This window comes from Liolophura sinensis, chromosome 3 (genome assembly GCF_032854445.1).
Source record: "Liolophura sinensis isolate JHLJ2023 chromosome 3, CUHK_Ljap_v2, whole genome shotgun sequence".
Taxonomy (NCBI): Eukaryota; Metazoa; Mollusca; class Polyplacophora; order Chitonida; family Chitonidae; genus Liolophura; species Liolophura sinensis.
The window spans coordinates 15,795,706-15,906,297 of NC_088297.1; the positions used below are offsets into that span (position 1 = coordinate 15,795,706).

The following is a 110,592-nucleotide window of genomic DNA, read 5'->3' on the forward strand; positions in this document are numbered from 1 at the left end:
CAACCTACGATGGTGGTAAGTTTCTCCCGGGCGCTGTCCGATTTCCTCCCATCTAAATGCTGACTGCCGTCTTATAAGTGAAATATTCTTGAGTACCTCTTTAGACACCAAGCACAGAAATAAATTTAAAAAAAATACTGGTTAGTAACCATTTATTTTTAGGTAGGCCTTCCTTTTGTTTGTAAGATGCAAATGGGAAGAACATTTTTAACAACAAACTTTCGCCTTCGTTTCACTTCCAGCTTTGTTATCGCTGCTGTCTCTCCAGCCGTGGTGGTACCGGAGATGCTGAAGCTGGTTGTCCGCGGGTACGGGATACAACAGGGCGTGCCCACTCTGGTAATAGCAGCCTCAAGTATAGACGACGTCCTGGCACTCACTGGATTCAGCCTTTCTTTGGTTCTGGCCTTCGCAACGGGTAAGCTTCGAGTAAGATGACACGAACATTTGGTCAAAATTTCATTTTAGATCGAACGTTTTGCTTCAAAAATTTGATGTCATATTCAAGAAATATGTGTTCAACTGTTAAAATGGTGAACCAAATGACACGAACGTTTTGCACAAACTTTTACATAAGCTGGATTCTATCTCTCTATTCTTTTGAGGCCAATCTAACAAATGAAGGCCGCTTTGTCTATAAGAGAAATCTCTAGAAATGGAGTATATCAATTACAAACTAGATTTTTCATGATCATTTTAATGGGCACAAATATTTTTTCATAAAGAAAAAAAAATTAATCTTAATTATTAAAATATGCTCTATCTTTATCCCTTTTTTCAATTTACGTAAGGTAATATCGCAGACACCGTGACTAAGGGGCCACGTGAGGTGATATCTGGAGTGATTGTTGGAATCCTGTATGGCCTACTGATGTGGTATATACCTAACAAGAGAAACGTGAGAGAACTGTGTATACCACATGTCATTTGTACATCTGTAAACAAAATTTGTTCTTTTGATTGAAAACCGTAACGTGTTATCAATATGCAAATTCTACATATGTTAAAAAACTAGACCTTTATTTTGAAATCCGTATTAAAAGAATGCACTTTCTGCATGTTAAAAGAAACTGGCCTTTTATGGAAAACAGGGTATAATTCCTGCAAATTCTGCTAAAAAAACTGGCCCTTTTTATTGAAAACTGCGTAACTACGTTCAAATTCTACTAAATCTGTAAATTTGTAAAAACTGACCATTTTGATTTATCTGATGCAAGTATGGTATAGGTCTTAAATGCATAATAGCAACATTATTATTGTCGGGAATTTCGGAGTTGACCGTATGACCGTATGTATGTATGTAGAGACAAATTATGAACAAGCAAATATGTCCTTAAATACAAATAGTCAATTATCAACAGTCGTCATGTCTTTTGAACACAAGAGGTAACTCAGCCTCAGCCCTGAAATGACAACGTCCCCACTGCTCTTGGGGAAATTTAAATGCCAACATCCTCTCCGGCCGTTAGTGGGAAGTTCCGTCAGTAACCTGCGGATGTTCGTGGGTTTCCCCCGGGCTCTGCCGGTTTCCCCCCACCATAATGCTGGCCGCCGTCGTATATGTGAACTTGAGTACGGCGTAAAACACCAATCAAATAAATAAATAAACGAATAAATGCCAACAAGCTGGATAACTGTTTGCCTTATGCATTTCATGGCTTTCAACAAATCCACGGGACCTTCTTAAAACCATTATGACCCTCGGCAGTTACCAACAGTTCAGCAAATTCCGTGTATTTTTTTCCATTCTTTGCGACATCTGATACTTGACATGGGTTCGAGGACAGTTTCGAGTCGAAAGTTTCGAAAAATACATTTTAAGAAATTCAAGAAACGTGCTTTTGTTTATACCACCTATGACACACTACTCACCTTCGTAATGAGGCATCAATGGATACAGATATATGGCTTATACTCTAATACGGTCGAATGTTTTATACATAAGTACATATATCATTTTTAAAGTGTTTGGTCAGACCCGGCCCGGGCTGGATCCCACGTCTTTTGGACTCCCGGATCCCAAATTGAATGTTGCACACATTTTGAGTTCTCTCAATGCAAAAACCAGTCGATCAGTCGATCAGTCAATACATCAAATATCTGCCGAATTTTCTGCCGTTTCAATTATAAAATGTCAACTTGCAGAACCACCGCACAATCTTGAGATTCTTCATGTTGATGGGAGGCGCCATTTTGTTTGTGTTCGGGACGGAAGACGCGTCCCTCCAATCTGCTGGACCAATCGGCTGTCTCACGGCGGCGTTCGTGGCTGCGTACAAATGGCGGAAACAAGGCTGGAAGGGCACAACGGTAGCCTTTATATTATACTTATGTTGCAACTTATGTGTTTTTTATTATTTTGTAAAGCAAATAGTCAACTAGGCACTGTACAGTCTCAACTTCAACTAACGAGGACACGCGATACTTGAGTCAACGTTTGGTTTTTTATTTAAAACATTTTCTTCAAAATGGCCTAAATAAAATGCATGAGTTTCCACAGTTCTTCCCTGTGAGAAGTTCATCAGTGGAAAAGAAATCAATAATTAACCACTGTGACGACTTCAATCAGCGACGTTAGCATCACAGAAGCCTTTAGTACGAAGACTAGTGGTACGGAAGCTTCAAAAAAATAGAACACATTTCAATGTTCAGTTGTATGATTAAGGATTAGAACTACTGAAATGGTCAACTAACTACATCATTTAACCGCGGATGCGCTGTGCCATTACAGTAAACGGACTGGGCAAAACGTCTAATGTCTTCGCCATTGATTTCCAAGAGCCTTTACTCAATGTGTTTACACTTGAACCGTTCTTCTATATGGAGAAACTATGGTTATATAACGACACAATTAATATTAATAAAGAAACAACCCCAAAAAGATTTTATTCTTGAATGACAATCTGTGGGTGAATTGGCTTGTCCGGGCAATGTAAGACATTTTTTTGTAAAAGTTAATTTCTTGTTTTCTTAGAACCCGATGAATGACGCTATGGGGGTTGCCTGGAATATCTTTGAGCCTTTGATGTTTGGCCTCATCGGAGCAGTGGTTGAAGTTAAAAATTTGGATGCCAAAACCGTCGGTATGTAGATATATTGTTTTCACTGATTCTCTTATGTCAGATACCGGTACACTAATAATCTTAATAACAAATTTTGGATAGATTCTTGAACATCGGCCTGGGTGACTGCACGTCATAACCCTAATCCGTGAGATTGTAAATGTTCGAACGCACCTCCTGCCTAATCCGCTTATGGAGTATTTAGAGGGTTTTCGTGGCCGAGGTGGTTAGCGTCGTAATGATCCAGGAGCCTCTAATTAATGCAGTTGCTGTGAGTTCAAAATCCAGTTCATGCACGTTGGAAGGTTTTCCAGCAGCCTGCAGATGGTTGTGGATTTCTCCCGGTCTGCTCCCGCTTTTCTCCCACCATATTGCTTGCTTACGTCGTAGAAGAGAAATCTTCTCGAGTACGGCGTAAAACACCAATCAAATAAATAAATAAATTATCGGTATTTGATTTTGGTTGGCTCCTTTTCCGCTTGTTCTTTTCTATCTTCCAGTCGTAAATCTAACTGCCTCATATAGGGGAGTTTCAAGGTTTTTTTTATCCCTGAAGGTAAAGAAATGTATTACTGTACAGTATCACCTGCGAAAAATGTTAAGCCTACTATATTTCACAAATTGTTGTATAGAGTAGAGAAACGATGGAGAAAATTGCGAAGCTGATAGTTTTGTTCTTGAAGGAAACAGGTGCCATTTACGCCTTTAGAACGCAGCGAGAAAATGGGTAAATTATTGTCGACGAAACACGTCACATGACACAGCATGACTCTTTTTTACCTTTACTCACGAAAGAGTTAAGAACCCGAAACTCCCCTACTGACAAGCGTTCTTAAGCATTAAAAAAAAATAAATTAAAAAGTCACATCATATCAAACCAATTATTTAATACGAAGTAATTCGAGAATGCACACGTAGGTACGCCACAGTAAAATCCACAATGATCACCACAGACAAAAGGACAATGCTCCGCATTTCTGTTCTAGAGTACCTCTTATTAGTGAAGAATCTTTCCCTACCAACGTGGGATAGACACCACAGGGAAATAAACGCCTGCAAAATCATAACCTTCTGTGGTAGAGATATGTATACATTATTCACTAGATGGTGCGAAAAATGAGAAACTGTGTTTTGTACTGTGTGTACATGACAATTTCACGTAAATGTGGATGAAAAGCTAACTGTTGAAAAATCTAGACCATATATCCCCCAAATAAAAAAATTACAGTAAATAAAATGTTAGATGATATACATATGTGGATTATCTCACCGCAGGTTTAGGCTGTGCAGTGATCGGGATTGGATTACTTCTGAGAATTGTCACCACCTTTTGTGTCATTTCCTTCGCTGGGTTCACCTTCAAAGAGAAACTATTCATCGTGTTTTCATGGTTGCCAAAAGGAACAGTACAGGTATTGTACATACGTCAGAAACCAAAGCAAACTTCAACAGTCCTTAGACGACTAAACCTTGACGAATATGAGGGAGAGTTGGAATGCATATGTCTTTGTATTTTTTGCCTGACATTGTTTGTGTCAAGGTAAAAAAACCTAAAGGTCCCTCCCCCTGTGAGAAAAAACCCGTTATGTAATCCGTATAAGTTTTAAATGCAGTTTACCATGTTGAGAAAAATGTTAAAAAAAATGAATTGAACTATTTTGTGGACAGTATTTAATGGTTTTTCATCTGATATTTATTTCACGTTATTGTTTTTTTTTGTCCTTAAAGAAGGTGGACCCCACCACTGGCTAGAATATTAAGGCTTCTGACCTATCGACGATAAACCATTCACACTCTCTCTCTGCTCCCACAACTTTCCAAGAATTGTCTTTGTGTAGGAATATTAAGACTTTCTGATCTATCGACAATAAAAGATTCACTAACAATCTCTGCTCCCATGACCCTCCAGGAAATGTATTTGTTTGGGAGTATCAAAATTATCTGTGCATCCCTTTGTAAACATTACCCTTAGTTTATGCATATCATATTTTGATCGATGCGCAGCTGAAACTTTTCCCAGAGGATACGTCGCCAACACTTACACCAAGCGTTAGCAGCATATTTTATGACTCCAAACAATGCGTTCAGAATCTCCTGCGAAGTCATGCTTGGCTTTAAAATGAACTAAAATTTTGGGAAACAAAGTTTAACAAATGTTCATTACTCGGCTATTTCTTGCAATTTGTTGTTTAGTCCAAATCATGTGTTTCTAACTAAAGAGTTCGCCCTATTTTTATAATATGATTACGGGATTGAACATATATCATGACGAATCATAGTATTCTATGTATAACCACTGTCTCCTCCAGGCTGCGATAGGTTCTGTGGCATACGACACAGCTGTGAGATTGAATAAAGGAGAATCGGCAAAAGCCGAAGGTTTGGAGGTGAGCATAAAAGAAAAATAAAATCCTAAAATTTGAACACTATGCAGTGATTGGTGATTTTTGGGTGTTATTTGTGCTGAACATTTTGGCATACATATAGTAATTTTCTCCTCTCCATGACTAAACTTGCGATTTTCAGACTTGTCCTCTTTTTAATAATTAACTGGGTCATCATAGATATTTGCACCCAAATCCATTGTGAACTCTTTTTTTCAGATTATAACGTTGGCTGTCTTGTGTATTTTGCTGACGGCCCCCGTAGGAGCGTGGTTAATGGCAGTCACAGGTATGCTGGTTTTTTCTCTCCACTGCTATCGGGGCGATTCATAGCTTATAATGCATGGCTTATCATCAAGCGGGTGTTTGTGGATGAAATTTGATGCACAAATTATGAAATGTGTAAGCACATGTTTAAATCTAGATGTCGAAAAAGAGACTCTCAAACAAAAGCATGCGCGTACGTGGAAAGATCTGTCAGCAACCTATCGATGGTCGTGGGTTTCCCTAGCCGTCTGCTCGGTTTTCTCCTACTATATAATGCTGGCCGCCGTCGTGAAAGTGAAATATTCTCGAGTGAGGCGTATACCACCAAATGAATAAGTAAATAAATAAATAAATAAAGCGGAGAAAATTGGTTTTAAGATTTAAAAGTAGGACAAAATTTCCGCAAATCCATCCTAATGAGAAAACTGTTTTGCGAAAGGGGGTATCTGGGATTGAACCGAGAAACTTCTAGACCTGCAGTCCACATCTGAGCTATACCTCCGTATGTAAGTTAATAGACTGACAAAATTAAAACAGGGTTGTGTTAGACAATTGGTGTTAAGCCACAATCATTCATTCAGTCATTCACTCAGCTGTATGACAAGGGTCATCTTGGTAGAAGGCTATTTGTCTCATGCCAACTTATGCAACAACACACAGGAGAAAGCACCGTTGATCCCAAGAACAAGTTTTCAGAATTCAATGTTTAATCAAGGTTCTTTGAATTTATTTATTTATTTGATTGGTGTTTTATGCCGTACTCAAGAATATTTTACTTATACGACGGTGGCCAGTATTATGGTGGGAGGAAACCGGGCAGAGCCCGGCAAAAACCCACGACAATCGTCTGGCAGATCTTTGCACGTACGAAAGCTCTTTAAAGTAGTGATACTTATATAATCTGTAGACCCGTAATTAAGCCATTAAAGATAGAATGTAATCTTTAAAGAAATCCTTCAAACCACTTGTTTCTCCAGTTTTCTCCAGAAAACCCCCAACTTTGTTGCAAGCAGACCTGTGAGACACTCCCGGTAAAAGGCTCCAGGGAGCATTATATGGTAGAAACTTTAGAGTTAGAATCTCTCAAAGACCAAAGGAATTTGGAAGTACTATCTCCACAAAAGATATAAGCCTTGTAAATCACTCTGAGAATACAGAAAGTAGAATACATCAGTTAGACGTCTCTACAGATTTTCCCAAATATGACACCCACCAAGGTACACAAAACTGCCAAAGGGTCAGGCAAGAAAGATCCCCAAATTAGTGCTAAATGCAACTGGAGCTACATTTGGAAAGTGCTCACTGCGGTCTGCATTTATTTCAGGACCCCGACTTCTACAACGCGCAGATACCAACCCTCTGGATGACGTCAGCGAAGAGGAGGACAGCGAGGCGGAAGCGGAAGACGATGAGGAAACAGGGGGAGCAACCTTCCCGATGAATGACAGGACAGTGACAGGGGAAACAAATCCCGGATTCCTACAGGAGAGCGAAGCAGCAACGAACACGAAAACTGAAAACACCGTGGATAGCCGATTGTGAATGTGAAGTTAGTTGTTTTCGCGTTTTTACTAGATAAATAACAAGCATCGCATATCACGGGTATGTAAAATATGTAAATAGCCCTCGGAGAAATTGCCGCTTAAATTAAAAACCTACCAAAGGTCTGACTTACCTGTGATACTATAAATTAAACGTTGAAAAGTAAATTCAAGAAACAAACTTGTTATAAATTTCTTTGATGCGTGCTGATAGGTAATGTGCATATATCGGATGGTTTAATGTTTACAGAAATTGAATTTAGTTTTTTTAAAGATAGTTTAAAATTATTTTATTTTTGGACCATGAGGAAGTGAAAAAATTTATAAAATTGTGTTCATTGACAAACAAGTTTAACATAAATTAAAAGTATTGAATGGCCGATACACTCAGAAGACACGTGTTTGAGGTTTCAGGCTGATGCTTTTTTGACTGGGGTTTGACGCCGTATTCAAGAATCATTCATTAATAAATGATGGTACACAGGTTGATAAACTTAAAGGCACATTTTGTACATATATTTTAGATTACATACAACTTACCATTCAACAATTTTAGATATTCACTCAGTCATTCACTCAGTTGTATGACAAGGGTCATCTTGGTAGAAGGCTATTTGTCTCATGCCAACTTATGCAACAACACACAGGAGAAAGCACCGTCGATCCCAAGAACAAGTTTTCAGAATTCAATGTTTAATCAAGGTTCTTTGAATTTATTTATTTATTTGATTGGTGTTTTACGCCGTACTCAAGAATATTTTACTTATACGACGACGACCAGCATTATGGCTGGTGGACAATGGGCACAGTTCGGGGAAAACTCACGACCATGCGCAGGTTGGTGCCACACTATCCTACGTACGGCTGAAGCCGAAGTCAGCATGAGATGGACTTGAACTCACAGCCACCGCATTAGTGAGAGGCTCCTGGGTCGTGCTAACCAGCTCTGCCAAGGAGGCCTTTCATTTTTAGATAAACCGGTACCGTTTTTGGTATACATGGACCGAGTACTGTAACCAGGTCATACACCGGTATTGGAATGACGTGATATAATTTTTGCTTACCCTCACCATTTATACACATATATCAAACTACATGTATACACATTACCTTACATGAGACTAGTGGGTCGATATACTACATTAACTTTGTACATAAGATCATAAGAAAAACTACTGAACAATAAAATCGTACTACAGATCCTACCTGCGTTTCTTAATGTCATTTAATACATGGCCTTGTAATATCTTCAAAATTCTGAATGCATGCGTTCCAATTATTATGCGTTGTTAGACTGCACCAAACTCGGACATAAATTTCTTTTGAAAAATGCATTTTTTTGTATATAACCGTGTTCTTAGACAAATCCATATGACAAAATGACAAAATAAAAATGATATATATTTATCCCTTTCCCTGAGGCCTCGCTGGCTCAGACGTTGAAAGCGCTGGTTCGCTGTGACTCCAACTCCGCATGAGTTCGAACCCAGTCCTCGCTCTTTCGAATGTAGCTCTGAGCCAGAGAAATCCAGGTAACATGCTCCGTGCACCCGAGTTTCTTCAGAAATAAACCAGATCGCCAGGCGATGTATAAGTGAAAACTTGTGAGTGTGGAGTCAGTCAAATATTAATTACCCACAAATTTAAGTTGTGACTCATGCACTATTTATGTACTACGTGTAGTGATTAAGGTCACAACTTCTCCCAAGAACTTCACGCCCCATGGTCGTAGCTGTCTTAAATTTTAGTCTAGAAGTTTTCTTACCTTACCTTTGTAATTCTAGACCTTTATGAAATAATTGAAATTTAAAATATTTTTCAAATACGAAACTCTGAGGCCTGAATTACAAAATTGGAAGAGGATATTTGTTCTGATTTCACAAAGTTCATAATGATGTTTAATATTCTAATTGGCGGTCATGTTTAAGTGTCGCTAAAGCACCACAACAGGAGCACTGTGCCCCTGGTTCGGCATTAACAGTGACAACGCCAAAATGAAAAGAAAATATCAAGTGTTGCAAGCTGGGTAGAGATGTTGAATATAACGTCTAAGTCAGGGACAACAAATCATACTAGACAAAGCACTCACAAGGGCGATATTACTAGTTGTTTGCAAATAACGCCGGTGACACCAACAGTGGGTAAAGCACCAGCTTTTTAGTCATAGGTCAACCAGCCTAAACAAAAACATATAAAGTGAACACGCGTGTATCAAGTTTTGTTTTAATGTTAATATAGTGAATTAATAAACAATGTGCCTAACAAAAACAACAACAGACATTCACAAATCGTATCATACCAAACACTGAACTGCAGCGCCTCCTGGCTACAATTCTGAACGTTGTGTAAAGTAAACTCGGCAGAACAATGAGTAATCTGGATAGATGTTTACACTAGTAATCTTGTCGGATCTCTTAAGAACCTTGTCGGGGTAGGACAGACATTTTCAGCCCATAGATCATTGCGGAGAGGACAGGTTTGTGCGCCTGCTCAGTTGGAATACGAATATATCAGCGAGTTGAGGTAAGTCTATACTTACTCGTATAAGTGGCCTATACGTATGTTTATCCGAATGTGGCCTATATGTCCTATTAGTATTAAGCATTTCCCTGGGTTCATTTTCCTCTACGGTTGTAAGTGGGAAGGTCTGCCGGCAACCTGCGGATGGTCGTAGGTTTCCCCAGGGCTCTGACCGGCTTCTTCCCACCATAATGCTGGCCGCCGTCGTATAAGTGAAACATTCTTGAGTACGGCGTAAAACACCAATGAAATAAATAGATAAATCCTGGGTTCATTTCGCATGGAGTGACAATTTAGACATTTATTTATTTTTTTGATTGTGGAATATCTGCCAACCTCTCCCCCAAAAGTTCCCCACGTTTCCTCCGGGCTCTGCACGGTTTCCTCTCACCATAATGCTGCCCGTCGTCGTATAACTGAAATATTCTTGAGTACAGCAATCAAATAAATCAAATAAATGATTGTATTTGATTGGGATTTTCAAGCTGTACTCAGGATTCTTTCACTTATAAGTACGACCGGAGAAGAAAACAGCTAACATGAGCTGGACTCGAACTCAGTGCGAGCGTATTGGTGAGAGCCTCTGAGGCACTGTTCTGTGCTGGCACGCAAACCACTAGGCCTAAACATTTATTTACTTATTCACATATGTTATTCTTCATCCCGACACCTAATCGAGAATTATCAGGAGATAGATGACAAGCATTTTGTCATTACGACACGTATTGCAGTTGAATGGTTCAATACGATTTGTACGTCATAAGTATTACAATTTATGATCGTAATTTGGTGCGAAAATAGCTAATCTTATCTAACATATGTATGTATGTATGTATGTATGTATGTATGTATGAATGTAAGTATGTATGTATGTATGTATGTATGTATGTATGTATGTATGTATGTATGTATGTATGTATGTATGTATGTATGTATGTATGTATGTATGTATGTATGTATGTATGTATGTATGAATGTATGTATGAATGTATGTATGTATGTATGTATGTATGTATGTATGTATGTATGTATGTATGTATGTATGTATGTATGTATGTATGTATGTATGTATGTATGTATGTATGTATGTATGTATGTATGTATGTATGTATGTATGAATGTATGTATGAATGTATGTATGTATGTATGTATGTATGTATGTATGTATGTATGTATGTATGTATGTATGTATGTATGTATGTATGTATGTATGTATGTATGTATGTATCCTTATGATTTAACGTCGTAATTGTTCAGTCATTTTACGACGAGTAGTGATTAGGTGTGTGCACATCTACTGTATCTTATTGTGGTAGGGCGAGTCCCTGCCTCCAAAGTGCTGCCGCCGTTGAAGCATCATGGCGAAGAAACCAGACTCAACACTTCTCCCAGTGACATTATACTGACACCGGTCCAACCAGTCCTGTTTCCTTACTTTAACCTCTCAGTGCCGAGCGCCAAGCGAGACAGCAGCAAGTGTCATTTTTAAAGTCTTTAATATGACTCGACCCAGGTTTGATCCCGTGGTCCGCCGACTTCGAGGTGGATGCTCTAACATTAGGTCACCAAAGCTGATATCGAACGAAGGAAATTGACTTCGGGCAGACTTTGCTTAAAGTGAGAAAGAAAAGTTCCTGTGACTGTGTAGATAATTTTGCTGAAAAAATTCGGTATAAAAAGGATCCAAACTTTGAGAACATGTGAGATCTAAGCAATCCAGATACAGGTTCTGTTCTGTCAGTTGGATTCTGTCTTCTTGGTATGCACACAGATCTGGCTCTGCGGGAGATATTGAGTTTGCTCCATATGAGAAAAATAGCCATTTGCTGAATCAAATCAGGCCCCAAGGATCACAAAGATGTTTTAGATTTAAGTCAGGCTTGATATTAACATGTCAGACAAGTCTGAGTATTAAAGTCAAAAGCCTAAGGAAAGTAAAAAATTTAGAGCTGTAAACTGTTTTGGAGATAAGATCAAGTGTGTCATAAGTCTTAAAGACCGTTTCGTGATCATGGACCTTATCAATGAAACTGAATCAAGTTTATGTGGGGTTACATGTGTGTAAGGGGATGGGGGTTGGGGTGGGGTGCCTATTCTTTGTCGATGTATCAGTGTATTTCTAAAAAAAAAAGATACAAAATTCAGTATGTTTAAGGAAAGAAATACATTTTCCATTCCACAGACATTGTAATCACATACAAAATGGGAGTGTACGACGTGATGACAGAAGAGCCGTCAGATGCAACCAGAAATCAACACTTTCTCTGCAAAGAGGGAAATGCCGAGAAACCGAAAGATCGTGACACCTCGTTGACGTCATGGCGCGGACGCTGCTTAACGTCAATGGTACCTTTCACGATCTACTATGGGGTGGTCAGCTTGGTGACGTCAGCGTTGGGGGCGTATCTGACGTCACAAATCACAACGATAGAGAAGCAGTTCGGCTTAAGCAGCGCGCAGAGTGGGCTACTGCTCAGCATGAACGATATCGGTTTCCTCATTATGGTCGTGTTTGTCTCTTACTTCGGCCGAAATGCACATATCCCCAAGATTTTGTCGCTCTGTTGTTTTCTATATGGTATATCCGCTCTGGTGTGCACGGTACCTCATCTAGTCACTGAAAACTCCCTCGCAATAACCGGAAGCGCTGAAGCACCTCAGAATATCAATTCTCCGGAAGAAGGACAGCTGTGTTCGGCACCAAATCTATCTCAAAACAGAGACGAGTGTGAAAGCAATCAAAGCAGTGCTAACTCATTCGTTAAGATCGTTGCCATGACGCTCATCTCCTTCGGAATGCTTCTTCAAGGCGTGGTAAAATCTCCGAGGTCACCGCTGGTGCAAACCTATGTGGATGACAACGTGTCACGAACCAGTTCCGGACTCTATATCAGTAAGTCACGCTATATTTGTGTCTAATTTCACTTAATCCGGAGCCAGAGACTGTATATTAATCGTGCTGAATAAGATTATAAAGTTAAGTTATAAGTTATGTAAATAAAACAGTTTCAATCACAGTACATTGTTTTTGAAATCCTCAAACGTCGCAGTTTGTGACTGCTCATCGGACATTTTCTCTCATTTCGCTACAGGCATAATCTTGGCAATGGGAATATTTGGGCCAGCCCTGTCTTTTGGAATTGGTGGATATATCAGCAAGATTTACGTCACACTGGAAGGTAGGTAAAACAAGAATCACCTACATTTTAGTTCATTAGTTGATTTGCATTTACTTTACTTCAAGTTAATTTCATTTCTAGATACATTTAGACCGCTTAGCGCTTATGAATTTTGTACCTGTAACAATTTTTGACGTAGATGGTCTATTTACTTGATTGGTGTTTTATGCCATACTGAAGAATGTTTTACTTATACGACAAAGGAACCCAATGGAAAGTGTCAATTTTGATGGGTAAGGCCAAATGGAATGTTAAGAGTATATGCAGTTGTAGAAGTATAAATGTGGTGACATTATTAATATTCATAGCCACGGTAATATTGGTTATAGTAGCAAGAACCACCACGATTAATAAAAAAACTGGCAGGAGCAGTAGGAAAAGTAGTTATTGTCACAGAAGTAGTACCTGTTGTAGTAGAAGCAAAGAAACTGTTACCAGCAGAAGAATCGGTAGTACCAAAGGTTGTAGTAGCCATGTGCAGTATACAGATAATGTATGCTGAAGGCCGTGAATTTCAGGTGAGTGTGTACTGACCAATGAAAACCAAGAGGTATATGAGGAATAATGAGTACATTTATTTACGTGGTTGTTGTTTAACGTAATGCACCTGAATTTTTCACTTGCAATATGACGGACAATATGACGGACAATATGAAATACTAGTTACAGCACTGTTTTTTGCGGGCACGAGTTAGCCTGGCATAATTGGCTGCTCTTGACAAAAGTGGGCGACCTCCAGCCACCCTGGTTTCGGCCCCTGGTAGACGTGCATGTAGTGATAGCACAGCAGTAATAGAAAATATACCAGTGGTATACTTAGCAGTGCTTTTCATTTGCCTATGTCTTTCTCTCCACCAGAGACGTCGTTGACTCCGCGCGACCCCCGATGGGTTGGTGCTTGGTGGCTGGGATTTCTTGAATTTGGTATTTTGGGGGTCATCTTGGCTATTCCTGTTTTCTTTTTCCCGAAGAGACTGTCGAACGCTCCCCCAAAGTATCAGACAATTTCCTCACCCCCGGAAGAAAAGCAGAAAGAAGGTTTTATTAGGAGGACACTATCCTCTGTTACAGGTATATTTCTCCGTCCGTCTGTCCGTTCCCGTTGGTTAGACATCAACATATCAACATAGTCTCACTCCTGGAACATGAGGATTGCCATTTCTTCGCTTTTCACGCAATAAGTACGAGTTAAGTCATTACGACAATATAATCTACATGTATTTTTTAAATATGTTCACAAAGAGACGTCACTGTTATGGAAAATCCTATCTAGAAATCTCCGGATTATAGCTGATCAGTACGGTGCAAAGGTATGTAACTAAAGATTAAATTTGAGAAAAAGGATGAACGTTTTGCCTGATAATGGCGAAAACCGTACTGACAACTGTTTATTTATTGTATTGATGTTTCACCCAGTACTCAAGAATATTTCACTAATACGACGGCGGCTAGTATTATGGTTGAAGAAAACCAGGCAGAGCCCGGGGGAAACTCACAACCATCCGTATGTTGCTGGAAGACTTTTCTACGTACAACCGGTGAGGAGGCCAGATAGAGTTATACCTGCGGGAAAGTTCCTCAGTGGTTTTCTCAGTCATTTCGGCTTTCTCCAACCAAGAAACTTCCTACGCACGACCGGTGAGGAAGTCATCATGACTTGAACTCACACCGATCGCATTAGTGAGAGGCTCTTCAGTTGTTGCTCCTCGCAGACACATTTCTTGTAATGCATGAGTACTGCGTCAGAGTTTTGATGACAATTATTCATGGTGGAAGATGTTTTCCCATGAGGTTTTCCCATGAGGTTTTCCCATGAGGTTTTCCCATGAGGTTTTCCCATGTGGTTTTCCCATGAGGTTTTCCCATGAGGTTTTTCCATGTGGTTTAAGATCACATAGTATCAGTGTAACAGAATATCATCTTCCGGCATCTGCGTGGGAAGACCTTGGAGCAACCTGCGGATGGTCGTGGGTTTGACCGTGGTTTTCTCTCACTATCATTCTGGCCGCCGTGGTATAAGCGAAATGTTCTTGGGGACTGCGTAAAGCGCTAATCAAATAAATAAATAAATAAATAAACATCATCTTCATTTCACCCATCACAGGCCTTCTGTCAGCAATATGGAGACTGCTAAGACGACCTGTTTACGTTCTCGTCGTGTTTGGATCTGGTTTGAGAGTCTTCACTTTTGCAGGTATCGTCGCGTTTCAACCGAAATATTTGCAAGTGTATTACGGCCTGTCCATCTTCAAGGCTAACGTCATTGTAGGTAAGTTGAGAAAACCCACACTAGAGACCTTCGTCTTTATTTTCTCTTTATGTTCGGGCAGGGGTTATCTGTCTGTATTTTTACCTAATTCTGCTTACGGTAACTGTTAGATTAAAACCTTGCATGAGGTAAATTAACAAGGGGCTGTATTTCACCTGTTACGTGTAATCATTAGCCAGCTATCACACTGTCGTCGCTGCTCTGGTTTTACCCTCTGTGCTGTACGTCTATCACATTGTCGTCGCTGCTCTGGTTTTACTCTCTATGCTTGTAAGTCTCTTACTGTTTTGTTCTGGCAGGATTTATGTCTGTCGGATCAGCAGCTGTAGGGATTATCATCGGTGGGATTATCATCCATAAGCTAGCACTGGAAATCAGAGGCATGTTGAAGATGGTCATCATTACGCAGGCGGTTTCCAGCTTGCTGTTCACTGCGGGAATATTCCTCGTTTGTCCCCAGCCTGAAATACACGACTTCGACCTCAACGGGTAACCTGTCATGTGTTTGAACTTATGTATTTAGCACACAGGTCTTAGCTGAGTTGACTGGGCTGTAAACAATGAGATCGTCTGGTATTATCCACTTCGTATCTGAAGTCAGAAGACACCTCGGTGGCCGATTGGTTAGCGTGGTTTAGCAGCTGAATGAATCAGGATCATTGCTATGAGTCCTGCCGTCGTATAAATGAATATTCTTGTGTGCGGCGTAAAACATCAATCAATTAAATACAGAAAGAAATATTTGAAATTAGGAGATTTGTGGGATATTCGTCGAGCTGTGGTTGCTTCATTTGGGTGTTTTATGTTTTCTCCACCCGTGAGCCAGGCAGAGGAATCTTTAGTAAGTTGTGAGTACTGAGGTCAATCATTTGTTTTCTTTGAAGGAATTGATTAGACACCATGGAACTAACTGCATCCGGTTAATGCGATGTATTTAAAGATGATATAGAGTCGACGTCTACTAGAGAATTTTGGCAAAAAATCGAACTTTCTCGAACTTTGCAATGATTTGAACAATATCAGTTGCACAGGTACGAGTATAATATTTTCCGAAAGACAATCAGACTGTTGTTGGTAAATACAGAAAATATGATTTGATCAGAGAATATGGATTTTGTGCCAAATAGTCTGATATGGCCTCTTTAATCAGTTTCACGAAAAACAAGAATTTACAGTTCATTCCACCTTTCTAACATGTTACAATGTCACAATAACTGTCACAATTAATATTTTCATTTTCTTACAAACGATATTGTAAATTTCTGTGAAATGTTGCTCTGGTGTTCTGGCGGTTCTTGCTCCAAGAGGTCGATGCTTAATGTTTTAACATGTGTCGCCATGGCAGATGTTGAGGGAAGTTTGATCTAACAAATCTTGTTGGCTATATGTACATATCTGATTTTTTTTTACTACAAAAACTTTTTTCCCAAAACAGGCAATGGAAATTTCTGCCAACATTTTATGCGGATGAGTCAGCTTCCTGTGCCATCGGATGTCAATGTGACACGGCGAAATTTTTCCCTGTTTGTGGGTCAAACGGCGTCAGTTATTTTTCACCGTGTCACGCCGGCTGTCAGCATAAAGAAGGCGAGGTAAGATACACTCTCTCAAAGCCAAAGAAATATATATAGGATGTGTACCACAGGCACGCATTAATTGTAACAAATTTGCAGATGAGCATTAATGTGTACTTTGCACACATCATATTTATGTATGCCTACACTTTTAATGTGTACTAATTTGTGTACATGTCATACATATTTTGTTTATATGGAGATCTACACAAACATGTGTACAAAACTTGCTTTTCTGGGAGCATCTGTATCTATGGCCGTCCCCAATAGCTCAGTTGGTAGAGCGTCTGCTTCAGGGGCGGTAGATCCAGGGTCACATCGACCATAAAAAGAGGAAGTTGAAACTTCCTCGCTTGGCGTTCAGCATCAAGTGGATAGTGCAACGGCTGGTTGAGCCATATCAGTATAATGGCTCGGGCGGGGCGGCTTACTTGCCTTCAGTAAGTCGCCTCAGTGAAGCAGCCCTAGATAAAAGAGCGGTGGAAATCCGTCCTGAAACAAGGAGGCACATTACATGCACTCTACGGACTCCTTCGCCGTCATATAACTGAAAAATTGTTAAGTACGACATTAGACCATAAGCACTCACTCACTCTAAATATGAAATTCTGGTATTTTGGACAGGTCTTTAAACCGAAAGAAAAATGTAGTTTTCCTTAACGCATCAGAATTTCTCATGTGTACCATAAAGTCACAGTCATTCTTTGAAATTACGTCTTCCTGCAAATGTGAAAGAAGTTCATATTTCAGGCGGTGTCTTATTTTGGACAATGCCAAAATGTTTCATCTTCCGTACGGGGTTTCGGGTTTCTGTTGACTGAATATCCGTAGGAAACTACTTTTTATTCATAACATATTGTTCAAATGTTAACGTGGGTTTCCGTTCAAGTTATGGCTGACATAACTTGATTTCCCTCTGTTTCCCATGTGGTTATGGTTGAAGCAATAAGTGGTGGAAACTGTCTGGTATACGCGGAAACTGTGTGGTATACGTAATATTTGGGTTACAATGGTGCCGTGAGTTGCATTTTAAGAAACTGATAAAACGATTACATGCTCATCAGCCTCAGTTACGTGATATGGTGAATAGTTATATGATTTTTCTGATGATAGTTAATGTGTTTGATACCATGCAATCATCTCGGAATAACCAAATTTTCATAAAATGCTCTATACCTGACAAACCTCTGTTTCTCTCCCTGGAAATTTCCAGAGAATCTTCCATATAATATTACACAAAAACGCCGACAGCTGGAATTGAACCCAAATTCCACATATGATCATTGTTCTAGGATTTCCTGGCTTGTACCTGTGTACAGGAGTTCAACTTCACGGTCGGGGTGGTGGAGCCCTTATATGGGGGTGCCAAAGCAGGGATATGCCCGTCTGAGTGCTCCCTATACATTGTCTTCGCTATTCTGCAGCTACTGTCAAGCTTTGTTACGGGGATAGGTGGTATCCCAGTCGCCATGTTGCCAATTAGGTATATATACCAGTATTATCTTACCAGCGATCTAATTTTCTGAATATAGGAACTATAGCTGCGTGAGGGAGAGCAGCCTTAATTTATTCATTAGTTTGCTAAATATTTGTATATTTGGTAGAGATTTAATGCAGTCCTCAAGATTATTTCAATTTTCGGGTTTATGAAACTTAGAGTCCGTCTTCATTGATTTGGGAGCGGTTTCAGGAAGTTTATTTAGATAAGTAAGCCCTTAAATACCATGACGACGTATGGTGTAGAGATATGAAGTGCTGCTTTGAAAAGAAAAGAACAAATTTATACAAACTATACCTTAAATGAAAGAGCTATACAAACTGTGTGGTAATCTATTTTTTAATCATTTTTTAAAAAATTTTTCAAAGTTTTCGCAAGAGAGAATATAGGTTTTAAACATCGGTATTTTCTATAAAATCCACCGATTCGAGACACATTGATAGCCCCGCCATGTTTCAGGCTTGTCCAATCAAACGCCTCCTTTCCTCCTCTTGTATATTCATTGTGACATCAATTTGCTTAAGGTTTTACCCTTGCCATATGATTAACGTGCTTTTCCAGTCTCAGCTAAATACGTATGTATATCGTGCTTATCGTGGATTTTAAGGTCTGTGAAAGCCAACCCTAACAAGAAAGAGTTTGCGATGTGGTAGAAGGCCACATCATGCCTACATGCATGGCGGTTGCCTACCAAACTGCGTCTGGAAAGCCATGTCCTGAATAGCTACTGGGCAAAGCTAAGCACGATGACGTATGTAATCTGTTCAATTGGCGGCGTAAGGAGACTGCTAAGCCTTCGATGTTTAACTATTAAATACTCAAATAACAAGCTATGCTGACAGAAAATTTAGATATCTTATTTAACTTTAAGTATAGCTCTTTCATTTAAGCTATAGGTTGTATAAAATGCGTTCTTTTATTTGATGGGTTATACTTAATATTAAGTACCCTCCATGAACCGCGACACATAAACACATGGCGTTCTGCTCCTATAACTCTATAGTTAACTAGGAGAGCCCTTTAACTGTTTCTTTCGCCATTCGTGTTTAAACATTCCTTAATTGTTTAACAATTTGCTGTCATAAATACATATATACTGACCAAAAAAAAAAAAAAAACAAAACAAAAAAGAACACGCAGGATTCTAAATATGACGTCAAGACATCGAAATGTCGCCTTTTTGTGACGTGACTCCGCCGCATTGTGACACGACCCAGCTGCCTATTTTAACAAAATGCGATACGATTCCGACACTTTCTCCAGGAAGGTGTGGCCTATTCATGAATATTAACGAAACACGTCTAACCCTAACCCTATTTCCTAACCCTAACCCTAAAAACATATTTCCAGTGATGACATATTTCATTAATATTTATGAATAGGCCACGCTTATCTGGAGAAAGTGTTGAAATCTTACAAATACCTTTTTAACTTGAGGCGGTATATAGAACATCAACAATTATTTTAACGGGATTAGATCAATCTTTTGAATTATCATCTTGGGTCGGCTTTGGCATACGCAGTAACAAGTTTGATTAATTAGTGATGAAAAATCGGCTGGTGTCTTAATCTAACACCGCCACGTTGAAGAATTGGACAAATCGACGCTCGAAACACGCTTTAATCAGACACAGGCGGGTGCATAACATTCCCCATCACGTGACACCAAATATGTCAGACTAATTACACTTCATTTTGATCTGGGACATCACCCTGTTGTCGTAATGACGTCCCTTCACACCTGGATATTAGTGTCCTATTCTTTCTTGTTTTTATTCACGCTCATTTATTTGCTGCATGAATCAACTCTGTCTACAGGACATCAGACAGCAGAGATAAGGCCCTGGCTATTGGTATCTCTTCCTTCGTCAATTCTTTACTAGGTATGTATTTGAAACCCATTGTCATATTCAAACATTTAAAAAAATATATACAGTTCATTGGTAGGTTTTGATTAAAGCCTTTAGGGCAAGTGGCATAAAACAACCAATCAATCAATCACACATTCATGTATAGGTATATGCCGTTTTTTCAAGTGTTTGAAAATACTCGTACAAATACGAAATAAAACGTGTAAAACATTTAACGCGACAATAACTGAATTGTTATGAGCCAAAAACAAAAATCGTATTCTGTACATTGCAGAAGAGCTGCTAAAATTATCCTTTTAGGCATGTCTTGTTTCACAATTTTTTTTCCATTTGCTCAGGTTGGTTCTTGGCCCAGTCATCATGGGCTACGTCATCGACAGCTCGTGCAGGCTATGGAATACTTCCTGTTCACGTGCCGGCTCGTGTGACCTCTATGACGTCACAGATTACCGTTTCAAATATCACGGCACAGATGCGTGCGTCAGCTTTGTATATATCACGTGCTTTGTTTTCGCTTATGTGATCTACGTGACTGCGGGGAGGGATAGCTCGGTTGTCGTTAACCCGAAGGGACAAGATGTGGAAATGGATGATTACAGTGAAATGAAACCTACAATGAAAATCTTGTCCACTGTTTTATAATGGATTGTTCCAATACTTCCGATGTCCCACCACTCGTTCTCGAGACAACGTTACTTTCCATTTCATTCCCGGAGAAAGCAATTGCGACGCCATGAGATAACAGAAAAATTGAATATTTGCAAAAAATGTGTGCGATATCCGGTTGACCTATAGGTAACAATACTGCTTATGATTGGTCAACTGCGTGTTCTTGATTTACAGAAATCAAACAAAACAAAGGCATTTGGAGTTATCTAATTGTGATCTCGGTTCAGATCGGTATATGCGTCTCATTTAGAACGTGGTTTTAAGTAAGACTCTCATTGTTATTAGGGATTACACTGTGTGGATGTAGCACAAATTCTAGGGCTGAGACCACCACGACTACGGGAACTACGTAAAGCCTTCCAGTCAGCTGCATTTTTTTTAACATGAATGACAAATTAAAGCAAATGTGCTTCTCGTCTCTCAGATACACACATATACAGAGGTTGGTGACATAGATTGTTACATTCATAATATAACAAAAATCATGTATGGCGCTTGAGGATGTGAGAACAATTAAAATATACAGTATAAATTGGCTCGGTGTAACTCAAAACATTCACAGATGAATCGAGTTGTTTTACGCAAACTGTTTTTACATTAAGAAGACAGTTCAACTGGATTGAAAGTACTGTTTATTTTCTTCAAAAAAAAAAACAAAAACAAAAAAAAAACATGACTTTATGGACTTTGTACGCAAAGATGTGTCGCATGGACAAATTAACCAAAGATAATATTCGTCTTCTCTATCATTTCAAGCGCACAATCTGCACGTGCTCATATTTCTTGCCAATCTACTGCTATCATAACGTTCAGTTTCTATTCTTAGTAGGTGGGATAAAGTTCTTAATCTAGACATGGCTTCTCTATGATGCATATATTTTCTCCACGTAAGTCTCAAAGCCGTCATCATCTTTTATATACCTATAAAGAAACAGTTTAGGTGATTCAAATTCGGCAAACATCATGTACCTCGTATTTTTGCGGGTGGTCTTTTTTGACCTAATAGTCTAGATGGTTTATATGTGTTACCAGCGGTTAGGCGCCTGAGGCAGCTGATTCGAAACTGGCCGAGGTGTGGCCTCGATCAATTTTCAGTTCCAGAATTTGTGCTATATCAACAGAGCGTTATCCTTGATAATGATTATACTGTTGGGATCTCGGTTGTTGTAAAACCTGGCCAAGATTAAATATGTGAGGCTTTTGTGATAATGGTTTGTCGCCTTCCTATTTTGTCCTATAATGCTAGAACTGCTGGTAGCCTGATGTACACTGCATATCTGATTACACTTCATGTCCATTGCACATCTGACTACACCCTGTGTCCATTGGACACCGGACTACACCTGATGTCTATTGAACACCTGACTGCACATGGTGTCGGTTGCACACATGACTACATCCAATGTCGATTGCACATCTCACTACAGTTATGTCCATTGAACACCTGACCACATCTGATGTCCATTGCAGTTAAATACTGGAGCCATAAAGTTTTTAAATACAACTCCAGAACGCCCACATCCGGGCACACGGGGCAGTGGCGAGCAGACTGTTTTTGATGTAGTTTGAGCGATTATTACTGTTTCATTAGTTGTGTCATTGGCTGGCCTGAAACGGTCGCCTAGGTGGAGGAGTCGAATATGGCGGGTTTGTTACACGCGGTCGGTGGTCATGCGGGAAACTAACTGTCATGCCGAATTCTTCATAACGTCTTCTGAGATGGCTAATCGTCGAGACATTAACATTAAGGGTTCTGTCCACAGCTCAAGGGTCATGCCAGCATCGAGCATGCCGATGGCGCGCTCTCGTTGGTTTTATGGTATCTGTGGCATCGTGCCTTTTGACAGAACTTGTTCGGTATGGGTGGCCTTTTGTACTCCTGAGGGTAAGTAGTGCCAGGGAAGACCTTAAAAATCAGTGAGTACTACAGATTACACCTGTCTGACGGGTCAAGATGGTGAATAGGCTTGAAATCGACAACGGTTTGGTTTTGGACGGGAATGAACACTGGTTTAGGGTTTAGCACTTGGCCATCCCGCGGAACTATACTAATAAAAAACACAGCATTATCTTGTGAAATATTGCAAAAACAAAAGTGTTGAGTTCAGATTATTGTTAAGTATGGGACGTCAGACAACTTAGCAATTTGCACAGCAGGTGTAAATTGTGAACCTCAACAAAGCGTAGTTTTGACAAATGCCCGGATGTTCGCGGTTTCTAATGACAGTTGGCGAGGGCGTAAGTCGTTTCTGATTGGCTTATTGGATTCCTTTCTTGAGCTTGAAACTGGAAAGCAGGAAAACATCTGAGAACCAATGTTCACGCAGGAAAAATTTGATATTCTTTACCTGACTGGCTGGCAACCGTATCATTTCCATCGATTTCAACAGAACTTGGCGATTCCCGACTCCGATTTTCGCTTGATCGCCGTGTCCCATAACTAAAATGATTTAAAGTATGCATAGACCTTAAGCGTAAATGAGGCAAGTTGACAAGAGGCCGTATTTCACCGGTTACGTGTGACAATTTTCCAAGCTGTCACACTGTCACATCTCTGGTTTTACTCTCTGAGCAGTAAATCTTTCATACTGGAGATACATTCTATCAGAGCTTGGTATGACAACTTCTGTAGTTACTCACCCGGACTGAGTTGAATGTTTTCAAATAAAGTCAAAGAAATTCACAACAAATCCAGACTGTCGATATGTGTACTATTTTTAATGTAAATGAATGATATAAATTTACATACATGTTTGTAATCCATCCTAAACATACTTGTGGTTATGGAACAATAAAAAACAATGTAAAAGAATCAGGAATGTTTCTTTTCTATGATTACAAGTCATTCTAGGACGTTTTTAACTAATAGAAACAGACTAAACAATTATCCTACAATTTCGTAGAATTCTCAGTTCTTGTTGAACACAGTCACTGTTTGATTTATTTATCTGATTGGAAGTCTACGCCGTACTCAGGATATTTCACTTATACGACGGTGGCCAACATTATGGTGGGAGGGAATCCCCCGATCATCCGAAGCTACCGTCAGAACTTTCCACGTATGACCTGAAATGCCTGAGAGAAAGCCAGCATAAGCTAGGTGTGTACCCACAGCAACCGCATAGGTGAGAGGCTATTGGTTATTGTACTATATTAGCTTTAGTCAAATAAATAAATTCCTGGCGAATGACAGAGAAGATTCGTAAAAAAGACACACGCTGTCATCCCCGGGCATAAGTAACTAACCCAGAATGAACCAGTGGGTGGTTATTGGCCACGTGACGTCCATGATGTTCATTAGGAGCCTGAAACAAAGCTAGGGTATCTTGTCGCTTAGACAAGTTAGAACATCGGGTTGCATATTCTTGATACTTTGTTATCGCTTCCTGACTGACGCGATAATAATACGACAAAAGGAATCTTCATGTCAATATTCACTTGCGCACATTCTTGTCAGACCTTTTTAGATATTAAGAGCATCATGTCATACATACACGCATGCACGCACACTTACAGGATATACATACGTACATACACGCATACTTACAGTACACACATACATGCATGTACGCATACCTTCAGTACATACATACATGCATGCATGCATACTTACAGGATATACACACGTGCATACACGCATACTAACAGTACACACATACATGCAAGCACGCATACCTACAGTACATACATGCATGCACGCATACTAACAGGATATACACACGTGTACACATGCATACTTAGAGTACACACATACATACATGCAAGCAAATTTATATAACATACATGCATGCATGCACGCAAACTTATAGTACATAGATATATGCATACACGCATAATTACAGTACATACATACATGTATGCTCGCATACTTACAGGACATACATACATACACTGCATGCACGCATACTTAGAGTACATAGATACATGCATGCGCGCATATTTGCAGTACATACATACATGCATGCACGCATACTTACAGGATATACATACATGCATGCAGCATACTTACAGTACACAGATACCTGTTTGCACGCATACTTACAGTACGTACATGCAGGCACGCATGCATACTTACAGTACATATATATTTGCATGCACGCATACTTACGATACATACATACATAGATGTATGCATACTTACAGTACATAGATACACGCATGCACGCATACTTACAGTACATACATACATCCATGCACACATACTTACAGTATCCTACGTAAAGAGGTATCCTATGTTTTTCCCTATCAGATCAGAAAAGTTAGTTTGTGGTTTGCGTACATTCAAATATCTGTTATCCTTTGAAATACACTATAACCAATTTTACACAATAGATAAAACTTTGATCCTTTTTCTCATGAAAACAAAGTTCCCACCATCTGACTCCAGGAGTCGCTAAAGTCGAATCGCCGTCTATTCGCCCATTGGCCGACATAGGCAATGACAAAATTCCTAGAGCATCCAAATTTACACAATATAAATTACTTTTGATTCTCTTTCACCTGACACAAAAGTTGACACCATGTGACTCTGGCGGGCGCAACAATCGAATCACCGCCAAATCACCTTCTGACTCACACAGGCAATAGTAAATGGTCTACAGCAACCAAACTTACACAATGTGCACTGCTGCTGATCCTCGTTTACCTGACACCAAAGTTGACACCAAAGTTGACACCTTATAATTCCAGGGGGCACTACAATCGAATCGCCGTCGAATCGCCTTCTGACTCACACAGGCAATAGTAAATGGTCTACAGCAACCAAACTGTGCACTGCTGTTGATCCTCGTTTACCTGACACCAAAGTTGACACCATATAATTCCAGGGGGCACTACAATCGAATCGCCGTCGAATCGCCTTCTGACTTACACAGGCAATAGTAAATGGTCTACAGCAACCAAACTGTGCACTGCTGTTGATCCTCGTTTACCTGACACTAAAGTTGACACCATATAATTCCAGGGGTCACTACAATCCAATCGCCGTCGAATCGCCTTCTGACTTACACAGGCAATAGTAAATGGTCTACATCAATCAAACAGAATGGACATCACCACTGATCGTCTTCCACATGACACCAAAGTTGACACTATCTCTCTCCAGGGGTACCACAATCGAATCGACGTCGAACCGTCTACTGGCCGACACAGGCAATACCAAAACCCCTAGAGAAACCAAATTTATAGAAGCGAGATCTATACTCATCCTCTTTTACATGACACCAAAGTTGGCACCATCTGACTCCGAGGGCGTTACAATGTATGTATTAAATCTTTTTGTTTTCAGAATGTACTTAAAAATCTGTGGGGGGCCTCCGTGGCTCAGTTGGTTAGCGCGCCAGCGCAGCGTAATGACCCAGGAGTCTCTCACCAATGCGGTCGCTGTGAGTTCAAGTCCAGCTCATGCTGGCTTCCTCTCCGGCTGTACGTGGGAAGGTCTGTCAGCATCCTGCGAATGGTCGTGGGTTTCCCCCGGGCTCTGCCCGGTTTCCACCCACCATAATGCTGACCACCGTCGTATAAGTGAAATATTCTTGAGTACGGCGTAAAACACCAATCAAACAGGTAAATACAAATCTGTAGTGACTATGTGACTATAGAGCATCTATGTGACTACATAATAGGTCCGTTGTCGATGTATCGACCAAGTTACTCAATGTCTTGATACGTGTCAACATGGCTTGTCTCGGGGCAGTGTATCTACTAGATTCTAAGAGGAAATGGGTTGCAGTTTCATAAGGATTGCCACATTGACATCTTGCAGAGTCTGAAATAAAATTATTGTGGCGGTCGTCGCTCGGTTAAATACGACGGGCCAACCTCACATAACTCTAGCTGATACAATGTGTATCACACGCTGTTATCATAATCTCTCTATATATTAAATCAAGTTATCTATCTAGTTAAAGGAGCCTTGAGTATACAGCGTAAAACACCAATCAAATAAATAATTCAATTTGCTTGAAATTTGCGAAAGCAATAAGGCTGTTGATGGTGCTAATGCATATGGCAGTCTGTCTTTTTCTCTGGTTTAACTGGGCCAAAGGTATCAGTAGCATAATCACCTCAAAAGTATCTGTCTAAGGTTGCAAGGCTATCATTGCAACTATTCATCCGACAATGTTATTTAACCTTCAGACATGCAAGTGAAAATCTGGTTATTCCTTCCATATAAGTCAGGATATGGTGAAATTCAAACATTCATGAGCAATTAACTGCTAATAGTTTTTCATATATACGTTTATTTGTACGTTAACAGTGTTTTTTTAACAAAATCAATTCTGTCACTAAACCTTGGTGTCTTTTGGTCCGTCTCCTCAAATTAGCTGCGATGAAGAAATCCAACAACGATGAATACGCTCTTCATTTGGTATCCTTGTATTTCACAACTTTTCCGCCATATTTTTCTTCTCATAGGTCATGGAGGAAACGTCTTCTATCGGCTCTTTGGACAAAAGTTTAGGTCCTGTTTAAAGGAGGGATAACAAACAAAGGAGAGAAAACAAACAATTAGCAGTCAAAAAAAAAAAAAAAAAAAAAAACCAAACCAAAACGCTCGTTTTGTTCAATTTCTGGTTTGTTTTCATATTTATATGCAAATTTGCATATACTAAACAAGTTATTTTGTTGTTTATTCACGAAAAATTGTTTCAGTTCACCGACATTATTAGGCATAGGAAAACCTGGTTTCCCTGGCTCTATGATATTCATGTTATGATATGGACGTAGTAATACGATACGATACGCTATTGGCAGAGTCATGGGTACAGGAAGAATGACACGCAGAACGTCGTGAATAGTATTATTCCTTCATTTCCATGTCTGACTATCCATACCTGTTAACAAGATGAGGGCGCCCCCTATCGGTGCAGTCAAGATGATAGACATCACAGCCAGGGTTAATATCTAGCAGTAAGGAAGGAGAGACATGTGCTATATACATGATAAAACAACCACAGCAACTTTGTGTTTCCTTTTTTTTCGAATAAATTAAGTACATGGTACTGTAGCAACTCTAAATGAAGAAACCATTTTCAATAAAATATGGTTTAAATAAGACCGAAATTCGGTACGTAATTTGTGAACTGTTCTTAAATACGACACAAAACAAGATGGTTCCAGGATCACAAAATTGTCTGTGACTTAAGTCACTTTTTTAGCTTGTGGTATAATTTCAGAACTTTGATTTGAACTTAAAGGTTAATTTTCATTTTTTTTTCATGATGGTCTAAGACAAGACGTAGTATTAAAGTAGAAATCCAGAGGGTGAGACACAATTTTTATCGCAGGAAAACTGTTTTGAACGGACTTAATTGTAAGACAGTTTAATTCTGGGTAAGTTGTTGAAAAACAAATTTCAGCTTATAGAATGGAAAACACTAACCAAATATAATGATTGAAATTTTGAATTAAGTCTAAGATCGCTTCGTTGATCCTGGGCCCCGTATTATAAAGGGAATAAAAATAAAATGAAATTTCAATTTTACAATGAAGATCACATTGGCAACAGATTTTTTTATTTTTCTTACCTGTAATCCCATTTGCTTCTCTTGGTACGTGCCCTCAGATCTGACAGCTGTGTCATAAGCCACAGGGCCAATAGCCGCCTGTAACCGAAATGGGAAAATATTGAATGATCACACAAAGCAAATTAAAATACCGTGCAATAAATAACACCCACTGCTGGCAATTTTTACACTAGTAAAATCGAATATATGTAGGGTATTGATGTAAAATAAATATACAGAGGACATGACTTTGGAAACTGACTGGTTTATTCCTGTTTACCGCAAATACTTAAGCCCCATTCGTCGCTATATATTATGTATTTATTCAATTTTGGGGGATGGGCAAAACCGGAATGTGCGGGGAAAACCACCGGCGTTTTGTAGGGAACTGACAAACTTTGCCAGGTGTTCCAAGACTTACAGACATGCACACCTTACGGTACAAGTGTCTGTCTCACAGGCCCCACCGAGTAGAGGTGGGGAGAGGAGGAGGGGTGGGGAGTGTACCCGTAAATTTCCTGTTCTTGGAAGGCCGGACTGGACCGACACCTCGTCTTTCATAAGGGACTCTGACCATCCAGTACAACCAGCCACAGTGCATTGATACCGGTACTGATCGGCGCTAAGATAGGAAGCAGCCAAATAGTGTATTTCCGGGCCCGACGGGTTAGCACGCCAGCTCGGGACAATGACACAGGAGCCTCTCACCAGCATGGTCACTGTGATTTCAAGTCCAGTTCATGCTGGCTTAATCTCCATCGCACATGGGGAGGTATGCAGCAACCTGCGTATGGTCGTGGGTTTCCTCGGGGTCTGCCCGGTTTCCTCGTACCATAATGCTGGTCGCCGTGTTATAAGTGAAATATTTTTGAGTACGGCGTAAAACACCAATTAAATAAGTAAATAAATTAAATGGTGAGTGTTTCGGTACTAAATCAAATACTGTACCTTTAAAATTTTTAGACTTGACGGAACATGGTTTTGAACCGGGGTCTACACATAGGACCTATGGTATGTTCGTGCTGATTACCTGTACAGTAGCTTTAGGGAGCCAAGCGAAAACAATAAACAGTCTTTCCTTCATCGTTAGATCCGTCCCGGATACAGCAAGGAATGAGGTGAGCATTCGGAACACTAGTCCAATGCCTAGAACGGCAACGCCAAGACCTGACACGCAAGAACAGAAAACAGAGGCGGGATATGCATCAAGACTTGTGTGTGAGATTTGTTACGATTTGACAGGGGGGAAAAGTACTCTTGACCACCTGCCATACCCAATGACCCAATAATGTTGACAGTGGGAGAATCCACACATCCCCAAGGTTGAATTTGATTTATTTATTTATTCCATTGATGTTTAACGTCGTACTCAGGAATATTTCACTTATATGACCAACAATGTGGTGGGAGGAAACCTGGCAGAGCCCTGGGGGAACCCACGGATAGCAGACCTTAACACGTACGACCGGGGAGGAAGCCAGTTTTAGCTGGACTTCAATTCATAGCAACCAGATTGGTGAGAGGTTCATGGCACCGCTCTGGGACTGGATTTGAACCTGTTTGTTGTGTGTTATAGCGATTAAAAGACAAGCGTTTTACCCACTCGGCAGCGCCCCTCCCACTGCTATTGAACATCTTACCCACAGTGGGTGGATCGAGGGTGCTGACGTCAATTTCTGCTCCAATAAGCCCAAACATGAACGGTTCGGCAATATTCCACACCTTTTCCATCAACTCGTCCATGTCTTCCTAAAGATAAAAATGTTTTTAAGTTATAACTTTGCTGAACACTAAAATACTAAAGAACACATAAAGACACTTATTCTAATCGGCTTGGATTACGTGATTCAATGCAATGCATCAAATCTCCAATTGATACTGAATGTGATGACAAGAAATATTTGTTTGCAAATACATATTTCATCGTTGAGAAGGAATATGCACGTGTAATTTCCTGTAATTCAACAATGATGAATAGATATCTTTTGACTCCCTTTCTTCCCCTCGCTTATTTTTGGCTGATTAAAATCACACGCAGAAACATACAACATACCGCTTCTTCGATGTTGTCGATGCGCCACCTGTAGGCCGCTACAAACGCTAAGGTGAGACAACCTATGGGTCCAGCCGATGGAAAATCGGCCTTCTCACCACCAAACATGAATACGAGACCCCCAATGAAAAGCAATCCGAATCTGAACCACCGTTTGTTTCTCTGTAAACGAACAACAGCAATGTAACCTTAAAACTCTGGGTTAGTCAGGATCTGAACTGAAATCAAAGTGTGGGTGTGTCTTAAGTTATGGGCCGATGGAGGAGTTTTGTACACATTGTACACAGAAACGCCGAAAAAAATCACATTTTGTTCATTACAAATTAATTTTTGTGCCTCCGTGGCTCAGTTGGTTAGCTCGCTAGCTCAGCATAATGACCCAGGAACCTCTCACCAATGCGTTCGCTGTGAGTTTAAGTCCAGCTCATGTTGGCTCCCTCTCTCAGCAACCTGCGGATGGTCGTGGGTTTCCCCCGGGTTCTTCCCGGTTTTCTCCCACCATAATGCTGGCCGCCGTCGTATAAGTGAAATATTCTTAATAAAAAAATACAGTAGTCGGGATTAAGGCACTCTGGCAGACAAAAAGGGCAGACAAAGCTCCCTGTCACCAAAAAAAAGCACTACAAATTCGTCCAAATAAAGAAAGAAATAAAAAGGAATAAAAAAAAATCGTTCAGTCATTAATAAATAATAAGAACTGAACTCACAGTTTTCCTGGGCGGCAGGTACCACAATAAGAGTCCGTAAACTATACCAAGCAACATACCCAGCAGAACTTCCCTAGGTCCTTTGGTTATAGTGTCCGCAAGATTATCTACAACATGGTCACCCTCTGATTAAATTATTGCTGTCTGTTTACAGCACAGACGTTATATACTCTTAAACAAGGAGTTCGTAGTAAAATGGTAAAGTGCGCGACTACGTGTAACAACCGCTGGTAGGGAAGGTGCAGGGTGCACCCCAGTCTTGGACAGTTTTCTAAATTTCTCTGCTCTCATTCATACGCACTTGGACGCATATGCGGACCCTACGCTAGTTTTACATCACAGCCACCTGTACAAGCTTGACATTTTAAGCCCGTGAAACGCATGTGCCTTGTTTAGTCTCACTACTAACGTCCTCTCGCCGACCTTGTTCCATATACAATCAGCATTCGTCAATGAAATTGCTTCAGGTTTCCGTTAAAATAATGATGGGCAGAATGTGTATCAATAGATAAAATTTAAGACAAATCCTCATCACTGTGACCCCAGTTTCATTGGTGTTGTTGACGATTCCATACAAAATTTCATAATTGTGGCAGTAATATAAAACGAACGAAGTAAGCGGCGCATGCGCAGTATAAGGAGTAAATGCTCTCATTGCTCGTGAAACCTTGATCACAAGAAGTCGATGGCGCTCTTGGGTTTGTTTGCGCATTTTTACAGCCTGGAAGACCAATCACGTTGTGTGCAAGTCGCTACCCAACACACATTGGAAAGTTTGTTAGTAATTTTTTTTTTGTGTAAAAATTTTGCGTATCGCGTTAAACAACAATCAAATAAAAATGGTCTAAACTTTCGTCCCCAAAAAGCGCATTTTAAAGCCAAATAAATGTCTATGATTTATAATACTATGTGCTGAAATTTTTTCCACTCGGATATTTTCCCTTTAAAACTCAACAGAAATCTAATAAAACGGAATAATAGGGAACATATTTACGGACAAAATCGTCTTTTAGATTAAATTAAATACAGCATAAAATCAAAATGTAAACACTCAGAATGTGGAAGGACAGTTCGCATGCAGCCTGCGGGTAGTCATGGGTTTACCTTGGGCCCTGTCCGGTTTCCTCCTGCCATAATGCTGGCCGCCGTCGTATAAGTGTAATATTCTAGAGTACGGCGTAAAACACCAATCAAATAAATAAATAAATAACCAAATGATAGTCGTACCGCTCCTTCCGAAGACAAACCCCAGGGTGAGGCTGAATCCAGTGATGGCCAGGACGTCGTCGATGCTGGAAGCTGCTATGACTAGGGTGGGGATACCCTTGTGTACCCCGTACCCCCTGTCTGATAGGGAGAGAATGCAGGGGACGACAACCGCAGGAGTAACGGCACCTATCACCAGTCTGAAGGGGGTATAAATGAACAGGAAGAACGTCATGTTGTATAAAAGTTTCATGGACGTCTACAGCGTACAGAAAACTAACTGGCACAGCAATAGCGACAGGTAAACAAAAACCAAGTCTCGAGTTCGCCAAAGTTCTTAACTAGGTCATTATTTTACGCCTAACTCGACCATGGGGTGATTGTAGAAAATAAAAACTTATGTGAAACACCACATCCGTATAGTTCTTAACAATTTAGAAAGTTTCGAGAAAACGGATCCAATTAAAGAGACCGAGGACGATTTATTTCTAAGCGGAAAAAACTTATGACTACCGACTACCTAGGCTTAATTCGATATGAATTTACCCATATATTTACCCTTGTAGAGCACCCCATGCCCATGGAAATCCTAATATCAAATAGGCGGCGACTGCGATGGCAGCGCCCTCTACAATGCAGGGAGTAAACGCCAGGCGGAGAACGACGAATGACAACTTCCGGAGAGAAGAGGGATCCAGTCCTAAACCTGCCCTTAGGAGAATGACCACGAGAGCTGCAGAACTGGAAAGAGGAAAACACCATCAGCTGGATTTAAACTATCTGTTTAGTCCAGTAGAGTTCATTCATTAGTTCATATATTTGTTCACTACATTTCAGCTTCGCTTACACGACAGCGGTCAGTTTGATGGGTGGAGGAAAGAGAACCCAGAGAAAACCGATCACCATTGGCTGGCAAACGAAGACTTCCCTACTAGCGACGCACAGATTTTCGCCTGCAGTGATGATTGAGAGTGTATCATAATGGTGAAAGGTAAGTGATCTCCCAGAAACGTCGTGTAAGAAAACTTAAATGTACAATGAACAACCACATCATGCAATCGGCGGACAAGATTTATATAGTGAGGAGGTCGCGAGGGGAGGGTTAGCACGCCAGCACTGCGCAATGACCCCGGAACCTTCCACCAACGCGGTCGCTGTGAGTTCAAGTCCAGCTCATGCTGGCTTCCTCTCCGGCCATACGTGGGGAGATCCGCCACAACGTGGGTTCCTCCCCGGGCTCTGTCCGCTTTCCACTCACCATCATGCTGGCAGCCGTCTTATAATTAAAAAATTCTTCAGTGCGGCATGAAACATGAATCAAAAAATTATAGTCAGGATAAGACACTGGGAGAGCCTGCATATGTGGCTACATGTATGTTTGTAAAAGTAAAGATAACCTTACAGAGCTAAATAAAGGGATATATAGATTCACTTACCGAATACATGTTGACCAGTTTGGGTCGATGTCTTCCGCTACGTTCACCTTTGGTAAATTCCTCAACATCCCACCCATTATCAACATTCCTGAAACATGTCAGGAATGTGTGTGTGCATGTGTGTTTGTAACAGTGAGCAGAAAGTCTATCCAGACCATGACTTGGTATTGTTACATCAAGAGTGAACTACGAAATTTGTTCCTAAATGCCACTGCATTTTCTGTATTCTGCGACACTGCATTTGGATCTAGGCGTCAAACGTCCGCATACCAGCCGTCAAACAAAATGGACGTCCCAGGTCAATATTTGTAAGTCTAATTCCCAAAACAACGTTCAACACAAACAACAATAGGACTGAAAAGTATATAAAGCTTGAAATTAATAAGAATTCTTACAAAGAACACAGTCAACAGCTTTCAAATGATATCAGACAGACGCAAGGAATGATCCAGGGAAATGAATGAAAGCGTTCCTTTAGAACAGACAATATGCCGTTATTTTGCGGCGACTTTTGGAAGCGATTTTGTACACTGAGCCTCGCTTTAGATCTAATATCGCCACCGCGAGAGAAAATCCCACAAAGCAACCACGTGACGCCAAAAGAAAACAATCATATTATATTATGCAATAAAAACATAATGAAAATGCGTAAATTCGATAAAATTCGACTGCACGAAAAAGAACAACTTTTTTTCTGGTACGATAGTTGTAGATAACAAGGGTTTTAGAATAATGGCTATTACATGGTATATACTGATTTCACAAATTAAACGCTGAGTTATACCGATACGACAAACATTCATCGCAGTGTAGAAAGGTACTTACCCAACAGGGGTGGAAGCTTGATAAACTTTACCAAACACCCTGATATATGACACAAAATGAACAAAGCTAAAAGTGCGAAAATATTTCCTCCCGGAAGAAGGCTGTCACCTAGAATGCACCATGCCGACGTCCAGCTTATGCCAGCCAATAACACCACAGTTAACATACGACCAAATTTCCCGTGAGGCGGGCACAAAATGGCGTACTTCAGCCTTTTGGACCAGGTAACATCTCCTTCTGGTTTTTGTCCTTCGGCTAAGCAGGGTAATACACAGTTTGCCAGACGAACTCGGCAACTGTCACAATGTTTATGACAGGTAGAAGAATTGTTTTGTGAATATCCCTGGTTCTTGTGATCAGTCCTTTCTCCTGAGAGCAGAGGTTCTGCATTTTCTCCTGGAATACGACCAGGTTCTTCAATTGAATCCCCTCTGTTTTGAATTTTAGAGGGTACAAGTTGTTTTTTTGGTTTCAAGTTGTCCATGCCTATAAAATCACTGAAAGGAAAAAAAATACCGTCCAAAAAATTAAACTGTCAATTTTTTGTAGTTTATTTAAAAAAAAAAAATGTTTTCACAGCTCTTCACTGATTTATTTAATTATCTACTTGTTGACTTACGCCGTGCTCAAGAATATTTAACCCAAACGACGGCGTCCAGCTTCGTTCAACACACAATGCTGAATAATTAGTCGATGATTGCTGCTTGGTTCTTTACTTTGGGTTCCACACTGTGTTCAGTGCCAACTCAGGTTATGGAAAAATGCTATCTAATCTCGTACAACCTTCTCTGCATATGTCTCGCTAAAAGAGGTGGGTTGGGTAGTCTGGTACCGGAAATACTACAGACTATCAAATACGCAACGGATCGCGCCATACTTAGTTTAGTCTCTTATGATGGATGCCAATTAAACCAAAAGTAACGAGAGAAGTCTTTAGGCGCCATTGTGTATTGCATGTAGTCCAGGCTGGCTTATCTGATTGCTCCATACAAGTGATAGCATTAGTACACATACGCTGGCTACATATCAGAAGATTTATTTATCTGATTGGTGTTTCACGCCGTATTCAAGAATATTTCTCTTATATGACGGCGGCCGTTATTATGGTGGGAGAAAACCAGACAGAGCCCGGGGAAACCAAAGATCATTCGCCGGTTTCTGCCAGACTAATATTTCACTTATACGGCAGTGACCAACATTTTGGTGGGAGGAAACCGGACAGAGCCCAGGGGAAAACCAACAGTCACTCACAAGTAGGCCTACGCGGACCTTCCACGTAGGATCGCTGAGGAAGCCAGCTCGAGGTAGAGTTTAACTGACAGCCATTGGTGAAGGGCTCCTGGGTCATTGCGCCGTATTAGTGCGTTAACCACCTCGGCCAAACACTAATAGACTACATCTTGGTATGTCGCCCCATACACATGAACTAAGTAGAACTAAGTGCTAGCACTAGTACGCTGACCACAAGGCCATGTGTCACCCCTTCTGAATAAATAATGCCTGTGTAGGTAAGTGTACTTCAGTTAAGATATGTACGATCTGAACATAAGATGACCAGACCTTTGGAAAGAGACAATAAAATAATCGATCAAGGCGGTCCAGTCAACATTGGAGAGTGCTTAGTGACAGCCATTCCGCATGGTGCTCAGAGAAACGTCTCATATGCATTAAAAAACGAAAGGATCCCCGGTGGGGGTGTTGGGAGCTGCTCGATCACCAGGGGGTTGGAACAACTTCTTACAAGCACCAGGTACAGAAAATATCTGCCACAGAGTCCCATTTGTGTAATACAAAATGGCCTACATTATTTCCAACTATAAACAAGCTTCAAAGCCTTCAGCGAGGACCCAGTTTTCGTCACATTATGCATTTCCTTACCATCTGTTTTTGTAAAGAGAAAAAATATGCGAAAGGGTCCCACTTCTAAGATCAGTGTGTACATATATCTGTCTGCAAGAGAGAGAGAGAGACAGTTCTAAGGTAAAAACACTTACGCCATGGTGGTTATAGTAAGCAATCGCTAAGCGTCGGCCGGAATACCCCCAACATGCCTGAAGTTGTGACTGCATGTCTAGACAGACACGATATGCCCAGTATGCGGTTGATATAATGCTGCGTTGTATATGTGAAGCAGAGTCAATTCTTTGTGTCATTGTTGCATGAGGTGTCATAGTATAGGGTGTGGCGTAAATTCCAGGTCGTCCATGCGACTCTCACAGCCTTAACTAGGTCCCGTGAGGCCCCAATGTAACTAGGTCAAACACTCTGACAGGTGTAGTCTCTCTCAAAATCACACTTTCTGCAAGCCCGTAAACGCACAAATGAGTCTAGTACATAGCACTACCTTGGCCTTGTAATGAAAAGGCTACCAGCTTACTCTGTGGCAGTTGAGTGTGGTATATACATTGTACATGTAGATTTATTCAGATGACAACACGAGCGATCTGAAATAATAACTGGTCATTATTATGGTTGATGATTCAGAAAAAAAACTGCATCGAACAGTAGGCAATTATTTTCAATAAACATGCATTTTAACAAATGACACATTGTAAAGGGTACCACTATAGGAGAGTAAAGATGAGAATCAACTGGCTTGTTCAACTCTCAGATCAGCTATAGGCCTTACACAAGATCAAACAAAGAAACACGAAGACGCTTGAATAAGTTAAATAATACGTATATTTGATGAACTTAGACAAATAATACAACTGACAATAATATACAAAACAATACAAATAATAAAAAATATATATATTGTCTCTTACTGATGACTAGAATCAATGGTTAAGAGGATGACAGCCTGATGTGGGCACGGTAGGTTGACGATGTTTAACACCAACTGTCTGTGAAGGTGTAACTTCTCAGGGCGGACGGGTTGACTGTGGAGTCCATGATGCTGAGAAGGCGATGTATGGTTCACATCTTGGAAATGTATACCAAGTCTCTTTCAGAGTAAACGTGGATGAAACATAAGGAATCGCACAAAGAGACAATGAACGATACAAGCGCCAAAATAATATGTCAAAAAAAAAAAAAAAGTGACGAAACACAAGCTCACAAAGTGCTACGTACAGAAAATGAAGTACAAATGACGAATGTCAAGGCCGATATCTCCAAACCCAGTAAAATCCTTCACAGTGGATGACAGTAAATGTGACTGCTCTCAAGTTCGCATGAGTAAATGACCGAACATGTTTACAACACCGATACATATTTCCAGAATACTTTACATACAAACACCGAAGCCTCGAGAATGCTTGGCTGAATTACAGAGCGGCCTATAACGTACACGGAGGGGAAAATGTAGGCCAGACACTGAGCCCTTAAGCTCAAGAAAAAAAAACATATATAATACAATATTTAAAAAAGGGTTCGTAACATCATGATTGGTCATGGGTTCGAATCCAGCTTTAGTTGGTCAACTATGGCTTGAAGTTTGTAGGCTTTTCAGGTATATGTATCTGCATGGTGGTTTAATATGGGTTTTTTGGCATCACCACATCAAAATGATAAATAAGAAACACTGACGTTGACGAAAAACTAGTGACAATTAATAGTAAATAAATTAAATTATAATCACAATGTTTAATTACCCTCCGGATTCTGTCTCAGTTTCATTCAGCTATAAACTTAAAAGCCACTCACGATTTTGAGCCTAGCATCCCTTTGTACGGCGTATAACAGGACAAAAAAATTAGACTTAGGTACTTCTTTCTGATTTCGAAATCAGCTCATATGTTAGAAAAACCTCGATCAGTGCAACTATATCACATGATACCTTGCTAAATGCTCATGATCCATTAGTAGTTACGATGGTTTTGTAGATCCCAGAACATGTTCCTGTGATAGTTATATGGACTTGGTATATGTTGCCATGGTAGTTACGATGGCTTTGTAGATCCCAGAACATGTTCCTGTGATAGTTATATGGACTTGGTATATGTTGCCATGGTAGTTACGACGGCTTTCTAGATCCTGGAACACGTTCCTGTGATAGTTATATGGACTTGGTATATGTTGCCATGATAGTCACGATGGCTTTGTAGACCCTGGAATAAGAACATGTTCCTGTGATAGTTATACGGACATGGTATATGTTGCCATGGTAGTTACGATGGCATTGTAGATCCTCGATACGAACATGTTCCGATGATAATTATATGCACTTGGCATATGTTGCCATGGTAGTTACGATTGCTTTGTAGATCCTTGAATAAGAACATGTTCCTGTGACAGTTATATGCAGTTATATGCATATGTTTCCATGGTAGTTACGATTTGCCATTTATAGGTCAGGGAAAAGAACATGTTCCGATAATAGTTATTATGCACTTTGTATATATGTTGCCATCGTAATTACGACAGCAATTTGGCGTGTTATCATTTGTCAACACTCACAGCGACGTTGTCGCTTTAATTATTACTCGATGTATCCTATAGTCTTTAATACTGAATGAAAAAAGCGTTCCATGTCCATAATCGAATAACTCATTTTCAAAACAATCGAAAACACCAATTCCAGAAGAAATATTTTAGGCATAATTGTGTAAATTGTAAATAAAGCTGGAAATATGTAAGAGAGAAGCAGGGAGTTTACATTGATGAAGAGAAGACAGCCTGTGTTTTTGGAGTGACATCCAAATATGATTTTAAACTCGTAATCTTAAAGTAATTTCCATGTCGAATACTTGTACATATATCTCAGTTGCGCTTTGACTGTGAATGTTTATAAAATCACCATGCAGACACAGTTTATACTGCCCCTAGCCCCTGGGTAAGCGTAATTGTATACCACCACATGACACAAATTTCTACTGCTCTTGAACACATTGTCCTTAATAGTGTTATACTAACTGTAAAACTAAAGAGACTTGAGTGCGTTTGATGGAGAATCCTTAAAACCATAGTTCTCTATTTATTTTACTCTATTTTTTACGCTGCAGAGCCCTGGGAAACCTACGGCCATCCGAAAATCTGGTACATTTTGACGTCACAAATGATGATGACTGCTTACCCTATTGTTGAGTTAACGCGGTTTTTGTTTATCTATTTATTTATTTGATTGGTGTTTTACGCAGTACTCAAGAGTATTTCACTTATACGATTTGCATTATGGTGGGTGGAAACGGGGCAGAGCCCGGGGGAAACCCACGACCATCCGCAGGTTGCTGCGAGACCTTCCCACGTACGGCCGGAGAGGAAGCCAACATGAGCTGGACTTGAACTCACAGCGACCGTATTGGTGAGATACTAATGGGTCATTACGCTGTGCTAGCGCGATAACTAACTGAGCCACCCCCCGCGGTTTTAGTACTGAGAGAAAACTAAAAAAAATTGCTTTGCTAGTTCATATTTTTGTTAGGTATATATAGAGAATGGTGGGAAAGTTACAAGGTAGCAAAAATATCACGTATAATGGAGTCAACCGCAGACTTCGACCAAGTTCATTTCAAATCTCCTGATTTAAAGCCGCTGTTGAAGAAGCAAGAGCAGAATTCAAACTTGTTGATAATGGGGAGAAAACGCTTTACCCGCCGAGGGCCACCTGTCCATATCTACACACATAGCGGTTACCATTCTTCATTCGGACAGTTACGTCAAATTTGTCTATATATATATATTCCTGTAAGTATATCTATATAGCCTAATCATAAAATCGTGATACAGATAACGGTTGACATTAATCCACTGCAGCTATGCCAGGTCATGTGACCAGACAAAGATTATCTAATCTACAGACGATTTACATCTGGCATTTAACATTGATATATCACCCCTAGTTTCCCAGCCAATATGGAGCATTCTTTGGAGCACAGCACAACACTGATTCTATACTGACATTCTGACTTTCACGGGTTTTTTTTTTGAAATCGTATTTTATTTTGCTAATTGTTCGCATGTGCACCGCAGTTCATTCCGGAACAATCTACGTGTGGTAAGTTTTTGATTTGGTCACTCGTGTTCATCACATGCAACCCAGGCTATCTGTTTTGGTGCTCTCATAGACTTGGACAACGTCGTGGAAGTGAAAAATTCTCGAATACATCGTTAGACACTAATCAGAATAAATACTCAGAATAATAATTCTAATCAATTATTTTAGCCATGATTTCTGTTTACAATAGTATACTAATGTATAACAATATCAATGTCGATCACAATTTATGTTCAATCACAGTTGTTTTTCCGCAGAGATATAAACTACCGGCATGGTTTAATTTAGTGACTCGCGTTTTGCACAGTGACTTCACTTCAACACGTGGGAAGGTCTGTCACCGACCTGCGGATGCGGTTTCCCCCGGATTGTGCCCGGTTTCCTCTCACCATAATGCTGGCCGCCGTCGTATAAGTGAAATATTCTTGAGTACAGCGTAAAACACCAATTAGAAAGAGCGAGTCATATCAGCATTTTATATCCCATATGAGGTATTTTAAAGTTATAATTTTAGGTACTTCCCATAGACATTTTACACACTTTGAGGTATTCTGTAGAGTGTTGCTGTATTCAGATATCCTTCAAAAGATATCGATAGACTTTTAAATTCTCGGGCTTTCATGAATTAGTCGTTTTCAATTGCTATAGGTTGATTATTAAAAATGGCACTTTTTCCCCCAATTTGCATGTCATTCTATGCCTGTAAAGAAATAGGTCACACTGCGTTGGTCGAGAGGTTAAAGCGTTCTTGTCATGAGCCGGGTCACCACACTGCTTGCCCATTGCCTTTATAGGTGACACATGCGCAATCGATGCAATCAAGTTTAAAATTTTCTGCTCTAGGAATGTCTGTACTGTTATTTTACACCTAGTTAAAATTAATTAGAGTATTGTCTGTAGGACAGACCTGAAAATATCTTACCCAGGGTTCCTATCCACTCCAGTAGAATACTATGACAAGATGATAACTCTGTGACTTTACTTCTAGCATAAACTGTAAAAAAATGGTTAAAGTTTTTATGATGTAGAAAATAGTGCAAGCAACTCATGGTGGCAATATAGAGTATCACGTGGATTTTGAATAGATTAATGTTTCGAGTTGACATTTACAAACTTAATACAATCAACAGTAATGAAAATAAAGCATACTTAACGAAACATCTGGTGTCTCCATCGTACCGTTGCAGTGAGGCAGCACTATAAACTTTTGTGTTACAGCAATAGTAGCGGCCTGTATACTACAAAACTCAAATGCTCTGGTAAGCGAACCCAAGAAAACAAGTCAGTGCAAAACTGTATTTATATATAATTATATATCTATTTAGTTGATTTGTGTTTTATGACGTACTCAAAAATATTTCACTTATACGACGGCGGCCAGCATTATGGTTGAAGGAAACTGGGCAGTGCTGCAAAACTGTACATATCAGCATTAACTTTGTGGCAAATCTACTCTACGCATAGGCCTATATTAATATATCGCACTTCTTATCCCGTATATTTGACATGCGCATAAAGTCTTCAACTCTGCACAAACAAATAAAGGATTTAGGCAAATCCAGTATTACCCCTCACCTCACCATTTCCCTTAATACTCTTTATTCACTGCGGTGCTGTGACGTATGTGAAGACGGTATACAGGTGAACTGTGTTCGAACTTGTGCGGTTATCTACAGCCCTTTGACGCAGTTTACGGGCCGCTGCACCCTAGGCTGTAGAACACCTGGGCAGCAGCACACTGCAGTACAACAACTGAGCGTCTGCAGCGAAATCACGAACAGCAACGTCTCCGCACGTGACAGCAGGCTTAATCTGGGAGATGTGTCGTTCGAAATGATGTCAAGTGTCATTTTTTCCCGCGTTTGTCCTTTTTTTGTTCATTCTGTAAATTTTTCCTTCTCTTTGGGTTTATCTTGAAACACAGTTTGGATTGTTTTTTTAATGAAAAATTTGAACTGCGGATCGAGTAAGAACTGTATGGAATCAAGTAGGGCTTATCTATGTATAAGGGCATATACATGGCACAGACCGTTTTGCGTTGGATAGATCGGGATAAACGGGTGCGAGAGTACTGTAGAAAACCGTAGAATAAATGTAAGGGCAGTGACCAAGGTTGACTTGTAATTTTAGATAAAAAAATGGTGCCAAATCAAATCTCCCCCTCCCGATATTTTCCTGTAACCTGACACCTCCTAAAGGAAGTGCAAATATCGTTCGATGATACGCCCGACTGGTGGAGAATGCCTTTTTCACCTCTGGACAATGCATCGGCCACTGTGTCCTAAACCACTAGGACTTAAGAAGAAGAAGAAAAAATAAAACCGCGCAGTTCTTCTTCTTGAGGGTTTTTAACCACAAAACCTCTATTCAGTTTATTAGTGATATAGGCATGCGATTTACTTATGAGCGGAGCATGCGCAGTGATGACGGGAGGTCCATCAAATCAGCGTTTACAAGTGTGTCTTTCTTTTGTCAGTAAATAAACGAAAGGTGATTTTGAGGAAAAATTAAAAAAAGACATGCACGCCGGCCCCAAAATCTCCCATGTGTGAGCCGAGAGGTGTACCTCGTGTGTAGTTCATCTAGATAAGACACAGTCACTTTAAAAGATTCATTGTGAAGATGGGACTGTCCGGTAACAGGTAAAATTGTCTTACTTTCATTAATGATATTACATAGGATTAATTATCACAGAAGATGTTACTGTTAAGCCACTTCAGTAACTGACTGGGGTTTATGTGTTGGAGAGGCGGGTGGGGGTGGGGGTTGGGGGTGGCAAGCTGTGCGAGATGTCCTTTCATTGAGGCTATACTCGGGATTTTTGGCATAAATTGGAGAAATGCGCGTTAATGAAATAAAATTTGCTGTGGGTACCGATTAAGAATAGACCAAAAGAATGTCTGTCCACAAATGTCAGACTTTTACCTGTATTATTTATGATGTCAAAGTTACAAACTTAATTAGCGAGTTTGAACGATAACACGTGTACACACCATGCTAATATTGGAACGTAAATATTTGGGCGGTTCTTAAATAATAGTAACAAAATTGGATTAGCGGTGATCGACTTTTTGTCAGATTTCTCCGTACAGCCTCTTTAAATGGATACAAAGTACCGTAAAACTATAATGTATTTCATTGTGCTTTGAGTTCTGTAACTACATGAAATGTATGTTAAAGATGGTCTGTAACTTTTACTCAACGTAATGTACACGTAGCTGGGAGGTTGTTCTAATATTCTTGGAAATGTTCTAATGGAATTATACACATGCATATTTTGGAGTGGGGAGGGGATCCTTAATCGCCTAGCGGTTAGCGTGCTTACGCGTCAAAATGACCCAGGCGCTTCTCACCTATGCGATCGCTATGGGTTCAAGCCCACCTGGCGCCGGAAGATCATGCAGTATACCTGACGATGGTCGTGAGTTTCCCCAAGGCTCTATATCCGTTACATGATTGTGTGAATTTAGTGAAATTCATCGTGAAACTATCCTAATCATAATGCTTCTTATAGTTTAGCTTTGTTGAGTACAGCAGCAATCCGATAACTACATGAATTCTTGAAGTTTTACCAAACCTTTTGACGAATTAAGTATATATGATTTATATTTCCAAATATCTGGGGCTGGTTTTTTGAAGCTCACTTAGCTAAGTAAGCCCTTAACTATCATGGTAACGTATGTTGTAGAGATATAAAGTGCACTTAGCCAAGGACAACTTAAAACTAATTAAACTTCATTAAGATATACTTCATACCGATGTTCCACTGAATCCACGCAAAAATTCACAGACATACATTACAGAGATGTCGTTTAAAGTCGTGAATAGATACAACAGAACGTTAGAATTTCAAATGTAAGTTTTCAGGTTTCGTGGTCGCTGTAAAAACCCAAATGTTGTGTGTGATTAAACAGGTCAACTGAAGTACATTTTACAGTTGACAGGCAAGGTACCAGTGTCATGGCAATTCATAGGGCTAAGGATTAGGTGGTAAATTATCTCATGTCAGGTTTCACGGTGGTGAGAAATTCCCAGGGCTTGTCCAGATGCTGGTTTGGATGTAACTGTGTAATGAGAGCATGAGCTGTTCATCCAAGGCATTGTCGAATTACGTTGCCAGCCAACAGGGGCTAGTTTGCTGACAGAAAATGTAATTGGGTTTCACTAGCGGTGGAATATAAAGCAAAGTCATTTTGGTACCGGAGCAAAAACTGGCAGTACATTATGTTTGCGTGTGGCAAAAAAGAAATTGATTTGTAAACTTCCAGTCTAAGTGAGCTGGATAAAATTCCTCGGTGGGTAGAACTATTTGTGTTTCAATGTGTCATACAGAAAAAAGTTACAAAAATGATCTCGCAGTTTAAAGGGATAAAGAATCGACGCTAATTGGTTGACAGTCAAGATAGGGTTTCCTGGGTTAAATCTTGCAGCCTTGGTCAGCCTTGAATTAATACACCATACCTAAAATTCAGCTTAGGCAAGGTATAGCCTGTATGTATGTATGTATGTATGTATGTATGTATGTATGTATGTATGTATGTATGTATGTATGTATGTATGTATGTATGTATGTATGTATGTATGTATGTGTGTATGTATGTATGTATGTATGCTTGGGGTTTAATGTCGTATTTAACAATTTTACAGTCATATGGCGACGGAGACTCATTAGGTGTGTGTAAATACTGTGTCTTCTTGTGGCAGAGTTCATACCGCCAAAATGCTGTCGTTACAGAAGTAGTCGGAGACACCAGACAAGACACCCAAACTGACACCAGGCCAACCAATCTTTTTTCCATGCTCAAACCTCTCAGTGCTGAGCCCTAAGCGAGGCAACAACAAATGGCAGTTAATGCAGTTATAGGCTAAAACTAGCGTCTTTCAGTTGAACAACGTACCAATACCTGGTCTTGCCTATGTAATAGGATAACTTTCCCGCGTAATGTCGGCTCGTGAAGTTCAAATTTAATTTATCATTGTTATCTTGCAATAAATGTGCAAAAGCATTTCTAGCATGCCTCAAAAAAAAAAAATCATCGCGACGGCAAGACTAACAACAGACCACACAGTTCAGGCCTAAGCGACGAGAGTGATGGAAGAGATGGGAAACATTTCTCGCTTTAGTGATACACAAGCCAAAGTTCGAATCCAGAAATTGTACGCGATGTCGTCAAATGGTAATAAGGGAGTTTCGAGCTAGAACTCTTTATTGTTAAAGGTACGAAAAGCCCCACTGTACCACGGGAACTGTAAGAATTGTTATAATTAAAGACGTACCGCATATACAGAGTAAAACCAGAGCAGCGACGACAATGTGATAGACGAACAGCATAGAGAGTAAAACCAGAGCAGCGACGACAGTGTGACAGCTGGCAATTGGTCACACGTGGCCGATGAATTGCGGCCACATGTCAGTTTACTTCAGTCAGGATTTTGTTCGAACTGTTCACGTAAATATATACATAGTAACCCTTTACACGTGCCTCACCACCATGTCTTAAGCAGAATTAGATAAACAAAAATGATAATAAGCATGCAAAAATGGTCAAAGAATGATAGACAAACAGTTTGATTACGGTTTATGTAATTTGAGCAACTAAAATGTTTCACAAAAAGTTATTTAGAGTAGACGAACGATGATAATTGAGGAGCTGAACACTTGTGAAGTTAAGGAGTTCTTTAAGGAAAATGTGTCATTTGTGCCTCCAGAACACAGCGACAAGTGGTTGGTAAATTAATGTCAGTAAAACTTTTACTGACTAAAAGTTGTCTAACGTTTTTGACAAGTCGCCTGATGCAGTAGGCCATTTTTACCTTTAGCGACAAAAGAGTTCGACCTCAACTCTCTTTCCGTCCAATTGTCGTGGTAAATACATATAGTTGTGCATTTGTAATCTTGTCAAATCATTATGCACATTGTGTAAATAACATTATTTTAAGAAGTAAAGATAACCATTTAAAGTTGGTGTTTCGTAACGCAGATTATTTCACACAATGAAATATTGACACATATGACGACGTTACGTTTTATGGGTAGATAAACTAGGTAGATCTAGGAAAAACATGTAACCGGTGTTGAGCTACGTGACAAACTTACTCTTTCCATGTAAAAGCATTGTTCCCAAACAGAAGTTACTTCACATACGTATGTACATGTATGTAATTATAAGTAAAAGTTTAAACGATAGTTGTGACGTCATACTATCATCAAACTGTAGTTTCGTTTTAAGGGAACTATAGATCGTGTACATTCCTATCTGAAAAGTACAGATGTTACATAAAGTTACATAAAGGAGGTATATAGATATATAGTCCAAATTCACTGCATAGAATAGGACAATTTATGTGAAATGTTTACTCCACTTCATCTGAGTAGTGTAGAAAGGTACATGAATATTGTTAGTGACTACCCTTTAAAACGGAGAAAGCACTCGTTACAGTGCTTTCCTGAAAGAAAAATCAACTCGGCGCTATCATGCGTGGTCAATTCTTTTTAGGAGAGTACTCTTACTCGTACTTTCTCCTTTACAGAAGCTACTATACATAAGGATGTACACGTATATACTTCAGGGAAATTTTATTAATTCTAATAATTATTTCCAGGATATGTTGATTTATAAATGTACACTCAAAAATTAATCTGTTAATTTTGACAGGCAGACTGTTGTCTAAGTGATGCTGGAATGCATTTTGCTATTGTAACAGATTATTCTATTAATTCAACCGAAGATTCTGTTAAACTAGCAGGATATTATGTTGAATATAACACGATATTATGTTATCATAAAGGAATAAATTCTAACATCACCCATACATAACAGCATACTTTCTATTAAAATTAACAGATTAATTTTTTGAGTGTAAGATTTCACACAGATCCATACTAGTTCACGACATCTTGTTGTAACATTAAGTAAAATGAAGGCGAATCTTGATATAAAAAGCAACAAATTTTTTCCAAACCTTGCTGAGAAAAATATCTGTTTATCTCGTCGTGTTTACTCAAAACTTGAAGCGTTCAAATTCTTTGGATTCCACGGAATAAAGGGGCGTTAAAAGTGACCAGATATAAATATATATATCCACAAATAGGCGTTTCGATTCTGTATTTAGAAACACTTGATGTTATACTGTTATACTGCACGTGAACATCAGGCAATAATTTATCACGTGTGTTCACACTGGATGAATAGTTGGTAACAAAAGGATTTCATTATTAAAGATGGCCGACTCGATGCAGCAACCTACTTACGTGGGAAACAGCGTTCACTCATTGTACGCAAATAAATAAATAAATAAATAGATAAATAAATAAATATTTCAGTGTATAAGTTGCCTAGGGTTTCTCATTTCAGCTGATTTCGTTAGAATTAAGTGCAAACCAACGTACACTAAAAAAATAATCTGTTAAGTCTGTTGTCTGGGTGATGCTAGAACGTATTCTGTTATTATAACAATATTCTGCCATACTAAACGTAACATCCTGTTAGTCTAATAGAATCACTATGTGGAATTAATAGAATAGGAGTGTTATATTTAACAGAACAATCTGCTGAAATAACAGAATACTTTCAGAATACTAGCATCACTCAGATAACAGACTTTCTGTTTAAATCAACAGGTTAATTTTTTTGTGTACATCAAGAAAAAAGCCCATTTCTAAAGCAAGTAGCTTGTTTAGACATTTCATAAAACTCACGCAGTCACATGATCAGAGCATAAGTCTTATGTAGAACAGAGAAACATTTACTTTCCTTGCTTTTCATACATTTTTCTAGCAAATTCATGTGGAACCTACTATTACTGGGGAGTGCATGTATTACAGGCTCGTGATTAACAACAACAAAAAATAAACTATGTCTGGCCCATGTGTAAAACATCGTTTCTGTACTCTTTGTCAGTTTTGTTGAATTTGGAGGTGGGTCGTAGCGAAGTGGTCAAGATGAATATCTTTAAATTGCTAGACAGGCTTACGTGTGTGCCAAAACGAGGTACATTTGTATGTCACATAGGGGACTTGTCAAGATTCGGTGGCTTCTTCATTTTCACTCACCCCCCCCCCTCCATCTCCCCCACATTCATGGAACTGACCTTTGTGATCTGTACATCCCTTTCAGTGCATCTCCAGATTTTTAGCGGGTTTATCTTTGTCTCTTTTTTTTCAGAATAATATATTACTATCATGCGATGAAAGTACTTTTCCCATAGATAAACTTTTCACATTATTATCACAAAAGCTTAAAGTAGATGCGGCCAAAGCCGCTCTACATAATCTATGCTCACTATGAACAGGCCAGGCCCTAATGCCAAGGACAATACCTTGCCGGCTTTCAATCACAGTGTAGTACCATATTGCCTATTGTCACACTCTCGAACTGACTCGAAAGCCGAAGCACCAAATCTGACCCAGTGAACTTTGGAGCAGGATCACTGACGCGCACGAATACACTCCCGTTGAATGGCTTGTTTTCAATGGCCCTATGGCTTTCTAGTTAAATGATATTTATTGGATAGACGAAAATAATCACAGCCAGTCTTTTTGAGTACGCTCTGATAATCTCAGATAGTACGTATTAAACGATGAATGTACCTATATATAGAGGTGCTAATACAATGTAATAGTTTCTGTTACGGCTCGGTGGAAGTTTACGCCAACCAGCTGAGAAGGCTGCAAAGAGTTGGGATTTAGACATATGCTTTGCTACCCACTCTCCCCATGCTGGGGCGCTAGGTACATGAAACCTGTCCCCGGAGACTAGCTTGTGCACTGACCTTCTGAAGGACAACGGATATTTTTCGATAGGTGTATATAGCACGACATATTCGCTCAAACACCTTAAGCCGTTTTTCAACTGGTACACAATTAGACAACAAGGTTGGCCACAGTGGATTAAGATATTAAGAAGGTTTGCACTTAATCCAATGCAATAATTATATTTTAGCTGTTTATCTAAAAATGCACATTAAGTCAATATCTAGAATACCAATCATGACTTTAATGGTGGGACACAATGTGACAAAAAATTAGTACACATAAAACATATTTGGAACAAAATTTTATAAATCTGCCTATAATTAACAATTATATGCAACTCTGCTCCACAAATTATATCAAATCTTTTCAGAGCTTCTTGTCCCTTTTTGAAAATTTATTTAAAGAAAAAAAATCACTAAAAATCGAAGTAGACATCAGTAAATATTCCTTCCAAAAATTCCTTCCTTCTGGTTGGCAAGAAGAAAAAAAAAAGAAAATATAATGTCAGAGTTCCTAGATACCCTCTATATGGCTGAGAAATGCCTACCATAGTTTTCAAATATTTTAATGTCTTTGAGCACTCCTAAAAATCTGAAAACATAATGCATTTTTATGCACAGTTTTCAGTTGTCTGTATAATAAATCTTACTTCATATTTTAGGGTTTCTTTACTTTAATTGTTGTATAATACTCAAGAATATTGATACATATATATTTATACTCAAGAATACTTCACTTGACCTCACAACGACCACACTGGTGAGGGTCTCCTGAGCCATTGCGGTGTGCTATTAGGCCTCAGATCCCTATTAATTTTCCATAAGCGACAATGTTAACATTTAGTGCCGTAACTCAGTCCCAAACATTTCGTGGCCAATGAGCTTTGGTGAATACCTGGGCCAGCCCGTGAGAAAGCAGCTATAACAATCTTTAGACATCTAGGATGACCTTCAAAACCTGGACCTTTCTGTGCCAGCTACTGGAAAAGGTACCTAACAACGTCATTGGGGCGTCTCTCGCATCCTCATCACAACCTGTCTGCTTGCGTTCTCTCGCCCCGAATTTCAAAGTGTCGTCATTCAAACACATATCTGCACAAAGTTGAAACAATTCTCATCATTTTGGTACCAAGCATGCACCGGTACATCATAAACTGCAGGCTGACTCTACACCCTAAAATACGCAGAATTACATCGAAAGTGCTAACAGAGTACTGATTCCATCACCTTAACCTTAACCCACTTCAGAAATAGGACCACTGGGTTAGAAAAGGATCTGACAAGTAAATGATATTCTAACTTCCATATTGATCATTGGGACTGGACTTAAACTTTCATGTAATATGTTGTTCCTTTCTCTTTCTAATTAGCAATGGCAAGGACGAGTCCACTGAGCCACACGCACAGTTCCTTCCCTTGAGTAAGCCGCACGACGCTACCAACATGTCCAGCGGCAATACCTCCCAGCGATGTTCCGGACTCCGGACATTGCTCCGGAAGATGGCCAAACCTTGCTGGATAGACTACCACAAAATGCCGCCTAATCCCAGCCGGATGGAGAGGGTGCGGTATTCCTTGATGTGCCCCCCGCATGGGCCCGTGTCCCGGTTCCTAACACTCGTCCTGGCGGTGCTGCTAATCTGGGGAGCCATTTGGTCCATCACTCTGAAACAGGCTCTCCCCGGAGGAAACTTTTTCGGCATTCTGCTACTGGTGGTATTATGTATGGTCGGAGGGGAATTGGTCGGGAAAATACGGCTTCCGCCTCTGTTAGGTAAATATTGTGTCATGGCTGTCTTTACTGGTTTCATCTATGGCAGGAATGTTGTCGTTATGGTTGCGTGGAAAGATGTTCTTGATATTGGTGCGCATTTTTAAAAGAAAAAAATACATATGCTTAGCAGTTTAAGATTGCTCATCGGTCATTTCTTCTGTAAATGTGCACACGAACTACATATTATTAAAAAAAGAGCGTGCTTTATAAATCCATCACAATATTTAAGCTCACGACGACTAGGAAAGTCGAGAGTTCTAAATTCCGACCGGATGTTGGAAACATGCGGCATTCACGAGAAAAATGAATACAGAAAATGCTGCATCGGCCTTTATCTGAAGCTATATATTCAAAGAAAAATCAGATATTTGGATCGATACTTATCATGGTCCTCCTAGGATTTTAGGACCAGTTTCTGGGTTCCATACCTTTGTCTTGAAACTATATCCAGGCACCTATCAATTTAGGTGTATACGTATAATATTGCCCCGGAGAAAAACTACATTTTTTTTCTCAAACTTATACATGTCAGTAATTGCATTTTTATAGATGATACTGTTTCTTACTTATGACAGGTATGCTTCTTGTCGGCTGTCTCCTCAGAAACGTTCCCGTGGTGAACTATGGAAAGGACATCGACAGGTACTGGGCCTCGGGGCTAAGGTACGTCGTGTGAAGGTGTAATTGTTATAGGCCATTGGGGATCAGGTTTATGTATGTTCGTACTGCAGATTTGCCATAATAATATGAAGTAGTGCCATAAGGTCAAATTCAGATAAAGGGAATCACTATTAAAAAATCATCAATCAGAACAAATAAAACGATGTGAAATAATAAAGAAAAACAATAAAAAAAAATAAAATAAAAATAAAGAAAATACTGTCGATAAAATAACTGTATAGTTCTCACGCAAATATGACATATTTATCCAAGAGAGCTGTATTGTTTCTGTTCATATGGGATCTCAATCCGGTACATGATCGTCGTAAACTGTAACGGGCAGTCACCTCATCTTGTGCCATTGTTCATGGTTGGTCATGATTGACATGCATTGCTGGTTATTAGATATATTTAATGGGTGTTTTACGGCGTACTCAACAATATTTAACTTATACGAAAGCGATCAGCATTATGGTGGGAGGAAACTGGGTACAGATCCCAGATAGCTGGCAGACTTTCACGACAGCATACGAAGCCATCATGAGCTGGACTTGAACACACGGCGACTCCATTGGTGAGAGGCGCCTGAGTCATTGGGTTACCCTCGTGAGTTAAAAATTAGTCCTAGGAGATTAAGTGGATGAGTTCCCATACTGGCGGTCCCACATTTGCGTTTTTCAATAAACGTCAGCATTGTAGTTGCTTAAAATAGCGACAGTATGCTGCTAATATTTCATGAAATATAAGCTATAGCTTAGCAACGTAGCATGTAAATGCAGTTCATTTATAATAATGAATGTAAGTTCTAGTTGTTAAATTCATAATTTGCTTTCATTTTGCAGGACGATAGCTCTCTGTGTAATTTTAATCCGTGCCGGACTCGGGCTCGATCCGAAAGCTCTGAAAAAGACGTTTGGCATCGCATTCCGGTTGGCTGCCATACCGGGATGGGTTGAATGTGGTATTGACGGAATTGTCGCCCATTATCTGCTCGGTTTGCCTTGGTTGTGGGCCTTTGTTCTCGGGTGCGTGCATAAACTGATTGTCCAAACTTCTGAGAAATTCTGCACAAATTAAATGAAAAAAAAATTGTTTGTTAATTGTAATCAATGACTAGAATTATTGACTCATACCAGTAATGATATTGTGTTACTTTTCATGTGGATATAAGAATTGTACCCCTTGGAAGGCAAACTAGGCATGCATTTCGATGAGGTATGGCAATGTAGAGTAGCCCTTAAATTTTTCTAGATTTTTTTTTTTTTGGAAAAATCTAACATTTTCTGACGAGATTAAAAGCGGCAGACGAATTGGTGAGAGCTGGATTTAACTCTGCGACCGATGGACATCTACAAGACTTAAATGAGCCAACAATGGCTGCCGCTTACACACTGTGAAATAGGTCCTAGCAATTGTAATACAGTTAATTCAACTTCCAGGTTCGTCATGTCAGCCGTGTCGCCTGCTGTTGTGGTACCCAGTATGATAGGGCTGCAGGAGAAAGGCCTAGGGGTCGGGGAGGGAATCCCCACTCTGTTGATCGCGGGAGCGTCTCTGAATGACGTAGTGGCCATTAGCGGCTTTGGCATTACCTTGGGAATTGCATTCTCTAAAGGTAGGTAAAACGGCTGCATCCATATGTGTCTTGGTTGTAGATCCACGAATCAAAATCACTTGTGGGAAAGTATTGCAGTTACTGGCCAAAAGCCAGTGGTTTGTTTCACCGATAAAACTGGGCCCCTTTTGATCGTTAAGACAACGAGTGAACTAACTAGCAAAGGAATAAAATTACATAAATATTTTATACCTTTGATGAAGCCAACTTGTTTAATGCCAGTATATCTCGGCGGATGCTGGAGTAAACCACCGACCTTCAGCATGTATCTGACAAACATCCTGGCTTAAAAATGCTGGAACAGCGAGAGCTGGACTTGAACACTGGACCTTACTGGTCCACAACAATTGCTTTTACCCTCTGAGCCACTGAGATTTCCGAATGAGACATTAATTCACTCATAGTTGGCGGCATTATTTTTGAGGACGTTCCATCAGACTATGGATACAGTGTTTGCTGTTGTTGCTGTGCGTGCTATTCGTAGCATGTTTCATTAGTTTCATATCATTATGTTCCCAGCTGATTTGGTGTACACTATTCTTCATGGCCCCCTGGAAGCTATCATCGGAATTGCCTGGGGAGTCATCTTTGGGGTGGTATTGTGGTATATTCCTGCTAAAAAGCACGTGAGTTGAAATTATAAACGTTGTGGCCCATTCTCTGTATGAAAAGCGGAAGATTGTTCGGACGTTTCCGTACCGGAGTAGAACGGAAACACCCGAGCGACAAGCTGATCGAGTGAAGAAACAAATTAGTTAAAATAATTAATCAATCTTTTGTTGCTGGCAAACTTTGGCAAAACGGGCGGACACTAAATCCATATTTAGCATACATGTGGTGTATTTTGCAGAAATCAGTCTGCAATTTTGTGATGCATTTTTTATCGATTATGGCTATGTAAACTATAAATGCCTGTTGAAGCCTTTATAAACAAAAATTATCCGCCTCACAAGACAATGTTTTAAATCTCTTTCGCAGGAATCTAAAGTCATCTTCCGCACTATTTTAATATGTGGTGGAGGTATATTTGCCCTGTTTGGGAGCCGTGCTGCTCATTTCCCCGGTGCAGGCGCACTGGGAACTTTAATAATGGCGTTCGTAGCTGGACTAGGATGGCGGAAGGAAGGTTGGGTAGCCGGAAGCGTACGTATGAGTTTCGTCTTTCAGTATAAGCATTTCAGTATCGTTTTTCCTGTAATATATTAAGTTTGCACTGTACATACATCTTTTTTTTATAAAATATTTTATGCTTTTGCAACATCTTTATCTAATTCAACCACGCCGTCAAAAATCATCTGTAAAGAATTTTGGTTGGTCCCTCAAAGGTCTGTTGCCACCAGTGTCTGATAACTACATTATGGATGCGGCTTAAAGCCATATTCATTGGTTTAGAAGTGTACTGCGGCAGATCGTGGCAGTGGGATTACAATACTTGTCTTTCAGTAATTCGGACATGTTGGTTCAATTCCCTCTTTGGACGGCAAATTTTCACGACTCCATGTGTTTGTAGCAATAAGCAGGATTATTGTTCTTCCCCATACTTTAGTAACGGGAAAACGGTCATCAATCCTTCTACTGGGGAAATCTTTAATTTCCCTGCCCAGGGCTGTGACCCACAGCATGGTTTAAGAGTCTCACGTTTTACTCAGTAACACTAAAAAAATAATCTGTTAAATTTAAGTCTATTGCATGGTATTATGCTATTGCAGCAGATTATTAGGTTAAATACAGCGCACAAATTCTATTAATTCAACAGAATGGTTTTAATTTGAAGTCCAGCTCATCCTGCCTTCTTCCCCGGCAGAACGTGGGAAGATTTCTTAGCAACCTGTAGGTGGGTTTGCTCCAGGCTCTGCCTGGTTTCCTCATACCATAATGCTGACTGCTGTCGTATTAGTGAAATATTCTTGAGTACGGCGTAAAACACCAATAAATAAATAAATAAATAAATAAATAAATAAATAAATCTTGTTTTAGACTAACAGGATATTTTGTTGACTATGACACAGCATTGTAATAACATAACACGTTCTGGCATTTTTCAGAAAAAAGACATTCTGTTACATTTAACAGATTATTTTTTGAATTAACATATTCTGCCGGGTCCGTGTTGTTGCGTTTCAATTATTGTATTTGTCTTATGTGCTTTTGTTTCTTATGATGTCTTCTCCTCAAGTATACAGGGAGGTATGAGTTGCGACACCATTCAATCACTTTAATCCTGTTCGATATTAACGTGCCGAGCGAAGCTTGTTAAATGAATAAACCAATCAGGATTCTCTCCCCTGAACTCGGAGAGTTTCATAACATTTCCTCAAGTCGGGTTGTTATTCAGTATGACTTGTACATGAGAGTCGAGATTCCTTTACGAAGTGAAAGTTCTTCAATAACAGACTGTCAGTGAATCAGATAATGGATATTTATTATGACGATAGATAAACCAGCAGTTGACACAAGTACTAAACAGTTGAGTGTCATATGGGACAGAGTTCCAGTTAAACACAATACATGGCACAGAAAGTCTCATTTGACTCTTGTCTTAAATTATGGTACCAAAGTTCAGGTTATTTATTCTGGTATATAGTCTCTGTGGTCCACTTTTGATATCTCAGATAATTTCCACTTGCACGACACTGGACCTGGATTCTCAGGTTTCGTGAGACTGGAGAGTCCCAGATTTTTGACACTGTATTCCCGGTTTCCTGGGACTGGTTCCCACGAAGTGTCAATTATCTCTGAATTCTCAAACTGGATCACAAATCACTATTCTAGACACTGGCAGTGTTTCCCAATTCACTGTACAAGAATTTTCCCACTCTTAATAAAATATCTACTTACTGAGGATGCTTACCAGCAGTTTGGTGTCTCCTCCTGGCAGATTTCAAGGCTATCTACAGACGCGGAGCAATGAACCAAATCAGGAGACTGATTGGTCAGAAGAGCAATTTTTGACAGTTTGTAAATACAGATGACACGTTGAAGTCATCACGATCGCAACCAAGAACTCCAAAATAATGGCTTTGCTTTGAAGTCAAAATGTAAATGTCAGTGTCTGAAAAGTTCATATTTTTATCCATATTACTCAAAAAGTATAATCAATTTCCATAGAAGAAAATTAAATGATAAATTGCTATTCAAACAGTGGTGGGAAAATCCTGGTCTGATTTCTATAAGCCTGTAGGTGCGGGTTATGCAGATTTATTTATTTATTTATTTGATTGGTGTTTTACGCCGTACTCAAGAATATTTCACTTATACGACGGCGGTCAGCATTATGGTGGGTGGAAACCGGGCACAGCCCGGGGGGAAACCCACGACCATCCGCAGGTTGCTGACAGACCTTCCCACGTACGGCCGGAGAGGACACCCTAACCACCATAAATGTACAAAAATGGCGGCAACACAAACTTCTGATCTCGATGTTAAACTGAGGACAATAAATGTCATTTTTCTTTGTTAAACAAAAACAAAAATAGAGGGTAAAGGATTTCCAGATAAGATCATGACATAAAATATCGTAATTTCTACACTGTTGCCCAAAATGATGGAATAAAATAAATTCAGGTTACACTTCTGGAAAATACTAGTATTTGGTCCTCCCTGCAATACACTTGGCTCTTCCTCTCTATTATACGAAGGACCCTTAATGTAAATCGAGGCCAAAAATTTAGTTACGTGGAAGGGCTTTCGGTTGAGAGCCATGTAAAGCGACACAATTTAAGTTTCGTTCTTTGTCTCCAGCTGCACCCCTATATAAACAGGCCTTCTGTTTAGGCCATCCCTGATTTCATGGACGCAAATTTTGCCATAGAAGTTCACAGCGTCATGCCTGCTCCTACGCCCCTAGCGATTCGACGGAGGGTGGTTGCCCTAAGACGGGAAGGGTTTTAACAGACCGATATCGCCACTTTTGCAGGGATATCACAAAGTGCGGTCTCTAGGATTCTGAAACGCGTCAGAGAGGTACATCAGTTAGCGCCAGGAAAGTCAACAGGGCGTCCACGTTCGACCACAAGACGACAGGATAGGAGACTGATACACCTGTGTCGAACAAACCGCAGAATGCCAGCCAGCCGTCTCCGTCTCCGTCTCTTGTGGAGGCAACACTATGGGGTTCGTGTTTCATGCCAAACCTTGAATCGACGACTTATTGATTCAGGGCATCGAGCAGGACGGATGGTCACATGTCTGACTGCTCCGTATCGTGTTGCACGACTCCTTTGGGCTAGGCTGCACCTGGCGTTAGAGGTCGGCCATTGGCGTCATGTCTTCACTGACGAAAGTAGATACATCCTTGACCGACAAGATGGACGACAAAGGGTTAGGAGATTGCGTGGCGAGAACCTCCATAATGACTGTGTCCGGGAGTCCCCTCAAGGTGGTGGCGGTTCAGTGATGGTGTGGGGTGGCATTCATCATGGTGGCAAACAGAGCTTTTCGTGACGGAATGAAACGTCAACGCCGCCGTGTATCTGAATATTTTACCGGAACACTGCTTGCCGCATGCAAGACAAGTCTACGGCAACAACTTTCGGCTTCAAGACGACAACGCCAGGCCACACAGGGCCAACGTTGTCAGACAATTTCTTTGGGATGAGGGTGTGGAGCAGCTCCCATGGCCAGCTTGTTCGCCTGACATGAACCCCATCAAACATGCCTGGGATGTCTTTGGCCATACGATCAAGGACCGGGACAATGCACCTCAAACCCTGCAAGATTTGGCACAGGCTCTTAGGGAAGACTGGGACGCTATGCACGTTGACGTCATCAACAACCTCCTTGATAGCATGCCGCGGCGTCTCCTTGCCCTCATTCGTGCCAAAGGTGGTCACATACGTTATTAGAGACTTTTAATCTGTTGCTGAGACTTTATTTGTGCATTCTCATTTGTAAAGTTCATCGATTCATCTGTTTTCATTTGAATCGTATGGTCACATTAAATCTCAACAATTGAAGCTATATCTTCTGGTTTTGTATTCCTTTCACCATTTTGCATTCTCTGGACGTTTGAACATTGCAAATCGTTCCACCTTTAACCGAAGATGGTAAATCTGTCTAGAATTTTCTTGGTAGCCCAAAATCTTGGAGAAAATCTGGTGCAAATTTGGAAAAATCTAGTACAAAATATTTTGTTCCATAATTTTGGGCAACAGTGCACATTATTATCACTACATTGCTGAAAAATACTTATATTCATCCCAAATATGTTGGAACGCCGATACAACAACAACAACAACATCACTCATCCATGAAACAGATAAACGTAAGTTTAAAACTTCCTACGAGAACAAATAAACGGTATACTGGCAAATATTGACTGCATAAACTAGCTTTGCCTCAGATAACGGGCTTAACAAAACTTCCGCGAAAATTCATCAAAACATGAATATATGGAACTCCTCTACGCGGTGCGTTAAATTTATTTATCAAATCCTGCTTCCTTAAATCCCGCTCTAGTACAACCCACAGACAAAATGTTAACGTAACATCTGTAATATGCTTACATGTATATTTATATTTTCTTTTTCAGAACCCCGTGGGAGAAATTCTAGTCAAAGTGTGGCGGGTTTTCCAACCATTGTTATTTGGTCTGATTGGCAATGAAATAGACATCAATAAACTTGACGGGAGTGTAGTTGGTAAGGATGGTATTTTTTTTTTTTAGCATAAAACGACTACGTCCTAGAGAATAAGACCAGAGCAGCGTTGAGAAATGGTCACACTTAACCAATGGAATACGGCCTCATGTCAGTTTACCTCAGTCAAGGTTTTATTCTGTTGATGTAAATGCTTTACTGGTTGCAGATTACACCCCCTAGCATCACTGCTTAAGCACAATTAGGTAAAGAGTGTAAATATCATGTCCCAAGTTTTTGGCCCCATTTTGGGATATTTATGGGGAAATCCTGGAAGTAGTTGTTTATTAGTATCTTGAGGTTGTTGGTTAATACGTGCAATTACGTTATGGTGTATATGCATTTCCTAACGGATTCTTGAACAACATCCTTAGATTCTATTCAGTTATTTATTTATTTATTTGATTGGTGTTGTGCGCCGTACTCAAGAATATTTCACTTATACGACGGCGGCCAGCATTATGGTGGGAGGAAACCGGGCAGAGCTCGGAGGAAACCCACGGCCATCCACAGGTTGCTGACAGACCTTCCCAATTACGGCCGGAGAGGCCGACTCCACAAACTTAAACTGACCAAATACAAATAACCGTGATAACTACAAAAAATAATGAGAAGGATTTGCTGAAGTGCTCATCTGCATGTCAAAAGTGAAATTGGTCATTAGCAAATGTTTTGTAATCTCATCGTTAACAAGGTGATACGACTGTTTTGTATAACGTATAGCTACATGTACAGATTAGGCGTTAAGAATGGTCGTGTGATCTGAGAAAAGAGTCCTCAATGTGTGCTTTGTGATAAGTGGTTTTAGCTTTCGTTATATTCTATGATAGAATTCCCCGTTTATCGCTGGTTTTTAAGGATTCTGGTGTACATTATCATTATGAAACATCTCTTTAATAGTTACTCCGTGTGGTATACTTTGGAATCCTCGCATTTGTTGTTGTTGTACACGCAGTTTTTTAACGGTTCATCTTCCGACGATCTTCTACTATACAATGATGGATTCCTGATAAATGAAAATACTGTACTTACCAGCTTATCTGATCGGATATTTCTCTTTAGCGCTGTGTATAATAGACACTTGACGAAAAAAATGAGGCTGAGAGACTTTTAGAATACAATAACCCAAACGTTTGATTCTCATTTTTATGTATAAAGACTGTCAGCTAAGTCAGTCATTTTTTTTGCTTTTTCCACTACTTTTTCACAGGTCTTGGAATCGCTATGCTGTTTATCGGACTCATTCTCAGAACTATCGTCGCCTTCTTCTCAGCTTTTGGTTACACATTCAACATGAAGGAAAAGTTCTTCATCGCCTTGTCCTGGTTACCCAAGGCAACAGTACAGGTACACCAACAATGTTGTTGGGGGGCTCCGTTGCCGAGAGATTTAACACGCCAGCGCGTCGCAATGACCCACGAACCTAAGTCTAAGTCCAGTTCATGCTGGCTTCTACTGCCGCCGTACATAGGAAGGATTTCCAGCAACGTGCGGATAGTCGTCGGTTAACCTCGGGCTCTGCCTAGTTTCTTCACACCATAATAATGGCCGCCGTCATATAAGTGAAATATTCTTGCGCAAAACACCAGTCCAAAAAAAAAATACATAAATTACTCTGTGACCGTCATAAGCAACAACAAAACATGTTTCAACGACCCGTCTACGCTCAAATTTACATTAAGTCATTAATATATTAAATAAGATCACTTAAAGGGTGGAGGGAACACTCATTTCAACGTTGTTCTTGGACACCAAGCTATTCTGAGGTAAAATTGGACAGGTACAATGTATGAATGTTCTTGGATTTAGGTTGGTATCAAACAAATTGGCCAAGAAAGAAAAGAAATTATTTGTTGGAGCAAAAGTGGGTTAACTGGTTTTGTTCTCACACTGTACTTGTACTTGTGCCAAGAGAGTTCATCACACCCTTAATGCCTTATTTATATTAATGGTCATTTATAGCCAAAATTAGAGCTGCTCGCCTTTCATTTTAGGCTGCCATTGGTCCAGTAGCCTTGGATACCGCGCGAGAAATAGGTGCTGACGAAGAAACTATTCAGACAGCAATGAAGGTGAGATGATGTGGCGTTAATGTCATAAATCTTGTCTTTCAAGGGAGCTCACTCTAGGTGTAATGTAGTTACAGGCGTTTTAGCTATTCCTTTTGTGCGCGTATTTGTATGAGCTGCGCAAGCCTTGAGTGAGTGAGTGCTTGGGGTTTAACGTCGTACTTAGCAATTTTTCAGTCATATGACGTCATATTTAAGGTGCCTCCTTGTTGCGGGACGGATTTCCACCGCTCTTTTATCTAATGCTGCTTCACTGAGACGCATTACCGAAGGCAAGTAAGCCGACCCATCCGAGCCATTATACTGATACGGGTCAACCAGTCGTTGCACTATCCCCTTCATGCGCACGGCTTGAGTAGATGTGTGTAGAGTTTGTGGTATGTATGTATGCTTGGGGTTTAACGTCGTACTTCAAAAAATTCAGTCATATGACAACAAGGAGCCATTAGGTGTCTGTACATATACTGTGTCTTCTTGTGGTAGCGCGAGTCCATGGCGCCTAAGTGCTGCCTCCACCGAAGCGTCATGCTGAACACACCAAACATTACACCTCACCCACCTCACATTATACGGACACCGGGTCAACCAGTCCTGGTTGGCGGTGTCCTCTCAGTGCCGAGCGCCAAGCGAGGCAGCAATAAATATCATTTTTAAAATCTTTTGGTACGGCCCTAGACTTACAGGCGGACGCTCTGACCGTTAGACCACTGAAACAACGAAATGAATCGGTGTTTGAGTAGTGAGACTGAATTAAGTAAGGAAGTTTGTCAAGTATGCCTGGCGAAGATTCCTTACTCAGGGTACTCGGGTGTCACCAAATCCTCACACATAACCATCGCCGAATAATTAAAGGGGATATACCGAAGATTTTTTGACAAAAATCGTTCAGGACAAATCCAATGGATTTTCTGCTATTGTTTCAAAATAGTTCAGCTTCGGTACTAAAGCTACTAATATTTATAAAGCGGGTGGCATTATCACTTTTTCAAACTTTTTACTGTATAAACATAGCACAAGTACGACTGTGATAATCACTGAAAGGCAATAATTTAAGCTATTCTTGGCAAAAACAGAAAAAATTGATTTAACTGGGACATATAGATTTTTTTTTCAGAATTATTCGGCATACCCTCTTTAGGCCATCTCTTGTATGCAATGCTAGCCCTCAGATAAAAAAATAATTACGTGTGTATCAAACTTTTTTTTTATTTCTATTTCAGATTTTGGCCATGGCCGTCCTATCCATAATCATCACGGCTCCTATTGGGGCGGCGGCCATTGCTTTGTCTGCGCCTCGGTTACTTAAAAAAGTTGAACTTGGAGAAGAAATGGTAAAGATGACATCTGCGGATCGGAATGAGAATATGGACGAAAAAACGGGCTCGCTTGAACCTTGAATTTCTGCCTATAGGCTCATCACAAAAAATACATTTACATGACTTGTAAATCATGCCAGCTCATTTGATGGAACCAGATATAGCCGTTTGTTGCCACGATTTCTGAGTTTATTTATACAAGTGTGTGCGTTTAATGTTATTGGGATACTTCCATGCGAACTGGGCTTCAAATACACGATCAAGCAGAAACTGGTCTGAATAGGTTTGTTATGTATATGACATTATATTTTGCTTACTGTATGCTCCATTGTCCTAGCCTGACAATCAGCCTATTCGGTTCAATGGCATATAGACTTTGACAGAATCGTCCAGTGTTTGAGGTGGTAGATTTTGACGCAACCGTAAAATATCGGAAATGGTACGCAACCAAGTGTGTAGAGGGTGTATTTTTACGAAAGTTTTCTGTAACATCACAAGTCGCTCAATAGATTTCTGGTATTCCATATAGACGATTAATATGTATTAGTTGTTCTGGTTCTCGCATCTCGCGAGATTTGACGAAGGTTATTCAGAGTCATTTTAATCTACACTATACTCAAGGAGACGATGCAGATGCCAAAGTGTTTTTATACCCAGGGAACCATTATTTCCATTACGTTTCAAATGCTGTACACTTTTGCCAGAGTTCTTCTATCACTGTGTGGAGTGAACATTAAAGGGGTAGGAATCATATCATAGTTTTAATCAATCCAACTGTTTGCCCTGAAAACGGCCAGCCATGTTCTCATGTTCAACTCCACATCTAAAGGATTCAAAAAATGCTTTTATTTGTTAATATGGAGTTTAGCATATGGCCAAACTAGTCTAATAAATTGCAATTAACATCGCTGCGCTTCTTTTTACCTAACTCCGCTTAAGCCACGGTGGTAGGGGGGTGTGTAAGTCGTTACTGTTTATGTATTTTCATGAACAGTCAGAATAGAACTCTGACCGAGGTAACCTAACAATGGACTGTATTTCAACACTTGCGTGCGACCATTTGCCAGCTATCACACTGTCGTCGCTGCTCAGGTTTTAATCTCTGTGTTGTACGTCTTTAATTATATTATATAAAAATACCAAAAAAAAACATGATTCTCAGCTTTGTTCTTGGGGCGTAAAAGTGGCTTCAACCTACAGTTGTCTAAGGTGCTGACGGCATCCTTGATAGCTGTCAAAACAACTTGATGGAAGAGTCCGAATAGGGCACACTATGCTGGCCCCGCATTCCCAGTATGCTTATTGATGACGTCATTTTCGAAATTTCCCACCATTGACGGAAACTATGCGTAAAATTGAGACTTTATTCAGAAATATTTTTTTTTTGTTTTGTAAAAAAAGTTCCTTCACATTTCTTAAAACCGTGGTTTAAAACTCTTGGTTTTATAAAACCTTTTTATATACCCTTTAAGAGGCTATACCGAAAATTTTGGGCAAAATAATTCATCAGAGCAAATCTAATCGATTGTTTATTATTATTTTCGAATAGCCCAAAGAATTACCTTTCAAAAGTCTCGTCTTTTTAAAATATTTCTAAAACGGGTATGATCATTTTTCAATGTTTAGAATAAATTTAACAGTATGAATAGTGCAGGCAAAACCCTTGTGTTTACTGAATGCCAATAATTTGAGCTGTTTTTTGGTAAAAACAGACAATATGTTTTGATTCTTTACATAATCGTTTTATTCATTGCCTCGAGGCGGATAATAACACTAAAATAAGTGCTTCATTTTAAACACATTTGTATTACAGTTTAGAAACGCGTTCTGTTACTATATTTAATAAACATGTGAAATGTTTAAGTGTTAATGTGGTGAATATTTTCAATAAACACAAGCAGTCCAGTAAACATTATTTTGTGTTTATATTAAGTGTAAAAGGCTATAAACCTGTAAAAGTGTTTACTATAGTAAACATGTGACGTGAAAATATCACATATTTACTTTATAAGTATGTCACATGTTTACTATTGTAAACACTTTTATATGGAACGTTTACATGTAAACATGGAACAGCTGTTGCATTAGCAGAAAATGTGTTCAGATATGAAAGACTTAGGGTGAATAGCTGCGAGAGTAAGTCTGGCTCAATATTACCTTGTTCGTGAATAATGAAGACAGCACGGTTGTAATTTACACGAAAGTATAACCATTTCTAATCACGCGTTTGCGTTGCTAGGCTAGACTACTAGGTCACTCTCTCCACAATCAAAGGTATTTTCCCCCTAATAAGCAGGTTCTTACATTGAGAGAAATGTTTGAGTTAACTGACTCTAAAGTCTGCGTAATTCAATGGAGCTGATTTGACTCAGAAAACTGAGTCATATCACATGATCAGCTGAGACTCATCTGGTTATATTTTTGACTCATTTGGTTGGTCGGAAAACTCACAAGAGTCGTCGATGACTCAGCTAACTTGGTTTTACGACTCAGTGTTCTGAGTCGAATTAGCTCCATTGAAGTACTCAGATTTTTGAGTCAGTTAACCCAAACTTTTCTCTCAGTGTATCAGCTGTTTCAATTTTATAAAAACAAATTAAAGACTCACTACTCCCACAACAACGCTTCCAAAATCGGCAGAGATTTCAAAATGGTGGATTTCGAATTTCTTATGCTGACGTTGCGCTAAATACCACACATGGACTGTCACATGATTGTCTTTATCAGTGACGAACAATGAAATAATATTATGTCAGAATTACTTCAGGACATTGACTGCTTATATAAATAGATCTGTAGGCTTATACAGAAAGCTAAACTGCGAGGAGTGTTAAGATCTATCCAATCAGATGTTATTGTTTATTTTTTAAAATCAGAGAAATCAGTTGACAAAATATTTGATAATACTTGACACTTTGGTCGACAGTAAATGAGCTCCTACAGATGACTTGAGATTACATGCACTGTGCCGTGGAGAAGTTGCTTACTTCTCATCTGATATCACGTTGTCAACGTGCCACCCAGATTGGCTAATTTTGCTGCAGAAAAATGCTGCAGGACTCTTTGTTCAAATTGCTGAGGTGTTTCCATCAACTTCAGGCTGATAAATTTGGTATGGGAAACACGAGACACACATCTTGTTTCCATACTGTATATTTTAAAATTTTAGATGGTCTCACCGTTATCCTTTCCTCGTCACTGAGCAGTCCCTGCATAAAACGTTAAACACCAACCGATATTCTTGTGTTACCGCACTTAATCGATAAAAAATATTACTGACTAAACAAAACATATCCCGAAAAGGGTCAGTTGTCTGGTAGAGAACGCGTCTATTTTTGTTTTAGCGCCTGCGCACTACGGGCGTAAACGACACGCAAGACTATAAGACCTAGAGTCTCCTCTCAAGTCTATAAAGTAAGTCACCGTCTAGTGTCATAAACGACATACAATGATTGTCTTAAAGGAAAGAGAATTTATCAAACAAAAATATCAGTTCATGACTTTGCTATAATTGCATGGCGGTTTTCAACCTGTAATTCAGTTGAGGTCAAGCGGTCAGCAGGCGCATGTATATGGTCAAACTAGTTTCTCGGCCGCTTCAGTCATGTCCCCAATGATCTCGGACAACTTGTACTCAATGACATTAGCACCACAGCTATATATGTCTACTGAGCATTTTGTTATTATAACATAATATTGTACTATATTTAACATAATATCTTGTTACTTTAATATGGACCTGCAATGTTTATGTTGAATAAATAGAATGTGTGAGTATAGCGTACAGCACCAATCAAATAAATTTATTTATTTGATTGTTGTTTTACGACATACTCAAGAATATTTCACTTATATGACGGCAGCCAGCATTATGGTGTGAGGAAACCGGGCAGAGCCTGGGAGCAACCCACCAATCAAATAAATAAATAAATAATTACAATATATGTGTTATATGTAACAGAATAATCTGTTGCAATAGCAGAATACATTCTTACGTCACTCAAACAACAAACTTTGTTAAATTTAACAGGTAATCTTTTGAGAGTTCAAGTCCGATTCTGCGCAATTTGTTTTCGTTTTACGAATGAGTAAGAGCCTACCCAAGCTCTCTGGGCGCTGGTTGAAAGAGCCGAATTGGGAAATGTCCCATAGAATAGAGTTTTTGAATACTGAATGAAAAAATTGTCGACCAGAATGTTCCAGTTATGTAAGGTTTATGTTAATCAAAATGTTCACTTATTTCATTAGCGCTTAACACGATTGTGAATTTTGCGCCTCTATGCGTCGATGGCCACGATTTATGGCGGAGGAAATCAAAGTAAGTTGGCATTCAGCATGAAGGGGATAGTGCAACGACTGGTTGGCATGTATCAGTATAATGGCTCAGGTGGGGCGGCTTACTTGCCTTCGGTAGGACGTCTCAGTGAAGCAGCACTAGATGAAAGAGCGGTGGAAATCCGTCCTGCAACATGGAGGCACATCACATGCGCTCTAAGGATTCGTATCTTGATCTCCGCTGTATAACTACATGTGAAATACAAGATATTGACACATCTAATTGGTGCCGCACCCAATATTTATTTAATTCTATAATTTTTTGGATAAGGGGAAACAAGAATTTTGGTGGGAGAGGGGGAGGCCAGCATTTTGATAGGAGAAGGGGAGGCCAGCATTTTGATGGGAGGTGGGAGAACGGGGGGCTACCATTTTGGTGGGAGGTGGAAGAAGGGGAGGCTAGCATTTTGATGGGAGGTGGGAGAAGGGGAGGCTAGCATTTTGGTGGGAGAAGGGGAGGCCAGCATTTTGGTGAGAGATGGGAGAAGAGGAGGCTAGCATTTTGATGGGAGAAGGAGAGGCTAACATTTTGGTGGGAGAGAGGGAGCCGAGCATTTTGGTGGGAGAAGGGGAGGCCAGCAATTTGGTTGGAGTAGGGGAGGCCAGTATTCTGATGGGAGGTGGGTGAAGGGGAGGCTAGCATTTTGGTGGGAGAAGGGGAGGCTTGCATTTTGATGGGAGAAGGGGAGGCCAGCATTTTCCTGGGAGAAGGGGAGGCCAGTATTTTGATGTAAAGTGGGAGAAGGGGAGGCTAGCATTTTGGTGGGAGAAGGGGGGGCCAGCATTTTGATGGGAGGAGGCCAGTATTTTGGTGGGAGGTGGGAGAAGGGGAGGCTAGCATTTTGGTGGGAGGTAGAAGAAGGGGAGGCTAGCATTTTGGTGGGAGAAGGGGAAGCCAGCATTTTGGTGGGAGGTGGGAGAAGGGGAGGCTAGCATTTTGGTGGGAGAAGGGGAGGCTAGCATCTCGGTAGGAGAAGGGGAGGCCAGCATTTTGGAGGGAGGTGGGAGAAGGGGAGGCTAGCATTTTGGTGGGAGAAGGGGAGGCTAGCATCTCGGTAGGAGAAGGGGAGGCCAGCATTTTGGTGGGAGAAGGGGAGGCTAGCATCTCGGTAGGAGAAGGGGAGGCCAGCATTTTGGAGGGAGGTGGGAGAAGGGGAGGCTAGCATTTTGGTGGGAGAAGGGGAGGCTAGTATTTTGGTGGGAGAAGGGGAGGCCAGCATTTTGGTGGGAGGTGGGAGAAGGGGAGGCTAGCATTTTGGTGGGAGGTGGAAGAAGGGGAGGCCAGCATTTTGGTGGGAGGTGGGAGAAGGGGAGGCTAGCATTTTGGTGCGAGGTGGAAGAAGGGGAGGCTAGCATTTTGGTGGGAGAATGGAAGGCCAGCATTTTAGTGGGAGAAGGAGAGGCCAGTGTGAGTTGAAATTAAAGTCTCTCACCCATTAATAATTCTCTTAAATAACAGCGGTGACTCTTTGTCTTGGGGAGCGGTAGCTCGATTTGAACTTGTGACTTCGTTTATTAAAGATTATAGCGCAGTTCAGCGAGAGCAGAAATCAAAAGTTCAAAGTTCTATGAAACAATCTATGATATTCGGTAGCATGAACATTGTGTAGAAGCGTAGAAGTATCAAATGTGATATTGTGTTCGATAATTCGTCGACATACATTTAAGTCGATAGGCTTTTTGAATATTTTATCCGTCATGCCATGAAGGTATTTTCTTCCAAATGCACCTCAAAACTGCCATCATCTATGATAAATGTAATGGTTATTTTTGTCTCAGCCAACAATAAACTGAAGTGTGTTAGATTGTCACGTACACCAGCCCTACCCTACCAAAGGACACTTAAACTGTATCAGTAGGTCAGCGAGTTACTACACCATTGTTAGAAATGAGAACCCAGCATTTTATAGGTAATTTAGGAAGTTAATACCGTAAAACATGAAAAAGTACGCTTAGATGCAAGCCAAGTTTCCAATAATATTTGACACATTTTAGATGTTGAAGCTTTATAAATGTATGCAAATTGGAGGTGGATAAAACCCTTAAAGGGTATCGTCTTGGACAATTAATCGGAAAGAAAACGGACTTTTCTATGACACCACATATTTATAAGAAGAAAGCTACCAACATGGGCTGTGTTTTGTGACGTCAAGAGACGTTTCTAAGTGGGGGTTTGCCCTAAGAATGAACAAAACCGCTGTCACCTGGAGCTCGTGATTCAAAGCACGTGACGTCAGTTGCTATTATCATGGTAACATTTGGCATCTACTAATGACATCAATCGCTTTTAGCACGGCAAAATGCGTCTAAAATGGCTTAAAATATCTTAAAATCGTTGATATTCCATTACATTGAAGGATTGTCTGTCTTAATTATATATAATTAAAATATATTTTTAGAAATGTCAGTTCTCATCTTTAAATCTTTTTACTGTGTGGTGACGCAAACGGGGCACATAGTGTGATCGACGTGTATGACTTGGAATGTTCAAATAAAGGCTTCCAGTGCAGTATATATGTACTAAAATGTACCATTTATAAATAGAAGTAACAGTAGATCTTATTGCAACGAAAACCTTTGTCACAAGCGTTATAATTGTTCTATATTTGAACGATCATGTCCCCAAGAAATCGCAATTATCGTTCTCCGAATGACAAGTTAAAGAAGTTTTATTCAACGAGTAACAATTACCGCCTTCGGTTTCGCTGTTCAAGCCACATGCAGATGGTCATCCAGTTTCGAACGTCTTTTATCCCCACTGTCGGGAAAGTTCAAGCTAGAACATAATCGTGTCTAGGCCGTCTGTGTAGTGAGAAAATACAACCTTCTGCTGGGTGATAAGCTAGCTTGGAAACAGAGACCTATCTAGCTTACAAAATTGTTTGACAAGAATTATAGGTTTTAGAAAATATGAAATTGGAAAGAGTTTTCTAAATATTGAAATATACCTATATTAATAACACTTAATAGCACTTCACTTACGTAAGTCTAAAAACATGCATATTTTCTCGTTGTTAAGACAAGGTTGATGCTTTGATGGTTGCTGATAGCGGTCTGAGACGTTCACTGCAAATAACAGATTATTCAATGAACTGAAATCAATGTGTCATGTGACAGAAATGTCGCCTTTACAAATCCCCTGTATAGAGTTTACTAATTTTAATTAGCCTAAAAAGTTTTAGGAAAAAACGTGATCAATTATTGACACTTTTAAAAACCGAATAATATCTGTATATTCCTTTACAGCTGTCAAACTAAGCTATGTCGATTCGCAATATTTGTGTAGTTTTACATTAAGTTCTGTTAGATCTCGGGTCAACCGACCCAACAGCCAACTCTCCCAAGATAACTGGTCCAGTGGTATAATAAAGCGGTCCAGTTGTTCAAGTCATCTGGTTTTACACAGTGAGCCGTCTTTACAGAATGACATGTACCTAAGTTAACTATTTATGGGTGATTTTTACGATTCGCACAATTTTCTGTACTTTTTAAGATATCTTAAAGTTCTGTCATGATTGTTGACAAGCGAATGTTTACCTCACATCGAAGTGATTAGTCTAAAACTTAATATAACGTCTCCATATGTTATGATTTCACCCCTGAACGTTTTTTGTGGTTAATGTCTGAACCATACTGTTTTAACATCTCCTTGCGTTTCCACAGAGAAAATGTATGTATTTTTCACGGTTTTGAAGTGCAACGACATCAACAAGAAAATATCTGCCCGGGTTGTGTGAAAATCTTGACCTGGTGGTTAAACTGCCGTTTGCTGTTAATATCTGGAATACCAATTAAGTCTTCAGATATTAATAAAAGTAAATGTTGAAAATCTGTAAAATTGAATTCGTAACCAAAAAAAATTCTATTTTTTAAATTAATTTATATAGTATAAATATCAATAATTATTTCGTTATGCATATTATATCTCACATTTACTGTATGCATAGACAGAATTAGTTTTACTCATTATTTATAATATGCCTTTAAATTCTTAAAGATTGACTTCTTGTAATTTAAAGCCGTATTATCATAACGTACATAATACATGTATGTGCAATAAGTTTGAAATACATCTATCAGCTTTATTCAGGTTATGAATAATGGCATTAATTAATGCACTTTATAAATTTACACAGAAGATAATATCTATACAGACTGTTTAAATATCAGCAGATCTGCTACAGTGATTAACTGAACATACAATTAGTCCCGAACAGGTTCATTCAGATGACAGATCTTTTTCAGCAACGTGTTTGTAGTGATTTCGTCATCATGACGACGCTTCCACAGCTGAAATTCTTTACCCTCCTGCTGGCGGTATTGTTTTCATTGAACATTTCGCAGCGTCCTCTCCGAAACAAGATCTGAATGGTCACAAGCAGTGTCTCTTTCTCTACAATCATAGGACTTTCCCTTGCTTTATTCAGATGTATGAAACCTGCCATCCTCTCCTCTCTGATATACTTGTCGCCCTTGTTACAGCCACAGGTTTCCAGTACGCTGTTTTTTCCTGGAGGGTGTCCGGTGTAAGTGCCAAAAACATTCGACCACCATGTCACATGACGGTGAAGTAAGGGAACCATTGTCTGTCAACACTTCTACCTCTGTTTTTGTACACACTTCTCTAAACTGTTCTTCACTTTAATTGTTATTCACCCATGTTATACAATAATTAAGTTCTAGAATGCCTTCCAATAATCCAAGTATACATCATTGTAGAAAAACGCAATCATAACACTAATGTACATATGTAAATAAACAATTTCGCAGTGTTTAACAGACAAAACAATTATCAATGTAAATGATTTAATAAAAGTGTTGATTTGACCAGCCACGATATTCGAAAGGGAAGTGGCCCAAAAAGCAGTATTTTCAACAACAACGACTGGCAATTAAGTCTGTTGTCTCACCCTGTGACGTCATTGCTTGTCCTTGTGGCCATCCCAAACACACTCCAGTTTCTTACAGACCAAGCAGTGTTGCGAAATGACGTGTCCTGCGTATAAGTCATTTGGGAGGGCAGAGCTTGCGTGCTGCTGTATCTTCAGGTCTTCGGGTCCTCATACACCGGGGTAATGTCATGCGCAGCCAAAAAGGGCAGGGTCAGAAGAGTCCTGATGACTGCATGTTGCATCTTCTTGGCGGTAGAGAGGCTCCAATCCCAGCTCCTGTGCCTCTCGGAATACAGCCTGGAAGTACAGATGAAGGCGCACCCTTAGACTTTTGTAAGTGGAAAAATTTCACGGAAGCCTTTACCAAATGCCTGCTTCCAAATCACTTCAAAAACATCCAATTAAAGACATGTCCTTTGTGGCAGATTGTCAACAACGCATTGAAATACCTGTTATAAAAGAAAGATCACGTGAGTATTGGCATTTGTCAAATTCGTGCCGAATTATCATATAAAAAAAATTTTCCAATATGCTGAATATTTTAATTCACCTATTTCAACTTTACCATCAGATCTATAAGGTCAACAAACCAATGGTAATGAGCAAAATGTGTCACTTGAAAAATACTTTACTTTTACAGTATTAACTTTTTGTAACAGTTTGTGAAAATACTGACCTTTTTATAACCTTTTCTACGTTTCTTTGACATAAGGGTTAACACAAACGGCACCTGCATCACATCTTATCCAGATCTGAGAAAGGCATGGATTGTGAACAGCTACTTGAATGGTTCTTTCACAACTTTAAAAGTTGCATTCAGTAACCAGGTCTTGGATGTTGCTAGCGTCTCCAACTGCTGCCGGGTGGCAAATATGATGAGCCCGTATACTGTCGTGGTGATGTCTCCTATCAAGAGGTAAGGGGCCAAGAAATACGCAGCAATCTAAAGAATAATGGGGACGAATACACAATACATGCATGTATAGATATGCACGAAAACTGTGATTTCCCCCGATAAGTAATTTGGTACACATGGTATCTCACACAACTATTTAATATCATTACCTTACATATAAACACTCACACGGACACTATCATATGTATATATGTACCTCAGACATAAGGTCTTTCGGGTCAGCTGGTCGCAGTCTTTGGAGGGCTCGGTTGGCTATCCTTACCAGGCATTGTGAGTTTGGAAGGACTGGGCAGGGCTGTTGATTTTCCAGGTTCTCAAGGGTCTCATTCTCTACAATGACCATAGCAGACTTTAAAACTTCACCACGAGCAGCTGAGGTAGGAAAGTATTTATGAAGAAAGTTGAACACTTTCTGGAGAGTTTTAACACTTTAAATAATATTTTAAAAAGTAGAAATCTAAAAGTATAGAACAGTTTGAAGAAAATTCCTATGTGAAGTGACATACTAGAATGTTGACAGTCATTTTACGGCACAAAAACAAATGTGTTATGTCAAATAAACGTGTGGCACATTTAATCATTGATTATTTTTATTCCGTGTTTATTTTATGAATTAAATTTTGTAGATATTTAAATTTCAGGTGATGTACTTTTATTGATATCTGAAAAATAAAATATTTGTATTCCAGATATTAACAGCGAACGGTAGTTCTACCATCTCGTCACGATTTTCATACCACCCGGTCATCTTTGTCTTTGTTGATGCTGTTGTACTCGTTCAAAAACCTGGGCAATAAATATATGTCTCTGTGCAAACGCAATGAGATTTTAAGACAGTATGGTTCAGACATAAACAATTAAAACTTTTCAGTGAGTGAAATCATAGGATATACAGCCGTTTTATTCATTCCATACATTTCCACGTGATGTGCCGGTAATGCTCCCTGGGCAGCCGGTTACATAACCAGCGCAACCCGAATATATCTTGATACTAAGTACAGAAAATTTTGTGAATCATGCAAAATCATTCCACCTGTCGCTGAGTCAGATACATGTTATCCTGAACAGGTATTTTACTCTGGAAGAAGTATACGTTCTTGGTGTAAAACCAGACGACTTAAAGAATTGGTCCAGTTGACTGCATCATTCGACTAGTTGTCTTGGATCAGTTGGCCATTGGGTCAGTTGACCTGTATTCCTCTATTAACATTATATGCATCCATTACACTTGTTCTGAGACAAAACACGTTCCGAGTCGAGCTGCTCCTGTGAACGTGGATCTGTTGTGAGAAATAAACAGTGTGCAAAGGGAGCCGTTAACGTTCTAGTGTTTATACCGGTAGTAGATGAAAAGAACTCATACAACTTAGATGGTATAGTGAAGGAATTCGGCTACAGATTATCGAGTTCAACTCCTGCTCACCCACGGAGTTAGTCCTTGAATGAGTAGTCCGATTTTAAAGTGGACTGTTCCACGTGATAGTGTGACTTGAACACCAGTCATATCAACGGGGCTCTCTCAAGTCCTCCAACCGGCCCCGATAGCACAGTTTCAGATCGTCCTCTTCGCGAGCGGTAGATCCAGGATCAGTCCTGGGCCGAGCCACACCTTAGACCTTAAAAGAAAACGTTGTAACTTCGTCGCTTGGCGTTCAGCATGAAGGGGATAGTGCAACGACTGGTTGACCCGTATCAGTGTAGTGGCTCTGGCGGGGCGGCTTACTTGCCTTCGGTAAGTCGTCTCAGTGAAGCAGCACTGGATAAAAGAGCAGTGGAAATCCGCCCTGCAACAATTACATGCACCCTAAGTATTTCTTCGTCGTCATATGACTGAAAAATTGTTGAGCACGACATTAAACCCCAAGCACTCACTCACTCACTCAAGTCCTCTACAAAGGGAAGCAAATCTTGTAACTCATGAACTAGCCGTGCCCTCTGTCCCATGGATATCAATACCCGCAATCATTCGCCATCACTTATCGTTTGTGTATTACATGTATTTTCAGCTCATGTTTGGGAGATCTTTCAGCAACTTTCGGATGAGCATGGGTTTACCTCAAGCTCTTCCGCGAGAGTACGGCCGAATACGCCAGTCAAGTAAATAGATAAATAAAATCTATATTTGTATTTTCACGACACAACTTGTGTTTAGCATACCAAACAGTAGCGCTAGATTAGAGCTATAATTACGAAAACTAATTTATTGTCTTTGTAAGCCCAATAAGAATACTCCAACTTGATCTTGATCGCCATAGTTAGTGACTGAAAATGTCTTACGTAAGACCGAAAAATAGAAATTGGTCGATGTGGTTAGCGTGCCAAAGCGGTCGCTGTAAGGTCATGCTGGCTTCCTCTACGGAATTAAGTCGAAAGGTCTGGCAGCAACCTAATCACACAGGAATGTCTACTGGTTAGGACATGTTCAGTTCTAGATTGGAAATAATAAGTCTTAATCATAAAGCTTTTATTAAATCATATTTTTAAGCGCATAGCCTTAATACACCACGGCATTAATTATATTCAAAATTATCTACATTTCTAATATTGATACCCATGATAAAGAAATCGTTGAATGGTTATTAAGACATTTCTGATAGGGTTGGGCGAGAATATCATCAAAAGCAAATTTACATTTCTGACCGTTTAGATAAGTGACCGTATAGATGACCATTCCTTAAATATTAATCACGATACACAGAGATATAACAAAAGATATTTTAATTACAATCGTGTCCAAGGAAGGAGTGGGGTGTGGGGTAGGGAAGTAGGGAGTGGGGAAAATTTGCATGGTAAAATGACGAATGAATTATTATAGCTGCATGTACACCCCGTGTCAAATGTATCGTGGTGAGCTACACGTACATGTCGAGCCTATGGACAACGATAAGTTACTCTTCGCCACATTTGCACATTTGGTAGACGGATGAATTTATTTATAGTCCGCCTCAAAGTCTGGAGACCCCCGGAATCACACCTGGGTCAGGTCATACCTTAGACATTAAACAAGTTACTTTAGCTGCCTCGCTTAGCGCTCAGCAATGAGAGGTTAGATCAAGTAAACATGACTGGTTGGCCTGACATGGGGGGTGTCTTATCTGGTGTCTTCAGCACTATATTTCAGTGACGACAGCGCTTCGGCGGTATAGACTCGCTCTGCGACACAAAACACAAAACATGTACCCACACCTAATGACTCCTCGTCGTCAAATGACTGAAAAATTAAGTACGATATTAAACACAAGGCATACGTACATGTTTTGGCACTTTAATAGGTCACTGTTGTAAAGGCGACTGGGCAACTGTTTGACTTTCGGTTTTTTGTTACCAATTCGGGAAGAAATTTCGTCTACACCTAGCTACCAGGTACGATTTCTTTTCAATCCCCAGAAATAAAGGGAGGTAATTACAGCATCGTGTGCCATTTAGTATGTGCTATTTCAGCCGTCCGCTTGGATACCACAGATAAAATTGACCGCCATCACCGCCAAGTTAAAAAGAAACCCATTAAACAAGTCAGTCAAAGAAATAAATAAATTTGTAGCCATCAAGTTGAAATACTTAGGTAAAATTACTTATATAACATATGGTATAATGATAGATGTAGCCTGCGCTGTTAAACTAGTTACCAGTACAGATGACTTGGCCACTGAGCCTAGTTGTTCGAAAGTGTATTGACAGCAGACAATGCAGTTTTCCACCAGCAGTTTTAGTTCATATTTAATGGAATGTTTGTAGACTGGGCTTAAAGTTAAATCTTGTATTAAGTCTTAAACCAGTTTTGAACAACCGAACTCTGGCCAATTAAGTTTCTGACTCAGTGCCAGCTCTATGGTAAAATCAGGTCTAATCAGATGAAATCAAACGTTATGCTTTTCGTCAGGCTTATGGGTGGAAGGAACGGCAGAGTACGCGGGTCGAGGAGGGGAGCGGGGGACACCATTTTTCGTTGGTACTTTTAAACCCGCTGACGAAACAGGAAGATATGATTAGAACCATGTTGATTTCGATTGATCTCATTGGTCGAGGCTGGTCGGTTGCAGCGAGAGCAACGCTTTAGGCCACTAAGTCCGCGAGTGCTTACTGTGTTTATTTTTTACTTGATTGGTGTTTTAGACAGTACTTAAGAATATTTTACTTATGGGACGGCGTCCTGCCTTGTGGTGGGAGGAAACCAGGAAGAGCCCTGTGGAAACCCACGAGTGCTTATTGTAATAATATCGCCAGGAGTTAGGCGATCGAGGCAAGGGGTGCTTTTGGTACCAATAGATGGGAGTAGTAAATTCTTACAAGTTGATCTATAATGACTTAAGATTATATTTATTTTTTTTTTGATTTTTGTTTAAAGTCAGCATTTTGTTTACGTCTGCAAAGTTTGTCGTTTTCTTGGATGAAGGAAACCGGAGTTCTCTGCGTGGCCACCAATCTTTGACAAGTTACCCGCAAACAAACATTCCAACCTGTGAAGTACAGACATGTGCTCCATACTGTTGGATGACAAGTGGTCTCCAAGAAACATTCAATTGTGCAAAACCACTTAACCACACGAGCTGTGAGAGCTGGGGAATCCACAAATTCCCTGTTCACGGCTGGTTTCAGACTTAATATTAAACTTAGATTTGCAGCCAAACCCCTTGGCAATCATACTGAACGATGACAACAACATTGTGTCCCAGTGTTTATTGTACAAAGCTATATGTAAACCATTCAGTAAAAATACATTTCGGTATCTACAAAGGGCTTTAACAAACCCAAAATATTATTCTAAATAATAACCGATTTTTGTACTGTTGCAAAACCACATGGCTGATATTAGTATACGTAAATGAATAAAAAATGCCGTATAGGAAAGGGAAATGAAGGTTCAAAATAAATGTTGGACCAAAAATAATTTCATGAGTGAATTTCTCGACACAATGTTAAATAAATGTGTAGCAATCATTAATAGCAATTTCAACATTCACACAAACGTTGGTGAAAAAGTGAAGGTTTCTGCCATGGGTTTATTTCTTTCTTTTTCGCTTTTTTAATTTTGCTTAAGACAAAACAATGTGGTCATTTATAGACGCAAAGTATACATAAAATATACAAAAACAACCAATAAAACACAACAGTTCTAGTTTGTTAACATACACACCATACAGCAAAATACCTTTCTTCAATATTATACAGTTTATTAAATCGACAAATGGGCGCCGTCGTTGAAGAAAACAACAGAAAAATGTGTTTTTTGAAATATACACAAACCCATTTTGATATTTTGTTCTGTTAAAATTCAAATTTATTGATTCTTATTGAGACATCAACCGAATAAGCAGGTAGTTACATATTAATGTATTTATTTTATTGGTGTTTTACGCAGTAATCATGCAGTTACATATAAAAAATGGGCAATCCAACATACATGGTGTCTTTGGTGTTCGCAATGTTGTTCACTTTGCAGCGATTTTACAGGATTCAGAATGAAAAAAATATATTGTTTGGTTGACACAGAAAACAAGGAATTTTTGGTTCAAGCTAATGTCTCGACCGTGTTTCGGTTGCACGACTCTGCGACTCTATTCCGGCTTTGGGGCGTGTCTTTGTGGGGCTTTGGTTGCTGCACAAAATGTTTACAAACATATTATTGTTATTATTGTTTTATTTGTTGAACTATTTGATAAATTTGGGTTAGCACACCTACAATATATGCAGTGATATGGTAACCAAGGACTTTAGCGGTTTAAATGTTGTGTTAGACCTTACCAAAAGAGATCTAAAAAAATTAATGTCCAAATAATTCTTTAGTTTTTTTCATGGACATTTTTATGAATTCTCAACCATAATATTCTATAACATCCACTGTACTTCAAACATCTTCCTCTTCCGCGTAGCCGTTTTCCCGGTTCAATTTCGTCATTTCCTGTGCTCCCCTTTCTTCCGGTTCCGCTGATACTTCAGCCTCAATCTCTGTCCGGTGTAGCAGCTTCGGTCCGCTAACCGCTATGGCGATGGCCCCAATAGGAGCAGTGATCAAGATGATTAACACGGCCATCGTTAACACCTTTAAAAGTAAAAAAGAGAGGAAATGACCGATGTGCTGTCAAAGTTGCGACGCAAGCGCATTTCATAAATGTGCTTCTTGATCCAGAACAAGAATAATACCAAATCATACCTCATGAACAACAGTGACCCCATAATTGCATATAGAGCTGTCAGTCGCAACTAAAAATGCAAACCGTTTTATTTACAAAACATTATCTCAAAACAGAAATGAACTACAAGACCCGATGTACTTTAGGTGGGGTCGAAGTCCTGGGATTAAACCCTGGTCGGGTCATACCAAAGACTTTAAAAATGGTACTTGTTTCTGCCTCGCTTGGGACTCAGCACTGAGAGGTTATAGAGCAAAGAAACAGACCTGTTTGACTCGGTGTCACTATAATGTTACTGGGTGGGTTGTCATACCATGTGTCATCAGCACTTTGGCAGCCCTGTCACAAGACGACACAGCATATGTGCACGCACTTAATGACTCCTAGTCATGTGACTGAAAAATTTCTAAGTATGACGTAAAACCCAAAGCATATATTCACACATATTATAAGCAGGAAAAGACTGTCCATTCAATGGATCAGCACAATATGGCTGAAATATTGCCGGTGTGGCGTTAAGCCATAATCATTCATACATACATTCCATTCAATGGAGACTTACCAGTCGACCGTATTCCACGACTTCCTCACTAGCTTCCTTCTCCAGAGCCATATCCAGGGCCACTGAGCCTATAGCAGCCTATAAATATGAAGTAATCATCATCAAATCCATCATCGTCACTATCATCACCATCATCATCGTCGTCGTCGTCGTCGTGGTCATCGTTGCTGTTATTATCGTTATTATTCAGGGCGATATTTAGTGATCAGAGTAAATTTAATATAAATACATAAATACATACATTTTACATAACATTGAATGTTATTTTTTTTTTAATTTGACCAAATGGCTATAAAATCTTACCATAATATTCAGGCTAAATAAAGAAAAAATCAGTGTGAATGAAATGATTGGCTGTCATTAAGAACGATAGTTTGATTTGACTGGTTGGTGTTGGATGCCATGCTCCAGACTTCTCCTCATGTATGAGTGGAGGAAACCGGCGTGCCCAGAACAGTCCAGAGATTCGCCCTGTATACGTGACAACAGCCGTTTAACCTCAGTTGAAAACAAAAAAGCGAGAGCTGTATTCCAGCATTGGTCAGGGACCTGATAGTGGCAGCGAACAAACGATTTAACCATCTGAATGAGTGATGCCCCATCAAAGAAAATGACAGTCAACGAGAAGTTCCCGGCTGATGTTACCTGAACAGTAGCTTTGGGCAGCCACGCGAATGGCACAAAGAACCGCTCCTTCCAGTTCATATCTGTTCGGAACATGACCAGAAACGACACCAGGATACGGATCACCAGCCCAATGAAGAGAACGAGGGTACCAAAACCTGTAGGAAAAATAAAATCAAGATTCAATTTTGATTGATGGATTTTTCAGCTCATTAAAGAAGTGTGTGAGGTGTGGGTAGACAATTTCATTTAGTTTGACTTACTGATTGACTGGATCTTTTATTCAGTTATGTGGTTTATAACATAAAGAGTGAAGAATATTGCCTTGAATTTGCTGCTGTCAGGGGAATGAATGGAGAAACCGTTCAAAACCACCCAGGTTAGGCCACAGCGAGACCTAATTCGAAGACCTGTGTCATATCGTGAAGTGGTGGGGTCATCAAGGAAACCAAACGTATCACTAACCCACTGCTGCAAGAAGGTCACTGTTCAAAAATTTCAAAGTTCTATTAAAAACACAATTCACGTGCTTTTTATTTTGCTTTGTTAGAATTGCATAGTTGTTGTTTTTTTTCCACCAGGTTATGTCATCATGTCATGCCAATGTAAAATTATATTTGTTTATTTATTTAATTACTTGATTGGTGTCTGATGCCGTACTCAGGAATATTTCATCTATATGACGACGGCCAGCATTATGGTGGGGAAACCGGGCAGAGTCCAAGAGGAAACCCACGACCATCCGCAGGTTGCTGACAGACTTTCCCACTTACAGCCGGAGAGGAAACCAGCATGAGCTGGAACTGAACTCACAGCGACCGTATTGGTGGGAGGTTCCTGGGTCATGGCTACACCACATAGGGCCCCCAGAAATTATCTTTGAATAATACTGATTTTCGGATGAGTGCTTTTACATCAAAGGGAACCCGTAATCCATGACAGGATGGCCCCTTGTTCTTACCTATATCATTAGCCTCGATCTTGTCCACTTTTATAGCCGCCCCAATAAGCCCGAACAAGAGTGGCTGAAAGACTTCCCACATTCGGCCCATAACCACGGCCATTGGACTCTAATTAACAAAAAAAATAAACAACTTCTCGGTAATTTATTTCTTTATTTCATTAGTGTTTTACGCCGTACTCAAGTATATTTCACTTATATGACGGCGGCCAGTATTATGGTTAGAAGAAACCATGCAGAGCCCGAGGGCAACCCACGATCATCCGCAGCTTGCTGAAAAGCGCTGTCGTACTAATCTCCTCGGCGTCGGATCCAGCTTTTCTGTTAACTACGGTAACAAATTATGAATGCATGCAATGCAAGCCAGTTCATTCGAATAAATATTTAGTTCCCTTGTTTGGAGTTCAAGGTTTACCGCTGAAGTTTAAACTTTGAATTTCAGACACATTAAGAGCGTGTCTCTAGATTTGAGGGAGAGAATTCTTCCGTTTAGACATCGAAGGCCAATTAACATACTATTTAACCTATTATTCTCTGAATATGGAACTTCAGTATGGACTCCCTGATGTCTTTGCTGAGACAGAAGTCTTTAAAATGATCATTTAAATGTTCGTATATCCATCATAAAAATTATATACCGATTCAGGGTATTTTGAAATATGTATTTTTTAAGGATCATTAACGTTTGTCCGAACTTACTGTTCCGGTCCATCCTCGATTTCTCCATCCATACGCCGCAACGAACGCCATTGTTAAACATCCGAGTGCGCCTGCACCTGGAAAATCAGCCGCTTTACTTCCGAAAACAGCAAACAGTCCACCGCCAAAAAGTAGGACGTATCTATAAAACACCAGGTGTTGCTGAAAGTGGAAAAAAACAAATATTTTTTGTTATTAAATTATTATTTTTTAAATAAACAACAATTATTGGAATATAACTATGAATTTTTTTCAATAACCTTTAGATTCTTGATTACATAGCCTTTGTTCCAGATGCTGTATGTCTCAGATCATTGTGTTCTCAGAAGACGCAAACGTTTACACAAATTAAACAAAGCTACAATTACCTTGAAGATTTTTTCAAGTCATGGAAAGAAAAGAAAGGCCCATTCCCAAACATTGAGTGCTTGGGGTTTAACGTCGTACTCAACAATTTTTTCAGTCATATCACGACGAAGGAATCCTTAGGGTGCATGTACGTGTAATGTGTCTCCTTGTTGCAGGACGGATTTCCACCGCTCTTTTATTGAGTGCTGCTTCACTGAGACGACTTACCCAAGGCAAGTAAGCCGCCCCGCCCGAGCCATTATACTGATACGGGTCAACCAGTCGTTGCACTATCCCCTTCATGCTGAACGCCAAGCGAGGAAGTTACAACTTCCTCTTTTAAGATCTTGGGTGTGACTCGATCAAGGTTTAATCCTGGATCTACCGGTTCCGAAGCGGACGCTCTACCAACTGTGCCCAAACATTGCTCTCTGTGACCTATATTATTACTTTGTAATATTAACAAAATGTAATTCTCATAAGCGTGTGACAATGTCATTCAGCTTTTCATTTAATCTGTAATCATTTAATCTCTCATTTCATCGTAAAACTATAATTAAAATGAACGAGAAAAATGAGATACTGTTTATTTAATTTACTTATTTGATTGTTGTTTAACGCTGTACTCAAGAATATTTCACTTATACGACGGCTGCCTGTGTTATGGTTTTAGGAAGCCGGAAAGAGCTTGGAGGTAACCAACGACCATCCGCAGGTTGCTGTCAGACCTTCCTACGTACGGCCGGAGAGGAAGTCAGCATGACCTGGACTTGAACTCACGGCAAAGGCTCCGAGGATCATTGCACCGCGCTGGCGTGCAAACCACCTCAGCCACAGATGCCCCCAGAGTTACATTGTAAGATTGTTGGCTCCATACTGTAACTTTATCCATCATGTATTACAAAATTCCTCAAACCAAACGATGTTTACAGGTGGTGAATTACCACCATTTCATTGCATATTTGTCTTTGTTTTCAAAACAAAACATTACTTCGATAACGAACATTGGAATGGAATTGTAAATTGTATACAGTAAATCTACCTTTCACTTGTAACAGAATTTGCGAAAGAAAATATTTTTGTTTTAATTAAAAGACATGCTGGTTAAAGCATCACTCTTAGCAAACGCTTTGCTTTGTAGGTCTACTTCGTGTATATGAGACATTATAAGCTTGTACTGGTTAGTAATTAACCTCACATGCTCGTCTTCCGAGTGTAATAAGCGTATTTAGGGAAAAAAACTTTCATCTCGCACAGGCATGTTTTACAGTAATAACTCAAGCTCGTGACATTATTTTAAGCCTTCTGTGGGGTCGGTCAAGTTTACATTGGAAGGTTTGAGTCAAATTTTCTATTTTTGTCACGTCGAGACAACGGCGTATTGTTTTCTGACTCTATAACAGATCTCACGGTATATCAGGTGCACCGAATGACCCAAGCCAATTTCCCACTAATCAAAAACCGCGTACTCAAATGACTATGAGCGACAAGAAGAACAGGATTGCTCTAGTGTGAACCTACTTTAATTAATAACACAAATAAATAAACTCACGCATAAAAAAAAAATCATTTTTATCTAATTATATTTTGTTTCTATTCAGGCGGTGACAGAAGCAGACGACAGGAGCAGACAGTTCTCAGACAACGCCACGGGGTTAGTGATGGCCATTGTTTTTAGTGCCGAAGCCAAAGTAATGGACTCAAATTGCGTAGATACTTTTGCTAATCTATAACCATGTCATCTCAGAAGTATCAGCAGGTTAAAACTGTTCTTCAGAAATTGTATATTCTCCTCCACGCGATATAGTTGCAATATTGCGAAAGTGAGTTAAACCATGATCATTCATTCGTTTAAAAAACATGTCAGTAGGAATAGGTAATCCAATTTCTATTTAATTATTTAACCCATGCGCGTGTGGTATCTAACGCGTTACTGAAAAAATCGTCAGGTATGTTAAGACGCCTAGGGTTAATGGGTGGAAGAAACCGGATTGCTCGGATTAAATCTTGGCACTTTGCCGGTAACCCACCCAACATCCTTACCTAAAACCTCAGCGGAGCCAGTAAGAACTGGATCAGAGTCAGCGTCAGTATTGGTTACACAATGAACCGCTGACGCAAGAACATTGCTTTGGGTGAATGAACAGGTTATATCGACCCAGAAGTAACAATTGTTGTGATCTCAAGTTGTGTAGGATCATACAATTTTATACGTGTTTAATTTTAGACTTCATATATTCGGAATAAAACCCCGAATTTCAGCAGTAATACGTGCGACCATTTGTCATCTACCACACTGTACTCACTGCTTTAGCCTTACTCTCTGTGCTGTAATCTTTTATTTTATATATTTCACAGAACACTCAAAATACTAGCAATAGAACTATGTGCTACGTAACTTGGCCTAACATTGACTTTGAAATGTGATGACAACACAGCATTTTGAGCCATTCTAAACCAGTGACGTTTAACATATCGCTCAGTTAAGATCACTGAATACCGAGTTCTGCTCAAGTCATTTTGCTGCTATTTAAGCGTTTACGTGAACAGTTAGAATAAAATCGAAATTGAGGTAAAATGACAACACACTATCACACAATTGTCAATCTTCTGGTTTTCCTTACTCTATGCTGTAATATTATCTTATGCAAGTCTGCCAAAATCTTACGTGTTTGATTGGTGGAATGTACCAGCACAAGACCCCGGCGATAATTCCGAACAGCGTTCCTCCAATAGCCTCCAGCGGTCCCCGGATGATATTGAAGGCAAGATCCCCTGCAAAAGACGGAAAATAAAACGTAGAGTCACGTAGAGTCTGGTGATAAGAGACGCTCGGAAACGTTTGTTACTGGATAGAATACAGTATGTTTAATCTATGGGAGTTTTGATTTTTCTCTGTGTGAGAGCTGAGTTTAGCTTTTTATCAGTAATAGTAAGGTTTAAGAGGAGTGGAAATCGGATAGAGCCCTTAAGAAATCCCAAAAATATGTTGCCAGAAATTTAGTTGACAAAAAGTTTCCCATTTGGAGAAACCTCTGCAAATTACGATTCCACAGCCACCCCTTCGATAGTTGCTCAAAAGCTGTTTGGTAGAAAGTGCATTCATGTCTATTTTTAAATCACATTGTTATATGTTGTGGGGAGGGTGGGAGCGGATGTAGATTCAAGGTTCAGGGTCTTTAATTTGTAAAAGAAGGTAATTGGTTTCAGGGGTAATGAATCAGTCCAAAGTGACATTAATTCGGTCCAAAATCGAGGGTACACTATATTGCGGGCCAGCAATGAAACTATATCCTATATTGATGCTTACGTGTCAGTAATTACATAAAACTGATAAGGAATTCAAAAGATGTAATATACAAATGCAAAATGTTGAAAACGTCCGAAAACGATCGATTCTGTGACATTTACCGTTGATTTATCTTTGTTTCCTTTTTGGCTAATTGATTAATTGAGGAATGGTGTTACGTAAACAGTCATTTCTTACTGTCACGCATGTGACTGTTTATATACTGGGAATGTTTTATTGCAAAGTGCTAATTAAAGAGATCCATATACTTATCACGGTATGCTTCGATATAGCAGGCCTGGAATGCAGTCAAGTTAAAAAAACCGTTCTACATGAAACCGTGAAATCGTGACTTCAAGCACTCCTTCCCTAAAGGCAATATTTCCCCGCCTTTGTCTTTATCCAAGAGTAAAGCCTATTGTAGCTTCACGTTAAAGTATTTCACAGGCAAAAAACACACACGCTGTACACTTATGGCAGTAAAAATAACCTCAAATATATATAGGAATTAAAAGAATACCTCAGTGTTTGCACATTCAACTCTAAATAGATCCCCCACCTAATTTGTTAGCATTCATGAAAAAAAGTACATCAAAGAATTCTCTTTGAAAAGCAGGTCTTTATGCTTTGTTTTGTTTTGTTTTGTTTTGTTTTGCATCTGTCTGAAGAGATGCAATATGCGTGCAACGATCTTGTTGCCGACAGTACGTGAATGCATTCTTTTACCTACAAAAAGCTTCTTGGTTTTATGTTGAAGACATCTATGTAATGAGAGCTAAAAGAAAAAAGCTGTGGTTCCGTTGATTTCTATATACATATACATTCTAACACCGTTGCCCATTATTTTAATACAACTAAAGTTTGAACATAAACACACGCTGTTTAGTAAATGAAAAGAAAACAAAGACATGATATGTGCACATTATTTTATGAGATGGATTGACATCTAATAATAACAGCTTAAAGTTTAATTCATGTCGTAAAAACTATATACTGCATAATGAGTGATATGATGACTGCGCAAGAAAGCAAAGAAACAAATGTGCGTGATCTCAGACTATATTGGACATGTACTGTTATCAAGGGTTATCACTGTTATTCATACAGAAACTGTAATGTTACTCTGTCAGCGTCTAAATGCCTCTTAAGGAGTTTAATGCTGGGGATGTTAACATCTATGCAATAAGAGCTCAAATAAATACGCGCGTGTAATTCTGTTGATAAGTCAGACCACATAAATGAACGCTCCTGTCTGAAATGCTAATGGCTTTTCTATCCAAACTATATATGCAATGAGAGCTTAAAAAATACACCTCTGTCATAACCTTACACAGAATACGCGAATGTTCAGCTGATTTTTTTTCTTTTTCTTAAATGTTGGTGATTTATCACATCACCTGTATGACATGACAGCTAAAACAGGTTAGACATAGCGCTGGGCTCTGCATCTACAATGTTATCTGCAACTGTGTCCCCTTGACATTTACACTTTTACTCTCTTCCTTTATACATGAGAAACCGGAAGTTAGCAAGATCGCCGCTATTGGCGGACGTCTGTTTTTTTGTTTTTTTTTTTATCGAAATCTTCCTAATAACAGAACAGAGTGCAAGTCAAGAAGTTTAATATGCACTGGCATAGGATTTAGCAGTTTTACACCTGCACATAGCTACAAACGGTAATGACACATTAGCTAGCTAGTAAACTGACAAGGGAATCTGTCCAGACTAATTCAATTCCTATTACAGAAATCAGCAATAGCCTTCTTCCCTTTCCAGTTTATCCGTCGCAGGTTCGAACCCAGCTCTCGCTGTTTCGGTTGCAATTTTAAGTTAGAGAATGTGTCGAGTAACTGACAAATGGCAGTAGTTTAAGGAAAATAGGAAAGAACATCCATAGATCTGACTGCTGAAGTAAACATGAAACATTCAAGAGTACGTTGTTGCACACTAATCAAACAAACAAATAGATGAATCTTTATACAAAAACTAGAGATTTTAATCTAAAAGTGGCCTGCTGATATGTAATAAATGCTTCTTCTTCTGTCTGGCTCTTCGTTTATACAAGCAGTGTTGTAATATTCCCTACGTGCTTCTGTAACAGAATATTCATAACCTATGCTGTCATAAGCATATGAGTAACACAATCTACACAACCAAGCCATTGTTACACATTGGTCGATATACCCCTTAATTAAACGGCTCTTAACTTAGACTCCCCTGAACATAATTAACTCAGTCATGCGAACCTTAATTCACCTGCCAGATCTAACGAAAGCAATTACCTAGATATATGTATATACATTTGATTATCATTATGATTCCCATCCTTCACTCTATGCTGACCTTTCACCTCCAACTGCAAATAACCTGCGAAACTCATGAGAATTGAAAATGACATTGTTTAGAATAAGACGCTTCTCACAAAATCATTACACCTGAGGTCATCAAGACAGTCATCAATCTAGCAAGTGTTTAAGGAAAACTTGGATTACACATGTTAAAATTTTCTGCGCAAAAACATACGGGAATTACGTCCTATTTACAAGTATTCGTCTTTCTATAAGATTTATCTTACTTATGATTTTCTGGGCATTTGCCCTTCCGCCTCCACCTGGATATTTAATGATCATGAAACTTATATTACGAACGATGGAAAAGTTTGCAAATCTAAAATTATTATTGAAGTTCAGGGCAAAAGAACCTGTCACTGCGTTTTTCACTTTCCGTCGCATTGGTGAACAAATGAAGGATTATGGCTTGAAGTCACATCCGCAATATTTCAGCAACACCTTGGCGAATTTCTTTTGTAAATCTAAGCTGTTTAATATTGTTTTATATCCGGTCTAAGATTAAGTAGAGCATCAAACAATTATTCTAATATCGTATAATGGACATTCCAGATCAATTCTTGCGATTTATGGCCGATTATTGGCCGGAATTTCACAGTCAGATGTGGTTCAAGACATAGTAAACCGAATAATCACCAAATTGGGTGAAAAGAGTGACGACAAAAAAAAAATCAAAAAATTACAGGTAATAATAATCAAACATAACTTTAAATGAGCTAGGTTTTTGAAAATCTATCTATTTTTTTCTTGTTTTGACACAATACTGAATAATATTTCTCCCAAATGACGTCTGCCAGTTTTACAAGTGAGGAAAGAAACCTCTGCACCTCACCAGGTACCCAACATATAGACTAGCGTGAGGTGGATTCGAACCTGGGGGCCTAATTGTTTTATGTGTTTCCGGTATCAGTGATATGCTTCAAATTTCTAAAGAATTTAACATAAAGAGCACCATCAGAGTAACTGGCAATTACACCATTCATTGAGGCCCGCATAAAACTACGGTAGACCTACGAAAGCAGACGAAATGGATGTAGGATGTGGCGCTGACATTTCATGACGTGTGCTTCCAGTTGTAACCTATTGACGGATTTTGGGGGATTTAGATGTATTTGAATTCTTCAGTGAAGGCATTCAGATTGGTTGATATCTTCAGATTAGCAGACATCATTATAAAGAAAGGGGATTTTCTAAGTAGCGGTATTGCCGATGGTGGGGAGAAACATTTTCTAGATTCTGAAGATGCCAAACTATCAAGAATACGTCACAATACAGTATAAGTGTCTAGACCGCTTGACCAATAGGACTGGATGGTTTGATTGATTAGTATTTAACATCATAATTAAGAATATATCACTTACACTAAGGTGGTCAGTTTTATAGGCGGAGAAAAGAAGTGTCCAGAGAGTCAGATGACTGTGATTCTAAGTTTAGCCCATCGAAGGAAATTTTACAACAAATATCCTACATGCTCGGCCATAGATGCGACTTTCGGATAGCTCAATTCGCTTGCAGATATTAATAGCGGATACACCGTCTGTTTACATGTGGAAAAGTTTGTCAGTAGCTTGCCAAACGGTGCTGGTTTTACTCCGGGCACTCTGATTTTCCCAGTCTATAAAATGATTGCTGCTGTATGTGTGAAATATTTCTTAGTAAAGCGTTAAACCCCAAGAAGGTAAATACGTGCATAAATTCTTTCTTTCCCTGTTACGAAGTGCAGAATGACACAAAATAGCTGCGCAGCCTTGTGGAACAGGTTTTTACGTCTATTCCAGCAGGGAGAAAACTATGTTCTCTTTCTCCTATGACAGTTAACAGTTTTTATTCTGGAAGCGTCTCCATAAATCAAAACAATTGTGGTTTCGAAGGTTAAAAATGCCTTGTACGTCACGTGTCATTACGCTTCCACTTCACAGGGGTTGTAATTTCTTAACCTCTGTGCACGTGAGGTTAAAGTCTGGTTTTATTACACTCTCAAAACTAATCCTTTATATACCTAACATATCATTATGTTTTCTGAGCGAAGCTGGATTCGATTATACTGCAGCGTAATGGTGTGTCAATGACAACACAATACACACCAACAATAGGATTCTGTAACTATATATACAGTAATTCTTTAACAGAATAATTATTAGAAATAATATAATCAATTCTTACATAACTCTCAAAAATAGTGCTGTTAATGTAACAGATTATTTTATACACTCTAGGCTAAAATTTTCCAATTTTAGAGACAATTTTGACAATGGCTTCCATTGCGAATACAACGTAAGCCACGTAAAACGCTATGAGATTGTATTCACTAACTGACTTTTTTGATTGCGCGTTGCACATACAATATGATTCACATACACAATAAAAACAGGATAAACTGGTATATTTCAATTGCTTTCGGCTTGAAATACTTGCAGCCAAATTAAGAAAACAACACAGGCGTAAGCTGTAAACGCCCAGTTTTCTTGTGTAAACCTACCATACCAATGAGTGATATTCACACATATAAATATTCACACAAAAACATAACAAAACCTGTAGAATGTAACACAGGTGCAAAAGGGAAAGCTTTGTGTGTAGGGTTGTCGCTGCACCAGGTATACACTGAGCAATTCCCTGAGCTTGACTAGATCTGATAACTTTTGGGCTCGAGGTGTGTTACGGATAGTAACTCTTTCATTCAGGAATTGGATACCATTTCCCGTGTAATGTCGATTCGTGTATGTCCAAGTTATATTGACCATTATCTTAAAATGGATCTTTAATATATCACCAGTTTACTCAAATCATCATCGCAGAGGTAGAAAGCCCAAAATACTTTAAACGTCAAAGGTTCCCCATTCAGATGCAAACAAGCAACTGAATTATTTTCAGGGGGCCTCCGTGGCTCAGTTCAGCTCATGCTAGCTTCCTCTCCAGTCGTACGTGGGAAGGTCTGCAGCGACCTGCGGATGGTCGTGGGTTTCCCACGGGCTCTAACCGGTTTCCTGTCACCAGAAATGCTGGCCGTCCTGGCGTAGGTGAAACATTCTTGAGTACGGCGTAAAACATCAAATAAATAAATAAATTTTCAGTTTAAAATTCAATCTTACCTTCGGAAAATGCCATCCCCAGTGCTATTCCAAATCCGCTGATGGCAATGACGTCATCGAGTGATCCGGCGGCTATGATCATGGTGGGTATCCCTTTGTTGGTGCCCAGACCTTGGTCCTGTAGTCTCAACATGCTGGGTACAACAACGGCAGGAGAGACGGCCGAGTGCACGAACCTGCAAAATGGTAAAAGTGATCAAAAAATTTGACCACAAACTCTATCAGTTACAGTCCAATCGTTTTCTTCGTTATTATTTTAAAATAACCCACATAATTACCTTTCACAAAACATCTGCCTTGCCTGTTCGTATGTTAACCTTCAAAATCGGTAACAAAGTTATTTCTTGTTTTGCTTCCTTAGTGTCATGGTTTATGCATGGATAGAATGAATAACCGTACATTGCTAAACGTTCGACCTACCCTAAAATGAATCCCCATACCCAGGGGAATCCCAAGAGTAAATGTGCTGCGATGGCGACGGTCAAGGCCTCAAAGAGGCAAGGCAGAAAAGCCAGTCTTAACACGACGAAGGAGAGCTTCCGGAGGGCTTTAGGGTCGAGACCCAGTCCGGCCCGAATCAAAATCACAACCAGGGCGATGTTCCTGCAAATAAAAAGCACTCATTTTTTACCAAAATCTGGCTTGATACTTGTATGATTTATTTATTTCTTTGATTTGTGTTTTACTCCGTTATGAGAATATGCCACTTTTACCGTACGACAGGAAACACACTCGTCTGAGTCAAAATAAATATAAATTCAACTAGAATGAGTCAGTTGACAGCGTGGAGGGACTATTCGTGGGATGGTCTAATGGTTGGAGGTTCTGTCTGATTTGCAGGGGGTCCCATTTTTAATACATATTCAGGTAGAGGAAATCTGAGTGTCCGGAATAAGACCATCAACCTTCGCTGGTTTATTGACAAACGTCGTGCCTTGAAGGGCAATCGACGCAGACTGCAGCGTGATTCGAACACACGACCTTAGGGATCAAGACGTTGAAAGCTGCAGTGAGTCAACGCTTTAACCGTCAGATCTAAGTCATTGTTCATTGCTTTTCTTTCATATTGCATGCATTATCGGTGTAACAGTCGGAGATATGACTGATGATCTTTCGGCGTGTCTGACATTTCTTTTGTGTCAGAAATGTCCTTATGTAATAATCTAATCTATAAATAGCCTAGTTATCTGTAAGTTGAGTTTTTGAAGACAATTAATTAAATAATTTTAATTTCTGAAGGGCTGCTGCGCAAATTAAAATACAAATTTTTTATTTTAACTTTTTATATATATTAAACAATTATATTATGACCTTGGGTGAATTGTTCAACATGTTGAATGTGTGTATATATTCCCAGAATCACCAGGCTTGTGTCAATAAGGGGAAATCTCTATGATATACAAATTTCTCATCGTCAAGATTGGCGGTGCAGAGGATTGGTGACATTTCCCTTGTCTGTAGTATTTAATTTTTTGTTAATTTTTAACGTATTCCTGAAGAATTTTTTAATTTTTACGACAGATGTCAAGTGAGTGGAGGAAAAAGAATCTGCATTGTGTCTGGGGAACTTTTTCATATAGTTGTTGCAACGCCGCCATGTTGTCCGCCCCAACACAAACAGACAACCCTAACCTACCTGAGACCGGCTGACCACGTAGTGTCTATGGCAAACGCGTCCTTCACTTTAGGTATGTTAGCTAAAAGACCGCCCATGAGAAGCATACCTGGAACAGAGAAACCAGCTACATGTAGCAACGAAGACAAATTTTGTATATTTATTACAGTTGAATGGGTTACAGGGAAATGATGTGTCCGGTCGAAGACGAAACTATGCTTAATAGACTAAGTGCATAATGCCGTGACAATGCATCAGGTGATATATAGTGAACGGGTCGATGGACTTGGTAGGGTTTGATTGCAACATATAAACGAGTCGTGTTGTTATACAGAGAGGAAAAGAAAACTAAGTTGAGTAAAATACTGAACATTTGAAATTTGCCTGGTAACTCCTTGGGAAGAAGATGAAACTATCCTGAAATGCCATATCTGCCTTTAATGTGTCCGGTAGCCAATATGGCTAGCCTAAACTCCTCACACGACATCCGCTGTACATGCGCACAAAATGGATATGCTCCGGATGAAAGGTTGTTGTGCGATTAGGTGATTCAAAATGCAGGTATTGAAGCAGACGTATGTATGCTACTGGTAATTTGCAGGTCCCGCTTGTACGACGGCTTTTTTTCGTCACGAGCACGTAACTACCACGGCAACCAGCAATGTAGGCAATTACGTCGCCATGGTACTTACGTTAAGTGGGTTTCGTGCAAGTGGGTCCAGGTTAATACTTTTCCCATCCAATGTACAAATAGGCTGAAGATTGATTGATTGATTGATTGAGTCAATAATCCAGAGGTATACAAGTATGCACCTCGGCAGCTACTCGTACCCTTTCCACCAATCACAAATTACCTTTAAGTATCACTGCACCAAGGAGACATGTAGGCCAAAACGCCCCTCCCCCCTTCTCCTTCTCCCTTCTGTCCTGTTCCTCACAGGTATTAAATCATTCAACACTTGCACCGGATAACAGGTTTTATGGCTTTCACTTCACTTATGAACTATATCCCTGGCCGCGCTATGTAACGTTAACGGTATGTTCTCATAAATTATTTATGAGGATGGTAAACAATATATTTATCTAGATCCACGTGTGAAAACGCCGATCAGCCGCATGTATATATTATCAATAAGATTTATTCTCGTGTATTTTCTGGAGAATGCGCTCAGCCTTTGGCACATTGTAACACTTGGTAATAAAAGTAGGTGACTGTAGAAATCATCCTGTCAAACCATTGTATTCACTTTTTGCTCTTGTCTTTCTTTTTAAGACTTTTTGACCAGCGTCTTGCTCTACTCAGTGTGACTTTTACCGAACAACGTTCCCCTTCACTTCAACACAGCTATATGTATAGCGTAAATCGAACAACATTCTGCTCAACTTCAATACAAGTACATGTACATATACTTGTGTTCAATGCAGCTTTCACGAACAACTTTCCCATTCAATAAAACGTCCTATACATGAGCTCAATGCAGATTCTACGAACAACTTTCCAATCCACTTCAATACACACTACATATGTAGCTGGCTGCAATTATAGGACACGGGCATATTTGTATAGTAAAACAGGTGTTTTTTTCTACGTTATTTCTGTTTGTTTGCTTGACGCCGGCGTCGCTTTTTGCAATATTTAAGTCATACCACGAAGGTATCTTCTTGTAGCCCGAAAATCTCAAAGATGGCATAGTGTGGCCTCACTGGAATGCCATGCTGGAGACGCCATGCCCTTGGAATAATGAAGCTATCTCTCATATTAACTTCAAACCAATTTAAGAAAAATATGGTATACACATCGAGTTGGCGTTGGGGGTGGCAATCTATGTTTGACACTGACTTGTAAATTATTGCTATTAACATTATCGTTATTATTGTTCAACAGTCTGAAGGGCTGGTTGGACAACCATATTTTGCCGTCAGTTTTATAAGTGGAGGCAACCGGAGTTCCCGGTAAAAAACACTAATCATTAGTAAACTTAGCACCTGCCATGAACGGAAATGCCCACCATATTGGTAGAGGACCAGTGGCCTTCAACGAAGGTTAAACTGCGCAAAACACAACACTAGAATTGTCGACCAAAAGTCTACAAAGTCTCTTCTCAAGGCCGGGTTTGAACCCACAACTAGCATCTCCTAGCGATTGAAAACATCTTTTAAACATAGAAGTCCGCAGAAAAAAATAGACGCAGTCCGTGAATGTGTGGAAGAATGTGGTTTAGATGAATTTAATCAGCTATGACGTTCGGAAAATCTTGTTGCTTTAAAGTTCGTACTACGTTCCTTGAAACGAAACGCGACACTTAACGGAGTTAATTCGGGAGCACACAAAAACTTTTCTTACATCGACAATTACGTAATTTGATGTGCCTTTCTTCAGTCACTGGCTTGTTGTATGAGACGGATAGTCTAGGCCATCCATGTGGGCAAACCAAAATAACCTCCTATTGTCGCCTATTTGGGTAAAATCGAGATCAGGAGCATGGGCATACGTCACACATGTCCACACACACGAGAAAAACTGGTATGACACCAGTATAGCTTTTCACGCCTTTGTACCCCAGATTTGTCTGGCTATAACAAGGAGTTCTTGTTCGATGTCATCGAGACCGAGCATCCGATTCCGGTGTAAATATAAATCACATACCTCAGATGACGATTTTCAACAAAAGCTACTTGGTTTTTATTTCGCTGAAGCAGTCAAGAAGAGCCATATATAACACATAGGTGCGTATGTCGCCATCTTGGATTACAGCAGAGCTACTCTGCGGGGGAGAGTTGCGCCAGTCTTAAAAAGCGTCGATAAAAACCCCATGGACCTGACTACGGTTAAAATGCAGTTAAACAAGCACTAGTGTACAGGAGTAGATTAAGTAAGAGCACATAATCGTTCGTAAAAGTCTGTTGTTAACTGTCACAAAATCAACAGGTAAATAAAATTTTCGCACTTATTCTCACTATATAGTTAAACAGTCAATGGCCTGGTGTAGAAGTAAGAAAAACTCTATCGTTGGTATAGTTATGTGTTTGACGTTACGTTCAGTTGTTATTTATTGATTCATTTGATTGGTATTTTACGCCGTACTCAAGAATATTTCCCTTATACGACGGCGGCACAGCCCGCGGGAAACCTACGATCATCCGCAGGTTGGTGACAGACCTACCGACGTACGGCCGGAGAGGAAGCCAGCATGAGCTGGACTTGAACTCACAGCGACTGCATTGCTGAGAGACTCTTCGGTCATTACGCTGCGCTAGCGCGCTAACCAACTTTTCAGTTGTTATCTTCTTTATGATTGATTGTTGTCTTGTATCGCGAGGAGACAAACGGTTTTCCACCATATTTTAAGATATTAAGGCAATGTGATGTACAAATCAATGATAACTGAAAAAGAAAAAAACCCAAAAACAAAAGCACTACAAAATCAACAAAAACAGTAATCTCGCCTAAACATTTCACTTCATCAGATGATTTGAATCTCTAGGTGAAATCGTACGTGTCGCAAAAATGGCCAGCTTCTCAGACGATCAGTAGCGATTTTGTTATGTGTTACGAAATTCTAGCGACGCGTGTCGTTCTTCACGTCTACTTTACGTAACTGCACCACCAGAAAATTTGTGTTTACGCGTGGTGTATACAACTGTCGGATTTGACGCTTAGATTCAATCTAAACAAGATCACTTGTTGAAATGTGGAACTTGACCAGTAGAGGCAGTGGGTATAGAGTGAGCGTAGAGAGTAGCGCATGCACTGTGCGGAAATGTGTGATGTTTTTCTTTTTTCAGTTTCAAAGATGTGCGTACTACTCACCCAACAGTGGCGGCAACCTGATCTTTTCCATAGCCATTCCAGCCAACACGCAGCACGGAAACAGGAGTACGATGCCGAAGTACTTGCCGCCGGGAAGAGCTTCCTCTTTGCTGATGGACCACAATATTGACCATATAATTAGTATGGTGATGAAAAAGACGATGGCCTGGGCGACGACGCCATGCGGGGGGCACATGAACGTGTATTTGAACCTCTGGCATAAAGACGGCTCTGGCGGCAGCGGGTGATGCTCCCACATGCAAGGTTTGCAGCAAATGTTTAGCCGTCTGGACAGATTTCCGCAGCATCTGGCGCAACAACCCTTCTTGGAATAGTCTTTGGTATCGGGGTGTTTCGTATATTCGTGAAGACCACTTTCATGAGAGTCTGCGTTCGTCTTCGTGATACCGTCCTTGCCGTTTTTGAAATAACCTGGCTGAAGCTCCTGGCGGTAAGCGTTGTCCCGGAAACGTCCTTCGTCATCAGCGGAGGTCGGGTCATTTCGGGCGTTGTCGGAATGTCCGTTGTTGTCTCGAATCAAGGCCCGCGCCGAGCCTTGTCTGTTGACGCTGCTCATCTTGGGCTCGGCTGCTTTCTGGTGCCGCTTTTACCTGTCAACCTGTAAGATGAGGGTAAATTCGAAATAACTGAAGACATTGCACAAAAAAGTTGATGTCGACATGCATGCAGAACCCTCGTGAAGTAGTTAACCAATGTTAAAAGATAGGATGTCAACCACTGAACCGACAGAAAGACAGAATTATACAAACAGACATACAGGGAGACCAATCAAAAGACAGATCGTGTTGTTTACCTGCTTGTTTTAGATAAATATTCTGATAAGTCGATATGTAGACTAAGACATATACAGCATGAACAGGAATAATGAAACAATTCCTGACCTAAAAGGAAGTAGTTATTGAAATGATGTAATTGGCGGTTTAGTATCGAATGAATAGTTTTTGTTTTTGTTTTTTTTGTTTATTTCCTTGTTTTTTTTTTGGGGGGGGGGGGGGGGGCGTTATACATAGCATAAAGCATTATAGTAAATGATGCCAATGAAAGGAGTGAACCCGATAGAACCTCCATATCAGGTTTCCCCCGTTGAAAACGCGTGAAATGGATTCGAACTCGCGCTGTCAATGGCCAGTACTTTTACCGGTAGTTTAAACTGAGGCAGTGTTCACCAAAACAGCTGTTATGTACAATATGTATTTATGTATGGTTGGGGTTTAATGTCGTGCTTAACAACTTTTCGGTCATGTGACGATTAGTTGTGTACGATAGTTTGATGATATGCTAGCCATAATTCGCAAACTAAAAGGATAAATGCTGAGTTTGACAATTGATTTTTTTTTTGATTGGTGTTTTACGCCGTACTCAAGAATATTTCACTTATACGACGGCGGCCAGCATTATGGTGGGTGGAAACCGGACAGAGCCCGGGGGAAACCCACGACCATCCGCAGGTTGCTGGCAGACCTTCCCACATACGGACGGAGAGGAAGCCAGCATGAGCTGGACTTCTTGGAAATTTATCGACACCGCGAAGTAGGTGAGTTGCTAAGTTACCTGATCAACATTTACGGCACTGTAGTAGCCAGAGGATATCTGCTCAACCTATCTCAAGAAATAGAGTCATTGAAAGTGGGCTCAGTCTTAGGAAACAGCCATTGCACAACAGTCACAGAAGACCTATTCCACTTCGAAAAACTATTGCAGTCAATGATAGTACACTCTGGCCTTGAGAAACAACTAGTGCACTGCAGTAGCCATAGAAATCCTGCTCGACATTGAAAAACTATTGCAGTCAATGATAGTAAACTCTGGCCTTGAGAAACAACTAGTGCACTGCAGTAGCCTTAGAAATCCTGCTCGACCTTGAAAAACTATTGCAGTCAGTGATAGTACACTCTGGCCTTGAGAACCAACTACTGCACTGCATTAGCCTCAGAAATCCTGGTCGACCTTGAAAAACTATTGCAGTCAATGATAGTACCCTCTGGCCTTGAGAACCAACTACTGCACTGCATTAGCCTCAGAAATCCTGGTCGACCTTGAAAAACTATTGCAGTCAATGATAGTACACTCTGGCCTTGAGAACCTACTACTGCACTGCATTAGCCATAGACATCCTGCTCGACCTTGAATAAATGCTGGAGTCAATGAAAGTATAGACTACCCAGCCTTGTGAAACAACTACAGTACCGGCACTGTAATAAACAAGGAAAAGTTCTTGATCTTGAAAACCTTTTGCATTCATTTAAAAGAAATCTGATCGGCTTTGAGGAACAACTACGGTACTGTTATGTAGCTTGCGTCACTTACCTTCAGGTACAGTTTATCCGGACTATCACTGAATCTTTTTCAAACGTAAGTTCTAAATTTAAGCTCTTATTACCGTATGTACATTGTCACTGAAAGAGCGAAGTATAACAATACTCCCTGGTTAAGCACATCTGACGAGGGGTTTTTAATGAGAGGGAGTATGCAAAACATTCTTGTTTAATGATCCGTGCATTCAACGTGTAAATTATTCATCTTTTCAGTATGCTGATGTAGCTAAAGCTGGATTCTAACAGCTGTACTCTGAAATTTGCGATTTGCAATTCACGATGGTTTTTTAATAAGTGCAGGCGTAAAAGATCCCAAGCACTGTACGGAAAGTTTTCAAGATATTGTACATTAAGATACTTCATCATACATATGTCGGAATGTTTGTCACTAACTTGCCACAGGTCGGTGGTTTATCCTCCACCAATAAATATGACTGCCAATATGTTAATTCAAGCATTCTTGAGTATGGTAATAAAGGAGAAGAAAAACATAAAAATAATGTCAAAATCAGATGAAAGAGCGTCAAAACATCTCCACTTGTGGTCTTTATTTATCTTTGCGATTTTTTTTAAAGGAGAAAGATTTTTCAAATGGTTTTGTATGAGAGTATTTGGGAGAGCCTTTTGCTATTTATCGTCGATGCATAATAATGTTCTAAATAAGGATGTGATGCATGTCTATTAAATTTATTTGAATGCAAATTTGTTGTTTATATCCGAACACATCAATTTAATCTGAATTATGAGAATATTCCTGAATTAAAAATAAAAATGTGACCAATATCCAGGTGGAACACATTTGTTAGCTAAAAAGATTCTTTTTGATAATAATATTATACAAAGACTATATATACCAAAAGGTGATCCCAAATACACACCATGCAAATCTTATTTTCAAGAGTCTTTTTCTCTTAATAGAAAAATCACGAAAAATATTTCATACGATATTTATGACTAAATTTTCGTGCTCTTTCATCTGAGCTTTGTGTCATTTTTATGTTTTCTTCACCTTTAAAGGACTATAGAATCGACACTGATAAGTTCGTGTGGGAGTCAGGTATGCTACACTCATTGAAGCTGCAGGGTTTATCAGCAGAAACTCTATCTTCACTGTCAATCAGTATTTATAATTCAGTTGTTTTATTTGATTGGTGCTGAACTTCCTATGCAGGAAGTTCCCATTTATTTGCACCACGCGGCGAGGAAAATCAGAATATCGATAAGCATTCAACCATCTCCAAACAGAGATGGTTTCGAGCCCACGACATTACTGGGGGGGGGGGGGGGAGAGATCAATAAGCTGAGACGAGAACAAACTTTAGACAAATGAGCCAGCGACAGCTCGAATAATACAGGAATGATTCAGTGGATGTGTACGGAAATATCTGCCGGCCATTAACATTACGCCAGTCAGACACAAAAGCTATAATGGAAGCATTATCATACGACGAAAATGAATATACTTTACGATAAATAGGCGCCGAAGTTCAAGAATTTTTAACGGCGTTAACTGCGCGTTACCCACACATGTAGACATGCAGAACAAAAGAGTAAACTTAAAAAGCAAACAAAAAAGATAACTTAATTGAAGACCGCTGCGTAATGTGCTATCATTTATATAAACAGATATTGTTCAGTCAGATTTGAGTTAAGAGGAATACCTGTCTGCATATACAAAAGCGTACAGTACATGACTGTCTTTAATTTAATTGCATTATAAAGCTCAAGATATTTAGGGGGAAAATCCGCAGAATAATGAGGTTTGCTAAGGGCCGTGTTTAAAATTATTAGTGGACGTTCTTCTGAGTGGTGATATTTAATAACATTACAAACACACACTCAAAGGTTAGAATTCATTAGATGTTATCCCCTCTCGGTATAAGTTCAGATGAGTTTAAATTAGTGAGAAAAAAAAGTCAAACACACCCAACATTATGGTATGTGCATATTTGCCTAAGCTTAACAGATCTAAGTGTGTATCGCTATCTGTCTATTAGGCAGAAGACAGGCTTATTAAAAAAAAAAGGTTGACATTTTTTTGATTAGTTATTCAGAAAATAGGACACCTGTATGTACTGTGTCATTTGTGGTTTTATGTACATAATATTTTATGGGAAGAGGTTACAAATGAACGCTTTCTTTTTGTTAGTTTTCTTGGCATCAGTCAAGGAGTGTAGCTGATCGAATCTTTTTTGACGTAACATTATACATCAGGTGCATTACATCATCGGCGGGAAGTGGATGTCCCCCATTGTAATATAAAACGTTTATAGCATAGAAAGTTATACCGGAGTGTGATGGTTGACAAATGGGCACGTGTAACTGATGGAATATATGTACTGCCTCTTGATAGTGCACCTCAGTCAGAGTTCTGTTCTAACTGTCCATGTAAATACTTAAAAGTAACAACTCAGAAAGCCATATAGCACCGTGGCATGGCAGAATTAAGTAAAAGAAATGCAGAGAGGTTGATGGCAATTTAGTAGACACAACAACAAAAAAACACAATGCACTGTGTCAATTGCACCAAAATAAGCACACACGGGCATTCAGAATAAGACACCTGACTGAGGTAAATTTGCAAGTGGCCGGATTTCACCGGTAATACGTATGATCAGTAACCACCTACCACACTGTCGTCACTGCTATGGTTTTACTTTCTGCACTGTAGTCTTGTATAATCTTGTACGAAAAACAAAACCTTGTGCATCACACAGTTACCACATCACTGTTCAGGTATGGAGACATAACTGACACAACTAATGGCATTAGTAAAATAATTCTGGAATGTATTGGATTCAAACGCAGTATAGGACGTGTTACCTGCGCAGTTGTAATAACAATGCATAACGCGATGTTCCATTCCTTTTTAACCCATAATATGTCACCCTATATATACTGGCTTCTGTCATCTTACCTTGGTTTTGCGTAGTGGGCTCCTCTCGACCGTGTCAGGCGACCACAGAGGCACTGGTGTAAACGTCTCTCAAAACTTGCTGATAGTTTCACAAACTGACTTGGAGAGAAGACGAATCTCACCTGTCAGGAACGAAGCAAGCTATTTTAGGAACTCTTCTTAACCACGCCCCCCCTGTTGAAGGAGATGGAACAAAGAACAAAAAGACTTTGTTGTCTTGTTCTTACAGCAACGATTTTCTGTCGCCGATAAAAATAGGCTTCAATTAGATGGTAATGAATTCCTTACAAAAATAAAGACCCGTATCACGAAGTCAACTGGGTATTCGCCACGACTACACGAATGTTACACCGCGTCTGCTAAGCGAAAAGGAGAGCAGTGCCTACGGCAGTTATTTTCACCGTCCTCACCCGATCTACATACAGAGTGGAGATAGTTTTAAAGACGACACGGACCAACCCGGTCGGGACTCAGCACTGATTTTCAAACCATCGCCGGTAAGTGTTTCCTATTAACACTACTTACGTCGCTTTTATACACCGCAGCAAGCACAAAGCTCTTGTCTCTCGCGGGAGACTGTTGGTATTTGTAGATCATATATATTTCATTTCCGACAGGAGTCAGGCATGACGTTTGTCATCTCGATTCGACAGCGAAGCAATAAAAATGAACTGTAAATCAAGATTCGGTCAAACTTTACAGCTTTATTATACCACTAGTCGTATATTAGATTTTCTGAGCGGTCCAAAAGCCAAACGATGCATCTGTTTTCATTGCCGTTTCCTACGGCAACTCGTGTCATAGCCGTTAAATACTCTGATCTATAAATTATTAGGCCACCGTCTTGCACTCATGCATGATAACTGTTAAAACATATACTGCGACTTATGAAACGGTTAGCTTTGAGATTGCCAACCTAGAGATAACGGAGAACCTTTTGTTTTCACCGAAAAATAAACGAAAAAATGCGGGTGATTCCTTTCTGAAAAGTGACTGAGACCTAATATTGTAAATAGGCCTCGATTTCTGCACCAAGAAGAACTCACACGTCCATTAGGAGATACACTTAATTATTTTCGTGGCATCATACACCAAATCAAAACTAATTAAAGTAACGTAAATGCCAATAAATTTCTTATAGGTAAGTATATACTGTCATCTTTAACTGTTCTTATATGCGTGTAAACTCCCTTAGATATCCTCATTAGTGAGATGTATAAAGTTGCCTTTTACAAATGCCTCTTACTGAATACAGGCTTTTTATTCATGTCTATTGCATATCAGGGCCGAGCGATAAAAAATAACATCAAATCATTTTAGGAAAGAGTCCTTTAATATGAATGGGTTTTATAATGATGGACCGGAGCTCTCTATTGCTGTGGGTAAACCAAGCAGATTCTTCCCCTACACATTCAAAACCGGAAACAGACGAATAAAATTGTAGGCAGAATGAAAACTGTAACAGCAACTGAGACATATACATGGTACTGAAAATGCAAAATCTCAATCAAATAGGTTTCATTAAAAACAAAAAGTGTTTTCAAAAGCAAATGAGCTAAAATTACATCAAACTGCACAAGCTACTTTTTTAATAAGTTGTGTAGAAATCGATCATGCCATGCCCATATTTGAATTGTTCACCAAAACCTTATGTATCACGTATGAAATATTCCCATACCTGTTTTACGCGGACAGTGGAAATTACTTTAAAAAAGTCGTTTCAGTTGTGTTTTCGACGGAACGTCAATGTGCAGTTTTCACTACGACAACGGAGTGACCTCCCTAGGTGGCAAAGGAAGACCATTTACCTATCTGTTAACTTTGCAGTGATGAAGGTTGGATGAAAGTACCTGCAGAACATCATTATTTTCGCAATACTGAGATTCAAAACCCATCCAAAAACATAATTCAGAAGATTAATTTAACCCTTTTTAATTAGAATTTCTATATTCTATACACCACCCCATGTTAAAATTGCCAGATAGACCTTACCGTGGCTGGTTCCCTACCCCTAGCGTCAGATGGCGCCAATCCCTTCTGATGTAGGGGCAGGCAAAGTACAAATTGTTGTTACGTTGTGTCTCGAAACCTGTGAATAGAAAATAAGCTCTTTAACTTTTCTGAAATCTGTTCGAAGTACACGGCAGCACCTGGCTAAAACATATTGAAATCGAAAGCATGAATCTCAACCTTTGTAAAAAGAATCATACTTTATTATTTTAATGAGATTTCACCGAATAACACGAGGAACAAAATGACAATAATGCACTAATGGTATGGTCCAGGCAGCCATATTGAAAATTTTATCCAATCAAACAGGCTGATGTCAGATTGCGCCGACTAAACTGTGATATGACCTTTAACCATTAAACCAAAGAAGTGACATATGATAACAGAAAACTACTGCATAAGACATCATTTTGAGGTCGTTTCCAACGAATTAGTTATGTGGAGCCGAAGGGCAATTTCACAAAGTGTTGTGGGGCAGCTCTGTATCGTTTATGGACTATCACAGACGTAAAATAAATTGATTTACAAGCCGGGTAATATTCAATGACGGCACTGGTATCACAAATTATGTCAAACTGTAGCATACCGTCTCGACCCGAACCGCACCCATATACCCAAATGCATTTTTTTTTCGTTCATTTTAGCATTTAGTCAGCAGTTTCTAAATAACAAATATCAAAGTCGATGCCAAATTCATTAGAGATGACGCAGGTTTATGGGAATGACAAAACGGTATCTCACCTGACAATGATTAAAATTAATTAAATCTTATGACATTTTTTGGTTGTTTATTACCACTGAAGAATTTGCTCTTTTGTCTTTCTCACATACAGGAGATGTTTTTTCTGTTTTATTTTATGAAGTACGGTAAAATTATTGAAACGCAGTGTTTAAGCCCTGACGTCTGCGATAACTTAGTCAGCACTGCTTCTATCCTAAAAGCCACAGCTGCAAAACTGAAGCATAAAACCCAGCAATGGTAGAATGCCTAGGCCAGTCTCAGTGGTGCTTATATTTATTTCCATTTCTTTGAGAATTGAGCACAAATCTAGTTGTAATTTCCCAACTTTCATCTGCCATGGGCTACTGCTTAGACTATTACACGGAAAATACCATCGACGTTAGAGAGCTAGAGTAAACGTGACGTCATTTTGCTCTCGATAATGGAGGCGTGCTGAAGATGTGTCCAGACGAATTTTCACTAAAGGTTTACTGGGTTGAAAAAAAAATCTGAAAAAAAAAAAAACATTAAATGTCGATTTAAGATAATATGAATGATAGTTTTTCAGTGGACATAAACATAAGTCAGGGGCTGTCTTTCGCCTTAAAGCTGCTAACGTGATCTAACACATCATTATCGTTGTTTATTCATGTATGAGACGGTGAGGTTTATGGGTAAGGAATGCCCTGCAGGAGATAAAGAGAGAATCCAAATGAAACGGCACACAGAATCTTTAACCTACATTTCGTCCTTAGTACAACGTGCCACGTGTTTACTCTAGTTCTTTCAGTTAAATCGTTGACCGCATTACCATGCCGACATCCCCGTATATAAATCGGGGAAACTCTCATTCTAATTGCACACAGCATTGGTGACTTGGCTGAGATTACAGAAATATTAGGGTTCATTCCAAATTACTTCGTTCTCCAATTCCGCCATGTTGGTTTTGACCTCAATGCATCTGTGACAGAAGCTCACTGGCTTGTTCACAGTGACATTGTACGGATGTACTCCCTGCCTGCGAGCACCTGCCTACAGTTACACATCACTCAGAATGCCAGTTGTTCCACACGGGTAGCCATGGTACATAGTTTTCTGTTACCTGGAGTTCGTTTAAATACAATAATCTCTAGTTCCAGGAGCTGAACTTGACCTACGTTAATAGACCAAGTATCGAATTGCGTCACCCTCCTCACTCCCTCATGCATGCTGCCCCGATAGCAAGGAAACCCAAAAACTAATATGTATTGAATTATTTGCTGATTTCATTGGAGTATTACACCATACTTATACACCATATTTAACACGAGTTTGTGTTTTATTATTTTGTAACACAAACTCGTGTACTTCACATTTATTTAACACTTTTTTGTGTTGAATGAAAACAACACAAGTGTTTTTGTGTGCAATGTACAATACATTACATGTGCATCACCAGTCATTTTTTTTTTTTACCTTTTCAAGGAACACTGTTTTCTGACGGCCTCTGAAATGAACGAAAACCGACAATTGCGATAATGGCTTACTTATATGTCGCTGTTGACCTTCTGAAACAAATATAATATTTTTCTCACTACAGATCGATTTACTTTTGTTGTTTTCATTTAAAAGTGAATAAAAATGTAAAGAATTAAACACTACAATATGAGAAAAGTGGGATATGGGATTTATAGCATTATCTTTAAAAAAGTCAAAACAACAAAAGGTACAACCATAGACTTAACAGTTCATTATCTAACGACATGGAAATGTGCCCCAAAGCGAAGTTGTGACAAAACGTGTGGCTCATCGTCACGCCTGACTTGTTACGCGATTTTGACTATTTACGATATTCCAGAATCCATTAAGAGTGGCTGTAGGACAGTGAAATATCATGCTTTGCAGGCGGGCCCCTGTCCCGAAAAAAACGAGAATAACTGGATATACATTAAACATCTGTAATTACGACTGCAGGTCGGCCTATACGGTGAAAACGGGATGGCGTGATGTATAATATATCAATAGTTTGCACGTTGATATATGTGTGCGATAAGCTCGGGTACAGATAGCATGTAATGGCGGTAGACTCGCACCTGTTGAAAAATCACTCATGCATGACGCGTTTTGGAGCAAATTACAATGAGCGATAAACTGTATATCCTGGTGTTTTCTAATGCTTATTTAACAGACCATTGACCGCCGAGCTAAGAATGTCAAGTGAAGTGTCAAAAAATCACGGTATGACTTGCTGACTGATACATCTGCATGGTTACAGGGTTAAGGCTTGTCCCGTTTGAATAAAATTAAGTACAATGAATACGTATTTGGCCTCTGACAGCTTCGAGATTCGTTTCGAAATGTGAAAAATTTATACTTCACAAAGCTATACCAACTTTTTCTTTTCTCATATAAATGAGTTAGCTATGTCTATAATTATTATAGCCTTTGTTTGAAGTGGCCATATCGGAGATTTGTCGAAAAAATCCATATTTGTTAACCAAATCAAATTTTCTGTATTTACTAAGAATACATCATGTTATTGCCTTTCAGTGAATATTAGACTTGTACCTGAGTATTTATAATGTTAGGGTGATTATAAGGATTAAAGAATCTAAAATGTGACCCGCTTTTATAAAATTTAGGAACATTGTTATTTTCGGATTTTGAACGGTATAGCACGTGCATAAACGATGCCAATATGTTGTGTAGGTAATTATTTGGGACATTCCAAAATAATAGAAAAAGTTCAAGGGGAAGGCGGCATATTTTTTGCTTCCACGAGGTGGTGCTAGTGTGAAGCAGGACCTCAAGCCATTATTACGCCAAGAATAGATTGCATCGTAACGTCTACATCGTTACAAGGTATTAGTTTCTATTGTGACGTCGTACTGTCTTCATTGTGACGTCATCATGATGAGCTGGGACGAGAACATTTCACGTCAGAAAATGACGTCAAGGTCCTGCTACCTTGCATTTGACAGGTCTCCATTGGATTTGCATGGAGTGATTTTTTTTTTTGCTAAACACCTCCGATGTAGCCAAAAATCCATAATGGTTCTAAAGTTTGAAACCGTTGTAAATGGATTTGCTTTAGGAAATTTTAGGAACTTTATTGATGATTTTGAGCGCTAACGCGTCCAGAGACGAGATTGATATTTGATGAAAGGTAATGGTTTGGGCCACTCTAAAAAGCACCAAAAATTTGATTGGATTTGCGCTGATCGATTTTTTTTTTTGCCAAAAGTCTCCGGTACAGCCTCTTCAATACGCGTACATGTAACATGCCGTCCGTACTCTCCATACTCGTGATTTATATATAGCATACTAGGTGTATAAGGTATCAAAAATGGCAACCAGGTTTGTAATATGCTAATTTATAAAGGGCAGGAAATGCCCTAATAAAATCTTTATCTTTTGTCACAGATATATAGCCTTCTTTTAAACTCAATCTCTAATGAAAGCCTCGCCGAATTAGGATTATTATTTTTTTTTAACTTTCGATCCGAGATATTATTAAACTGTTAACATGATGCAACTAACCACTCAGAAGCTTAATTATAATAGTGTTATATTATAATATATATATATATATATATATATATATATATATATATATATCCCACCAAATAAGGCTTACACGTCTTGTCAATCTTGAAACACTCATGAGCATACACGAACACTGGCAAAATCGTGTGATAACTTAACCTACATAGTATGCACATCTAAATTAGAGCTGGGTCAAATTAACATAACAGAACAATGGTGCGACGGATCGTACGCATATACCTAGGGCATAAAATGTATATTAGACGGACAATGGCGTGCTTCATAAATGCTATTAGTGGGCTACTGATATTAAAATCGAAGCCAAAATAACTGGTTTCATGAAGATCGTAAATATAAAAATAGACGAACTGTTTAAATTGTGGGTGAATTTCTAACTGGACATAAAGGAAATTTAATGTAATAAGACTTTTCAGTGAATACTAACTGTGTAAGCCCCGGTAGTTCTGAGAGAACAAATATAAGTAGCCTATATGTTTTGCCTTTTTATCATTCGACTTTATACTATACGTTAAGTTTACGTCTTTCGAAATGTTTTTTTCGAAATGTTTCCAAAAGTCCTAAAAGTTCCAAAAGTCATTAATGATGGAAGGTGAAGGTCAGATCTTCTATTTTGCGTTTAAATAATTCAACATAGTGTTCAGAAAATTATTTCGAGAGAGTGCTGCAACACCACTGAGATAATGGTATACTGTTCAAGCAATTTTATTTATTACAGACCCATTTATTTATTTGATTGGTGTTTTACGCCGTACTCTACAATATCTCACTTATACGACGGAGGCCAACATTAAGGTTGAAGAAAATCGGACCGAGCTCGGGGCAAACTCACAACCATCCATATAAGAAGCCAACATGAGCTGGACTCACACCGACCGCATTTTGAGTGGCCCCCCTGGGTCATTGTGCTGCGGAAGCCGAGGAGGCCCTTCAGGTCGTTTTAACCACACAAGCACTATCACTCGATTAAAAATTCTAGGTCTCCTGCAGTCTAAGCTGAGAATGTTTAATAATGAAGTAATCACAATTACACCCGTCAGATTTGCATGAATATAGAAAGATTATTCCACACTTACCTGATATTCACCCGTTTTACAAATGTAGTCATCAGTCCCTGCTGATTTGAGAGATATGGGAAGTCCTTTTGCAAGCGGAGGTACAACCCACAGATCATTTAACATTATCTGTGCCCACTGGCAATGGTAAAACAGCTTTTTTGCATACATGTATGTATGGAAATATACATGTCTAATGTGTAAAAATATACAAAAATGTCGACATATGGGTATATATGTTTGTCAAGCGAAATACATGTAGGTTTTTGTGCATACATGTTTTCATTTTATGTTGTTAGCAAATGTGTACCTGTGTTTGACAGGCTGTTTTAACTTCTACAACGATGTTTAATGCGTGTGATAAGCTACACTGCCGCAGAAATAGAGACGTTTTAACATGCATTTGTAATTAGGAGAGGCTGTAATCCATCCGCAATATATGTACATAAAGAAAGTAGTCCTCGTGTATTTCCGTATACATCTATATACGGATGGATTAATGACATGTCAGTGTGGATGATGTGCATACCTTTACATAATTCCACTCACATTAATGAAACAAATGATCATCAGTGATGTCATAGCTTCATGTAAAATTACAGAAGGCTGGTGACGTTTTATCAAAAGGATGTAAGCTAAGCTGATTAAACTAAATCGTGACTTTTTGGCTGTCATACGGAGTAAGCCGAAGCATATTCGAATACACGCATCAGACTGGGGATTTAAATCATATGACTGGCCTTAGCTTTGTTACTCTCATGGCGAGGCGGAGTGGTTTGTTCCATGTGCGGCGAATTCCGCCATGTTTTTTTCCACACACACGCCAAAAACACACCCATATATATGTATTTATCTAATTTTCGAAGATTATCTGGATGCATTATTTAGTGACGCGCTTGTCATTGTTTATTGTTTGACAACTTTCTCAGCATGTTCATGTTGTTTTTAAAATTATCATTCGATGTGAATCTTGCGAATGCCACAAATTTAAAGTCTGTTTGGCTGTTTATTTCATTAAGTGTCAACGCTGTGTATACTCAACAATAATTTCACCTATATGTTGGTGACGGTTTCGACGGAGGTAGACCCCTTCGGTAGGTATCTTATACGCCTCACTTGTCTTAAACTCGTAGCTGTCTCAATGGTATCAGGATTACAGCATGACATCTCACTGGTCCTCGCCTGTCTAACTGCCGCTTTAAGCCAGTAGTTTCCTAGACGAATACTTCGTTGCCCTCCATCCATGTCAGTGAAAAACTCTTGAGTATGACATTAAACATCAAATAATCAAATAAACAAAATTTTTATTGTCAAATAAATAAATAAATACTGAAATGCAATAAACACAGAAGCACATGCAGAAATACACAGATATACAATAAATACAGAAATACAATAAAACACAGAAATAAGACTAAGGCATTGTACAGTAAACGAGAAACACTATAGAGGTAAGATAGGGATTATATATCTCACTGTCACCACGAAATATTTTGGGCTCATACTTTACATTTGTTTTCCAATCAGAGAACATGCCAGGAGAAGAGGACAGCCAGGCTGGAGAGACTGGAAGCGGGTCTGTGAACGGTTCAGCCAGTTCGGGCTGGGACTCCAAGACCGGTTCCCAGACAGACATAATGAGCAGTCCCCAGTCCTCGGGCAAGACCGGCTGCTGGGCCAAATGTAACTACTGTTGTATAAGGAACTGCAAACCATGCCTTACCGAGTTTCACGACGTCGACGAACATTCCTCGTGTTGGAAACGCTTTCGGTATGCCTTCATGTGTCCGCCGCACGGCAAGGTGGCCAGCTGGATCGCTAAGGTGTTCGGGGCCATCATGATCTGGGGCACATTTTGGGCCATCTTAGGGGATCCAGCACTGCCCGGGGGTAACTTCTTCGGTATCCTGTTTATGTCGTACCTCAGTGAGCTCGGTGGGAATCTGGTGAAGCTAACCCCACTTCCGCCGTTGTTAGGTGAGTGGAGATTCTATTGCACACGCCGGCAAGGACAAAAGTATGCTTTTATCTAAGTTCTACGTAACAAAGGCTTTGT

At 39.6% G+C, this 110,592-nt stretch overlaps 5 protein-coding genes across 5 annotated transcripts in view; 3 read left to right on the forward strand and 2 right to left on the reverse strand.

The window, feature by feature from the left end:
- The window catches only part of LOC135463413 (sodium/hydrogen exchanger 9B2-like), a 10,406-nt gene extending 3,151 nt beyond the window's left edge, over nt 1-7,255 (forward strand). The window contains exons 4-11 of the mRNA XM_064740673.1: nt 243-418; nt 792-898; nt 2,146-2,310; nt 2,975-3,083; nt 4,338-4,474; nt 5,372-5,449; nt 5,666-5,735; nt 7,038-7,255. Coding sequence (XP_064596743.1) covers nt 243-418; nt 792-898; nt 2,146-2,310; nt 2,975-3,083; nt 4,338-4,474; nt 5,372-5,449; nt 5,666-5,735; nt 7,038-7,255 — 1,060 coding nt within the window. The remainder of the gene's footprint in view (nt 1-242; nt 419-791; nt 899-2,145; nt 2,311-2,974; nt 3,084-4,337; nt 4,475-5,371; nt 5,450-5,665; nt 5,736-7,037) is intronic.
- Nucleotides 7,256-11,976: 4,721 nt separating this feature from the next.
- Nucleotides 11,977-15,715, forward strand: LOC135463414 (solute carrier organic anion transporter family member 2A1-like). Its single transcript, XM_064740674.1, has 5 exons — nt 11,977-12,667; nt 12,867-12,953; nt 13,812-13,991; nt 15,058-15,222; nt 15,522-15,715. The coding sequence occupies exons 1-5, from the start codon at nt 11,977-11,979 to the stop codon at nt 15,713-15,715; spliced, it is 1,317 nt and encodes a 438-aa protein (XP_064596744.1).
- An 11,184-nt stretch (nt 15,716-26,899) lies between these two features.
- LOC135463827 (sodium/hydrogen exchanger 9B2-like) lies at nt 26,900-34,047 on the reverse strand. Its single transcript, XM_064741272.1, has 10 exons — nt 33,745-34,047; nt 32,867-33,049; nt 32,330-32,508; nt 31,103-31,209; nt 30,396-30,557; nt 29,983-30,091; nt 29,373-29,509; nt 28,364-28,441; nt 27,671-27,740; nt 26,900-27,300 (listed from the first exon to the last, which is right to left on the reverse strand). Exons 1-10 carry the CDS (start codon nt 33,828-33,830, stop codon nt 27,218-27,220), a joined length of 1,194 nt encoding a protein of 397 aa, XP_064597342.1. The 5' UTR covers nt 33,831-34,047; the 3' UTR covers nt 26,900-27,217.
- Nucleotides 34,048-43,072: 9,025 nt separating this feature from the next.
- Nucleotides 43,073-64,241, forward strand: LOC135463869 (sodium/hydrogen exchanger 9B2-like). Its single transcript, XM_064741325.1, has 11 exons — nt 43,073-43,149; nt 50,632-51,035; nt 51,611-51,698; nt 52,538-52,720; nt 53,135-53,310; nt 53,830-53,936; nt 54,289-54,453; nt 58,841-58,949; nt 60,157-60,293; nt 60,941-61,018; nt 62,236-64,241. Exons 1-11 carry the CDS (start codon nt 43,130-43,132, stop codon nt 62,410-62,412), a joined length of 1,644 nt encoding a protein of 547 aa, XP_064597395.1. The 5' UTR covers nt 43,073-43,129; the 3' UTR covers nt 62,413-64,241.
- Nucleotides 64,242-77,146: 12,905 nt separating this feature from the next.
- On the reverse strand, nt 77,147-101,338 carry LOC135464044 (sodium/hydrogen exchanger 9B2-like). Its single transcript, XM_064741517.1, has 11 exons — nt 101,208-101,338; nt 95,955-96,573; nt 92,165-92,252; nt 90,949-91,131; nt 90,529-90,704; nt 84,468-84,574; nt 81,452-81,613; nt 80,753-80,861; nt 79,813-79,949; nt 79,168-79,245; nt 77,147-78,514 (listed from the first exon to the last, which is right to left on the reverse strand). Exons 2-11 carry the CDS (start codon nt 96,529-96,531, stop codon nt 78,320-78,322), a joined length of 1,812 nt encoding a protein of 603 aa, XP_064597587.1. The 5' UTR covers nt 96,532-96,573; nt 101,208-101,338; the 3' UTR covers nt 77,147-78,319.
- Nucleotides 101,339-110,592: the final 9,254 nt, after the last annotated feature.

Excerpts from the sequence above, each read along its gene's own strand:
- LOC135464044 (XM_064741517.1), bottom strand. The coding sequence starts at position 96,531 with ATGAGCAGCGTCAACAGACAAGGCTCGGCGCGGGCCTTGATTCGAGAC. Across the intron at positions 92,253-95,954 it reads CAGGTTGCCGCCACTGTTGG|GTATGCTTCTCATGGGCGGT; the intron begins GTGAGTAGTACG and ends TCTCTGTTCCAG. Across the intron at positions 80,862-81,451 it reads ATCGAGGATGGACCGGAACA|AGTCCAATGGCCGTGGTTAT; the intron begins GTAAGTTCGGAC and ends TTTGTTAATTAG.
- LOC135463414 (XM_064740674.1), top strand. The coding sequence starts at position 11,977 with ATGGGAGTGTACGACGTGATGACAGAAGAGCCGTCAGATGCAACCAGA. Across the intron at positions 13,992-15,057 it reads GGAAGAAAAGCAGAAAGAAG|GCCTTCTGTCAGCAATATGG; the intron begins GTTTTATTAGGA and ends CACCCATCACAG. Across the intron at positions 15,223-15,521 it reads CAAGGCTAACGTCATTGTAG|GATTTATGTCTGTCGGATCA; the intron begins GTAAGTTGAGAA and ends TTGTTCTGGCAG.
- LOC135463869 (XM_064741325.1), top strand. The coding sequence starts at position 43,130 with ATGGGACTGTCCGGTAACAG. Across the intron at positions 51,036-51,610 it reads ACGGCTTCCGCCTCTGTTAG|GTATGCTTCTTGTCGGCTGT; the intron begins GTAAATATTGTG and ends TACTTATGACAG. Across the intron at positions 58,950-60,156 it reads ACTTGACGGGAGTGTAGTTG|GTCTTGGAATCGCTATGCTG; the intron begins GTAAGGATGGTA and ends ACTTTTTCACAG.
- LOC135463827 (XM_064741272.1), bottom strand. The coding sequence starts at position 33,830 with ATGTTGATAATGGGTGGGATGTTGAGGAATTTACCAAAGGTGAACGTA. Across the intron at positions 33,050-33,744 it reads AACTGGTCAACATGTATTCG|TTCTGCAGCTCTCGTGGTCA; the intron begins GTAAGTGAATCT and ends TCCTCTTTCCAG. Across the intron at positions 27,301-27,670 it reads CGCCCTCATCTTGTTAACAG|GACCTAAACTTTTGTCCAAA; the intron begins GTATGGATAGTC and ends TCCTTTAAACAG.